At 37.2% G+C, this 133516-nt stretch overlaps 4 protein-coding genes and 1 pseudogene across 7 annotated transcripts; 3 read left to right on the top strand and 2 right to left on the bottom strand.

The window, feature by feature from the left end:
• The first annotated feature begins 61467 nt into the window (after positions 1-61467).
• LOC140536270 (uncharacterized) lies at positions 61468-64263 on the top strand (annotated as a pseudogene).
• A 4014-nt stretch (positions 64264-68277) lies between these two features.
• On the bottom strand, positions 68278-82151 carry LOC140535791 (uncharacterized). 3 transcript variants are annotated; one of them, XM_072657298.1, is made up of 7 exons: positions 81581-82150; positions 78940-81320; positions 72127-72236; positions 71854-71979; positions 71622-71728; positions 71339-71520; positions 68278-70809 (listed from the first exon to the last, which is right to left on the bottom strand). In XM_072657298.1, the coding sequence occupies exons 2-7, from the start codon at positions 81241-81243 to the stop codon at positions 70648-70650; spliced, it is 2991 nt and encodes a 996-aa protein (XP_072513399.1). In that variant the 5' UTR covers positions 81244-81320; positions 81581-82150; the 3' UTR covers positions 68278-70647. The 3 variants fall into 3 exon arrangements, with proteins under 3 accessions (XP_072513399.1, XP_072513397.1, XP_072513398.1); XM_072657296.1 differs by having other exon boundaries at positions 78940-82151; XM_072657297.1 differs by having other exon boundaries at positions 71339-71454; positions 78940-82151.
• Positions 82152-83123: 972 nt separating this feature from the next.
• On the top strand, positions 83124-95200 carry rcan1b (regulator of calcineurin 1b). Its single transcript, XM_072656609.1, has 4 exons — positions 83124-83589; positions 90021-90194; positions 90827-90986; positions 92877-95200. Exons 1-4 carry the CDS (start codon positions 83464-83466, stop codon positions 93044-93046), a joined length of 630 nt encoding a protein of 209 aa, XP_072512710.1. The 5' UTR covers positions 83124-83463; the 3' UTR covers positions 93047-95200.
• Positions 94657-97478, bottom strand: LOC140535326 (small integral membrane protein 11-like). Of its 2 annotated transcripts, none has more exons than XM_072656610.1 (3): positions 97386-97478; positions 96429-96648; positions 94657-95538 (listed from the first exon to the last, which is right to left on the bottom strand). In XM_072656610.1, exons 1-2 carry the CDS (start codon positions 97398-97400, stop codon positions 96463-96465), a joined length of 201 nt encoding a protein of 66 aa, XP_072512711.1. In that variant the 5' UTR covers positions 97401-97478; the 3' UTR covers positions 94657-95538; positions 96429-96462. The 2 variants fall into 2 exon arrangements, with proteins under 2 accessions (XP_072512711.1, XP_072512712.1); XM_072656611.1 differs by having other exon boundaries at positions 96436-96648.
• A 23815-nt stretch (positions 97479-121293) lies between these two features.
• Positions 121294-127910, top strand: LOC140535843 (sodium/potassium-transporting ATPase subunit alpha-1). The gene is made up of 22 exons (XM_072657370.1): positions 121294-121402; positions 121557-121670; positions 121832-121891; positions 122153-122356; positions 122552-122665; positions 122752-122886; positions 123384-123501; positions 123612-123880; positions 124122-124430; positions 124581-124715; positions 124803-124995; positions 125101-125276; positions 125403-125539; positions 125619-125769; positions 125860-126028; positions 126113-126267; positions 126417-126540; positions 126687-126832; positions 126923-127053; positions 127281-127382; positions 127537-127628; positions 127748-127910. Exons 1-22 carry the CDS (start codon positions 121391-121393, stop codon positions 127774-127776), a joined length of 3075 nt encoding a protein of 1024 aa, XP_072513471.1. The 5' UTR covers positions 121294-121390; the 3' UTR covers positions 127777-127910.
• The last annotated feature ends 5606 nt before the right edge of the window (positions 127911-133516 follow it).

The following is a 133516-nucleotide window of genomic DNA, read 5'->3' as shown; positions in this document are numbered from 1 at the left end:
GTTTTGTTTTAATGAACAAATACACTGAATGGCAGAATAAGTCACTTTATGAGAGTAGGGTTAAATACAGAAGGACTTTGAGACTGTGGTGAACCTCTAACCTCTGAAGAAACAATACTGACATCATGCAGCTGCAGTTTCCGGGGAGATTCTAATTTTAAGGTCAGACAGGATCAGCGGTCAGCTAGCAGTGCCCCTGTCTATAAGCTACTTTGTGTGTGTGTATGTGTGTGTGTGTGCGCACTATATCACAACACAGTAAACACATGTTTTATTTTCATAAATCCTCTTTTTTCATTAGGTTTGTCAATGTTTGGAAAACACATTAGGTTGTTGGTGCACAAAGCAGAAGTACTGCCCTATGCCTACCTAAACATGCTTCTGCTAGCACAAAATGAAGATCTAAGGAGGCAGAACAGAGTCCATCTGCTACAGTCCAGTTTGATATCTGGGACACACAGCTGTATAAAAGAATACATGTCCTGCTGTGTTCCCACGACAACGTGCTGTGCTTTTGGAGTTTCATTTTCCCGCCCATCAGAGAGCAGTAGTGTTCTTGCTTAACACTTAAAGAAGACTGAATGTATGATGGAAGATGGAATTCCATTCCAGTCTTTTTCTCATTAAAAAAATAAAAGCATCTAGGGGTACTACACACAAGTAAGATATGGAGTTCCGGACCGCGATTATTTACATTATACATGTTACCACTGGGCTCAGTTATAAGCAGACATGACATTAATTTCCACTGTTATGCAGATAACACACAGCTCTATATATCAGCCAAACCTGCTTCCATTATTCCTGGTCTAGCAGCTAAAAATCTTGGCATCATATTTTATTCAGATCTATTATTTGAGCAACATATAGCTAATGTTAGTAGGACAGCCTTTATGCAGCTTAGGAACATCTCCAAACTAAGAAACTCCTTATCTCTAAAGGTTGCAGAAAAGCTAGTATACGCTTTTATTACCTCAAGGCTAGATTTCTGTAATGCACTTTTGTCAGGTTGTTCCAGCAGGAACCTCAATAAACTTCAGTTAGTTCCTTACTAAAACTAGAAAATTTGACCATATCAGTCCAGTTCTATCAGCACTTTATTGGCTCCCAGTTAAATTCCGTATTTACTAACAAAATGCTTCTATTAACATACAAAGCCCTACATGGCCTTGCTCCTGAGTACCTTAGAGATCTTACTACATATGAACCATCAAGAACACTTAGATCTCAGGGTGCTAGCTTCTTAGTAGTTCCCAAAATTCAGAAAACCTCAGCAGGGTAAAAAAAAAGCCTTTTCTTATAAAGCCCCCAACTCTGGAATAACCTTCCAGATAATGTTTGGGGTGCAGACACAGTCTCAATCTTTAAATCTAGGCTGAAACTCATCTGTTTAGTTTAGCTTTTGGTAATTAATGTTTCCCCTTAGATAAAGGTTGTAGGTCCATGGGTTTTGGGAATTGCGGTATACTGATATGCTGATATGCTGATTATCTCGCTGTTTGCGCGCGATCACTCAGGTTTGTGGACGGTAGAGCAGATGGACGCTAGCGTTTCAGGGTGCTCCCATGTCTGTGTTACCTTCTGGCTCTCTCCTTTTAATTAGGCTGTTATAGTCAGACCTGCCGGAGTCGTCAGACACACTCTGATACTGCTTTACATTCTCTGCTCTCCACAAATCCTCTTAGAACTAACTCTTTCTTTACCTTTTCTGAGTAAATGGTCACCCAGTCCAAACTGCTGGAAGATTGCCCGCTGAGGTCCCCTCTACCTGCGTCAGACTAGCTGCCACCTACCAGTCTGACCAGCAGGCCCCGCCCCCACCACCACCCATGCCAGACCAGCAGCACACCCTCCTACCACTGCTACCTGTCTAATGACCATGTTAAAACCTAAATGGACTCTTAACTATTTGCCACTATTAATATCACCACTATTGACTATCATTACTCTCATTACTCTGACCATCACTGCCATGACTACATTATGTTATACTACACCATGAACAGAACATTTCAATAGTTTAGGTGGTTTGGTAACTTAATAATTTATAAATAGTTCTGACCAAAGGAGGATGGGTCCCCCTTGTGAGTCTTGGTTCCTCCCAAGGTTTCTTCCTCCAGCTATGAGGGAGTTTTTCCTTGCCTCTGTCAACGTTGGCTTGCATGTTGGCTTGGATCTTTCATGTCATCTTATGTTATTTCTTCTTTTCTGTCTTTTACTAATTACTATTTATGTAAAGCTGCTTTGTGACAATAACAGTTGTACAAACAAACAAATAAATTTGACTTGACCACTCAAACATTTGCATACAACAAATATACACACTGTCAAACCATTAACACCGCTGACAGATGAAGTGAAAAACATTGATTATCTTCATCTACAGTGGCATGTGTCAAGGGGATAGGATATATTAGGCAGCAAGTGAACATTCTGTTCTTGAAGGTCATGTGTTAAAAGCAGTAAATGAAAAATGTCCTTTAATTTCAATGTCTAATGACTGGATCAGAGCATCTTCAAAATGGCAGGTATTGCGAGTTGGACAGTTCCAATCAAAAGTTCAAAATAGGAATCGCCTGTAATCCAGCCGCAACATGGTCATGGGCACCAAAGGCTCACCTTCAATTTACAGGACTGAAAGACCTGCTGCTAATGTCTTGATTCCATATACCACAAGACACACAGAGGTGTTGTGGAGTCAATGCTTCGAAGGCTTAGATTTGTTGTGGCAACACAATGAGGACCTACTCAATATTAGGCAGGTGGTATTAATGTAATAGCTGATCGGAGATTATACATAGTCATATATACATTAGTTGTATGGAGCATATAGTTTAAAATATATAAAAACATAATTACAAAAGTATACATTGAGCTACATAATGAATTATTTTTACATTTGATCTACAGTTCTATTCTGCACTTGTTTAAATGTGTTTAAATGTTGAGAAAAACATTATCAACAATCAATCAATGATTTTCTTTATTATGCAACATAAGTTTTCTACTAACAAACATAAAATGACTACTGTCTAAAAATTTAGAATTTACACAGACTTTCTCTGTTTGGTTCAATCACTTATGAGAGAAAAATAATTGTTTTTGCTATTGCCAGCAATCACTGTGAATTTATGAAGTAGAAGATTCCTTTTAACCTGGGATGACAGAAATGAGCACCATCATGAGGAGAGCTTGGGAATTTATTTTTGGTTAGATACTTTTTTTCTTTGGATAAGAAAAAGGCCAAAAAGGGATTCTCTCAAACATACGCTCAATGTTATTATGTGGTCTGTTACTTTCAAAGGTGAGGAGGAATTTCAGAAAAGGAGACAACTGGGGAAAGGTGGGAAAGAAGTAGAAGAGAAAAGCGAAAAGGAATGAAAAGGAAAAACAGAGGGGAGGGAGCAGTGTAAGGGCTTTATGAGAGAGGGAGCTGGAGAGCACCTGCTGAGATTCTCGTGTGTGTGGGAGGATGATTCAAGACATCGGCAGTGTGTGCGTGCATCTGGGCCAGACAGCACAGCAAACTGTGAGAATTCCCCTCCTGGACTCTGTTCCTGTCAATCCACAGGCCAGAGTCCAGACCGTTAGCCTTCGCCCTGAGAAAAGCCACAGTGTGTGGAGATTGAACATGCCATATGTAGTGAAGGATGAGCAAAACCAAATGAGCAGAAATGATCAGAAGCAATATTTGAACCCTTTACACCCTCAGTGAACCTATGTCAGAGATATTCTCAAATCCTTAACTTATACTATATACTTTATGTGTGTGTGTGTTTTATTACTATATCTATGATCTATGAATGTTTGGCTTTGTTATTGAAATCTAATAATGGTAAAATACTGTGAAATTCTTTCAATTTTTCAAATTGTGATGCTGTATGGTAGCTAAGCTATAGCCTGCCAGTTAGTGCTACAGTATGCATCATAAATGTAAGCTTATTATATTTGAATTGTCTTTTAGTCTACTTAAACAGTACCCTCCCTGTGAAGGGTTAAGGTTTGATTTCTAGGCTAGACAAGCACACAATTACTACAACTTGGACAAGTCTCCTAATGATACATTTCACTGTACATACAGTTCTGGATGGACCTAACGGGCTGCAGTGTGACTGTCCCCTGCTCCAGGTCCAGCTAAATATGATGTGTCAGGCTTGTAGAAATTGCAGTTTTGTAGTGGATTAAAGTTCTTAAATTACACTTAAATTATGGTACCATCCCAGGTGAACTAATTTAGCTCAAACAAGCCATTGTACTCTTTTATTTTAAGGAGCTTAATTCTAAATGTAGTTACAAATGTTTCACTGTTATACTCTCCTACTATCTGTATGATGAGGGAGATTATGTTAATTCATCAGCTTCAGTATAATAACAAAATGTACTTTCAAACTATGTTTTTTTTTCCCAGCCAAAAACACATACACATTCAAACACCCTCCCACAGTTTCACATGCTCTATCTGACACAATCTAAAACTCTTTCAGGATGAATAAGTGTGGCAAAGGGCATTTACGTCTGGTTGTGAACTGTGTTAAAGGCTAGGGATTTTCCCTGACTGCTCTGTGTGTATGCATGTTTTGGTAGACATGAGATGGTTCTTTTATTTCCCATTATAATTAGCCATACACTGTTAACTGCTGTAGTTTTATTTTACCGGTTGTTCACTATTGACACTATTGTGTGGGTTGTATGGGACACTATTATTAGTGTGGGTTAGTTATAGACAATGAAAGACTAATGAACTCACAACTCTCTCCTTGGTGAAGAAAAAAGCCCTTCACACTTCAAGTCAAGTCAGTAGATGTCAATGTCAAAGTCTACAATCAAAAGACCCTTTATGAATTAAAATACAGAGGATTTAAGATGCAAATCACAGGTAATACTCAAGAGCAGAAAGCAAAAATTTTAGAAGCACTGTTATGGAATGGGATGCTATGGCAGCTTCGATTGGAACTTGGTCATTGGTAATTGATGATACTGTATGACTGTTAACAGAAGTAGGTAGCTTGATGACTTCTGAAGTATATAGATCTATACGTTTTGCTCATATTGAGTCAAGTGCTGCAAAACCAATAGGATGGCCCCGTAGTGCACAGATGGAAGTTTTCACTTACTGAAAACAAAACTAAAGGTCGAAAGATCTACAAATGAGCAGCAACTGAAGGCTAACGTCTACACAGCCACATCTTGATTGCTTCCTCTCAAATCCACACTACAACATTACAATAACTATATATATTACACTATTTGTGCAAATGTTTGTGGACACCCCTTCTAATGAATGCATTCAGCTACCTTAAGTCGCACCCATTGCTGACCCAGATGTGCAAATGCATGCACACAGCTTGCACACAGGCCCTGTAGAGAAGTACTAACAATAGAATAGGACTCTCTGGAGCAGATAATCATGAATCTATTGGCACCATGCCTAATGCCAGGTGTGAGATAGCGTATTGAGCGGTGCAGCAGTAGATCTGTGTTTTCTGGAATGATAGAGCTTCGTCCAATACTTTTAGGATGAGTTGGGGTAGTGTTCATCCAGCATTCTGACCTCACTAACACTCTTGTGCCTGAATGCTATTAAATTCTCACAGCAATGCTCTTCAATTTAGTAAAAAGCATTGTAATCGCTGGAGTGACAGAGCACCATGAAATACTTCTGAGATGAGTTGGAACATTGTCTGTGATCAAAACTATTCATTTAACATCAGTATCTAACCTCAATATTAATGCCCCTTATTTTTTAAGACATGTTAAATAAAATGTCTGTAGTTCTGAACTCTCCTTAAATGTCATCAAATATTTATGGATTAGTATAAAATAATTGTAAGTACGTTGATTGTTCCAGGCAGTATTGTTTACTAGTTTTTTTATACCAATATTTTAAAAGCAGATCTTTAGAAAAAAGCAGCTTGCAAAAGCATTCAGCCATATCATATTAGTACTTGGTTGCTGGAATAACAACATTAAGTCTGTTGAGGTTGGTTTCTACCAACTTTATTCGCTGTTTGGGAATGATACCATTCTTTCTTTGTAGATTTGTTCAGTTGTTCAGTTGGTTGGATGACACTTCAGTTGGTTGTGATTTTGTGAGTAGTGTCAAAGCTTAGTGATTGGATTGTGTTTTTCAAAGTAGTAAAATCTTTTTTAAAATGTTTTGGATGGAGTTAAATACATTTGTAAGGCACTGCAAACTTTATGTTACTCTGAATAGGCAAGTGAGTAGAAGATGAACTGATCTGAGATTCCAGATTAAACTTTTGTTTTCAAACTTTTGTTTGCAAAGCTTAGTATATTGTTTTTCTTTTGTGTAATTGTAGAGCTTAGAAAAGTTGCTAAAGTTTGTCTACAACTAGTGTTTACAAGCTGACAAAGCAGCATGCAAGATCCATTTTAGGTTAAAAAAAATCCTTTAAATTAACCTGATTTTTACTTAAAGGGCAATAGTCAGAATGATAGAAACAACCCAACAGTCCATCTCTGCAGAAACTTACTGGTAGACTTTCTGGGTTATACACACTGCAAACGGCAGTGCAGCCTAAATAACCCTAAAAAGGGTTCCAAAATTGCACCATCTGTATATAGTAAATGAACACTGCAAAAAGCCAGTTGTTATATAGGGATGGCTATATAATTGCTGTCAGCCAAACAATACTCAATTACTCAACCATGATTATTCAACTGACAAAATAAGTACAGTTGGTCTGTCTATGGCAGCACTCCAAAGGACCTATTTTGCCACTTTTCTTTAACATGGTGCATGATTAGGATTTGATTTAAGCATTGCCATAGCACTTCTTTACTACAGCAGAATGCATGTGTGTTAAGTGTTAATGCAATCTGATTTTGAGGCACTCATTGTAACGTTAATAACTGTCACTTGTCCAACCTTTAGTGTGCCAGGCAGTGAAACCTGAAGCCAGGTGAAGCAACAGGAGGAGAAATGAGATGCTTGTCCTTTGTACTCTTAACAAAAAAAGTGGCATGCTTTGATCCTCAAATGTCCACCATTAGCACAGAGAGTCACTGAGAACCCTCAGGGAAAACAACATATGAGTGGATGACAAACCCCCACCCTCCCACACACACACATACACAAAGTGTCGGAAATCTTTTTCCATCCATACAATCATCAAATCTTTTACCTTTGAAAAAGGATGTGCTATAATTCCAAATGGGGTCCTTTTTTTCAGCACTGCTGGATAGGCACATTATGTGACCCAAACACTTGCAACCCTTCCAACCAACAGCAGATGATCTATAGATACCATAGGTGCCATTTCAATAGATCATAAGATGCCATTTTTTGTTCATACACAGTTCACTGCACACAATATCTCGTTGACTTGGAACAGTTTTATGGTGCTCAAAATTGCTATACCGCCAAAACATCACTAATATAAGAAGAAACAAGCCAACACGTTTAATTTGGCCTTTTGGCATTTAACAAGTCACATGGTGTAATGCAATGTTATCTCACTCTTGGTTCACTAAAACAAAGAATTTCTGCTGAAAGTGCAGATTCCGATATTCTATCTACAAACATATTTTATAATTATTTTATTCTGATACAGTTATTGTATTGTATGTATCTTCTTTTGAGAAAAAAAGAATACAGCCCTACAATTGAACAAGTTTTTTAAGCAGAGATTGGAAGCTAACAAAAACAAATGCAAAAGTTACTACTACTAAGAAATGTAACTATTATTGTTACGATTTTTATTACTAAAAATTACAGTACTTAGGATAGTGTGCATTTAGTTTAATCCTAACCCAACTCTTATGAAGAAGTAATGGGCAGACACTAGTGCTGACAAGCCTCTTTAATCAAACAGTAGATATAGTGTCCAGAGCTGAACTCAGCACATCTGGATATAATCAATTTGCAAATGGATTAACTCTTAATGACATTTCAACACTATGCCTTTCTTATGTCACAGATATAATCTGACTAAAGTCTAAATATAGCCCCACACACTTGCCAATCAACTACATCTACACTGATATTACTACTAATAAACTAATTTTACTACTGATATGTCTTATCTAACCAAAGGTAAATCTTCTATGAAAAAATAGCAGTTACAAAATCTATGAAATAGCAGTTACAGAAATGGTGTAGATCAAATCAAGGTCTGGAAGACCAGGAAAACATTAAGATAAGAGAGGACTGCTCACAGAATTAATTAAACATTTGCATTCAGGAAGATACAGCACACTTCAGAGTGGTGATGCACTGTTCTACTGTGCAGTAACTCCTGCCCAAATACTAGAAGAGAACCTCAGAAGAGAATCTGCCAACAATTATACAGCCATCCCTTTACAACAACTGGATTAGCAGATTTTTTAAGCAGGTCCGTTCATTGTATACAGATGATGCAATTTTGGAACCCTTTTGGAAGTTATTTAGGCTGCACTGACATTCTGCAGAATGTCATAGAACAGCCTTTTACAAGGAGGAATGGGCATAAATCAAGAACTAGGCTACAAATAAACTTTTTTTTTTTAAACCTTAAAACATGGAGCAAAAACGTAGTCATAAAATATGATATACCTTTTTGGCAATTGGATCATATTTGACTTGACACAGGTTTAATTCCTAAATAACTATGCTGACACTAGCTATTAAGGTTAAGTTAAGTTAATACACTGACTGACTGAAATTACTGGTAGACATTTTGGATCATACACACTGCAAATGGCAGTGCAGCCTAAATAACTTCCAAAAGGGTTCCAAAATTGCATCATCTGTATACAGTGAACAAACACTGCTAAAAATCTGCTAATCCAGTTGTTGTAAAGGGATGGCTATATAATTGCTGTCAGCCAAACATAACTTGATTGCTCAGCCATGATTTCCAATTCCCAATCAATATCTAGGGAATAGCAGTTACAGAAAAGGTATGGGTCAAATTGAGGTCTAGAAGACCAGGAAAACATTCAGAGAGAACTGCTCACAGGATTGTTAGAAAGCCACATCAAACCTGCAAAAGCCATTCAGGGAGATTCAGCAGAGTGTTACTATAGAGTGGTGATGCACTGTTCTACTGTGTAGTAGAGCAATATTGTTTTCAACATTTCAACAAACAGATAAACATATATTTGCATAATATTGATATTATAAGGTATATTTAAAGTTATTTTTCTCCTGAATATAGTTCTTCCAAAAGCAATAGTAGATCCCAAGCAGGACGTCACTTAGGGCCAGAATGTTTGGAAATAGTCATGATCGATAGTATCATAAAGAGCAGCTTAACAGACACAGGTAATCCTGACAAACATGCACAGCTGTCCTAGATCGGCTCTCTTTTATCGCTTCTATAACAAACCCTAGCCGATGATGCTGGCGATGAGCAATCTTTCAACCATTCTGTTGCTCAAGCCAACAGACTACAGAGATGACACAGCGTTTAAAAAGACTGAGAAAGGCTTCAGCTGCTTCAGCATCTGAACTCTCAACCTCAAGTGTGTCTATCGCTTTGCAGCATGCCCCGCCCGAAAGAACAAGTGGTGTTTATTGCTCTTTGTGTGTGTGTTTGTAATGTGATGACTGTGTAAAAACCTTCTATGGTGTCTCAATCTGTGGTACCAAGCATGTGGTTAGATTGAACCCCCCGGCACAAACACACACACACACAGTCAATTGAAATAACTTCCCAATGACAAAGAGAGAAAGCAGAAGCACACTTGGATAACTAGCCTTCTGTTATTATACTGTTTTTGTAACACTAACATAAGCTAAAAAAGGTTTCATAATAGTAGAAAATGCAACAGTTATAATAAAAACACCAATACAATAACAACTATATTACTAAAATAAGAAGTAAGAAGTAAAATATAGCAATAATAAAGATTAAACTAATTATATTTTACTAAAACAGTTGCAAACAGAATTTTTCTGAGGCGCCTTCAATATCTGCCAGACTATGCTCAGGATCTTCTATGAGTCTGTGGTGGCAAGTGCTATCCTCTATGCTGCTGCATGATGGGGCACAGGACTGAGGGTGGCTAATGCCAACAGACTGAAACTGATCCGCAAGGCCAGTGATGTGGGTGTGGAGGTGGACTCGCTGATGACAGTGTCAGAGAGGAGGATGCTTACTCAATGTGTGACACTATGGTTCATCTGTGCAATACTCAAATTATACTGTTCATATGTGCAGTACTAATAGTACTGTGATTCAAATAATTATGTGTGCAGTAAGTGTGTATATGTGTAGCATAAGTTAATGTGTAAATATTCAGTATTTCTATTTATAAATATGTTTAAAACCTTTACACCTGTGTAATGTGAGTGTAATGCATAATGTATGCCACTTTATTATTTTCATATAATTTATATACATATACATATTTCAATTGATTTAATTTTTTCTCAGTTAAAATTGTATTTTATAGAGTGTTTATTTTAAAGAATGTTTATTTTATAGGGTGTTTTATTCTTACATGAACATCTGCAAATTCCCTCCTGGGATCAATAAAGTATTTCTGATTCTGATTATAAAACAGCGCTTTAGAGTACTTCATTACTACATTGTTCATCTTACTGGTATATAAAACTAAAGGCAGTTTTACCCAGTCTAGAAAACCTTAAATGAAATTGAGTGGGTTTGAGCAGGTTTCTAACAGACTGTACTTCACAGTGAGCATGGAGGTAATGAAATCAAATCAAATAAAATTACTGACATCACATAACACAGGTGTAAAGGTGAGCGAAAAACGTAGGTGCATCGTCCCACATTTAGAAAATACTAAATATACTCTGGCATCTGACCAACAAGTAACCAGTCTGTTTCCCTTCCCTGTGTTCACCTCAGTGCTCTTTCACCATGTTGGACTTCCAGACATGTTAACTGACCACATGTTGGTTGTGCTAAAGCCCAATGATGATTTTTGATAGAGGCTGAAAACCAACGAGTGCTTTTAGTCTAACTCTGAAAACAGGTGGAAGAAAAAAACACACCTACTGTAGTTGTGGTTTTAGCAACGTGCTTAGCTCGACTGAAGGTTGAATAAAGCAAACCTGGAAGAATCAGTCTACTAAATGTGCCTGAAACACTCCTAAGGCCATTCACAAAGTTATGAAGCTTTATATAAATATATGTGATTCGAGCCTAAGTTAGCTGGAAAACGTCTGTACTGTGGAATTTAGCCTACTAGCTTACTTTTCTAATGTTAAGCCTACATAGCCAGCTTCGTGTCCATACATAGCATAACCGCACTCATTTCACCTTTCTGTTACTCTCAGTCGCTCAACTTCAACAGGTAGCTCAGCAGTTAGTAAGCAGAGCAGCTGATCTAAGTTTTCTGATACTATGTGTACCTGTAGCCAAAACTAGCTAAACACAACTCATTACCAAAATCACAGGGCACTTTAAATTCAACCTGGTCATTTCATTTTTTCATTAAGTAGGCAAGTCAGATAGATTTGAGAATTCTAACATTGAGCTTTGTTGTTAGACTGATGGTTTGACATACAAAGAATGACTTATGAATGATTTACAGTGTTCACTTAGTGTTTTACCATGTGAGCAAACTGAACTTTATTTATTATTTTTATGAACTGTATTTAATTTTATTTTATTTTTAGTATGAATTTATGTGTGTCGGTATCTCTTTCCCCTCCCTTTATGACTTATCCAGCACCCGCCCCACTCAGAAAGCCCTCTGCATGGCAGGGGACCCTACCCACCCGCTACACAGCTTCTTCAGCCAGCTGCCATCTGTCTCCAGGCAGACTGAGGCTAGAACCAGCAGACTGAAGACGGATAGCTCAGTCCACCAGGCAGTCAGGATACTCAACTCTCTCCCTGCCCTGCCTATCCTTCCCCTTTCACCCCTGTAACATACATATTTTGAATCCTGCACACCAATACCACACAAACTCAGTACTAAACTCTGCACTATTAAGTTATAAACATGCATGTCACTTTACTTTTTTAATGTAATTTCATGGACCTCTATACATATACTTTATTCATACACTTTATAAGTACATTGCTGCATGTTACACTTTACTTCTGGAAGGTAAAAATGTTGACTGGTTGTATTAGCCTACCTAACCCAATTAACCTAACATTTACAAAATAAATATTTGTAAATGAGTTCTACCTGAAAAAAGGGGAAACACTGAAGGTTTTCTATAAATTGGTATTGGAGTGGTATAATGTTGTATTTACCTAACATGGGCTTTTGAAGTAAAAAATATTCTTATAGTAGGCCTTACTGAATGTCCTTAAAATATAATTATTTTGTCAGATGATTTATGTAACTTAATGATCACAAGGTGCTGAAGTCATTCACTTACTTATTATCCAGCCTCTGTAACAACAACAACAAAAAAATCCAATAATGAACAGAATGAGTGTAAGGATGGTGTTTACTCTGCTAATTAGCCGAGTTTACAGAGAGAGGTCTCACAGAGACATATCTATGGCTGGAGGTCACTATTTTGACACATACGCTGACCCAGGACCAATCACACAGCCAGCCAGACTATTAATAAGTTTTACTTTAAGTAGTATGCACACAGACATGCATGACTGATCGCAAGCTCACAAGGGTCTTTTTTTCTGTGTTTCTATGCTATCTATCTATCTATCTATCTATCTATCTATATATATATATATATATATATATATATATATATATATATATATATATATATATATATATATACATTCTTTATTTATTATGTCACCTTAACCATGCATTTCTATAAACTATTGCCATACCCAACCCACAAGTCACAGTTTACAACCAGTAAATGGTCTAATTTCAGTATAATTATTTCTTAGAATATTTATCACTTTAAACATCAACAACGTGCTGTTCAAAGTACTGACTTCCAATAAGAACCACATTTGACTGGGCTGCAAACTCTCACACATTAGCTTAGAGACTCTGCTCTAATTTCATACTCTCAACTTGACACAACTGCCATTTCTTGCCACTCCATGACCTCTTGTTCCCTTTAAACAACCTCTGATTGGACTGCTGTTTTTTTTACAGCTGCTGCTTCAGTTTTCATTAATTAAACACATCAGCAGCAGTGTTCTGGAGTAAAGAGAGTGCAATGATTGCTAGACAGTCACAACTGGTTCATGTAGCAAGACTAAATAGAACTGAACAGTGCAATCATATGTGGAGTGTATCAGAAAGAAGAGGAAACATTATATATTTAAAATATATAGGGTATTTATGCTGTTTGAATAGTAATTTACTCGAAATAAAAATGTTCTAATAATTTGATATAATGGATTTCTGATTTCCTATAAGACATTCTGATAAAATAAAACAAAAAGGCTTGAAATGTGTCACTTTATGAGTAATGAATATAAAATATATGACAGTTTACCTTTTTGGTATTGCAAAACAAAATCAACACCTCATCTTAAGGGTAAACTTCATCTTACTTCTAAACTTCTCTGTTTAGGTACTGAGAACTGTCCATGCACATCCCAAGGATTCCTGTCATTAACCCAGGCGACCTTTCTTTACCTCAGTCTCATGACATTTTGTGGGAATTGGCCAATATCCAGGCCCACATACCTTTTGCAACTCTTTCCCTCTCTTTTTTTCAGCCAGATTCTGAACCTCTGTTCTGCACTCACCCACCCTAAAAATAAAATAGAATTATTTTCTTTTTCTACTCCTTCAGTTCAATAAACATAGTTTGCATAACATAGCACTTATTGTTATATTATAATTGTTGTATATTGGGGTCTCTGGAAACACAATATATTCTGTCTAATAACACAGCCATTCTAAACTGAAAGTACTGGAGGATTATCAACTAGTGATGATGTAGATATTTAAATTCTCAAATATTAAATTTGCTATAGTCTTAACTTATCCTCAGTCCTAACATTAACCCCAAACTGTAACCCTGTGTAAAACATAAATGTCCTTAAATTGCCTGCATGTACATTTTTTACATTTACTAACAAAAAAGATTTTTTAAAGAATCATCCATTAAAAGATTATTTTAATGTGTCTTTGTTGCAATTCTAAAACAAATACTATTCATAATTTATATTTATTTTATCTAGTACTATCACTTTAGGTCCCCAGGCCATTTATGGTGGCCGTTTTAGCAAAATATTAGAAGTTTGTCACTTTTTGTCACTTTTTACTGGAGCATTCAGATTTCATCAAGTGGCTCATTTGAACTCTCTGAAAGCCTCCTGCTTGTCAAGGGCACTGACCTCAGACCCTTGCTAATATCTTAACCACTGAAACTAGACTTCTAATAGGTTAGGGTCAAGGGTTAAAGTAACTGTGGCTTGTGGGCTGCTAAGCTATGGTCTGACAGAAATAATATATTATGAATATATGGACATGGGTATGGAAAGTATAGCTACATTTTGCTACTGGATGCTCTCTGGACTAAGTGAAGGCCTTGGAGTTTCATTTCTTATACATTTTAAAAGACTATAAACAAATAAACACTCAGTTATGGAGGGGAACATAAGCAGCATAATAAGGTGATGACAGCTTAAGTAGAACATATTTTTCTTTCCACTCTCCTTACTTCCTTGCTCTCTTGTTGGGGCTACAAGGAACGGGTCAGAAGCTTGACTGTGCATAGTAAATGAGATAATTGGCCCCCTGTGGATCTGTTAAGAAAGGGGTATGTAAGAAGGGGGGGGCGGAGGGAGTGGGGCTGTAGCAAGTCAAAGAATTTAGGCCTAAAATGCATGCAGAGTTCTGTAAATTCTGAATTCAAAGTATATGACTCTATGTAGAAATGTTTGCAAATGTGTTATATTAAACAAGTTGAGTCCATCATCTTTTTTAGTTATGGTCTAACAATAAATTTGGGTCTTTGCAAAAATGTTCTTAAACAACCATTTAAAAGAACAACTAAGTTTATGGTTCCCCAAAACTGTGCATCCAAAGAAAGATCATCTTTATTAGAATCTTTATTATTACTAATGTAGTTGAGATAAACGTATTCAACATCTGCTGAAAACAGACCACTTGCACCAAATTAAATATTTTAAACAAATGGCTAAATGTTAATGACGATATATTGTATTTTGCATATTTTTATGTTTTACTGTGACATTTTAACATTCTTATGTCACAATTAGTATAGTTGGCAAACTTGCTAAATATAAACATGTATCATTGATTACAGCATTTTAACTCAACAGGTCTTCTGTTCTTTCACTAAACAATGTATTTTTTTTTAAATACTGTTTGCGGATAACCATACACTCTTTCAAGATTAGATTGAAATATTCTTATATGTAAATATGTAAATAAATAAATAACAATTATACATAATATAAATAATAAACTACTTATAAGCATACTTTATAACTTATCCTTCGGGAGCTATAAAGATCATATCCTTTCCTAAATGCACAATGATGAGAGTCTAAGGAGCAGCAAACAACACTACTTCCTCCTAAGAGGGATCAAATGGTTTTATGATTCCTAAAAAGTGGCCAGCTATGACTTAGAAAGCCCTGGGGGGGCAATTGTCTGGTAATAAATCTATCACTGTCCATCATCATCATCATCCTAACAGGTAGCAGTGTGGGCAGTGTGAGGAACTGGGTGGTGCACTGAGAACTAGACTATCCATTCCACTAAAGCTAATGGCACAAACGACGGTAACAACTGGATGTCGCATGACAACTAACAAATGGTTAACAAAACAGATGAGTCTTAATGACAGGTTTACAGTACATGTTAATGGTCCATTATTGCACACTGTACACTACTGAATATGTGAGGTGGATCCTCAGGTCCATAAAGGAGCAGCTAAAAGTGTGTCTTGTGTTGTGGGTTAGCAAGTTGTACATGCAAAATACTTCAGAGGTATACAGCAAAACAGTGAAGATAAGCAACAGTTGTGAGATAAGCAACGATTGATAAACCTGCACTAATTCATAACATTGTATACAGCAAAAATAAATACATATACTCCTTCAAATATGTAGCATAATTTTACCTAAATAAAAACAAACAAAATTGATGTATTTCAGTGTATGAGCTGGCTCCAACAAATATTTAACTTCACAAAAATGAATATGAGAACAAATGGATGGACAAAAAAACGAAAGAATGTAATTTAATATACGGTGAAAGAAAAAAAATCCAAGAAAATTGACATCTGTGAAGAGTTCTTGAATTAGATGAATTGTGAAGGAAAAAATGCAAAAAGCTACAGAACCTTTACATAAGCTTGAACCTTTAACTATTTATAAAGATGTTAAATCATTTCAGAACTGTTTAAAGAAAACATCCTTCAAAAGGTTCGTTATGAGGCATATTTGCTTCCGTATCATTCCATAGAATCCTTTTTTTTGTTGTTTGCATCTTTAAGAGTGTATTACTGTATGTGTGGGTTTGTGTGTTTGTGTGTGTATGTATGCATGTTTTGTCTGAGCTGTCTGCATGGTATGGTTGACGCGTGCCATAATATCTAGGGGGTGTTCAACGCACTCTTTGGCCACCTGCCTGTTTTCTCTTGTTCTTTCTTTTTGCGCCCTTCACCGGAGCAAAGATGTTAATTACCAAACGCCTCTCTAACACCGACACACTGCTAGTGGGTGGGTTGTATCACTCGATTGCCCACAGAGTAATTACTCTACGCCTCACCCTACTGACACATGATCACCAAGCAGCCATAAGGCACTGTAATTACAGCTAACACACATGCACACACACCAGCGCACATACAGGCTCCATAATTACAGCTGACACACACACACACCAGAACACACACACACGCACACTTAGACAATCACAGCAGCCACTGCCTATAGGCTAATTACAGACTGGCTTGCCTCCGTAACAGGAGCTAATCAGGCAGCTAGCAGGTGTGGGGTATCACATTGTCAGAGAGTGAAGCTCACCGGCATTTCTCCTCAGTAGAGTTCAGAAAACACTCCGTATTAGCTGAACACAGTAAAACAGCACCTGCAAGTAGAGAAAGTGAAGAAGGTGCTGCATACACAATAGGGAAAAAAGGTCCACGTCCATCTGTATAAAGCTTCTCAGGGTTAACATGCTGGACTAGCATCATCATCCCGCTGTCTGTTTTTATTATGACCATTAACATAAGATTATTTATAGTGTAAACACATAATCTGAGTGCTTAAAGAAACATTATGTAGCATTGTTATCATTCTTAACAACTTAAAAAACATGTTAATGCTTCACTGACTTGTAATAGGAAGAAAGGTGTCTTTACCAATGCTACTTTGGGCTTGGCATGTTGCTAACTGCAGTAATTAGTAAGTAACTTTTGTGAATTCTCAAGAAAATGTTGGAGAGAACTGCATTATGCTGTGTAAGTGCAAATAACACTTCCAAACTGTAGGGGGAGTCCAGTGGCATGAAACCCCAATTCTTACATAATGCTGCTTTAAAAACTGCCAAAGACTAAAATGTTTTATTGCCACAATGTTATTTACATCACATTATATTACAGATCTACTGAGAAAGTACATTTAAATTAAATATTTTGACTGTGATTTTGTTGAAATGCATTAAATAGCCATTACAATTTACACAGCAACACAAAACATACATTTTCAATCTGATTCAGGGAAAACTGCTGCAGTCACGGGAAAAAAAACTGACTGCTGAAAGATGAATAAAAAACGGAAAAGACAGGGAGTACGCTGTTGCAAAGAGGGTGTGTGTCTGTCTGATTTGAATACTTAACTAGAACAGAGAGGCAGCTTTGTGTAGGTCAACAGACAGTTTATTCATTTCAGTAACAGCCTCTGAACTTTCTCCTGCATCCAGCAGTTCACTATGACTTACTGAATCAACAACCTAGACAGAAATAGACTATATAGACTATGTGTCACTTTTAATACATGTTAATTTGATAACAAAGGATTACCTGCAAATGTAGGCCAGTCTAAAATTGACAGAACAGACATGTCAGATTTAATTCAACATGAGCAGCCAAGTGCAAGAGGTAGAGGAGTGATGAAGTAATAAGATTAGAAAAGATAAGCATGGCAGGCCTGTGAAAGGTTTGTGAAATGTTATGCATGTGTCATGATTACTGTAACAGGCTGCACAGTGAGGCTGAATATTTTCATTCAAACCTTGTGTTTTTAAAGCTGTTCAGTAATCAGTTGTGATGCAGCCTTGTTGAATTATGGGGTGAAAAGCAGAGTGGTCAGTTGATCTTAGTTCAGTGCGCTGCTAAATTTGAACAACTTTAGGCCTAAATCAAAAAAGAGAGAGAACAACAAAACAAAGAAAACAGCAGTAGATTAAAGATGAACTCTTTTCTTAATTATGTTATTTGCCTAAGAAGTGCCAATTTCCTGCATGTATAATTTATAATAAGTGTTCATCACAGAGATATGTTAAGGTGTCCACAGGTACACGGAAGGTTTTGAATACCCTGCTTCAATAGCTGTTTAGAGGAACATAAAAAGAACCTTGTTGTGAATGCTGGCTGGATTTTCTCAGGCATGCACTCTTAACCTTGGCCTCTTTTTCATTATCTCTCTCGTCTTGTTCTCTTTTCAGTTACTATGAAACAGCTCACTTCCTCTTTCCACCAGCTTCGTATTCAACAGTCACTTTCATGCAAAGCACCTTCTCACCCAACAGGAGCTGCTCCAGAAGAGCTTCAGCTCTAAAAATGATCCTAAGCAAGTGTGGGAAAGTAATGTGCACTAAGTGAGAGTATTGTTAAGATGTGGGGTTTAAAAGGCCTTATGCTGACCTCAAATAATTAGAGACAGCAGACCACTGTATTGAGTAATAATGGTTAGTGGTTTAGCCACTGGATCTTGGGTCATCTTAAGCATTGCACCCCCCCCCCCCCATACACACAGAAACACACACAAAAAACACCTCTTTCAATCTCACACACAAACATGTCTACATAAAACACTCCAAAAGTGCTCAGTCAGCATTAAACCACAGCTGAATGTACATCCACATGGTCCTGATCAACCAGAAAATCCACTATCTATCTAGTCTGTCATTTTCAGACACATGCAATGGCACCAAGATGAGGTGATGTCTGCACGAATAAGTGTGTCTGTGACTCAGTGTTTGACTATGGGAGCTCATTCGACCTGAGAGACAGAATACGCAGTAACAGTCAGCACTCCGGCCACGTTGTGTCTCAAGCTCATAACCAACTTAATCTGCCAATGCAGACTGAAAAAGAGTAGTTAACTGCTTTCAGAACATTACTACTACTGCATCTTACAAAACTGTTAGCCACCAGTACCACACATTTAAAAATAAAGGTGCCACAATCGAGCAGTCATCAAAGAACCACTTCTGATTTCCTAAAGAACCTTGATAGATTTAACTAGATGTGAGAAACTTTTTAAGGGTTTAAAATAATCTTGTGCAACTTCCACGGTCCCAGTGTTATTTCCTAGAACATTTACATACAAAGGTTGTCAACACTCACACATCTCATTTACAAACTGGACCTATAAAGAGCAATTCCGTAAAAGGTTCTTTTAGGACCAAAATGAAGTTCCTTTGTATAAATGAGTGATCACATCAAGTCACATCAGCTGACAGACAACAGAGTAATGATTTACAAGAGCGAAGTTACAGCAGCAAATTCTAATACCGGCACTTGGGGCTAAGTTTGATGTTGTGGTCACATCATTTGCCCTGTGGTTTGAGTCTCAGACACAATATGGTTTATAGCATGGTTAACCAAAGCCTCATAGTAAAACCGTGGTGGTTGATACAAAGACAAACACAACCAATTCAACCACACAGTTTTGTGTGTTGGTGGATTTCCTCTTGTGGTTGGCAACAACAAGAGAGAAATGTTTTAAGCACTTGCATCAAATATTGAATTTTTATGTAAAGTGACCATTTACGATTTACAATGTTGCAAAACCTAAACCTATAAAAATAATTACTACCACATACTATACATAATTGTAGAATAAGCCTTTAGGAGTGTTGCTAAGCACTGAAAGGATGTTACGGAACGGTTGGCTGGTTGCTGCCCCTATGAGTCGCATTACCGGAACATTGGCGACTCACAGCAAGGACCATATTTCAGTGCTTGTCTGGGGAATACTCTGAATGTATGATTCCATCATCCACACTTGTGGAAATCATTGTTTCTCCATCACTGAAGTATCTTCACCTCCAAAGCACCTAGAAGTCATCATACATGAACAGTGATTCAATGGCTTACTCATTGTAGCAATCGCCTACGTTCATGCCCAAAGGAACAATTAGGAATTTATTTGGAAAAAGAGGCCTGGAAAGTGTAAGTGGAGCGATCATGTGTTGTCTGGTTTACATTTGTTAAGATTTCTAACTTTTAAAAAGACTTCATCCGCTTCCTGTCTAGAGAGCTTGCCAAGTGGATGAAGTCATAAGCATAGACTGCCACCTGTAGGTAACATATGGAACTGCAGCAACTTTTCCATAAAGCAGACTTTCCCAAAGGCATGCCAGAGCACACCATAATATTTTTTGTTTTATTTCTCATATAGCACATCTAAATTAACTCATTAAATAATTCATGAGCATTTCAAATAAATGAGCTGTATAAAGAGTCCGAGAAGTAAAAAAAAAAGTTTTTTGGGCACTACTGCCATAGAGATTTGTTGCCTTTTACTTCGTTAGAAAAAATACAAATAGGTAACTTAAATTAAGGATATTTAAACTTACACACACAAACACTTCTCATTTACAAAATAAATGTTCAGTTTGAACAATATTTTAAAACATTTCCCCCTCTTTAGCAGTTAGGTCAATTATTCCTTAAACCTTGAATGAGTCGTGCTCTGCCACTCACAAATGTAATCAAATGTTATTACTCCTGTGGTTTGGAAACAAATCAAGCCAAACCTTTTAAAACAGACTACTGGTTGTTTGTCGAGTACAGTTCAGTTCTTATGACTGTGTGCTTTGCTCTGGTAGTCTGTTGTTGATTAGAGGCTTAAGATGCTGGGAAGAACTTCTGGTAACTATGCAGGAGGAGTAATTAGCTCCTCTACATCGGAGAAATCACATGGCCTGCACATCCGTCAGAGGAGTGTACAGTCACTTACTATGAGACACTGGAGTATAGAGTGTGTGTGTGTGTGTGTGTGTGTGTGTGTGTGTGTGTGTGCATATGCATCATTTGGAAGAGTTGGTTTTACTGGCATGCCTGATCAGTGTATAGAATGGCTGCCTGGAACAGTGTACAGAAATTTTTATTATTAAGTTTGATACAATGGGAAAAAAGCAACAAAACCCCCAAATGCATAATGCTGGGTTTCTTTTCGTTTGTTTCATTCTCATTTCAGACACCAATCAAAGTTTAGTATGGCATGTTGCTAACTTGCTAACAGCTTGCGTAAGCAGTCTAGCTTAAGGCAGGGGTTTCCTAACTTTTTTACTTTTACCCAATATACAGATCTTTCACTCAACAGTAAATAATAAATACAACCCCCCATATTTATTCTATATTTAGCGCTAACATTTAGCATGCTTTGGTAATATTTAGATTGTTTTTGGGCTGGGCTGAGAACTTTGTTAAACAGTGAACATCATATGAAACTATCATTTAAGGTGACCATTTAAGATGATATGAGGTTGATATGATATGAGATGATATGAAGTTGTTGGAAAACTTAACTGGGATCAGTAGGCTGTCCTATATCTGATCACTTTTACTATCAGCATTCATTTCTTTGAATTTTTTTCTTTGCTGATAGTAATAATCAATTACTGAAGATAAAGGGGATTGTTTTTGACACAACGTGCTCTAGTGGCACACAGCAAATGTGAAGTTTAACAAAGGCAAGCACTTCACGCATGACCACACTTGCCATGTAGTACACTGCTTACACAAACCTTTTGGAAGTGAACCTTCATTTTGGCTGGAACTTGTGAAATTTAGTTCTGCATTACTTTTATCAATCTTCCATGCTGTTTTACATTACAACACATTATGTTGTAATAAGTCCATTTGCTTATATACATATACTTTTACCTTTTAGCCCTGTTTGCAATCTTGTTACATGGCTTCAGGCTGTGACAAATCTATATTAGATGTTTCTGAAAACAAAAATACACATGATTTTAAAAAATAGACATGATTCTTCAGCTGTCTTCAGCTGTTAAAACCTCAAACTGCTCATCACTTCTCATTTCACTTCAACATTTTAATTTTTTTCTTCTTCTTCTTTTTCTACCAACTAACCACACACACACACACACACCTCCAACACACACCACATGCACCACAAACCACAGACTCCCATGGAAGAAACATTCTGTTGAGTCCTTTATTGCACCATCTGTCTTGGTGCTTTGTGGGGTAATAACTAAAGAGGTGCCATGATGTCAGACACCAAAGACATTGTGCAAACAGGATACGCTGACCACTGTGGGCAGCAAAGATAGAGCAGACATTGCCAAATAGCAAGAAGCATTCTTTCTAAGAGCAGAACAACCTTTTGTTTTGTTATCAGATTCCTACACTTAGCTTCAGTAGCATGCTAACATGAGATATTCCTCCAGTCCCCTCACATCTGCTTCATTTCCTCATACCACAAACTGTCATTTAGATTGCAATCAAACAGCCGCCCCACATATTTCTTTTTACCTGTCCAGAAGCACCATTCTGAAACAATAATAGGGCTTTGAGGGCATTCACATATGAGGGTGTTTTAATTGCCAAGAAAACACCAACCCCACCAGCCTGGACTGCTGACTAGGCAAGTGTTGTTGCCCCCACATTTGGACCCTGTGTGCCTCAGCAAAAATCAAGTTATCAAAGGTTACATTTTTCAGTGTTTGACTGTCCACTTTGGTGAGCCTGTGTCCAAATCTGTCTCAGCTTTCTCTTTTCGGCTGACAGAACAGGCCTGCATCTACATGACTTTGTGCACTGCGCTGATGACATACGGTTAGATAATTGCATAAATGAATAAGTGTACAGGCTCCCTAATCAGGCTTACTGAGTGTGTGTCTATATGCTACTTCATATGTTGTTTAAGATTTCAATGACAATCATGTCAGAATTCACATCTAGTCAACAATTAATTAGATCTGGGAGTTAAATTACAAGCAGATGTTAGTGGCATGAATGATGAACAGTTCTTTTTATCTAGTTAATACATGTATACTGTTAATGTAACACTACCAAGAACAGGACTGTACATAAACACTGACATTTCTACAATGGCATGTTTGTATATGATGTCTACATTGTCTGCAATACTCTCTGACCAGATATTAGATATACAGTTGTTTTTTTTAGCAGGTGGGGGGTGTTTTAAGTTGTGTTGAGCTAAAACTAAGGTAGATCTTCATGAGAAGAGTTGGTGACAAGATTCTGATTCTGTTTGATATAAATAAACTGAGTTGAGCATAATGAGATTCAGAATGTTTACATGTGCTTGTGTCTAATGTGCCTGTTGTTTGTTTGAAAAATTAACATCACAACAACGTAACCTAGTAAGACAGAAATTCTATTGCCAGGTTTAATATGCCAGGTATTATGACAGAATATTTTTCTCTTTATATTATGTATATATTTAAGATTTCAGCTTGGTTGCCTTAAATTTAAATTGCAGTTAACAAATATGGGAAAGCAAGTCTGCTTCCTTTGCTGTGCAGCATATTTACTGCACAATATGACCATGAAACATGAAACATGTAGGTCTAATGCAGTAATTCACTTTCCTTTACTGAAGGCATTAAATCAGAAAGTAAGACTCAAGTGATCAATTTGGATGAGGCAATGGGGTCACCAAAGAATACTGTCTGTCAATGGTAGGACTAACTGAATTAGCTGCAACCATGGTAACAATAAAAACCTACAGTGTTACTTACCTGCATCTCAAAACAGTCCATTGTTTTTAGAACAAGCCTACTTATTTTATTTATTTTGTATCCTATTATTATACTTTTACACTTAATTTTAAAGGTTGTCACATTCTGTAACCAAATCTGTGTCAACAACTTGCTGTCTTGATTGTTATGTTATAAACAATGCTCAGAATACAGAGAAGACTAGACAGCTACAGAGGGCAGCAAAGGGTAGAAGTTTTCTTAGAGCATTGACCAGGCCAGGTGGTACCAGAATGTAGAAGTCTATCAGATCTGATAGAAAGAATTAAAAAAGATGTTAAAGAAGACATACGTATACATAAAGTGACCTTAAACATGAATGTCATGCCAGTATTAGACATTTAGTGATTTCTTTGGGGGTGAGTTGAGTGAACAACCCACTTCTTTTAGAAACATTACTATGTGAGAAATTCCACATGGTTAATAAAAAATGTTTACTTTTTTGGGTGTTTTTTTAATCAATACAGAGTCAGAAATTTAATGTATTTGCCAGTATCAGCAAATCATAAACTGTTACATTCTGAATGTAGAATACAAAAAACAGGATATTGCTAATGCTCATATGACAAAACATTTATGTACTCAAATTGAAAACCATTTGCAAAACTATTCATTTGATTAACATAACATATCTAGAATATATAATAATGATTAATAAGATTTCAAATTATATGTGTACTGCTTTGCAAATCCACACTCCACGCAAACATCCTTATTCGGGTGGGAAGAATTTGGCATAACACTTGCAGCTTGTAAGAAGTGCCAGTATGCAAGAAAAAGTCATAATATGCCAAAGATCAATTAAATTTCTCACAAAACCCATGCACATATTCACATTGTGTTTTATATGCTTCATATGTTAATCAGGCCTTTTTATTTAGGAAAACAGGAATTTTCTATTTTGATCAAATATGATGATATGATAAGTTTCAGTTCAGTTTCATTCATTTTGAGTATATAAAATATTACAAGCAGGAATAAAAAAAGACATACAGGAAAAGACATGTAGGAAAACCTAAAAATTGCTAAAATAATTTTCACAAAAAAAAAATACACACAATTGTTCAAAATAACCTGTTTTTATTTATTATTAAAATCTATCATGGAACCGAGTGATTTATATTTTGACCAATGGGTTTGTTTGTTTTTGTTGTTTTTTCAATTGAACCCCATGACATGACTGCACAGGTTGTATGTTAGTATAGTGTTGAATGACCCATGCTGTATATACATATGTTATACACAGCATTGTCTTGTATACTTTGTGTTCATCAAATCTTAATGCCTGTAAATGCTTTAAAAACAGAAAGCATGCTTTAACATATGGTCATTTCTTACTTAGTGTTTGTAACATGTTTAAATATTTTTTCCATTATTCATTCCCTTATTTATTCCCTCATTCACCTTACTTATTTTTACCTACTTATTTACCTGCTTGCTTGTGTGTGTGTGTGTGTGTGTGTGTTTGGAAAATATCAGTATCAGGAAGAATGGCACAATTTTTAGGAAACATCACTAGTCTTTTTAGTCTTGTGGTTTCCATGAAGGTCTTAGCGTGACAGCCATATGTTGTCTCTACGCCTGAACTTCTGTTTTGTATATACTTTTACCTCACTTCACTTTTTAAGCCAAAAGCTGACATGGTCTCTACCTTCTCTTTTTCTTTTCTTTTCACAAGCTAATGTGGTGTAAAATGCAATATAGATTGAACATATTGGGGATCAAAGCCTTTGTACCCCTTTGGATAAGACTGGGCACCCCTTGTACAGTTGCAAGAAAAAATAAGGGAACTGCATTGCTTGCTAATAGAATGTGGTCTGATCCTAAGTCTAACTAAACTAATGTCTTTTATTGAGCACATTGGGTAAACATACCCAGTGGCGGCTTAAAAAGTGAGCATGCAACCCTAAAAGAAAATAAAAAAAAATAACCCAAGGGTAACAGCAAATAAACTACAAACTATGTGCCCAATATGTCTAAGAAATGTTCTATGGACAGATAAGACAAAAGCAAAATGCATAGCACTGTGTGTGGAAGAAAAGAACACTGAAAACTAATACCAAAATCTTATCCAAGCTCTAAAGCAGAGAACATGAGGCTAGGGGCTGCTTTGGTGCCTTTTCTTTTAATATGCATCTTTGCGACTGTAATATAACATTATTCTGAAGCATATAACCAACAGAAACAAAGTTAGCCAGGCCAAAATGAACCAATTGTTGGATTTAGAGTCTTGCATTGAAAATGTATTGTATAGATTAGTGTAGAAGGTACTAGCTCATCATTTCTAGGACTCTGGGAACCACAGTGAGAGCCAAAACTCCCCAAACTGAGAACATTTGGAATAGCGCTAAATCTTCCCAGCCAACTTAAACTCCTCCAAGAGAACAAAATTACTTTTACAGGAAGTCAGAAAAGAAGCTAAACATCTAAAGAACTGCAGGCCTGGTGTGCCTCAGATGAGTTGAGTGTTCAAAATTTCATCATACAAAAGGAAGGAAGAATCACTTAATCACCATTTGTGTTGCACACATAAGAATTGACCTCCACATTTAATCCAGCCGTGCAGTACAAACTAGGTGTACAGTAAACTATGGTAACATTTGTGACGGTTAGTGTTCACCATTTCATATTTTAGTTATTACTAAAACCATGGTTCATGCTTTAAAAAACTGTACAGGGTAAACCAAATGTAGCGATGAAAAGAAGCAACAAATAGGCATAATGTGTTTTTATTAACTGAATTAACTTTATTAACTGAATTAACTGTGAACCAAAACTTTTAGCACACATTACTGTGGAGCTGTGTCTCCAAAAACAGCTCTATCTGAGTTTACAGACACACAAGCTCTGTACAGGTGCCCTGCTAAGGTATAATCTGCACAGCTCTCCATTCTTCTTTCACATTAACACTGGCTTGCAATGTTCAATGTTAGTTAATAGTGGTAATATTAATGGTGGCAGATAGTTGAGAGTCCATTTAGGTTTTAACATGGTCATTAGGCAGGTAGCAGTGGTAGGAGTGCAGCTGGTCTGGCATGGGTGGTCGGGGAGCCTGGTGGTCAGACTGGTGGGTGGCAGTCCTGGGTTTTACCTGCATACAGAATGACAAATTTTGTGACGTGTCTTAATGAACAATGCCTACTTTGTAACAAGAAGAAGAAGAAAGTCAGTGTGCTGTGAGACACAGATTCAACATTTTGAAGCATATCTGCAAATACTGGGGGTAAATGCTTTTTTAGAGCCCTGTGAAAGTATAATCCTATTCATGCCTGCACGTGACAGCACTAATACCCTGAAACCTCTTTTGCCCCCCTCTTATCCCTTGACAGCCAAGGGTACTGATAGTGACAGACACTTGAGCCAGGAGCCGCTGTTGGAAAGAAAATAATTAAAGGCAAACTCCACAAAGAGATATGAGTGGTAACCCAAAGCTGAAATATGTATCTGAAGCATATTTAATAAATTATGCATCCCTTATTTACTAATGGGCTATTGACTGCAGGGACGTTGAGCCTGATAGGATGTCAGAGTTGTGGAGAGAAGGATGAAGGGGTGGAAAAATGGAGGGAGGGAGAGACAGCGCTTAAAAGGGTCTCACTTGTCCCTGGAGAGGAGAAAGTAATCTTTTTTTCCATGCTTTCTCTCAAAGTGCTGCGTCTCTGCATGCATGACTCTCAGATAGCAACCAGAGTGAGCAGTGAACAGTGAGGCAAGTGAAGCTAAACATCTTCTATCATATTATTTGTATTATTGTGCATTTAATCAAACATAATGAATGGTGACTAAAGCTTTGCCTATAAACTGACCTTCTGTATTTATAAAAAAGAAGTCTTTTGACATACTGGGACCTTTACATGTTAAAAGGGTGCTGTTATGATGGGGGGTTGAAACAAAGGTCAGAATATATCAATGCTTATGTAACGATATGAATGAGCCCCATCAGGACAAAGGTCAGAAAACCAATGCCTTTGTGGCAGGAAGTCATCTAATGTGACCCTGCTACACCCTCTGCAGGTTTCTTAGGGTAACGTCATACATGTTAGCAGAAATATCATGGTCAAACAATAATGAAAACTGCAAGGTTTAGCTTTACAGATACACATAATCCAATAGAAATTTAAATTATTTATTGTTTTTTCTCCCAGACTTTGAGACGCAACAGACTGTCAGACCATTGCTGACCAGAGACCAATGAGATGCTGAATCTGAACACCAGTCGTCTTATCTGGAACAGGCTGTTCAGCTGCTTTGCACTGCTGCTAGAAAATCAATGCTATACAGTCCTGGAGTCAGGACCAGATCAGCATCAAGCACTGAGGAAGGAAGAGGGTAGAAAATTCTGAAAACAAGGCAGTTGACCTTACTTATGTAGCCCCTCTAAAGATTAAAGGGACTTTAGTTTATCTCTCATTACTACATAACATACATCATAACAAAAATATTAGCTTTGTAGTATACAATTCAGCAATACTATTTTTGAATGAGATCAGTTTAAAATACATTGTTGAAATAAAAGTATGTTGGGAAAGAGCACATTTTTCAAAACAAACTGTTTCAGTACTGATTACAAATACTGAGAAAATTAGGTAACAAGCAGGTAAAATTAGGTACCACTTCAGAATATTAGGTACCACTTCAGTACTCTACTCTCTGGTGCTGGAGACAGCTTGTCTTCATGGTCCACTGATGCTGCAGTCCAGCATCACTTAAGATTCTTCCTCACCACCCTCATTCCCATTCATTTGCGTTTGCATGAAATTTTATTAATATGTAATGACACCCTAAATCAATCGGCAATCTGCCATTGGAGCCAAGAGGAGCAAGAGCGCTTGCATATTCACTTCAGTTGACATCATTAAAAAACCATCTGTTCCCGTCAGAGATGTCGACTTTGTTTAATTAGTTTCTACAGAGATATTGAGCAAACATTCAAGTCCTCACCAGAATAACGCTGATTCTGTATGATTATCATAAAAATGTGTGCTGGGTGGGAAAGTTTTCCACCTACATCATGAAGCTATGAAGTGGCTGCTGCAATGCATTCTGGGAACGAATGTACAGCAATTCTGAGGAGGGAGAAGTGGTTTAATAAAATAAGACATTGGAACTACAGTGGAAAATATAATTTCATGCAGTTCATGCTGTCTTTTTTAGTCCTCAACACAATTAGAGGCTAATGTGACAATAGATGTTTATTGATGTGTACATAATGAGAAGCATCTCCTGACTGAAATCTGAAAAGTTGGAAAAAATATCACAATGTATTCCAGTGTCCATGCAGTATCCTCCGCTGGTTTGCGTCTCATGTGTCTCATTGACCCCCTTCCGCAGCCACAGCGCATCCTGGGAACCATTAGGGAAACCCGAGAACACCGCAACCACACAAGAAACACACAAACACAATCAAGCGGAGAGGATGGCTGACCAACACCCATGGGTCGACCCTGATGTGAAGAGAGTGCTGCAGATAGGCAACGGTGGAAATACAGCATATTGATTGCTAGCATTTCCCTCAAAAAGCTCAGAGGTCAGCCCATGGCCCAGTTTCAGTTGTGAAAGACAAAGATCTTTTCAGGGCTGTCAAAGCATTAAAGCTAAGAAGCTAGATGTCAATGTAAACCTGACCATGAGCATTTGGTATTATGACCAAGAAGTTAGGCAGTTGTACTTATCCATCACCCTTGCAGAACCAGGTTCCTTGGACCATTAGTGGTCGGGGCATGCTGGTCAGGCAGTCAGCGGTTTGGGGAACTTGTGGTCAGCCTGGAACGTGAGCTGGAGCAACTACGGATCGCTGACCGCAGCCTGCCATTGATCTCCCACTCAATCAGATTATTGTGGGCCCCCAAATGGCCGTGCCTGCAGAATCTACAAGCCCTGCCGGGGAAAAGGCGAGAGGAGCATCAGGCTTGGATAGATGTGAGGCAATGGGAATAGATGGATGTGAAAACAACTAAGCAGAGTGACAGTCCAGGGACCAATTGATCTTCTCATCATTTCCCTTCCACTCTCTACTCTTGGTTCTCTCCCCTCTTCACTCAACCTCTCTCCACATCCACCCCTTCCTCCCCCTTCTTTGCCTGCTGCCTTTCAGTGCACAAATACTGTTGAGCTCCACTGTATTGGATTTATGAGTTAATGGGGATGTCAAGACATAACAGATAGGGAAATGAGAAAGAGAAGAAGAGGTGAGAGAGCTCTATTTGCATGTCCCATCATTCTTTGTCTCTACTGCTTGAGTTAGGTTAGGAAAAGTGTAAATTAGTTAGAAAAGTTGGTATGGAGAGAAGGATTCTTGGGAGTGACGCCATAAAATAACTACTTTTGGAGAACCATTCAATAGATGCTTGTTTAATAATCCTGTAAATGAGATGTGTGATTGTAAGAACCCATTTTTTTAGTTTAAATAATGTACACATATTGTACATCATATCTTACACCAAAAAAGGGCATTTAACTTCAGTAAAACTTCAGGTTAGATGACCTGATCGAATTCAAAAGTGACACATTAAATCAAAGTAGAAAACAAATAGAATTACATGTTTGTGTTAGTGTTTTATTACTTTGTATGCAGATTTTAGACTATGATCACGATCATGAATTTTAAATTGCAAACCATGTAACTGCGACTGCATGCTTGTATTCCACCTAATTTAACCAAGACTGTTATGTTTTTTTTTTGTCTGCAGATCGCTTACATATTCGTTTTCTGTCTGCAGTATATAGACCTAGTTCTTTGGAATATAAAAATTATCAATAGGGGAAATAACAGATTTCTGCCCCTCTCTGTGCCCATCTGATGTCAGGCACAGGACTATATTGATTCCTTATTTGCCCTATCCTGGCAGCAGCAGGTCCTCTTGTCATCAGGAGAGGAGAGGAGAAGAGAGCAGCTCTTCTTTCATCCCCCTATTGATTGACTCAAACAAGGCCTATGTTTCCGGCATGCTAGGCCTCAGTTTCTCAGCACAACTCCAAGTCCCCAGGTCTGTATCTGGACTGTTCACAGGGCTAATTTTACCAGTGAAAATGTGACAAAGTGAGTCTCAGAATCAGAATCAGAATCAGAATCAGAATCTCTTTATTTCACCAAGTATGTTACACATTCAAGGAATTTGTCTTGGTGAGAGCAACACGTATGACAAGTAACAAAAAACACAGAACACAGTCTTAAACTAAAGGAAAATGACACTAAACAATAAATAGTGTAGGGGATAAATTAAAAAAACAATTATATTTCAAAATGCTGCCCTCAGGCTTTTGGTACTTGCATCTAATCTGGTAAATTACCACAAATTAATGGTTTCAATCAATAGGTCAGAAATCTTTGCATTGAATGATAAAAGATCAAGGCTTGCATCCTTTAGTCCTTTTTTTAAATCTCCCTTATCAGTGTGCTTTCCTGACAGGAAAAGAAATCCTAATTCCGAGTGTAAAGTGTAGACATATCAACCCTGATTCCACAAAAGAAAAACTGAAAAAATGAAAAATTACTAACTATTATTTTACAACTGAGTTAAAAAGCCAATAGGTACGTTTTTGTAGCAAATTTATTATCAAAGTGTGGTTTTTTTTGTGTGCAGTTAGCCATCTGTTGTCATTTTAGTCAGCTCTTCATTATTGGTCTTTTACAACCTCTCTTGGCTGGATATTTTTGGGTAGCGAAACACTTTCAACCCAGCAGAAGCAACAATTGCTTCTAAAAACAACAGTATTGTACACTTGTTTCTGCGAACCCCACTACTATGATGGCCTTGTCTAGTCAGTGCCTGGGTGGTCTAAAGTAGCTTCAATTTAATCACAATTGACCATCTTTAACCTTACAATTCTCTAACTTCCTAAAAATGCTAGTTGTTCTCCATTTTGACAACTTTTTTACATATTCACGCCTTTCTGGCGCATGGTACTTCAATTGAAGAGTTGTTTTATCCACAAAAGAGGTCAAACATAAAATGTGTTCTCCTAACAAATAACAAATTTAATCTGTGTAAACTAGAAAGCTTCCATGACACAAAAGTCAAATACATTACAATTCTGCATTACAATCACATTTTAAGGAGTTAATTCTTACAGAATGTTTTCCAACCATATTAATGGTATGTCTTTTAAAATATTAAATGAAAGCACAAAATTCCAAAATGTAATTTGTAATCTAGATGACCTGGATGACTGGGTTGAATACTTTTCCAATGCATTCTATTTACAAATGTACATATTTTATATCTATGATATGATACAAATATGTATTTAAATTTCCATTTGAAAAAGGTTTGCCATCATGATACTTACAAAGACATAAACTTTCTATTTCAGAACTGTTTTCAACATGCCCTCAACAGGATGCCCTCATTGTTGAACAAATCCCCAAAGCCATCATTGTGACAATTGTTGTAAAAAGCTCTATACAAATAAATGAGAAACAAATTGAATCGTAAGGGCTGTTTCATTGCTGTATGCACTCATTTGAAACCTTGGGGCACTAACTCAACATCATTTGTCATCAACATCAACTTTTTGTCATGTGTATAATAATTCAAAACAATTATAAGTTATTCACATAGTAAAGTCTTGAAAATGGTTTTCATTACACAGTCAGCTTAGCTAGTAAATTAGCGCACTGAGACTAGCCTAAGTGCATTGTTATTAAAATAATTTATGGCACTGTTTGCTGTATGACCGTTAGAGACCTTAGGATTCTAACCAAGACTTTGGAAAGAAACACTTTCAAAGGTTCCTATAATGTGGCACATTGCATGATGTGGGATGATGTATCATATACAGGACCCTGTCTCTAAATACTGATTGCACAAAATTGAAGACTTAGCACTTGTAACTTGCATCAAAGATGTTGTCATGTTGCTAACTAAGATTGGGCAGTATCAACTTTTTTCATAACATTATTGGTAGCGGCTCAAGGTGGATTAAAATTTTTCATGAGAAATGGCTGGGTCCTCCTGAATGTCCCCGTTCTGACCTAAATTGTCTAAAAAATGTACTAAATTAATCTAATGGTGCCCTGAAGTGAATCATCAAAGGACATATCATAATCATAATCATAGCTGTATCTGGTGCAACTACCAAGTGGAAGTATAACATATATATTAGAGGTTCTAGAACCAAACCTTGCTGAATAGTGATTAGTCAGAAAATCAGACATCAGAACCAAGACAGGGCTATTACTGTAATTCTAACCAGGTTCTCTACCCTGTCTAGCAGCAAAGTGTGGTCTACAGAGTCTAAACCAGCATCTCTTTGTCAAAAGATAATAAATGATAATTCAAAAAAATATTATCTTTACTAGTGCTGTCTATGTACCATTATTAGAAAAAAAATACTGAAATTTGATTTCATATACAAGTATTGGGCAACAGCTTTCTTTAAAGATACAAAGAGAAGATTTGAAATAAATCTAGAATTTGATAGCTCACTTAGATCATGATTAGGTTTCTTGATCAATGGTGTAATTATTGCTAGCATAACTGAGTTGCCAAAAGTGTATATGGCCAAGACTAAAGAAAAGGGTTGGTTATTATTAGAAGAGGCTTGATGTTCCTGGGAACATTTCTGTAAGTAATATTGCAGGAATAGTGCTAAACAGAAGTATATCCTTCACATTTAAGAAATGCTCAAGCACCACAATATTCCTTTACAACATGTGCAGTCATTTTAGAATATTGCACTGCTGTTCATTCATAATTTATGTTGCTGACAGTCAAATGTTCCAAAGGAACTGCATGTTTTCAATTTATTGTTTTCCCAGAAAACTACCTTAGGACCATATCTTACGAAACCAGCCTTTCTTGTCTCTCCATGATGTTCCTATGATAAGACAAATAATATGGCACCTAAGACAGTATAATATGCTCTTATCAGTGGAGTCCATGAGTCCATGGCCCAGGAAACGAACATGTTTTTTTGGTTTATCTGGAGGCCAATGAACAATGTTTGAAATTTATGATGAACTTATTTGTATTTTGTATTTATTCATTTGAATAATGTTTGATCATTAAACATAAAAATACACAAGTAAAACACAAGTAGCAATTCTTTGCAATTCCAAGTGCATCCGCTGTAGAGCTAGCTCAGGTAACGTCTAGTGCAACGTCCATTAATTCTGGTACTAACCTTTACTGACCCCATTGCTGCCTTGCTTCTTCAACCATCTTTCTCTCAATATATTTAGACCTACATATTTATGCCACCAAAACATTCCTCTCTCATAACCTCCACCAGTCAATGCAATTTTTTCATAGAGAAATTAAAAATGCAAATCTAATCTGTTCTGGTTGTAATGTGATCAGTGTGACAGTCGATCAATGTGTGCTGCCACGCAAACTGGAGGCAGTGATGTATGTCAGAGTAGAGGAAGGAGGGGGATGACCACTCTCACTTTATCACTACTGTGTGTGTGTGCGCATATGTGTTTGCTATCTGCAGGCCCCTCTTTCACAGATAATGCTCCGTACGTCTTATCTTTTTCCTGTTCAATGTTTCTCAGGTTGGGGTGTGATTGCCAGTCACAGCTGGGCCATGTTAGCATGAAATCAAGCTGATCCAAATAAAAAAGTGTACTTTATCTAATGGTAAGTTTACATTCTAAAACAATGATTACCTACAAAACCATCAGTAATTGTGATCCACATTTATCAAAACAAATACATAAATATGAAAATACATGGGTGATTTGAACATTAATTCTGTTACCATAATATTTTGACCCTTAGCTCTATCTAGTTAGCTACAGAACTCTATGAAACAAGGTCAACAAGGCCTTGTTTTTCATAGTAACGCATACCTCCTGTGTTGTATTGCTTCTTTATTTTCCAATCCACCCTTACAGTAAGAATTTACAAATTTAGATTTCCCAAAAGTGCTTTTTAAAATTAATGTGATATTTCTAGATTATTTTACAGGCACATCATTTTATTTAAATTTGTTTAGTTTGTTTACTTTTTTGGTCAATGGTAACAGAATAAAAATCATGGACAAACAAACTGTGAAAGAAGGACTGAAATGAGCAAACTATTGACAGAAACAGTGCAACAGCAGACCTTATACTAACATTTGCCAGTTAGCAATTTACTTCTTGCTGAGTGCAGTTTGCATAGCTCCACAGTAATAAACTGCAATGTTTATATCTAATACATTATTGTTTATTTCTTCCTCTGTGCAATTTACTCTACTGTCTCAATGTGTATATACTCAGCCTTTGCATAAGAAGTCATACTACATTACATTCAGGGGATTGAGCAAGGTTTGTCCAGTCCTACTGTGTTGACCACCCATCTGACCGCAGTGGGAGATTTATTAAGACTAAGCCGTAAGCTCTGAAAGCCACACAGGCCACAAGAACGGCAGCACGGTACATCTTCATTAACAAGAAACATTTCTATTGATTTCATTTTTCCAGCGTTTCGAGTTACACATAAGAAATATGTATGGCAGGGTTAAATGAGTTATGCTGACCTGATTTGTATCGAGCATCCTCTTTATGATATTATCTATGGGATCGGTTAGTCAGTGGGTGTCAAAACTGTTTGGTAGTAATGGGATAATGCACAGCTGCAAGCTTGATGGCACTGCAACGCATTGGAGACTGCAATTGAATTGCATCCTGTAAGGCAATAGTCCAGGTGAGTATGGGTGCAGGAATTACGGGAGGGAAAAGGATATTGTGTCCTGAAAAAATAAAAGGAGGAAGAGAGAGAAATAGAAGAAGCAAGAAGGAGCAGGAGAAATGAAGCAGAACACTTAACTATTAATTACAATGGCGAAGAAGAACCTGGATCCTGGCCTTTAGCAATTTGAACTCATAGTCATATCACCTTATTAATTTGAAGTCATATCACCTTATTTTCTTTGTTCACCTATACTCTGTGCAAGATGCTTTAGAAGGTGTACTGATCATTGTGTATGTGTAATGCCTACTTTGAGATTATTGCACCACTATTCAGAAAAAAGTCTTCAGTAATACATGTCATGTTCCTGCACCGCCCTTGGTTTTCATCATTTATTATCAGCAGAATGACACACTGTTATTCTTGTAAATGGGAAAATTATCAGACTCATGCCATTTTGAAGATGGGGGACAAAAGCTAAGGTCCCTGGTGTATTACCACACCCCTCTTTTTCTTTCCCCCTTTTAGGCAGAATCTATATAAAGCATGTGCACTATACAGACATGCTTCTATATAGATTTATCCTGCCTGTTGTTGGCCTTCACAAAATAAACGTAAAATATTTTGTAACAACTGATGAACTTTGGTTCCCAAAGGTGTGGGGGGTGGTGCGCACATTTTAAAACACTAAAATGAGTAAATGTCTCATTTCATTCAGGAGATAAACATCATAATGAGCATGACAACATTGCAGATGCAAATCATTTACTTTTCATTCACATTTTTTACAATCATTAACATTTATTTAGAAATGCACATTGTTTTATTTTAACACAGGGTATTTAAACATGTCAATCAATCCATTTGGGCAGTTTCAAAAATTATTTGGGTAATAACTCGTTTTCCAAATGGGACCAAATTTGAGATTTACAAACATTCAACAGTGTGCAAAATTTGGTGTAAATCCCCCACTGGGAGAAGCTACTGTTCGAATAGACACATAAATTACGTTGTGTAAACGCACCATATTTTTACTTAAAGTACATTAACCATTTTAAAATACATACATGTGGCATTTCCAGTACATCTATTTTTTATAAAGTGCACACAATCTCATATTTCACATTTATACAATAATTATCAGCATCGGTGAGTGTCACAGCATAGTCAGCTACAGAACCCTTCTCCCAACATTTCTGCAGCCAAGAATCCTGAGAAGAATCCTATATACACATACACACACACGAACGAACATTCATAAACAAGAGAAAGACACAAGTGTCTCCACACCGGCCCACACCAGTAATTTTCACATCATATTTATTTTTAATGAATGTAAAAGGACACACTTTAAGGACTGCAGTTTTCGTGCACTAAATTGATTCGTTTTTTGGGACTGTCAACTGACAAACTTTACTGATAAACTGTTAGATACAGTAACAAATTTTGGAGGTCTTGTGATTGTACATAAACATGGCCGACCTTAAAAGTAGCAAGGGATGACGTTATGAGCATTCCTGGCCACTCTTGTGAAAGATGAGATGACTGACTCTAATACTGATGGATGGATACAGCAGTCACTGTACACATCCATCTTTCCTGGCGGCGTGTCAAAGCCAGCACAAGGCCCTCCGCCCGTCCGAAACAATAAACCTTCACATTCAGCTTCATTGGGCCAGAGCTAAAATCAAAGCGGCCCTGACATGCCTTCCAAATCCAATCAGAGGTCAATAGCTGGGATGATTGATTGGCTTCAAATCCAATTGAATCTCGACGGGCCAGTGCTTGGGATCCTATTAGGGATTGGCATTGGCAGGGCCTGTCTTGGGAACCCCCAGCTCTAAGGAAGGTGTCTGGCCGCCAGCTCCCCTTAATTGCCTTGTTATGGCAGCAGAGGGACCCAGACTGGACAGTACTCATCAGTCCGTGCTTGAACTGGGAAACTGAGCAATATTTAGCTAAAAACTCCCAAGGCTTACTGAGCAAACACTAGAGGGAAATAAGGCTATTTTGCAATAGCTTAATCATATACTGTGATGGGGAGCTATGTACCTCTGAGAATTAATTAAAATCTGTGCAGTTAATGTTGTTTTAAAGAATATAATGTTTATTTCTGTGTAAAAAAGTGTAAAATGCACTTTTTGACAGGCATTGCAGAGCACTAAAAGGAGCAACAATTAGGCAACAACAGTAAACACTACGCTGTTGTAGAGTACAAATAGTGATTATATATCATCTAATCAAAAGCTATACAAGAAATTACCATTAATTCATAACAGCCAGGAGTACAGATTATTTTAGAATATCTTATATAATTAATTATTTCCATACAAAATCTGTAAAGAACAAATTACGATCAAAAGTATTCAATGTCACATCTTAGCATGACATTGGGACATTGCAGGTTTTAATTCCAATTAAACTTAGCAGATAAAAGCAGATAAAAATAAAATACAAAAATCCCCATTAACAGCAGAATACTAATTCAGAAATTTCCTTGAATGGCCAACCTTTTGTCACAATCCACATATTTGAGGTTGTGATTCGAAACAGCCATTCCATCGCCACCTCCAATATGTATTTGGGGTCACTGTTGTGTTGAAATACCAAACTGTGTCCAAATTACTAGCTGATGGTTTAGGGTTCTGCTGAAGAATTGTGACAGTTCTCCATTATTCCATCCACTTTGTTTAATGTATCAGTTGCAAAACCGCCCCAAAGCAAGTTGCTTCTAACACTATGCTTAACAGTTGGTTCAGTGCTCTTGGTGCTGAATTTTATCATACAATCATGTTTATCTCATCTGATAATAACATTTCCTCCAGAAGGCTTTTTCTTTGTTCATGTGGTGAGCTGCAAACAGGAGTTGAGTTTGAAGGTATCGATCTTAAAGCAGGGACTTATTTTTTTGGATGGCAGTTTCTTAGTCCAAGGTATTATACTTGCTTAACTATAGACACTGACACTGGTGTTTACAGCAGCCTCCAGTTCATGGCAGGCCTGTGTCTTGGTGGTTCTTGGGTTGCTCTTGACCATCCGAACAAACTTCCTCTCAGCTGAGGGTGACAGTTGGTGTTTTCTTCCAGATCTTTGCAAAGTGGTTACACTTCCAAAGACTTGTACTTGTACTACAGTTGTTAAGAAATGGCTCAAAGGGGTGTAAATTTTTTTTCCTTGAACCTTCCCATTGTACTGTGTGTTGGTCAATTCATGGAGTGCTGTCAAACAAACATTTATGTGGGCACACAGAAGCTACAAGCTGTAGTCACTCATGACCACTCATGATGGAAGATAAGAGGCAGAGGCCTAAGCAAGTAAATAGACATTTTCGAACATATAACACCACTAAATGGTTATTATTATTATTATTATTGTTATTATTATTATTATTGCTGTTGTTAAGTTAATGTATGTATATTTATGACCTTGTGTTGATTTCGGGGAGACAAAAAACTCTTGTGCAATAAATTCTTGTTTTTATTTTTCTAAAGATGTATATTGTACATTCTTTCTGCTCCAGATATCCATGTCCATGACAAATGATATCCATGTCCATGACAAATGGTCATACTTATGACACATTTTTTATAGTATCCTAGTTTTGGTTTTGGTTTTGAATTTTACAGCTGGGTATTATGAGGAGTGATAGTTTTTGTTCCATTGCTGTTCATATATGATTTAATCTGTTTTAGATTAGATTTGTTTGAGTAAATTAAGTGAGTAAATGTCCTGTGTTTTTTATACTTAGACTACACCTGTGAGTTTTTCAATTTTACATCAAAACAGCATAAACCATCCATACATTTTATATATGCTATTACTGGGAAGCTCTCACCCTAGATTACTAAGAAATCTTAGAAATGCAAGCCATCTATGTCCATCTATGGCTGACGAGAACAAAGTTTCAAGAAAGCATGGACATGCTACCACAATGAGAAACTTGCCATTGCCTCTTACGGGAAAATGCAACACAACAGACATTCATGCGAACTACATTTTCACCATAATGAAAGAGGTGCGAAAAGATTGAGTAATGGAGTTAATGGTTAACATGGTCTGGTCCAATTGGTGGTCTTCTTGGCCTGCATTAGCCATCATAAAGATAACTTGTGTTCAGAGTACCGCAGTCCAGAGGTTGACAGAGAACGCCAACGGACAACAGAATGACACAGAGGGGAGAAGAGCAGAAAGGAAAGAATAACAGGCACAGAGATCTATACATGCATTAGAAGGTAAGGACTTAGCACCACATGGGTCTGAAAGTTTGTAAATGCAGATTGCCTACACTTTAAAAAACAGGTTTCTGTATATCTTTTGGTCTAGGCACACAGTCTTAAGAGCTCCATTCAATATATAAGAAATCTTTAATTTACAAAAACTTTTTAAAACAATCCATCAAAAGAAACTATAGGAAGACCATTCCAAATTTCAAATGAAATCTAAAATGAATAATACTTAATGTAAGTTTGGGAATTATGAAGCTACACTGTTCTCAATTCAAGCTCAACTGGAATGGTCTAAAGATTTTTGTTTTAGCCACTGAAGTACACATCGACTAGGCACCTAAGACAAATTAGACAGACAAAATAAGCTACAGCACTGGCTGATAACACCCTGCACTACAGCAGAACAGGATGACTGCCAGTCAGTCTCACATAGAATATCAGAGTAGGATCTGAAGTGAGTGGCATGGCACATGAGCTAAATTCAATACAGTCGGCGTCCTGAGCAGACAGCCTAAAAGCTTTGTTGCAATCCTGTGAAATTAACAGATCGAGAGAACAACTGTAATTAGCAACCAATTAACAGGATGGAGCTTAGTAATGTGATACAGATTGTATGAGCATGACACAGGTATGAAGGCACATGTTTAGAGGATGGCATAGAAAGAAACAAAGAGCAAGGTAGAGTGGGGGAGTTAAATACTGTAATTCAGCATGATAATCTTATCCCAGTTATGCATGTAATAATATACAACATATAAACCTCCACCTTAAATTATGGCAACAACTGAAAATAACCTACACTAAACAATAAAATAGGTGAATTAATTAAAACTGGCAAAAAGTAAAATAAACATCCACTATCACTAAGTTGCACTCTTTGCTCCTCTCTCTTCTGGTCCACTCAGCCACGCTCTCACTGAGGTGTTATCTCTCTCTTAAGCGGGAGCAATTACTTGTCCCACACATTAATAATTAATCCCAGCGAGCAGTTAATTATTCATGTTAATTGCTGATTTAAGTTTCCTTCCCTCAACACAAAAACACAAGGGGAGAGAAAAAACAACAAGAGCTAAGGTCAAATGATCATGCAGTACTGTGGCAGACAGATTTCCCTTCCATAGTTTAGACCTGCTTTGTTAAATAGCGAGTGATGTGCCACAAGAGACTACTTGAACTAGAACTGTGGTTTAGATCTTACACTAGTTAAGAAAATAAAATGTAATGTTTAAACTAAACTAAACAAATACATAGATATTGTGCAAGAATATATGAATTTTAATGTAATTTAAAAATTCTGTTTTTCATCACTTTGTTTTGTTTTTTTCTTGCAAGGTCATGGAACTTTAAAGGACATCAGTTAATTCTGAGGAATATCTGGCCTCCTGCTGTCAGTAACAAGGATTCATCCTGTTGTGGAATATATTTTCAACAGGAAATCTCTGTTACTGGCGGTATAGGATCAGTGAAAAGCCCTAATTGCTGATTAATCAACATATCATGCACATGATGCAGAAGCAACATCAGCAAACTTCTTAAAATCTCATTTCTCTCCTGGTCACCAGGATCAACACTCCTATAATATATAGCTAGTGAAATGCAATCTTTGGATCAATGCCACAAATGAATTACTTTTCTCCATAAAGAACAATTCAAATGATGATTTGATCTTGTTTTTTTGTAAATGCGTGTCATTTTTTTTTCTAAAACTGTATATCCAAGTGCCATTTAGGAACCTTAATTTTGTGTGTGTGAAGAGGTCATGTCTTCACTCTTATTAAATGGAACTGCATAATGCACAGATTTACTGTCTGAATCTAAGTGAATCTCCGTTACAGGTACGTAAACTGTCAAATACCACAATGTCTACTGCCAAACCCTTTTCAGTGCAATGTTCAAAAAAAGACAGTACTGTAATGTTAAAAAACAAAACAAAAAACAAACAAAAAACCCACCTCTTGCTGTGTACTCATCATTTTATTCTCCATGCTGCACCTACATCTCCTCTTGACCCTTCCTCTGTCTCACCCCACTAGTTCCTGGACAGGGGTGGCCCAAGAGAGGAGGCAATGAGGAGGGAGTGTTGTTGTTTACCTGTCATGGCATTCCTGGCCTCCGCTCTTCTTCATCATCCCCTTGGGACCTGCTGCTCTCTCCTTCATGCACCATTCCCGCTTTAACAGTCCCAGGCCGCCTACTTCTAATACCAGCAGTAGTCTCATGAGGCTCTCAATTAGCCGGCTGAGTAGCATTCTATGTCGAGCAAAAACCTATGGAATGGAACGAAAAAACAAACATTGACTATATTAGAGTAAGCAGCTGCAATATGGTAAACTTCTCTTTCTAAAAGATAATCAGTGGGAGGAATACAGAGAGAGAGAGAGAGAGAGAGAGAGAGAGAGCAGTCTGCTATCAACCCATTCCTTTAAAAAGTTTCTTTGTTTTTTTTTTTAAACTACACTTTTATCTATGTCACACTGACAGCTTTGAACTATTTTACTTTTTCTTTCATATTTTCTGTTAATGGTAAATCACATCTAAAAATAAATCTTTCGAATGAAGACGTTCCAGGCGTTCCGTTGTCTGGGCAAAATTATTTTGCCTTTCTCATTTGCTCAGGTCTTTTGCATTCAACATGATAACTATGTTCAGTTACCATCTATATTTACCAGACATTGGTAGTTTTCTTTGGGAATTACGTAAAATAAAAAGCAAGCACTGCAATTGTGAAATAACATTACTGTAATGGTTCGTAAGCATGTGTATTTTGATGGCAGAATATTGCTCATGTGCCCAGAGTCCAGTTAAAACGCATTGTTTAATAAAATCATATTTTAAAATGAGCAAATACAAAATCACGCACTAATGCTACACTCACGAGCAATCAGAATTATGGTAAATAGTAGTTTTCAGCTACTGTTTGAACCCTTCTTCAAGTTGTAATCAGTATTGCAGGAAACATACTTCTCTGCAGTTAATAGTTGTTTGAAATAGTATAGTAATAGTTTTTTGTTGCATCCATAGATGGAATATATGTGACAGGCACGGTTTGGAAGCACTGCTGCTAGTTGAGGGCTGAAAAATTAAATGAAACAATAAAAAGCAGTATGGATATATTTCATGCTGGTTTTACAGAGGTCTATGTAAGCTGATATTCATGGGAGGTTTTAAACAGCTTCGTATTAATAGTGCAGAGCAATACGCAGGAACTGAAAATATATCTAGCCCCCAATTTGTGCAAAAGTGGAAGTGTTTCAGACATAGGGTACACAGTGTCCTACAGACCTGGAATGTATTATTCACGACAGGCTGAATTAGTGACCTATGTAGAAGGAACAGAGCTTTCTAGTGTTGTGGTCAAGATTGCTAAAGCAGAGTCTGAATCAAAATTTCTAGTTGAGACAGAGACAAGACCAAGATTGGATAAAAATAAAAAGGAGAGAATGGAAAATCATTTACATGTATTATCCGTTATACATTAAATATATAAATTAATAGATAATACCTTTTATAAATAATAATATAAATTTCATTCATATAACTTTGGAAGCAAGTTATGATGATGATTCTGTGTATTTTCCCCCAAAATCTAGAAGTTGCTTTCTCTCTAAAATCACAAGTCGCCTAACTACCTCACCTAACTAGTAGCCTGGTCTTGTTTCACCTCAAACACAGTGAGCTTTAGAAAGGATAGTAAGCTCATGCCAAATGTAAGAAATAAGTCTCAGCTGAACCTGCCGTTTATTGATTTCCAAGTCCATATCACCATAAGACCAAGACAATGCCAAGTCTAAATGTGACAAAGACTGTACAACTCGAGTACTACAACACTAGAGCTTACCACCAAATTTGCAAATGTTGTACATGTCTAACAGCTAGCCAAGAGTGTTGAATGTTTAGAAAATGTGAATTTACAAGCGAAACGTCGTTGATCATATAAAAGGTATACTCTTTCGGTCTGGTATGTAACCTAACAAAACTCCCCCGTGCTGAACTTGGTAATCCACCATGGTTTTCACAAAGTCATAAAATGATTTACATTAAAGGTATAAGTCAGACAGTGGATACACAAAATTTGGTGTCTAGTCTGATGGCCAAAAAACTTTCAGACCAAAGAATAGTCCAGTTGACCTTGGAGTCTCCCACATGCCCTTGGGCGAACTGTAGTCAATATTTAATTCTCTTTGCCACTCACCTATAAAACTTTGACTGTTGAAAAAAATGGGCTACAGTTATCGTATGCAAAGTCTCTCCCAGCTCAGCTGTTAAAGCTTTTAACTCCCCTGATAATTGTCTTGGTCGTCTCCTTCACTGGTCTCCTTCTTGTCACTCTGTTTGTGAGGATAGTCTCCACATAGTCTCCATAGTCATTTTCTCGCAGTCTTTAACATTTAAAATCAAGACTGGTTGACACAGCAGTTTTTCATCATGTAAGGGAGGTACTTATGGCAACAAGGACATGTAGTATCTGCCACAAGTTCAGTGTGTATCTGCCTCAAGTATGTGTATGTCTGGTTTAGTAAAGTGTTTCATCTGCTTGGTAGTTAGCCCACATTTAGTCCTGGTTTTACAGATCCAGGGTGCTACCTGGAGCTTTGCTTTAGTGTAGGCTAGTTACATTTGGAAATGGGTACTTTGATGTCATTCAGTAATCATTTGGATATGTATTCTGTTAAATCCCATAAATCCCATGAACAAATCCCAGTCTCAGTGCGCACTCAGTGTAGTCTTTTTCATGAATGTTCAACATTTTTGTGCTACCTGGGATAACTGTGTGGTCTTTGCTAATGCTCTATCATTTCAGTCAGGTGACAGTTATGCAATCCAATCCTTGTCTACTAAACATATTCTGCAACAATTGAAATATCTCAACACAACTAATACTGTGTAATAAGTGGTTTCTCCAAATGCAACAAAAACATCTGTGAGGCAAAGAGGTGAGAATCTAACATTCTTCAATTAAATGTTAGATTACAATAGAGTATCAAAAGGTCTTGTTTTGTCTGTTTGCAAGTAAAATCCACCCAAAAATACATTAACAGTTCAGACTCCTGTTTAGGGTTGCAAAGGGTTGGAAAATGTCCGATATATTTCCAGTAAATTACCAGTAACTTTCCATGGGACTTTTAGCTCGGGAACTTTGGGGTGCTGAACACATTCATTTATTTACATTTTTTTTGTCTGTCAGAGAAAGAGAAGGAGAAAGAAATGATACAGTGTTAGCATATAGGTAACAGATTGATAAATGTTTAAAAATGTCATCTGAGATTGGCTATGCTACACTGTTAAAATTGAATCAGGACAGATGAGTGTAAAGATGTAACCATCTTCAGGTGGCACCTATATTAACAGATTTTAAAACTTGCAGGATATTCCTGGTTGGACTGTTCATGAGTAACCACCTGTAGTTCTAGTAATATGATCAACTAAATACAGTTGCAAATTAATTGCAGTTGAAATTATTCAACCCCCATTGCAAATTTGGTTTATTAGAAACATTTACAAATTTTCAGCTGTTTGCAACAATTAAAATATCTTAACACAACTAATACTGTGAAATAAGTGGTTTCTCATTTACATTTACATTTATGGCATTTAGCAGAGACTATTATCCAGAGCAATTATCCAAGCCTGGACGCTTGTCTTCCACGGATTTTGAGGGATGGCGGGTCGAGCCGAGCCGTACCTGAAGCGTGAAGGGCTCTAGGTGCGGATCGGCTTTTGACCAATGCCATCAAGTATGGAGGGGCTGGTCCGTTCTTGGCTTTGTAAGCCAGCGTCAGGGTTTTGAATCTGATGCGGGCAGCTACAGGAAGCCAGTGTAGAGAACGCAGCAGTAGAGTGACATGGCTGAATTTAGGGACATTGAAGATGACCCGTGCCGCTGCATTCTGGATGAGTTGCAGGGGCCTGATGGTGCGCAGAGGGAGACCAGCCAGAAGAGAGTTGCAGTAGTCAAGTCTGGAAGTGATGAGAGACTGAACAAGCACCTGGGTGGCCTCTCTAGAGAGGAAGGGTCGAATTCTCCGGATGTTGTACAGGAGAAATCTGCAGGACCGAGTTACGTTTGCAACATGACTTGAGAACGATAACTGATCATTCATGACTACACCAAGGCTTCAAGCTTCTGTAGAAGGAGTGACCAGTGACCAGTTCTCAAAGGTAATGGCAAGATTGTTTTTAGGTCCAGCAGTTCCCGGGATGTACAGCAGCTCCGTCTTGCTGGGGTTGAGTTTGAGGTGGTGAGCCGCCATCCAAGAAGAGACGTCGGCGAGGCATGCTGAGATGCGGGCAGAAACCTGTGTGTCAGACGGTGGGAAAGAGAGCATGAGTTGGGTGTCATCGGCGTAACAGTGGTAAGAGAATCCATGAGAGGATATCACTTTACCAAGAGAGCGAGTGTAGAGTGAGAATAGAAGAGGACCAAGAACCGAGCCTTGTGGAATGCCAGTGGAGAGACTACAAGGAGCGGACGTGTCGCCCTGCCACGTTACCTGGTATGAGCGTCCCTGCAGGTACGATGCAAACCATCGCCATGCAGAGCCGGTAATTCCAAGGCCAGCAAGGATAGACAGGAGGATCTTGTGGTCCACTGTGTCAAAAGCTGCGGAGAGGTCAAGAAGGATCAGAACCGATGAAAGTTTGGCAGCTTTAGCTGCATGGAGCTTCTCTGTAACTGCAATGAGAGCAGTTTCAGTAGAGTGTGCAGCTTTGAAGCCAGACTGGTTGGGGTCCTGAAGATTGTTCATAGTGAGAAAGAGAGACAGTTGGTTGTAGACAGAACGTTCAAGAATCTTTGAGAGGAAGGAGCGAAGAGAGATGGGTCTGTAGTTGCCGATGTCCAAGCTGTCCAGAGTTGGCTTCTTTAGGATAGGCACAACTCTGGCAGACTTGAAGGCGGATGGTACATGACCTGACAACAAAGAGCTGTTTATGATAAAGGAGATGAAAGGAAGGAGGTTTGGAGCAATTGTTTGGAACTGAGGGGATGGAACAGGGTCTAGTGGACAGGTGGTAGGATTATTGGAGGTGGGAAGATGTAGGAGGTCATCTGTGGAAAGAGGAGAGAAGCATGACAGAGAAGAGGGAGGAGGAGGTCAGTGTCTAGAGAGGGGGGTAGAGGCAGGGGGGAAAGATCGGCGGATCTGGTCAACTTTTTCTTCAAAGAAGGAGACAAAATCTTCTGCAGACAGGGTAGTGGGAGGTGGGGGAGTAGGAGGGTTGAGGAGAGAGGAGAAGATGGTAAAGAGTTTGCGTGGGTCAGATGCAGATGCTTCCAATTTCCCCCTGTAGTAGGATGCTTTAGCGGCAGCAACTTCCGTTCTAAACCTGGAGAGAAGAGACTGATAGGAGTGGAAGTCGGAGTCGTGTTGTGACTTCCGCCACTTCCTTTCAGCCAATCTTAGCTCTCTACGGTTGTTGCAGAGAACAAATGCAACAACAACATCTTCTGTGAGGCAGAAAGTTGAGAATCTAACATTCTTAAATTGAATGTTGGATTACGCTAGAGAATGAAAAGGTCCTGTTATGTCTGTTTGCAAGTAAAACCCACCCAAAAATACATTAACAGTTCAGACTCCTGTTTAGGGTTGCAAAGGGGTGAATATATTCCCAGTAGATTTCCGGTAACTTTCCATGGGACCTTTAGTTCAGGAACTTTGGAATTATTCTAAAAGTTTCCATGGGAATGTTAGGAATTTATTGAAATGAACAGGAAATATTGGCTAATTTAAAGGAACTATATTATATGCTATCATCAATGTTGTTGTAAACATCAGACATGAAGGCATAACAATACAAATAATAACTATGACACACAGTTAGTTGCAAGCAGAACTTTCATTGAACAAGCAACGGTTCAATTAAAAAAAACAATCAAAAGAATGCAACTCCTGCCATCAAAACTAGAACTTTAGGTAGTCCTGTGGTCCAAATGTATGCTTTCAGTAAAAATTAGATATGATATGATGATGTGGTGGTCAGGTTTCTAGAAATCATCTGGACATATGCTGTACATGTGATGGAATGAACAGTGTGTAATGTGCAGGAGCAGCTTTTGTATTCAACTGTTTTGGTATCATATCTAATTTTTTTAACCATAAATAAATTCCCAGAATTTTGCAACCCTACTCCTGTTGTTCGCCCAGCAGTATGCTAAGTATTAACAATTAACAATTATTATTCCAATTTCAAAAGAATAATCTGAGGCCTCAAAGAAATCTCATACATTTCATGTTGCATTTCTTCTGTATCTTGTACCTAGGTGTGTGGTTCTTATGTGTTCTTTCTTTCTTTCTTTCTTTTTTTTTTTTTACCAAACTAGAAATGCTTTTATTACTTTATGGGTTTATTAAGGTGACATTGCATCTCCAGCTATTAGACAGCATGCTAAAGTGTATTGTTTCTGGACTTGGGCTTATCTCTACTCTTAGAGGTCAATCAAGTACATCACATTTCTCTTTCAGAGCGAACCATAAATCACAGTGGCAACATTGTCATCTAAATAGATTGCAGAAACTGTTTTTTTAAGAAACATGAATGTAAGATATTCAGTCTGTCCATGACTAAAAAAATATAAGCAAGAAATCTTGAAGGAAGGCATTTTTGGAATGTAAAACTATATCAAGTATTGCACCTTACTAAATGTAAACAGGTTTGAATACAGTTTTATACGTGAGATATATGAGATTTTTGTCTGGTATGTTAGCAGGGGAGAAAAGCTGGAGATGTCAGGTCAGTCATAGCGTCAATAATCTAAAATGATTTAAAGTGCAAAAGACAAAGAAATAATAAACATATTAAAACATTATTATCACTGTACCAGACTGGGCAATGTTATAAAACTTGTTTGATAATACGTTTCTTTATTTTATATGACTAACATTTTGTATTTATAAGGTTTGCTATTTAGTCCTTTCCTTTTCTGTCAGCCTAGCTAAGCCTCCCTGTACCACATTGTGCTACCAGTGCTGGCATGATGGAAGCTGGCATCTTATTCAAACTGCTGCGGTCACAACATCATTGGAACGCTTAACTGGCTTGGAGAAGGCCGCTAACTACCAATTTTTGGCTGTCCTACTAATATATTAGCTATATGTTGTTTAAATTATAGATCTGTGATAGATCTGATATTTCTAGTGTCATTTGGACCCAAAAAGGAGAACCTCGGTTTTGTTACTGTTAAGAAGAAGTAAGCTGTGTGACATCCAGAGTTTTATATCCTTTACACAGTCCTCCATTTTCTTTAATCTAAATTTATTGTGAGGTTTGGCTGATATATAGAGCTGTGTGTCATCTGCATAACAATGGAAATTAACGTCATGTCTGCTTATAACTGAGACCAGTGGTAACATGTATAATGAAAATAATAGTGGTCCTAAAATAGAGCCTTGCGAAACTCCATATCTTACTTTTGTGTAATTTGAAACAAACTGATAAACTGTTCAGTTAGATATGATTTGAACCACGATAGGGCTGTTCCTGTGATTCCAACCATTTTCTCGAATCTTTCTAGTAGAATAGTTTGATCTATTGTATCAAAGGCTACACTGACGTAGAGTAGGGCTAATAAAGATACATAGCCTTGATCAGAGGCAAGAAGGAGCTTGTTTTCTAATCTTCACTAAGGCTGTCTCCGTGCTGTGATTGGGTCTGAATCCAGAATTTCTCATACATATCATTTTTACTCAGGTATAAGCATAGTTGTTGGGCCATAGCTTTTTCTAATGTCTTGGATATAAATGTTAAGTTGGAGATGGGTATGTAATTAGACAATACACTAGGATCAAGATTTGATTTCTTGATTAAAGGTTTTATGACTGCTAATTTAAGGTTGGGTACATGCCCTAAGCTAAGGGATGAGTTTACTATTGTTAAATCTGGGGTTGAGTATCTGCCTGGCTTAGATTTCACTAAAAAGTACTCAGGGATTGTTTTTGTTTTTCTCGATCAGCGAGGCCAAATACGCTGGGCGAGCTTTAATGAGTGCCTTTCTATATTGACTAAGGCTGTCCTTTCTGGCATAGTGGAGCACCTCTAGTTTGGTCGATCTAGTTTCCGCACTGTTTTAAGGTATGAGTTTGATCACTGTAACACGGTGTGAGCCTTTTTTGCCTTGTCATTTTACTTTTAAGCGGTGCCACTTTGTCTAAGGTTGATCGAAGGGTTTTTTAAAAAACGGTTTGTTAATTTAACTAGCGTTGTTTGGTCTGACGGAGTGTAAGCTAAGGTCTGGGAGGTTTTCAGTAAACTGCACAGCGGTCCTTGGGGTTATTGCGCAATTTAGACAGTGGTGGGGGGACAAATTAACATTTTGCCTAAGTTGTAGCTCATAGGAGATTAGATAATGGTCTACCTTACTGAGCTTTAAGGTAGAATATTTAAATTAGCAATGCTAACACACAGGGTCAAGACTTAGGGTATGATTACAGTAATGTGTGGGTCCAGTTACATTTTTACACCGATACCGAGCCGCTGCCCACAGGCCCAAATAAGGACTTCCTCCTCAGTTCCGCATTGTTTGTGTTCATGAGTGTTTGGTTCTGTTCACTTGTGTTGATTCATGTTCATTTGCGATCGTTCATTGTTCATTGGTTTTGTTCATGTGTTACACCTGGGACTGGGAGTACTTAAGGAGCTTCACCCCCTTGGTTCTCTGCCGAGAATTGACTCACTTGGGATCTCTAGGTGTGTTCAGGTCAGCTCTAGTGTTCGACTTACATTCAGGAGTAGGCCTCCTGTCACGCTCGCTTCCCGTCCAGATTTCTAGGTGACCCACACTCAGGCAAGGCGACCCACGCTCATGGCAGCATGCTGCTTATTCAGGTTAGGTCGGCTTTGCCATTTGGTCTAGCGGCTGGTTCCCCAGCTACTCCTCTTTTGTTTATATAGCGCGGCTATAGCCTCTGTTTACTTTAATCACCCCGTAACCCAGGCTCTGCCTGTAGGTTTTTGTTCAGACTCCCTCTTTATTTTTCCCCCTGTGTATTCCTTTAACGCCTGCTCAACTCCCGACTCCCAGTCCCAGGTTTCTTGTATTCGCCATTTTGGTTGTCACGTTTTGTTTTTGTTTATTGTTGTTACCCTTAGTTGCTGCCTTTTTACCTCACATGCCCCTTTCTGTTATCCTGAAGAAGTTGAAGGTGATACAGTGTTTTTGAATAATATCAAGTGTATTTTTGATAATTCTTCTCTTGATAATCTAGGGCTATGTGCATATTTATAACCTGTGGGGGTGGCTTCATTTAGTGCTACATATTGGTCTGGTCTAATCTAGGTTTCAGTAAGGCAGAAAACACAAACACAAAACGAGCTGATTAGATATTACTTCTGACTGCCGCAGATGAATATCGTTGGTCCCTACATGAATAAGTATCCTCAAATATCTTCTGTTTGCTAGCCACTTAAGGGTGCTGCTAATGTCCAGTAGAACTCTCTTGAGCAAATAAACATGAACCTATTTGCACCAGGCCTAATACCAGGTGTGGGCTAGAGGGGTAAAAAGCATTGAATTGTGCAGCAGTGCTTCTGGGATGACTTGTGGAGTTGGGGATGGGGTAGGGTGGTGATCATCCAACATCTTGAGCTCTCTAATGTTTTTGTCACAATGTGCAATCAAAACAATAGCAACAAAAGCACATTGATTTCAGAAGAAACAATGAATGAGCATCTGTCCCAAAACTTCTGTCCATATAGTGTAGCTTGTTTTTGCTTGGACTCCTTTATTCTGTTCTACTTCTCTAAGCATAACATCATGAACAAATGTAAACAGTATTGTTCTTTCCCAAGCAAATGATGTTCTGTGCAGTGAGCTTAATGTTTACTATCGATACCAGTAGAAAGGGTACTTCCTGGTCCTTTTTTCTGGTCCATCTGAAATTCCAATAGTAATAATTAGTAGAGCTGTATCACATCTTACAATTGAGTATACAGTATTTTTGAACATATTGAAACTTTCCAAATCAAACTGCCAGATCCAATACATTCCACATTGTTTGTTTTGGTCTGTCTGATTTGTGGTTAATGGGTCTAAAAGCAGTCGCTAAAGGATCATCGACAAGGTAAATTACTTTTGCTTCATCCTATTCTATCCACTCCATTTACAGAGTTGGGTGCACTTGGGCATTAGGATAATGTTGTCACGTTGTTAAAGAGGCCTTTGAGTGCTTCAATTCAGGCAGTGTCCCCATTACCTTTCCCCTGACCATGAACATGCATCAATCAAAATATTCTGTAATTGGTGCCATTAATGTCCTGCCCATTCCATTTATCAAAGCTGTGCATCTCTCTTGGACTGTAGCTTTGCCAGCTGAGAGAAAGAAAGAGAGAGAAAGAAAGAGGGTCGAAGAAGAGGAGCTAAGAAGCAGAACTAAGCAAAAGATGGATAGAAAGAAAACATGGCATTAATTTCATTCTACATCTTCCCTCTTCTATGTCTGACTTTTATTGAGGGGAATCAATAGTGTAGGGGTTCCAGGCAGCCCCTGAGATGGAGAAGTCCTGTAATCACAGATGAAGTGTATCGGCTGTCATCATTGTTATACATGTCAGTGTTCAAGACATATAGCCCCAGCAGAATGTTTCATCCATTGGTTACAAACCAACCCAAAGACTCTGATCCTAAATAAATAAATGACTCCATTTATCTCAAGGGTAGTAGAGGAGACAGACAGAGTTTTGGTCATATTTGGTAGATTACTGGGTCATTTTTGTATGGTGAAGAAAAAAAATCTATCACATGTGTGGCAAAGTGTAGAAACCTACCCTGGTCACCTAATAAACTGTAAACCTAACCTTTGTCTTGATTCCTCATATACAGTGACCTTATTCCTTCAATCACTCTAGATCACTATCCTTCTATCTCTATGCATTCTGTTGTGCTGAATGTATAATTCATACCTGCTAATGGGCACCCAGTGCTATAGAACCAGTGCTCCATGTATCAGGTCTCACCCCTGGTCACCTGACACCATGCATGTGCAGTAACATATACTTTAATTATGACTCTAATGGAACCTGCACCAGGAGAGTTCTATGTCCTATGATTCTGGGACATGTAAGTGAATTTGAAAAATTAAAGGGCCTTGTCATCTTGGATGGGCTTGTGTAAAAACATGTATGACAGGATTATGTTTATGCATGGTGTTGTATGTATGTTATGAATTATGAACCACCATACTGATATTCATTTGATTTCACATTTTAAAAGAACTACACCTGATCAAACCTAATCTGATGTACAACATACATTCTCCATGATTTCTTAAGTTGTATGTTTTATAACCAAAAATGCCTATTCTTTGAGTTTTTTGAGCTTTTAATTCAATTAGTTTTTCAAAAGAACCCAAACCTACAAAACGTCCTTGTTCCTCTATAGATAACACAAAATCAATTAAACAGCTGCATTAGACAACTGCAACATGATTTGATGGCATCCAGATGCAGCACCACCACCTGTTGCTAAATGCACAAAAGACTGAAGAGATATTTACAGACCTCAGACACACCCCCTCTACTCTACCCCCCTCAACATCCATAGCTCTGTGGTTCCCAGAATCACTCCAGGGCAACACCATATTAATTGATGTACTGGAGGAGGAGGAACACCAAGAGAATGCTGCTGTCTTTTTTCTGAGGCAGCTGATGAAATTTAACCTGCTATTGGTTCTGATGATCCAGTCCTACACAGATATTATCAAGTCATTATTACATTATCGATAACCACTTTGTTTGCATCCTCCACCTCAAGAATGAGCCAAACTCCAGCTTATGATCAGGACAGCAGAAAGGGTCATTGGGTATACTTTTCCAATGCTTCAGGACATATATAACAGCGGGGTCATGAAGTGCTCTGGCAAGATTTGATCTGACCTCACTTTCTTTAGACACTATCTCTTTCAGCCACTTCCTTCTGGTAGAGGATTTAGGGCTATCAAAGGCAGTATAACTAGAGATGCTAAAGCTCATAAAAAAGTTTAACACTGCATTTATTTATTTATTTTTTCAATTATAGAAATATATTACATTTCTGCTGATAAATAATGGATTTTGATTTTGAAGATCATTGAGAATGTTTTAGTGTCCATTTGTTTTCAACACAAACACTGTCTAGAACCATCATTTGTCATGTGTTATCCATTTTATTTAGGGAATATTTTTGCAAGGAATTGTATATTAATGGTTATTGCCTATACAGCTAATGGTTACAAGGGCCAAACATTTCTGACAGTTGCAGTGGCTCCTGACTACATATACAATATGTTAGGCCTGAGGGTTGTGTGTTAATAGAATATTGTGTGGTCATAGCTATAAAATAGAGCTGTATGATAAAAACCAAATAATGACCACCTAATTCATCATGTGCACATTACAATCTTCTGAGATATCAAGACTCCACAATTAATGATAATTGTGACTATGATTAGCAAATGACACATTTTCCTGCCTTGCAATTATAATAAAATGATAGGCATGTTGTTCACACCAAAAATGCTGTACAATTAATAGGGACAAGACAAATACTTTCCTTTTAGATGTCTTCCACTGTGATAATTATGTACATTATCAGATCAGGACATGTCATGGCTACCTAATACATGTCATGACAGCTTTATGCCACAGTCAAGTAGACTATACAACACTAACACATTTCCACTGGAGTCAATATAACCTGAGTATCAAACAGATCACAATATGATAGGCGCTTGTCTTTCATCCTGATCCAAATTTGACAGATCAGTGACGAGGATGTAGATAGAACTCAAAGAAAAAACATAAAGAAGCAGTAGAAATGAAAGGATGAAAGAAGAGGAGCAAGTTGAGGAGAGAGCTGAAAGTGTGGATGGGTCCTGAAGGAAATCAAGGAGGACAGTACAAGTGATTGGTTACTATTAGCAGACTCTAATGGGTGTGACATCGATAAGGACTGTAACTTGATCGCGTGTTTTTTAGTGCTAACTGCTGCACTCCCGTCCAGCCATCAATCATTATCGCACTCGGACTGGGTTCCCTCAGCTCGCTAAATATTTAATAAGCTTTAAAAAAGAAAACAGGCGGAAAAAAAGAACACAAGAAGGAGAAAAAGAGATTACCTCACTTTTCACTCCTTCTCTCTTGCTTTTCTGTCCAAGGACTTTTGCCATGGAAATTGTTGGTATTTTAGCTGTCTTTAAGTCAGACAAATATCAGAATGCCCATACCTATTTAATGTCCTTATACTTTAAATGGCTATATTCACATATTTTCTTCCTATATCTGTCAAAAAAAAAATTGGCCATCTTAACATCATGTAAGATGCCATACTTACGGCAGCTTATTTCCACAGCTTATTTCCACTGGAAATTTTTACCTTGTAAAGGCTTTAAGTCTGTTCTGATACATTTCTACCAGTTGTGCTCTCTGTTTGGGAGTGATTTTCTCCGTTCATCCTGGCAGATTTGCTTCAGGATAGTTGGATGATGCTTGTGGGTCACACATTGATTCTCGATTAGACGATTAAGGCCATAGTGGAACAGCAACCTTATTGTTGTACAACTATTCCTATGTTGCGTTGGCTTTATACTTGGTATTATTATCCCGCTAAAAGATAAAGCTTCCCTCAAGCTTTATTTTTTTTAGCAGGATGAAACAGGTCTGCTGTCTCCAGCATACTTTACTTTTGGGATGATGTTTGTATGGAAATTAAACATGTTAGGTGGAAGCCTAACACCAAATGTTTTCCTAAAAGCTACATTATTATTATTTATTTATTTATTTTTTGACATTTTTGCTGCATTTAAAAGCCTACTTTGAGTTTTGAGAGATGACCTTGTCTTGCGAGTGGGTGGTGTCATTTTTTTCACAATTAACCTGACAGTGCTCATTAAATTATCCTAATATTTGGATTCCAATAGTCAGACTTAAAGACAGGGAGCTTCTAAGGGGTGTGCAGAAGGAACTGAAGGTTTTTCAACAGGTTTAGCACAACACCACCCCTCTCTAGTTGCAACACCCCCCACCCTTCCTTACCTCCATCACTCCTTCCACACTTTCATTCACACTTCCTTCACATCCTACATCCTTTTAAGCCATTGTCTGAGGGCTCACATGCACCCCTGAATGTGGAGCAGGTGGAAACCTGCAGATACTTGGGTGTCCTGCTCGACAACAAACTGGAGTGGAGGGCCAACACAGAGGCTATGTACAAGGATGAGCAGACTCTATTTTCTGAGAAGGCTCAGGTCCTTTAATGTGTGCAGTAAGACGTTGGAGATCTTTTACCAGTCAGATGAGGAGATGAAAGGTTTTGAGGCGGTGGTGGAAAAGAAGTCAACAAACTCATGGCCATACTGGAAAACACATCACACCCACTTCATGACTTACGGGTCAGACAGTGGAGCACTTTCAGCAACAGACTCATTCAGCTCCGCTGTAGCAAAGAACAGTACAAGAGATTGTTTGTTCCAACAGCAATCACACTGTACAACACTGTGCCAGGACATTAATGTATATTGAGCACTAATTGAACATTACTACATCTCTCTACTCAGATCTATGTGCACTGCCGCTTTATACATGCACCTCCATATTGCACATGTATTACATATCTAGTCATGTACAGTATGTTAATTGTTTTATTGTATCATTGGGCTTACTGTTTCCACTGCACTGTCACTTTGCTGTTGTGGTATATGCATTTCATTACATAATATTGCATTACTATCTAATATTAATATAAAAGGCTTTTAATTTAATATTGATAATCACTGTCTCGAGAAATTAATGTGATTTATTACTGAATAACTGTTATTCAGTAATAAAAAGCATAATTGTTAGTATTATAGTGTTAGTATCAATGTTGCCTGTTATATACTTATAGGTATGACAATACACACTGCCCTGTCATCTGCATAATGATAGCAAAATACTTTATTTTGTTGCATTTCCTGTATTGTGCATGTCCCTTTCCCTAGAATGTTTTTCATAATCTTCACAACATTCCTCTAAATTCACTTTTCTTGAATCAAAGAAAAAAAAAATTGAGTGAATTTTTGAGTGAATTTCAGTGAGTTGAATACTTCCCCCTTAGTAATTATTGGTACAGAATATTTTAAATAAAACCAGTATCACTAAATAAATATATTGTAAGGATCAGTTTTTTAAAATAAAATACAACGCTGTATAACATATAGAAGTGTTGTTATAATCCAGACAAACCTGATGCCTTTTGACTGATGACTTATTATTTTATTATATTATATATAATAATTATTACATTATTAATATTTTTGCAATGCACTGTATATAGGAATGTATAAAATGTAGGGCTGACATGATTATGATATTAAACCATTTTAGTGAATAAACCTAAAATAATTGGTTAAAATATGTAAAGTCTTTTAACTGCTAAGATAGGTTTGGATATTCATAACTAAATTGGACTGTTACATTTGGTGCAGGAGCTGTCAATAAAAAGGTTGTCATGAATATATAATACATTAGAGTGTTCACCCACATAGCAGAATGCAGCAGTTGTTAGGGGAGGATAAAACTATTAAACTTTTTAAAAAGTTTTTTAAAACTACTTCTATTGGGCTTTAAATTAGGTTTCTACCACTGCTGCCTGTTATAATAAAGTAGTGACACCTAATGACTTTGATTCATGGGTTAACTGGATCTGACTGTTTTAAAGAAATAAATACAACATTTATTGTGTGAGCTAAGCTTTCAGCATGAAGCTGATGATCCTCCTTAAAATAGCACTGTGGTTACATTCTGGTGGAATGGGAAATTCCAGTTTGAAGCTGCAGAATAACTTTAGCCTTGTTGGTGCAGCCATATCCATGCTCCTTTAGCAAATATCAAGGGAAAAACACCAGCAATGTATGTTGAACACAGAGTTTAAACGAACACAGAGCTTAAACTATTACACAACGTAGCATGTATGTATGTAAAAACTCACGCTGTAACATATTCAAATCTTAGCAACAAGGCTGAAAGCATGGGAGGGCACTATGTGTATTGAGGTAGGTGACAACAAATTGCTAACTGTAACTGAGTCTTTTACTGATCTGACATCACAAAGGTCAGACTTAGTCCTGCCTAACTTGAATCCAACTGGAGATTTTTCAAGTCTTTTCACAAGTCTTTTTGTAAAATTTTGTAAAAAAGTTATTGTGCACCTGTGTATGGTCATAAATTTGATCTGTGTGCAACTAATCCACATCATACAGTGACTCACTTTCCCCAGAGTCTAATGTAATACTATGGTTTCTACAGTAGCTGCATTTGCTCCGGCAGCGAGGTGGCACGGCTCTAGCTGCTTTTGGCTCTCACCCACGCTTTGACGGCTTGGGTGGCCGGCCTGCTCCTGTGGTTAGAGGTTTCAGACGTTTCCAAACCCTCGTTGAACCACACTGGCCTCTGGTGAGCCACAGCGTCCGTGAGGTGTAGAGTGACAGCACACAGGCTGCCCTCAGCGCCCAGTGGTCGAGGAGAGAGCACATAGCCACACACATACACACACACACACAGGCTATGAATTTATTCATACACGCCAACTTATCACTGTGTGTTTTCAAAGCACAAATGTTGCATTTAATTGTTAAATATGAATATTAATACAATAAAAAGGGAAACTGGATTTTCCCTTTTTCTATGGTCGCCTTATTGTATTGTGTTTAGTAATGTCTAAGCTTGGAGGTATCTTTTGTACTAGTCTATTCTAACTAGCTGAGGTTTTCTTGGGTAAATAGCAAAGCACTTTGTAAGTCGCTCTGGATAAGAGCGTCTGCTAAATGCCGTAAATGTAAATGTAATGTAAATGTAAATTTGTTTAGAACAATAACCTTGTTCTACCATTATACATTAAATTTAGTCACATGCAGCACACAAAAGTTCTCTCCGTCTGCATTGTGTGAATGCAGAATTGACAGAAAATTTGACAGTACATTTTAGTTGTTCAGGCTTTGTTAACCAGTTTCTTTAACAATTTGCATTTGGTTACAACTCTGCTTCTAAGCATACCTTCACAAAAATCACATACACAATCAGAAACTCATACAGAATCTCTCTCTCTCTCTCTCTCTCTCTCTCTCTCTCTCTCTCTCTCTCTCTTGCTCTCTCTCTAACACACAAACACATACACACACACACACACACACACACACCTTGGGTCATGCCCTTATTGTGTTGCATGGCTTGGGTTTCATCCTGACAAGTGGTAATTGATTCCGCTGTAGGTTGCGCCGGTGGTAAGTGGGGGTGGGCTCTCCAGTTTCACTGAAAACAAATCGCTCTTTTCTGGGCCCTGACCTTCCTCACCCCCCTCCACCCCCCACTCTTCCACTCTTCCACTGTCCATTCTGCTTTTTGGTTTACTCTTCAATTTGTTATTTTATTTCTTCTTTTTATTCCCAGGCTACAAGGTAAAGTTAATACAAATATTCAATTGCAGTATAAATGTAAAAAACAGGTCAACAAAGACATCATAGACATAATTCACTTTTTTATCTAATGTCTCAAAGCAAATACTAAAAGGAACAATAATCTCTGAATACTATCCTTTACTTCAAGAAATGGCACACAAACGTTCTGTGTTTAGTGTAGTTTAGTGTAGAAACACAGACATCTTTTTTATGTAATCATTAAAAAATCCTACCAATAATATTTTCAATCAAATTCCAGGGGGGTCCGTTTGCTCTGGTGTCACTTGTTCTTCCCAGTTTTTGAAAAGTCATCAGTTGTACTATAATGCCATCTAATGTCAGATGTGTGCACTGCAGGTTCTGTCACTTGATGAAATATGTATTGTTCAACAATAGTAACTGTTTAACCAATCCAACTTGTACACTAAATAATAATTATAAAAGAATCTAATAATCTAATAATGCAACATATTAGCCTCTTAATGCTCTTAAGTAAGAAATGAAACATTTTAAAATCTATGCATAGTTTATTGTTTAGTTAATTAAGTTCATTTTAATTGTCTGATTACTTAATTTATGTCACAGGTCTTTAAAGTAATAAATATATTTGGAGTAATAACACTGTCCCGCAGTGAATGCTTCAAATCTGCAAATGCAATTGATTATTTAAACTAACAATGTACATATGTGATCGGACATTTACACACACTTATCATGCATAATGAATGTCATGGCAGTATTTTGGCCCGGGGATCACAATTATACATTCAGTTTCAAAAATATACATACAGCCCAGCTAATACTTGGTTAAGTGCCCCTTAACAAGTTGCACCCAGATGCAATTCTAATTGAATATTTGACCAGTCTTCTGGGCAGAATTAGTATTCAATTACATGTGGTTTCTGACACAGACTTGACTGATCAGGGTTGATGAATTTGGAAGGATAATTCCAAGACCTTAATATTAGCCTGCTTTATTGTTTCCTTAACCACTGAGTTACTGTTCATGTCAAATACAGTTTGTTATATTAAAGTAATATGCAAAATGTGTAGTGTAGTGAAGAAGGCCTAGTGCCAAAAAAATACATTAGATAAACAAGAGCTGTCCAATTTCTCTACAATTTAAGGTTATTAATTATTACTGTTGTATCTCAAGTCATGGTGACAGACTTGTAGCCTTTTATTTTCTATAAAACAACCTGTAAAAGTAACCTAAGCTTACATTAAACATTGGCACACTAACATGTTCACATCCTGTGGAAAAAGAGCTTATGTGTGTGTTTTCTAAAGTATAAAGGAGCTTACCCAGGTGTTTACTTGTGTCACTCAATTCAAGCTCAATTGTGTCACTCAATTCAAGCTAGTTGTACAAAGTAACATTCAGTTTAGTTCTGCTCTGTGGAGAGTTTAGTCCTACACTCAGAAGAAAGTAGCAAACTGTCACCTGATATCATTGTCATGAGCACATCAAGGAGCCACTCACTTTTTATGTAATTTATACCAAGACTTATTATCCTTTGTAAAGCAGTTAACATTCTGTGGTAAAATTGTCTCACCCCACCTTTGCATTTATCCCTTCAAAGCTGTCAAGCCTCAGAGATATTTTACAGCTTAGGTTACATTATGGTCAATAAAAATATCTTATATTGGAGAATAATGCTTATTATATTATATCTTATTATAAGTTATAATATTATAAGTTTATGTTTATATATTATATGAATTTTTTTATTTATGTGACATGTTTGTATAAAAAAAGTGGTCTTTAATATTAATATGTGTTGATGATATAAACCTGGATTAAAACGTTTACATTTCAGTATCATGACATTTGTTTGAGATCATTTTCCAGTTGAAACCACCTATTGTGTCCACTAGGGGTTAGCGTTATGACAAAACAGATTAATATTTTTTATTAATTTCAAAAACCTGCTATTGCAACAAAATTAATAAAAAAGTTTCATTTTGTAATGTACCATGTGTGTGTACATGACACAGACACACACACACACACACACACACACACACACACACACACACACACACACACACACACAGCCAGCCAACTCCAGCGCCCGGGGAGCAGAGAGAGTAAAGGGCCTTGTTAAGCGCCCAACAGTAGCAGCTTGCCAAGCCCGGGAATCGAACCCACAACCCTGTTATCGATAGCCCAAGCTCTAACCGCTGAGCCACCACTGCCCCTGCCCGTTCTTTCTGTTCAAAATGACTCACATAAAGAACATACACCATGTGCATGATGTCATTACCTCATCAAGTCAGAATATTGCCATTTTTTTTAATATGGATTTTTTTTTTAATTGTTTAAAGATTGTTTGTTGGTGGTAAATTCGTGACTATCTGGAGCAAATAAACATGAACCATGAACCATGCACCATGCTTAATGCCAGGTGTGGGATAGAGGAGTATAACACACTAGCATTAAGCTATCAAGTCAAGTCAAGTCAAGTCAAGTGGGTTTTATTGTCATTTCAACTACATACAGAGTACACAGTGAAACGAAACAACGTTCCTCCAGGACCATGGTGCAACATAGACAGTGCATACAAGACACAAGTGCAACACAAACAAACAAGTGCGGACAGACAACACAACACAGTACAGACCAGAGAATAATAAAAAATGACGGTAGTGTGCAAATTGTGCAATGTGCAATAAATAGAGTCCAGTGAGGTAGTAAAGTTATTAGTGCAAATGCTTGTGCAAAAAATGCTTCCCATGTTATCTGGGGTAAATGGTTGGAAAGAGAGAGAGAGAGAGTGTACATGTACCAGAAAGATATCAGTTCAGAAGTTGAGTTGTGTTGAGGAGTCTGATGGCTTGGGGGGAAGAAGCTGTTACAGAGTCTGGTCGTGTTGGACCGGATGCTGCGGTACCTTCTTCCTGATGGCAGAAGGGAGAACAGTCTGTGTGAAGGGTGGGTGGAGTCATCCACAATGCTGGTTGCTTTGCGGATGCAGCGGGTGGTGTAAATGTCCATGACGGAGGGGAGAGAGACTCCGATGATCTTCTCGGCTGTCCTCACAATGTGTTGGAGGGACTTGCGGTCAGAGGCTGTGCAGGTCCCAAACCAGGCAGTGATGCAGCTGCTTAGGATGCTCTCTATGGTTCCCCTATAGAAGAGGGTGAGGATGGGTGGAGGGAGACGGGCCTTTCTCAGCTTCCGGAGGAAATCCTTTGATCTCACGTTCAACCAGTCTGCACCAACACACAGAGCAGGGAACCTTATCTCCAGCAGACCTGTCCCTGCTCTGGATGTGGCTGTGATTCCTTTGGACTTCTCTGATCACCACTTTCTCTCCTTCTCATTCCCCCTCTCTGCTTCTTTAACCACCACAAGTTCTTCCACTCTTTACCGCAATCTTCGCTCTGTTTCCACCTCAGCTCTTGCCTTAACTGTTCTGACCACTCTTCCACATCTTGAATCTTTCTCCTTTCTCCCACTAGAAACTGCTACAAACACTCTCCTCTCATCTATCTCCACTTCTGTCAACCTTCTCTGCCCTTTCTTATCTAGGTCAGCAAATTCTTTTCCACCTTCCCTGTGGCTGTCAGATGTTCTCTGCAACAACCGTAGAGAGCTAAGAATGGCTGAAAGGAAGTGGAGGATGTCACAACATGACTCCGACCCCTACTTCTATAAGTCTCTTCTCTCCAGGTTCAGAACGGAAGTTGCTGCTGCTAAAGCATCTTTCTACAGGGGGAAACTGGAAGCATCTGCATCTGACCCAGGCAAACTATTCACCATCTTCTCCTCTCTCCTCAACCCTCCTACTCCCCCACCACTCACTATCCTGTCTGCAGAAGATTGTGTCTCCTTCTTTGAAGAAAAGGTTGAACCGATCCTTCCTCCGATGACCTCCTGCATCTTCTCACCTCTAATAATCCTACCACCTGTCCGCTAGACCCTGTTCCATCCACACTATTCCAAACAATTGCTCCAAACCTCCTTCCTTTTATCTCCTTCATCATAAACAGCTCTTTGTTGGCAGATCATGTACCATCCGCCTTCAAGTCTGCCAGAGTTGTGCCTATCCTAAAGAAGCCAACTCTGGACAGCTTGGACATCGGCAACAACAGACCCATTTCTCTTCTCTCTTTCCTTTAAAAGTTTCCCAAATGTTCCGTCTACAACCAACTGTCTCTCTTTCTAACTCTAAACAATCTACAGGACCCTAACCAGTCTGGCGTCAAACCAGAACACTCTACTAAAACTGCTCTCATTGCAGTTACAGAGAAACTCCATCCAGCTAAAGCTGCCAAACTTTCATTGGTTCTGATCCTCCTCAACCTCTCTGCAGCTTTTGACACAGTGGACCACAAGATCCTCCTGTCTATCCTTGCCGGCCTTGGAATTACCGGCTCTGCATGCCGATGGTTTGCATCGTACCTGCAGGGACACTCATACCTGATAACAAGGCAGGGGGACACGTCCGCTCCTTGTAGTCTCTCCACTGGTGTTCCACAAGGCTCGGTTCCTGGTCCTCTTATTTTCTCACTCTACTAGCTCTCTTGGTAAAGTGATATTATTTCATGGATTCAGCATGTCTTGCTAAGGTCTCTTCTTGTTTGGCGGCTCACCACCTCAAACAAGAACCAACTGCCTTGCTGTAGTAATGGATGATCAGTTATCATTCTCAAGTCATGTCGCAAACGTAACTTGGTCATGCAGATTTCTCCTGTACAACATCCTCTCTATAGAGGCTGCCCAGGTGCTCGTTCAGTCTCTCGTCACAAGACTTGACTACTGTAACTCTCTTCTGGCTGGTCTCCCTCTGCGCACCATCAGGCCCCTGCAACTTATCCAGAATGCAGCGGCACAGGTCGTCTTCAACGTTTCTAATTTCAGCCATGTCACTCCACTGCTGCGTTCTCTTCACTGGCTGCCCGTAGCTGCCCGCATCAGATTCAAAACCTTGACGCTGGCCTACAAAGCCAACAATGGACCAGCCCCTCTGTACTCAATGGCAGTGGTCAAAAGCCGATCCACACCAAGAGCCCTTCGAGCTTCAAGTATGGCTCGGCTCGACCCGCCATCCCTCAAAATCCACGGAAGACAAGCGGAAGTGGTGGAACGAACTTCCCCTGGGTGTCCGAACGGCAGAGTCACTCACTGTCTTTAAACACAGACTGAAGACCCACCTCTTCCAAGAGTACTTGGGCGAATATTAGAGTGGTCACCTTACTGACTTGTGTTTAGTAGTGTCTAAACTTGAACTTTTGAATTTTTTGTCTATTCAACTAGCTGAGGTTATCCTTGAGTAAATAGGATCTGGATAAGAGCGTCTGCTAAATGCCTAAATGTAAATGTTGCTAAGTGGTTGCTAGGCAGTTGCTATGATATCCCAGGTAGTGGCTAAGGAGTTCCTTGGTGGTTGCTGTGGTGTTCCAGGTGGATGCTAATGTGTGTCTAAGTGGTTGCAAGGTGATTGCTATAGTATCCGAGGTCGTTGGTAAGGTGTTGCTAGGCTATTGCTATAACCAGGTGGACAGTTTTGCTAGGTGGTTGCTAAGTAGTTGCTACGCTGTTGCTATGGTATCTCATGTGGTTGCTAAGCAGTTGCTATGGTATCTCAAGTGTTTAGCCAAGGTGTTGCTCAGTAGTTGCTAGACTGTTGCTATGGTATCCTAAGTAGTTGATAAAGTGTTGCTGGGTGGTAATGTGTTGTGTTTGTGGTGTATGTGATGTGGAGTGGAGTGTGCACAGTGTGTGGGTGTGTTGATTGTGTGGTGGGGAGAGTGTTATTTGTGCAGTGTCTGTGATTGAGAGTTGCAGACAGACAAAAAGACATATATAGATAGATAGATATATGTAGATAGATAGATTTATTGAACGATGGGTAGACGGACAGTGTGTGGTATGGATTTGTGGTGTGTGGTGTCTGTAATAGAGAGTTACAAACAGACAAGATTGTAGAGGGATACAATCCGTCACATGTGCTAGAACAAGACTTCCGTTGTCACAAAATCAAAACTTTCTGGTACTTTTATTGGGACTGGGTTCTAATTTCAGATTGAACATAAATTTATTGGTTTATTGCCGGTCATATTGAAAAACTTAACCCTGACTAGAAGTAGGGCTGTTTATTATTTAATTAGAATACACAACATCATGGGCTTTGCAGCAATCAAAAAAGCAACACATTGAAAGCTTAAGATACTGTCATATTGTCAGTGCAAGCTCATAAACCATACCATACAATACAATTTTCCTTAGTACACACATTTTCCTTAGTAACAATAATTTCGGATGGCTGAGCCTAGAAGTAAATCTACATAAATAGCTTCTCTAATCACCTAAAATCTATCTACGTTTAGAGTCTGCATAATAATGTTTGACATCAGAATTTTAGCCGTCAAGCTCCAGAAGTTGTGACTTGTCAACTGAGATCACTTCACTGGCTCCACTGCATCTTATCTTCTTATGTGATTTTGAATGCAATGGGCTAAACAATTGAATAGATATACCTTATTTGCACAGAAACATGCATCAAACATTGTTTAAATTTGATGTGTCCACTGTCTCATTGGAGTTGGAGGATTGAGTGGCCAGGCGCCCTGCTGTATAAGCAATGATAAGAAGCTTCTTAATGTGTTTGCACAGGAGCTGAAGGAGAAAGGGCCTCTGACGCAGAAGGGCCCATTGCCTGCTGCCTTCTTCACAATGGAGGGCCCCAACGCAAAACACAGACCCAAATGTCACAGCGACGCCGAGCCATTGCGGGGCGGGGCATATTGCTGGATTGGACAGTGCCGAAGCGAAGTAAACTCCACACCCATGCTGTGCCTGGTTTAAATAACCGGTTGGAACCTCTGTGATGATAGAAAGAGCGACGTTCAACATTGATGTAACAGCCTCTAAAAGAAACCACACACTCGACAAGCCTTCTCATTGTAGGGGCGCATCGGGCTAACAAGTGTTGCAAAAGTGTGTGTATCACACTGACAGATATTAATAAATAGCATCTATAAAAAACAATATTTTAGACTATATTAGACACTGCTTTCGCCTGCTGTGAGGAAGCTAGAGGAATTGAAAAGGTACACTTGCAACGACGCAGACACGCAGAAGGCTGAGATGCTGAAATTAATCACAGCAGTTACACTGTTGATTTTTACACCAGCTATGGACGCTACACCACAGATTTCAAAGGTACCAGATGCTCATCGGGTATCATTAAATGGAGGTAAGTCTTTGGTCATTGGCCTATATTTATTTATTAGAAAACTTGCTAACTTGGCAGTTGTGAGCTAAATAAAGCATGATTAAGTGTCAGTTCCTGCTTCCAATATTAGGGAACAGTTTGACATTCTCCAGGCTACTCATACTTAAGAGGTAGCACTGTTTCAACATCTAAATAGTTTTGTTTCCATGGAGAGGCATAGGCCCCAATCATCAAATATACTGGTGGTGCCTGATGTCCACTGTCCTTAAACAGCCTAAGGATTTATTGTACTGTGGTCATAAATCTATCATTACAGAATAGGAAATGGTACTTCTTTGTACAAATTGTCTACTTTATTAAGAGTTGGAGTGGATTACATTATACATGAATGCGGCCACTACAGTATATCTTTCAAAAGCTCTTCAGAGTAATAATGAAGAGCTTGGAAGTACAGGGAAGTATTTGTTAGTACAGGAATGCACTGCAAGATAGTATTTTCCATTAGTTACTCAAAAAAAAAGAGTCTCCACGGAGCTTTTAATGAAGTGATGGCATTTTCAGATGAACAGGTCTTGATGTGTAGTCTTGACCACAAACTCGCTTGTGACGCCAACAAGTCCATCTTGTCATGTCCCCTAGCAACTCCCTGACATTCTCTAAGCCACTGTCAGCAAGTGTGTACGTATGTGTCTTTATATAAGTGTGTACAAGCAATTTGTCTCTGTCTGCTTCTATTGTGGTAAAATAGAAAAGGCTAAATTATTTGTTTTTCTAGAATTCTCAGTTTCTGTATCAAATAGTGAATAGTATTAGTCATGTGACTTGAAGTTTCTTCTTTTTTATCCAAAGGTGACAAAAAACCAACAGACCCCTGGACAAGTAGTCCAGATATCCAGGAGATGACAGCAACAAGCAGTCTAGCTAAACTACTGAGGACAGGACCAGTGATGACATTTTCTAATTGGAATGAAAAGACAGTAGGAGCTAATAGATTTGACAAAACCACAAGTCCAAGTTATGTGGACAAAACCTCAGTGGCGACTAACAGACTAGACAGACAAGTGAAAACTGCTTCTGTGACAATCGATTCCGATAAACTAAAAAAGATGGTCTCGTCAAGTAACCGTTTTGATAGACAGTATAATATAGACCCTGCAATGAATGATCCTGCAACAAAAGAGCATACCACAACAGAGGGACATGATACCTACAAACAGCTGAAACTAACACCTGTGTCAACTGATTTAACTAAACAAAGCAAGGCTTTGTCAGCGACAAAGAGGACAAGGTTAAGTTTGTTCACTAGCAGTCCAGATAGGCGAGAAAAGATAATGAAGATGCTTAGTGCTCTTGAAGGGCTTCAAAAGTCAATGAACAGCACACTGAGCAGTCGTATCACTCTCATACCTAGAGGTAAGAAAAATTAAGCTTTAACAACATTTGCTTATTGTTTTATTGCAAAACTGTACATAGTTTTTATTGTGATGAAAGCATGTTTAAATTACAATTGCTGTAGTAAAGAAGATACTGATAATAAATTAACAACAAAACTATTATCTGATTGATTGATTGAGTGACTGAATTGGATTTCATCTTTGTAAGGTACAAAATGATAAAATTTTCCTTTTTGGTCTGTTTCAAGGTATAAGTAATGGGCGAAATTCAGGAAAGAAAAGTAAAATCGTAGGTTCATGTTATATTTGTTTTAAATGTCAAAAGTTGCATAAATGGTTCTTCTAAACAATTGAACACAATGTTCTTAAAGGCAATTTTCTGATAAGAATTTTGACATTTCCTGCTATCATCACAGGTAGGAACAGAGGAAAACCTGAAATCAACTACTGTGTCATCTGTGGGCAGCAGTGGCTCCTCACCAAGGACCAGCACTGACCAAGCGGATCCCAAACTCTTAAATGGAAAGGCATTCAAAAAATCCTTGCCATCAACTCCCAAGAAAACCAACAAAAGAGGTGATAGACAGTTAAGCACAATGGATAATAGGGTAAATCATTTGAAAAGTAACATGTGCAGAAGAAGAGTAGTGATGTTATATCCAGAAACAAAATGTTGTTCTATTAAAATTTAAACAAGAACATTTTAACAACTGCTGTTTTGTTTTGTGTTCTTTTACAGTTTGCTTCTGGAAGTACTGCTCTCAGAATTAAAGCTTCACTAATTGTCCAGCTGCTATTCCAGTTTGAATCTTGCAAACATCTAATTAAACCCCATTATCATAAGCAATTCACTAAAAGGGCACTTCTCAACTTCCCAGACACATTAGTTACATGACTTAACACTCCTTCTTTCCATGACGTGTGTACCCCTATTACACAAAAGCCTGTTAACCCACTATTTAGTGACTGTTGTATGGCATAAAATAAAATTTTACAAGCATGCAAAAACAAAAGCTCTGATAATAAAGAGATTTTTATTTTTGTATATCCCCTTGTTGGTGATCATTGTGAAGTGATAAAGGACAAGGAATTTGGAGATGCTATGAGTTCACAGAGGTCAGGTATGTGTTGTCAACACTGAGTTTGCTCTTCAGTGGAATTGCTTTACCGCCTGTTCAGCCCTTTTTATATTTTCTAAACGTTTGCTCAAGCTCTACTACAAATTGTCTTCTTGGAGGTCTCTGTGGTGACAAAGTATATTTAGTAACCCATAAAGCCAAGCTGTTGACATTATGGCTTTAAAAGTGATTTGATTGTTCACAGGGCTGCTAATGTGGTTACCTCGACTACCAGTTATATTGAGAGAGACAGTTGGGAAAAAAATCAGGGGGATAAGCAGAGGAATGATGAGAGATTTGGGTCCAACAAGTCTGCCGACCTTTCTCCCTCTTTGTCCTGTCTCCCTGTCTCTTTTAACACAGACTACAACGACGAATGAGACTGGAAAGGAAAAGAATACATTAACATATTTAATACAGTAAAATTTCTACTTCAGACCTCCACAACATGTTTACAAAAATGCAGAGTTGCTTAAGTAGGTGTTGACAGGTATTTGTTTAATACAAAACAAGCCAAAAGGAAACAATTGTTTATTTTTTCTCTGAAATTAAACAGACAAAACAGTACAGAAGAAATAATCAGTTCTTAGAAACACCTAATACACAGGAGAGCTTTAATCTTAATATAAAAGAGTAAAGAAAATGAGTTATTACATTCAAGTAAAACACAATTTTTATGTATCAAATAAGTAGGAAATGGACATGGCTATTTAGTGTAGCCCTAATTATTATCTTATATGCTGAAAAGTATTGATCAAAAGAATACTTTTGTACAGAAATAATTATTTTAGTAACATACTTGGAAAAAACATTACATGATGTATGACAAAAATAAGTATAAAATAAATGACACTAACCAAATAGTGTACAGTGTTCGCCACACTATTTGGGGCCTCTAAAAACACTAAACATGACTAAATTCCTGTATAGTTTACATTACAGTGCCTCTTCCACTCCCCCTTCAAGGCACCGTAATGTAAACTATACAGGAATTTAGTCATGTTTAGTGTTTTTTTGCATATCCTTTCCATGCTACAACTGCCTAAAGTTGTACAGCACACCAGTACACCTGTTGTACAGCAGCCATCTACAGCTTCTCTGCTTAAGAGGCTAGTCTTTTTAAGTTATTTTTTATTAAATAGTATATAAGGTACGCTCAATGGGATTCAGATCAGGTGATTAGTCTAACAATTAGTTTTTAGCGATCTGTTTTTAAATTTGACAAAGAGTGTGGGGGGGGGCTGTAATTTCAACATTTTGGTAAAACTAAATATATTAAAAATAGTTAAAATCTTAAAATCAGACAACTGTGCACTTTATAACATATAACTTGTTTAAGACCACATCTCAAAACTGAAGTAAAAACATTCATGGACAACACATCACCAACCGTATGTTTTTTTGTTTGTTTGTTTTAATTTTTTTTTGTTTGGGGGAGGTGTCAACATTTGAGAAAAAAGAAAAGTAACCGTAACATCTAAAGAAAATGCTTACAGAAACTACCAAGCCATTCAGAATGTGCAATATAGTATTTTAATAAAGCAAGTACCCCAGTGAGTGCACTCTTCAATTTTCCCCTCTCTCTCTCTCTCACACACACACACATACACACATTCATATGTATTCACATTGTAGTCTAAACTGCACATGCACGCTCTTAAAAAAATAAATGTTACCTAAATAATGCTTGGCTTGGACATACAGTTATGGGACAGATCTGTGGCTCTAAATCATCTCTTCACACTCCTTTCATTAAATACATACTTCTTTCAGGAAAAACCTTCTGTAGGAAACCAAAAGGTGGTCATTCTGTGGCATCACTCCAAGAACACTTTTTGGCAGCTTTAGTTTTAAGAGTGTATGTTTATTCTGCCAAATTCATTTGATCTTTTTGGCAACGTCCAAGTAGGCAAATTCAATCTCTCGTTCTGCAGGGCAGGTGTTGATAAATTCCTCTCTCTGGTAGGCAGAGTTCAGGTATCGCCAAATCCCTTTCATATCGTCTGGAAACTCAAAACCTCTATACTTCTTTGCAACAATCTGAGACAAGGTATAACAATACAATTATTGAACAGCTTAATCAGTGTTCCTAACACGTTTACGCTAATACAGTACCACAAAGGAAATGTACAAACTATGATTTTGCAATGTTTTTAGGGATGCCCTTCAGACAAACAAAAACATAATATGTGTCCTGTTTCCAAATACCTTGTGTAACTGTACCTTGGTGGAAAGGCACCCAGCACAGGCCCCACCATTTTATGTTTAAAACATAATCAATCATATTAAGCACACATTGCCTGTATATCTATCTAAAGAATAAAGCAACAGATGTGAGCTTTCTTTGGTTCCTACTACAGTTCTGAAAATGTGAGATGAAGCCTTTCGAGACTGGGTAGAACAGCGTTCTTACATTTTTGTGACCCTGCCCCATCACACCTGATTCAACTTAACTGTCAAACCACTCATGGGCTGAATCAGTTGGTGCTCAGAAACAGATGCCAAACATGGGTAAATGACTGTCACTTTAACATTCTGCAATGTAATTACAGAGATTATAATGAAATACCTTGATGATGTGTAGTTTTGGAAGCAGGTTGCAGTCAGCCAGAGTCAGGTCAGGTCCGTCAAGGAAGCTGCGTGTGGATGGCCCAGGGTCATCAGTGCTGTTGGCATCAATTTCCTCTGGCAAAGGAGATTGCAAATACTCATCCAATTTCTTCAAAGATTTCAGTAGAACCTTCTCCAAACCTAAAAAAATATGTACACATATACATATGCTTACCTTAACTTCTGGGATCCTTTTGACCACAGGGGAATAGCTAATCATTTTGTTGTTAATAATTATTTACCATCATTTGCTTCTTTGCGGGGGTTCTTGATATAGGCAGAAAACTTGGCAAATACATCTATTCCTGCAGTGTTTGACTCTGGGTGCTTGGCAGCTAACTTTGGGTACCTTTAAGAGCATTGATATAAGGTAAAACAGACAACTGTAAAATGCAAAAAGCAATTACTTTCATGACAACTTCACTGTAGCAAAGGACTTACATAAACATCAGAACACAGTATCTAGTCCAGTACCTGGGTGGCACAAGCCTTTCCTCAAGAAATTCTTCAATCTTGTTGACATCCACCAGTACTTCACTATTGAAGGTCATGAAAGGTGGGTTGGTGCCTGGTGCAAGGTCCTGCAGGTCAGCTGGCTTTCTTTAAAAACAAATATGTCAATCCACACAACCCTTTAAGAATAGTATAGCAGTTTTTGAATAACTACTAGGATCTGCTTATGTCGCTAATATTCATTCTATACATTAAATGGTATATATCTTTTTTTTTTATCAATAGTGCCCTTACCTCTTGAGATCCACAGTTGTTACATTGAAAATGACTCCCTTTAGCCAAAGGATCATAAATAGCCTCTGAGAAAAAGGACAGTTTCCAATACTTTCGCCATCACTACCTGCCTAAAAAATGCAATACAGCGTAAGCAGAGAGAAATGCTAACTCTTGCAGTTGCAGTTATCACCAAATAAATATGTAAAAAATTATATTGAATATTAATTCTAATTTATTTATATCTCAGACAATACAGTCCAACATTATTTCATAAGTAGCTGATCATGTGCTTCCAGCCTTGTTTTGTGGGACAAAAAAACATACTTTCAGATGATACAATTTGCATAACTCACCATGAATTGAATAAGTACTTGCATAATAATATGTACCCTTTGTAAAGGTTTTTTCAAGCTTTTTCTATGTTGCATAAGTAAAATCTCTAGCTTGTTCATTTTAGTCTACTTCTAGCTGTAACTCCAACCAGACATTTTACCCATAATGCCATATGTCAAATAAGCCAAATACATCTTTATTCAGCTATATAAACTTGCATTAAATCCGAAAATATCTCACATAAGCTGTTTAGTGTGGAGAAATTCTTACCTTCACAAAAAGTTCAATAGAGGGAAATCCAAATCTTTTTGCTGCTATATCAAACCAAGCCATTGTTTAAGATTCGTTTCCACATGGAGTTGTTTTTCAATTTAGCAGAGAATAACACTTAAATATCCACTATATTACACTGTTTAATGACATTTACTATTATTATCATTTACTTTTGTATCAGCATGAATTGTGCCTAATGTTAATGTGGAGTGCCCTACAGTATGCAATATGAGGCAGCTAGAAGCCAGGTTAAAACACTTGGTCTTTGTTACAGCAAACAGACATCAACAGTTAGCCTGTTTATAAGCTTCAGTCTTGTGAACTTTTTTGTTGCCTTGTGTAGGCAAGTGGAATCCAAAGCTCTTTGTTCTGAAGGCACGCAATAATATAACAAATGGGTAATAGACTGTAGTTGGATGAATTGCTGTAATGTGTCCCTCATAATGTGGAACATCTATTCTCCCCATGTATTTATAGGGCTTTAGTCTTCTAATATCTTATTTTAGGCAAACCTTAAAGGGCAATATTATATTTAAAGGCTGGAGGTGGCATCTCTGTTAAAACGGTATGAGAGTTTAATATTTTAACTTTGTTATTTACAGCTGGTTTGTGAATGTTTAGCTTTGCATTTAATTCTGCTTGATTCTGTTTGATGACAGATAGGTTACTTAATATCTTTCTAATAAATTGTTGCTGTCTTGCAGAAACATTTTCCAAGCGACAACCTTATCCAAATAATTTCCAAAACAGAAAAATACCTTCTTAACTGTCACTGGAATGTAAAAAGCATTACATTACAGTTATTCTGGTGTATTTATCTTAGTCCATTTAACATGAACTTTAAACTCAGTGTAAAGACGACTGCCTACAGTGAAATATGGAAAGGTTTTTGCATGACAGCGAGAATATGCATAAAAATGATAACAGTCTATAGTAACATGTAGCATCCACACCTATTATCTCAGCTTTTGTAAAATAAATTACATTTTTAATCGTAACTGAACATGGGATTGCAAATGAATATTAATACACAAATGAGTGTAATTTATGGATTTTAACCCACATTTAGAACAGAACTGTCACACAGTAAGAAATACAGATTGTCTCTAAGTGTATTGTCTACAATTTATTAATAGTGCGATATCTGCATTTTCTCTTTTGGTTTTAAGAGTGGTACTTTGTGTGGATTTAATGCATTGGATTTATATTACAATATATTCCAGAATGTAAACACAAACAAATGGCACACATTAGGCTAATTCACCAAGTCAAAAGTTTTTTTTTATTAGATATCTATTTATATTTATCTATATTAATCTGAATCTAATATTAATACTGAATATGTACCAGCATATTATTTCAGAACATCGTTATTATAAATTAGTGAGTTTGGAATCAGAATGTTCAAATATTGAAACTTAACTAAGCTTCTCACTAGTTACACATTCTGATCTTCAAGAACATGATATGTCTTCATATTCCACCAGAGGGCAGCATACAATCTGTTTCTAATGTTTTTGTCCAATTTTGTTATCTGTTTGGTCTAAGGGTGGAAGCATTGAATGTGGTTTTGATTGATTTGAATGATTATAGCTAAAGACACACACCACATACCAGCTGCAGAAAGTTTTACATTTTAGGGACATGTTGCTGTAAGATTTCAAGATAATTAAAACAATAGCTTTAATTTGAAACTACTGTCCTCTGACTGTTGGCTTTCATAGATTTTGTGTATATGTAATGTCTGGTGTATTGCTAAATGAAAGGGTTTTGTGCTATGTAATAACTCTTTGTGTTTCTCTGAATTGTTTGTTCTTTAAATTTAATTCACTGTAAATGTGGGAAACGTTTTGAATAGTGTTATGTGTTTGTAAAAGAAGCTGACTAATCAGGTTACTGATCACATGAGGCTGAGAACTGTGACAGTGACCGTCTAAAAATGGTATGCTATCCTCTGTAGTACAGAACAGGTGCAGCAAGCACTGGGGGGATGGGGCTAAATTAGCCATTCTGTGTCAAACTCATGGTTACCAAATGGAAGCACTGCAGTGTTCCTTTTTCTTGCAGTTAAGAAATCTATTCTATGAAAGCATGTTTCAAAATCTTAACAACAATATATGTTCGGTGTACTTAGAGGTAACATAAGCTTTGTGGATCATCTGCTTAACTCCTTCAAAAGGCCTTTAAGACATAAGAGGCTGAAAATCTGTGGACTCAATCAGTGCCTGCCTGTCCATGTGTCAGTGTGTATTGTTGAATTAACGCCTACTGTGTAGAATTATCACATACAGTGCTCATTTAAGCCCAGACAGATACAAATAAATGCTGTCAAAAACTGCCAGAGGTCATTAAACACTTTCGATTTTCCTGTTCAATGTTCAATATAAGTGCTACCTGTAAAACTAGTACATAGCACAAGTAGTACATAGTTCAGAAAAGCCTTATGTGAAAGGTTAAATCCTACCCCCTGCCCCCGCAAACACCCACTGCATCCCATAACATGTCCAGACTAGCAAACATCTTAATGAGATTAGTTTAATGGAATGCAGACCAACAGAGAGATTAACCCTCTACTATTCTGGGCATTTTGCAATGACACTTTTCATTTCAATAAAATCTATTTTCTTCTGGATGATATTTAAAGCACAAGTATTTGCACTTCTTAAAACAGAGTTGCTCACAGCCAATGTAGTCTCAAGTTATGTATGTATGTACTAGCCAAATTCAGTTGCTTTTCACTCCTAAAAATCTGATGTTTCTTATCACAATCTTATCTAAATAACAATAACAAGCTGAGAAGTACCATGGTGTCACCCCTATTTCCAAAGTAAAATAAATCACTAAATAAATAAATAAACTCAGACAATGGAAGCCTTTGTTTTTGGAGCCGCTTTGCAGAGACCTTACAGGAGGTTTATTAGGACATTTTTACTAGGCTTAAAATCCTACTGCTCAGGGCTCCTTTATTTCACAGGAATGTTGCTCTTGCATTTTCTAAGGCATGGATCTTATTGGGAACCCCAGCAGGGTGAACATTACAGTTCTTATTTTATTTCCTTGAAGATGGATTGTGCAATAAGTGTCCTTAAAAGGAAACCAGTTTCTATTAACAATGAACATTTCATTAAATAGCTTGTTAAGAGATGCCATAAATGAACAAGTCTTAGTTATTTGTAAACCTCTGGAGTGTAAAGAACGTCCTCATACTGTAAATGGTCTGTTGCAATTACAATCATTTGAGAGCCTTGTAAAGTGTAGTGTGAACCATTGCATAATAACTTTCCATTTTAAATGCATTTATGACATACAGCACTAAACAGGTCTTGAGTTCACCCTACTACAATACAAAGGCTTATGTCCACAGTATGTGTCTATATTGCCAGATATAAGTCATAAACAGTACAAGCATAAATGACCTGAACTGGTCATTACACTCATCATTGTAAATAACACTGCACCCTTAACCCTGCATGTTAACAAATTATTAAGTAGTCAAAGTGGGCTAGGATTTGGGTGCTATGCTGATCTGTGAACCATCACTGATCCTCCTTAAGCTTCTAAGCTTCAAACATCCTTCATCTTGTGGTTGCTACTACTTACTTAACAGATGCTTTTTATATTTACATTCCAACATTAGATTACAAGTATGTTTTATTTTACTGTACTTAATTCCTCATAAAAGTTATATTTGAGATGTACTCTGGAAATACTTAACAAATTGGTTATAGAAAGTGACAAAAACTACTCTTATGATTTTGTTTTTTATATAAAAAAACCATTTAAAACAAAATAACAAAAGTTAGATTAAACCAGATTTAATTTCAAAGGCCACAAAAAATAAATCTACTGTAAAAATGCAGAAACTTGGCCAGACACATAATTATATGACATAATTCAAATAGTCAAAAGGGTTATATTAAAATACAAGGAATTACAGTGTCATTATTAATAAAATATATTTACTTCTATTAAGTAATTATCATTAATATAAGGATATTTTATACAAATATAGCTATTATCAAATTCTCTGGAAAGATTTAACTGCTAGTGGTTTCACATAGACATGTACACTGCTGTTGTTTACTGTGTGATACTTTATGTTCTGAATGAAACAATGTGGCAGCATTTATATGATTGGACATAAGTTCTGAATACAGCAAAGCTTGAAACGGGAACAATGGTCTCAGTCCATGCAAATGTGAACAAATGAGAAAGTCAGTCCAATAAATTATTTGTTTACAACAAGTTTCTTTACTTAAAGAAAAACATTGACCTTTAGGTCAATACTTTGTTGAAGCCATTTCAATTATAGTTGCAATAGAAATGTCAAGAACAATTTAAATAGCTCAAAACAACTAAAGTGGTTTCTCCAAATTCAACACAAAATGCCTTGTTTAACGACTACTGCAGAATTATTCAACCCCTTCATGATGTCTTCAGTACTTAGCAGAGCACCCTTTTGCAGTTTTGACCTGTTGCAAACCAAGACACCAGCTTCTGGCATTGTTCCTAAAAAATCTTAGCCCATTCATCATGGGCTGTGGCATCCAGTTCTAATAATATTCACAGGTTTGCGTGCTGCAACCACCTTTTTCAAATCCCCCCAAAGATTTTCTATGGGTTCAAGTCTGACTGCGACCACCACTCTTCCAGGACTTCTTCTGAAACTAAGCCTTGGTGGAATTTGAAGTATGCTTGGGATAATTGTCCAATTGGAAGGTACACTGGTACCCAAGCTTCAGCTTTCTCACAGAAGGCAGGACATTTTCTTCTAGAATTGAATCTTTTTTTGAATCCATCTTGCCTTTCAGCTTTGTTTCATCGCTCCACATAACAGAATCCCGAAATGTCTGTGGCTTATTTATATGGTTTTGAGCACATTGGAGCTGACCGGTATTGTGCTTTTGGGTCAGTGCAGGTGTACAGGCATGGAGACCTTCAGTGTTTAGTATACACCTGCAGTAGTCATTAAAAATGACATTTTGTCACCACCACCACTTGTTATATTAGTTGTGTTGGACTTTGTAAATTATTCCTGGTTGTTTCCAATAGGGGTTAAATAATTTTGACTGCAAATGTATATGAAGTATTTTAGCACAAATTCCACCTGACATCAAGTTGACTTCAACTATACTAAATCTGATTAATTTATGACAATGATAATGAAATCATGAAAGTGCCATTTTCTTAGTATATGCTTTGGCCATACACAGATGTTTTTTTTATGATAGAAGGCAGGTTTTGTAGCTTAAGGCTGTACACCCCTGACCACAACATCATTTTCTTTTTGAATGTCTAATTCACAATATAAGATTACCAAGCCACCCACACAGTCTTGACAGTGATACAGTTAGTAAATGTGATGTTAATGTGGAATACTGAGTAAAGGGAGTAATACAGAAGATGGAAGTAGTGAAAAGAGATAATAATTATGTTTCCAGATTCTATAAAAAAAAAAAAAAAAAAAAAATGTCTTAATTCGATTGTTGCCATGTTTTCATAGCATGCAATTTCCCCCTCACACTTAGGACTCATTCACCAATGTCTTCCTGAGAATTTTCTTAAATTTGTTTTTGAAAAACATCATAATAAAAAGTTATATAAGCTATGTTTAAAACGTAATGTTCACAGCTATGCTTTTATAACGATGGATTACAATGTCTTTGCGAATTAAACAAATCCCAAATAAGAAACCACTGGGGAATGTCAAAATAATTGTGAAAACTGCGTAAGTGGGTTTTAAGAAGATTTTTTTTAAATAATGGTTGGTGAAAAAGGCCATAAGACATAAGCAGGGATCATGAATTCTTAGTGAGCTACAGTTCAGAACAGTTTAATGGTTTCACTGCTCAGACATACCTGTCTTTAATTACCAGTTAATCATCAGATTTAGTTTTTGTGCTTGAGCGTGGAAATTCTCTAATGTTGGTCTCCGGCTCTCCACGACTTGTCCAGTGGTGTAACTATGATCTTATGTGCCCCGGTGAAACATAAATAAATAGATCCCTTAACTAAAAATTACATTGCTATAATTATATCTCTGCAAAGTTGATGCCATAATATAGGCTAATAGTTAGAAGTGGATTACTAAGTTCTACAGCTACTAATAACTGTCAATTTATTTTAATACCAATATACAGAGTCCATATATACATTGCACCATTCAGGCCATTTTTGGCTTATAATTTGGTTGTTACACTTCTTAATTCTACTGTTTGAGAATACCTTCACATAGAGAGAGATCTCCCAGTCCGAAGGATCAGCACTGTAAATCTTCTCCTGCATTTGTTCAACTGGACTCGTCTTTGGAGGCCCCGCATCATCTTCTTGCATCACAACTGGGGGGGACTTCTTCAGTTGAGCTGCCTCCTTTACCATTGCAGTTCCAAGGAGGCCATTTTCCACCTTGACCTCTGGACCTTTGCCTTTAAAAGCTATCTGTTCTTCACGCTCAATGCAAATGTTTTTGGAGCGACTGCCAGTGGGTCTAGGAGGCTCCTGTACCTCTGACGTCTCGCTGGCAATTAACCATGCAGGTATTGCCACTTTACGGCCGCCCTCTCTTACTCTCTTTTTTGGCTCATCCTCAGTGACAGCCTTGAACTGTTCAATCCCCTTACTCCCTTCTTCTTGTGCAGCTTTTTGCACTACTTCAATGACTGGACTTGGCTGTTCTTTTTTAGTGCCCTCCTGCTCTGCTAACTTCTGCTTGCTTTCAATCACTCTGATCAGTTGTTCTAGCACTAGCTTGTTGCTCATCCTCTCCACCACTGGGTCTAGTTCATCCTTCATGACCTCACCTGGCTGTTCTATCTTCTTACACACTCCCTTCCCTGGCTCCTCTATCTCATTACACACTCCCTCCTCACTGACCTGCTTTACTGCACCTATATCCTCAGTCTCTCTTTTCTGCACTATGACAATCTGATCCTCTATGTTATGAATTTGCACTCTCCCCTTACCTGCCTCATTATCTCTGTCTTTGTCCTGCTCCTTTTCCACAAGTTTCTCATTGTTTTCCCTACCTCCCTCCCACACTGTATCTTTTTCTTCCGGCCTATCTTCAATTGATGTATCTTGCATCACTGTCTCTTCACATTCTTCAGCTAAGTCCAGATCAGTCTCATCAGGCATCTTTGTAAGCGGTTTCATTTCATTCCTTGTAGTCACTGTTTGCACAAGAGGGTCAATGCTGTTCAGCTGTTGAACTGTGAAATTAGCTTCTTTTTCCTCACCACTTTCTTTGTTAATTGACTCATCATCTACAGTGGTCAGTTGTTTAGTCTCATTGACATGTCCACTGTCACTCTCAAAGGCATCAATATTTTGAAAGGACTCTGGTGATTTCTGAGTTGCTTGGCAGTCTTTTTCTGCTCCTCCTAAAGACACTTCTGGTATAACTAGTTCTTTCATCCCTGTTTTATTCTCTTCAGCTTGCTTTTCTTTGTCAAGATGATTAATTACAGGTCCTTCAACATCAGGCTCCTTTGCATCTTTTGTTTCTACCTCAGCACTCATTTCTTCTGTAATCTTTGGATAATCACTAGCTGCTGCTGTATTCTCTTCTAAGTCTTGTAACGGCCCCTTTGGGAAATATCTGATTGTGCCACTGCTGGCCAAATCTGCCTTTACCTCTAGCACTTGTTCCTGTTCAACATTATTTATCTTGGGGTTCAAGAAACTTGTCAATTGTTTCTCTGACTGTGTGAACTCGTTATTTTTCACTTCCACTTTTACAGCTGGTTGATCACCCACCACCACTTCTTCAACCTCCTGAACCATATCATTTGCAGGAAAAACTTGTCCTTCAGGTTGCTCTGCTTGATCCTGTTGTACATCATAGGCAGTGGCTTCGGTCAGATGCTCTACAGCTACATTTAGATTTGCGTCAATTTCTTGCATTGCCTCATCATTAAAGGAAAGAACATTTGCCTGATTCTTTATCTCTATACTCTCCATTAATCCTACCTCAGAGGATGCCACCACCTGTTCCACTTCTTTGTTTCCCTCCACAGCCTGCTCCTCATTATCTGACTCTTCCATCGTCATTAAGCCCTTTTCTTTTTTGTTTTCACTGAACAATTCTGAGCTCCTCTCATCTTGGTTTTGCAGAGATCTTGCCACTGCCTGCTGAGTTTGTTGCAAATTCGGTTGTTCCTTGTCTTCCATGTTGGTTACAGGAGGTTCGTCAGCAATGGACTCTGCTTCATTTTGAGATTGTAGTGGTAGTTGAGGATAGAATTCATTTTGAGCAGGTGGTTCAGTCTCATCCTGTGGATCATATACTATCAGGTCAGCTTGCTTCAGCTCCTCCTTTGTCTTTTCCACTACTTCTTCGAGCTCTACATTGGGAGCTTCAATTTGTTCCCTAGATTCTGCATAATTTGCACTCTCCTCATCCATTTTGCCCCCTGCTCCTGCATTTTCATGCACTATGATGAGAGCCAGTTTCGAATCCTCTTGTTGTCCAGATGGAGACTTTCCCATGCCATATATCTGTTTCCCTGTTGTGCTGTCCTCACTTCCCATGCCAATGTACTCATCTACTTCCTCTGCTAGCTCAATTTCTTCCTCCTCTTCCTCCTCATTGCTTCGATTGTCCAAGTCTGTACAAGGTCCCACAGTAGAATGAATGACGGTGTCATTAGAAATCTCAGAGTCAAGACCCATGTCACTTTTGGACTGGGCCATAATGCAAACAGAAAAAGCCTACAGTATGTTGAGAGTGTACTACGTCTGTGTAACTCTAGTTTCCGTCCTTACTACACTATGTAACTGCTGTTCCAGTCTATGTGTTGAGTGTCTGCAGCAACTAATGCTTACTCTGTCTCTCCCTCTATGTCTCCTTCTCTCTATGTCTACCTACCCCCTTTTTCTCTGGAGGATTATGGTGAATTTCGGATCCTGATCCCCACATGACTTGCTGGCTCTCCTAAATCCGCTCCACTGGGAGCTAGGCTGACCCAGGCTGATCGGTTTAAAGAGAAGGACACGCCTTCCGCCTTACCGACTTGCCATGGCAGACTTTCTGCATGCTCTCACTATTTCACTGAAAAGTCTAGGAATTCCATTTCTTCTGTTGACTTGTCATTTCTGTTTAATTTTACTTGCTGTGGTGTTATTGATGCCTATAGTATTCATTAAACATGTATAGTAACAAGAAGATTTTACTAATTTGGACTTTTTAGAGCACATTTTAGAGCAGCAACTGCAGATTATTTGGTTGGACGCCTGTAACAAACTGAAGTTGTCTCCTTACCCTATATTAGTGCATACTGGAATACTTTTATAAATAGAATTCCTTAAGAAAAGGTTTGGGAATTGCCACACAAAGATTTCATTACTAACACAATATGTATAGCCTACTACATGATGTTTTATCCTGTGAACATTTTACCTTTTGCACAACAAAAGGTCTAGGAAAGGCTAGAAAAGGAAACAGTGTCCCTTGTTCTTTTCTGGCACTGTAATTATACTAAAACATTAGGAGAAGTTAATACTTTTACTCGAATATTACTTATCATCCAAGCTTATGGCTGAAAAAAACTATTCTGATGTTGTTTTTCGTTGGATGAACATATACTATTTGCTTACTTGGCATATGCAAAGAAAAATTAACAAGCATTCCTAGTAAGTTGTGGTGTAACAAATATATGAAAAGTATAAAGCATTGTGCAAATAAGAAAACGATATTAACTGTAAATGGGTGTATGTAGTGTATGTTTTTATATGATTGTTAAAGCATCTTATATTTAACCTTTATAAGTACTTAATGTATTTCTTCTTGTATTGTGTTATGACATATGACACGACAAAATCTACCGCCATAGGGGGGCACTAGACACCGACGAAGCCAACCAAAGGAAGAAAGGTACTGCATAGTATAAATGAATTACAAAGGCACACAAAAAACGCATAATGTTTGACATTTTAGAGTTTAGAATACTATTCTGTTAACATGCTTGTCTCGCAAATGATTTCTGACTCTGTATGATCCTCCAGGGTTTTTGTCTATTATTGTCTTGAATTTTTGTATTACACAAAAAAGGCACTTGGGGTTCCCTTTACTCTCTTTTAATTGGAACTGTATGAAACGTTGCATTTAATAATTATTAAGCTTCATAACCGTTTGCTGTATTTCGGTTTACGGTTGCAGTGCAACAAAAACTACCGCCATGAGAGGGCACTAGACAACCACTCAGTGCGGAACTTTCGAGCGCATGCCCTGTTCTGAATACACACTGACACTTAGCCAGCTAAGTAAAAACTTAAGTCACTTACACAGTGCATCCATAACTTGGCATTATCGTTCTTCTGTTTTATAGCTAGCTAACATTTTAGTAATACTGATTAGCTGACGCTATTTGACATCGCCTTTGCGTCGACGGAAACCAGGACGTCATATCAGCTGTTTTCCTTCCAGTGGATCAAGCGTCATTTCCGGTTTAGAAAAACGAATCATTTAGTCTTCGGTTTTGTACGGTTGAAACATTTGATAATTGCACTCCAAAAACAACATCAGCAGCATTAGTTCTGTTATATAATTCCAGACTGTATGGGCGTCTTGTTATGTGCATCAGTAAAGGTGATCTCAAACTGCTTTGTTGTCGCACGACAACACAGCGGCTCCATTGCGGAGCACCGTTACCAGAGCAGCACGGCATGAACGCAGCCCTCCGCTCCAAACCCTGGGTCTGCGTTTGACATCAGACATCACTGCTGCTGCACCAAAGCGTGTTCCCATTTGCCATGCAGGAGCCCGAGAATGGAGAAGGAGAAGGGGCGGCGACAGCGGAGGTGCAAGTGAACGAGCAGCCCAACGCTTTAATCGCCTGCAAAGTCCCTGAAGAGGTCTTCAATGCCAGACATTTAAAGGTAAGCCGCAGTTTGGTAAACACGCGTTGCCCATATAGTTATCTGCCTTTAACGTCCACGTAACCAGTGTAACCTATTACAGTGTTTAGTCACCAAACCGTGGTAATACGTGTCAGCAGATGAATCATCATCTGTTAGTAGAAATGGACAGCACCCAAACGCGGGGACTGCTGCATAGAGGATACTTCCCCCCCCCCCCCCCCAACACACCGCATGATTGAGGTAGTTTTATGTATTGTATATTGATACATCCGCTTGAAAGTGAAGTTACCTCAGTCGACACCAATGTGAGACAGGACGGCATCTGGTTACAACTGCTCTGTCTTCCATTACAGTAAGGTTGGTGCAAAATGACACACAAATCATCCTGTAATCCAGGCCCATAATCAAGCATACAGACATTGGATTTTCCTTTAATGATGGTTAATTTACTGCTTCACTATCTGGACATAAGCTGTGTCTGGAAAAAATAGACAGAAAATATAATTTGTGTGAAGATGAGTGAATTATGCTTTTGTGGAAGTAGTTTTTTTTGTACATGAACTTGGGATATTTAGGTCACAGATGTGTAAGCAATTATGAAACACTATAACATTAGTCAATTGCATCCATTGTCCTGTGTAAATTAATAACTTACTGTAAAAGCCATACATCTGGCTGTGTGAGAAGAATCTCTCTTTTTCGTAATATCTGCAAATACAGTGTGGCTCAAATGTCCCTCAATAATTGTAATCATGTAGCCTGTCTCCAGAATTGACTCCGCATATCTGCATCATTTTTATTTAGTTAAGTTCCTTTATTCAAGAATGTGTTGTAGAATGTTTTAGAATTTACGGGTGTCTCCCTGATTACTGAAATACATTGTTTAACAAAGAAGACGTGTCACACTAGGTCAGCCTTTTCTGGATAGACGTAGTCCCAAAATAGATATATTGCAACTCTCACACTGTATTATAGCTAATTATGGGCAACATTATGGTTCTCACTATGATGTTTTGAATATGCCATGTAATTTTCTTTCATTGGTAGAAAGGGACATATAATTATAAATACTAAAGCTCTAGAAATATCCTTGACCTCAATTGCTGTAGTGAACAAATTACCCTGCAAAGTTGTTCCAGTGACAATGAGGTCAGTGGCCATTCGCGTCGCGCTAAGCAAGCTCATATTTGCCCTAGAGGACAGAGATGTGTCCCTAGTTTCTATATTGAGAAAACTATGCATTGTATTGTGTGTTTAGCATGTGCTTTAACACAAATTAAACTTTTCTATGGCTGATAGCTATGTTTGTAAACCAAACTGTGAAATGTGAAGTGATCTCACATTTTCCTGTCTAGATACTGTACATAGCATGATGTAAGCAACCCAGTGTCAAAATTCTAAACAGACATCTTTTAGCAATGCATTAAAAATAATTGTTCTGATATCTTCACACCCTTTACATGCACCATGTCCATGTTTATTGTTTGGAATAATAAAAACAAAACACTTCTCAGTTTCTGTGGTTTATCTATGTCTATTAATTAATTGTCTAAATAATTGTAAAGTTTGTATGACTAATTATTAGTGATATGTCTAGTGACCAAAGCTGTTAGGAGCTGCTATTGGTTAGCATTTCAGAAATTAGATCAATAATTAAGTAACAATTGCCAGGTTCCTAGTAACCATAATAGTAGTAATAGTAACCATTGACAATTATTTTTCAAATTTATTGTGTGCCTTCATCATAAATCAAAGTATGAAAAAGTAGATCTTACTAAAAAGTTAAATCCTGCTTGTGTAAGGACTTGTCTTACTCCTTAAAAAAAAAAAAAAAGAATGAGCATATCATATCACATTTTACTACTCTTAAATTTGTTACTATCTTGGTTGTTTTTTGAAGCAGTAAGCATTTTTGTCGTTTTTCCACTACACACTGGAAAACCATGTCATGCATATCTTTGTTTACACAACATTCATTTGAGTACTCATGCATTTGGAACATGATTTTCCGATTCTTTAGTCTTCCCTTAGGATTCAAATGAGGACATCTGGTGCAGAAGTGTCCCACAGTAGAATAAACATTCTTAAACAAAAATGGCATAATATGTTAGTTATATATACTTAGATGGTAAAGAGATGGTCTGTAAAAATTAAAGTGCTAAATTGTTCTATGAGCAATACTACAGAAGAACCACTTTTAATTCCATAAGGAACCATGTAACAGATGTATGAGGGTAAAGATGTCTAAATGTCTATAGAACCACTTGATGTAAATGTTCTTTCGAAAATGTAAGGTTTAAGATTCTAGACTCACATATCTCTATTACAAACATGATTGTCTTAATTGGAACCAAATGTGTTTCTTTTGCAAAGAAATAATTTTTCCTAACTGTGTGAGCGAAGGGGTTTATGTTACCCACTAATGGCCCCCTGTCCAGGGTGTTTTCTTTGTCAACGTTTCTGCCTCCAGACATTCAGTCATGTTTGACTCCTGAAAAAACAAAAATCCATCCTTTTAAGTCAATATTACAAATTTCTCTATTACTTTTAATATAATTTGCTAGCTAAACAAGTTGATCGTACTGACATCTCACAAAAAATCTGCTTACAATTACCTTAGAAGGTTGAAATAGAGAAAAGCCTCTATAATGCTCACATCAGGTGCATCATAATAATATTTGTGGTAATAATTGTGGTTACTGCAATAATCATTTTGATAATCATTTGTCTGTAAAGTTTTCATTATTGCCCAAGCCTAACATATTTGTAGACTTACCTTGCTATCAGCACCCTCAACTTGTTAAAGTTAAAGTAAGTAATCAGAATTTGTTTTAAAATGTGTTCTTTAATCTCTACGTCTTACTGTAAGAATTAAAGCAATACTGTAGAATTAAAGCAATAAAGTTGGTTTTGGAGTACTGTGAACTATTATTATTGCCAATGCAGTGGGTAAGCTATGACCGGAGAACGAAATGTGCAAACTACTTTACCACTGTGTTTGGGGTTGTGTCTGGGTTGTGGTTCTATTCATGACTCAAGCATGCATATAACACCTGTTTGAATAATGCAGTACACTTTGTTCTTTTTTTTCTCCTTTTTTACCTTTGATGTTAGGCTACCATATGTGTGATGTGAGCTGTGTAGTTGGGAGCAGCAGCTGGTTTAACCTCTGTAGATTTGTTTGGGTGGTTTTACTTTGAGTTTGCATACTTGAAGGTACGCTGAACTGCACTCTATATCTTCATTGGTGGTTTAACCCCAAACACAGCAGGAACTGTGTTTTTTTGACACGTTTCTCATGAAATCATTGTAAAATAAATAAATAAATAAATACAAATAAAAAACAGTAGATCTTCTGCTGTTTCAGACCAGACCAGATAATGTTAACCTTGCGCACTGATGAACCTTGGCCGCCCAACTCAGTTTAGTTGATACTCAGTTCTGCTGACCTGGAGCAGCCCACAAGCCTTGCTGTTTCTGAGATGCTCTGACTTAGCTGACCGTAATGATTTGTCCATTGTCAGAGTCACTCAGGTTTTTATGTTTATTCATTTCCCACATCCACATGTTCAATGTTATTTATATTGGCTTTAATGTTTCTTAAATGTTTGATTTTAAGGGATTAAAATATCGGAGAACTTGTCAAGCCAGACTGCATTTGTCCCATAACTGCTACAGTTTGTTTAGTACTCAGCTGATGCATTTGCCACTTTGCATTTTTTCCACCTCCATATTTGTGGTTTCATATTTCCATTTTTCCATTTCCTCATGGAGGCAAGGATTTGTCACAGTGTTAATGGACTCCTAACTTCTCTCTGCCTTCAACTTACCTCTCTGAAATAGTTTAATAAAGCGGAATGTGGTCATTCTTGTCCCTCTGCTACGATGTACCTTTGTATGCATGCACAGGCTAACCCCCACACACTCAGAATTTATAGAGATCCAAATTAAAGCATATACGTTAGATGATAGATATACACTTTTTTTTTACACCTAGGCTTCTTGACACTTTGTTCATTTTGTGCAAGTCGTCAGTCTACCTGGTTGTGCTTTGCACCCAAATAACTTTTTCTTTGCCCCTTACATTTGAGACAGATAAGCCAAATCCAATGAAAACTAAGAATGAGAACAAATTGAAATTATGCATAATAGGCCACGGATAAAGATAGTTAGTAGAGTGAACCTCAAACAAACAGGCAGACTTGAAAATATCATAGTGGTCCTTGTTCAACCCTATGTAGAGAAAGATACACAAGATGCGTTAGAAGAAGGATAGAAGGCTGTTAAAAAAAGAGAGGGTTCACCACTAGAGGATTTAGAGCAAGCTGCCAACTACAGAGTGACATCATTAGTTTTCAATTGCTTATTGTCTACCATAGTTGGATTAGTCATCAAGAAAGTGAAAGAAAATGAAATAATTCTGAAATCTGCTAAACAAAATTCTAATGTCAGTCATTGTAGAAAAGCATTTGCAATCCTTTGCAAAAGATGATATACTTAATTTTGTATAATACACACACTCTTTAATTGCATCTTTGTTTCACAGTTCTATATAAACAAAAGTATTGGGACATATGCTTGTGTATTGTTTCTTCCAAATTGAGGGGCATTTGTTGTAGTAACAGTCTCCACTCTCCAGGGAAGACATTCTACTAGATTTTGGAGCTTTGTTGGGAGGATTTGAATGCATTTATCAAGAGTGATCACCATCCCTTTTCATCCCCAACTCCCTAACTAATCCTAGTATTGGAAGCAGTTCCAGAGAACACAATTCTCTCATGAAGACAAAACACCCTTATTCATCATTTGTGCCAGATACAGATGGAATTTGGCTTCTGCCTTTAACCCATCCTTGCAGTAAACACACATACAGCAATAAAATACACACAATGACTGTGAGCACACATGCCCGAAGCGTTGGGCAGCCATTGCTGCTGTGCCCGGGAAGCAGAGAGAGGGGCCCAACAGTGGCAGCTTCGACAAACTGCTCCCATCACAGACCAGAGACAGAGAACCATTTATTTTGAAGTAATTTGTGTTTTTAAGGTGTCACACTGATGGCCTAAACTGTGGATATTGGTGGTGTGTTGGTGTGTACCAGACAGAATGGTGGAATAACAGACATAAATAGAAATGAAAAAGTGTGTAGCATTACGTCACTGTCATGCAAAGTCTTGTATCTCCATTTTTGCTGTTTTGGAAGGCAATTTATTTTTTCTCCTGTTAAGTTTACATTTTGGAGATACAAGAATTTTGCATGAAAGCAATGATGTACTGGTTACAGTTTGAAGAACGAAAATAGAATACTGTAATTCCTTGGAATGAATACCATAATACCACTCTCACTAAGCACTTACGTGGGACACAAAGTGCTGCTTTGCTGTTGCAGCCTATCCACATAAAAGTTCCAAGTGTTGTGCAGTCCAAGATGCTTTTCTGTTCGCCAGTTTCACAGAGTGGTTATGAGTTACTGTAGCTTTTCTGTTTGGAGTATTTATTAACAATAACAATGCTAATGTCAGGGGCCTTTTTTCCCCTCCATCTTTTAAATAAATCTGGAAGTGCATCCAGATCCTGTGTATTGTTACTGTAGCCTCTATGGAATGCTGGGTTAATTGGTATCATTAGGCTGAAAGAGGGAGGGCAGGCGGGAGGGAAACAGGCGGGGCCCAGCAGAGTCGGCTTTAGTATAAGCAGAGGCAGATGAACTGACACAGCCAAGTCTATGACCAAATGCAGTAGTACACACCCTACTACAGGCTGCAGTTTGTTGACATGCAGTGGAGAAGAGTATTTGCAATGGAAACTCAACTGTAAATAGAACTGAAATAGGGCAGCATTTGCCTTTATCTTATAAAAAAGTCAGGAGGAACAGGGTGTTCCTTTTGCTCGGAAGTACCTGATTCTTCACATTCCTAAACTTTGTTTTGCCATAATGCACCTGAAGATAACAAAGTGCAATCGTTTTTGTCTGGTGACCACACTTGCCAACAGTGCAGTATTCAGCCAATCAGAGGCTCAGGTAAGGTTGTTTATAAATATAATAGAAATCCAGGTTCTGTGTAATATTTTAATGCTTTAATGTTTAATTGAGAACAGGGGCTTTTTAATAAATTTTTGGTCTTTGTAAAGGCATTTCTTTTGTAATGCATTTCATGTTCTTAGCACATGTTTAGCACATAATTAATCTGATAATTGTTGTCATATGTTTGACAAAAGTAGACCAAAGTACAAATGCATTTTTAAATATAAAAGTGCCCAAAAGGACTCTTTGGAGTGGCACAGTAGAAAAACCCATTTTGGTTTCCTCATTTGGTTTTCTCCTCATTCTTTTAATAAACTTTTGTTCCTTACATGAGCGTGAAAAACCTTTTCAGTGAATTTCCACACTGAGTGAACCTGAGTGTGGAAGTGAGGGTGTAACATGCTTATTATTCTTATGTCATCAGGACCAGTTTGAGGCACTCTTTCGGCAGTTTGATGCAGGAGTGTCTTTCCAGTTCTTCAAAAGCTTTAGGCGTGTCCGCATCAACTTCACAGATGCGCTGGCTGCTGCTGAAGCCAGAGTGAAGCTCCACAAGAGTGATTTTAATGGAAAAGAGATGCGCCTCTATTTTGCCCAGGTAACCTTACATTACAGTTATGTAGTTAAATTCACAATCATACGCTTGTAAAGCTTGTAAAGACACCACTTTAATAACTTCAGTAAACCCAATATGATTAGTTTGGACCCCAAGAAAAAATAGCCACCTGTGCTGACTTCTGAGCCTTTAGACAAGGGGGGAAAACGTCTGTTAAATACCCCACAGCATTGACCATTATTAACACAGATGTCTGCCTGTATTTTGGTGTTCGAGTCCAGTACATTTGGATCAGTGTTTAGGCTACAAAATTTACCATTGTTAAAGTTAAACAGTTTAAACAGTTTTTCATGTAAAATGCATAAGTGAACATAAGTGTTGATTTCCACTTTCAGTAAATTGCATAATATAATTTCTCACTAAGCTACTGAGGTGTTACACATTGGGGTGCGAGTTATGAGAGCTTGGCTATCGACACACTAGATGCCACTAGATGCAAATAAACACTGGCATAATACACTATATCCTGCATGATACTTTGAATTTAAAATACTTTGTACTTCAATACAAAATTCATATTTTATTATTTTGGACTTCTGGACTATTTTGAATCTTTATTTCATATACATTTTTTTTCTTCTGTCAACCTTTGCTCTCTTTTTTTCTCCCATTAGTCTGTGCATATTGGCAGTCCTCGTCTAGAGCCCCCAAAGCCAGAGAAGCAGTTCCTCATATCTCCCCCTGCGTCGCCTCCAGTGGGCTGGGAGCAATCTCAGGATGCTACGCCAGTCATTAATTATGACCTGCTGTGTGCTGTCTCCAAACTCGGCCCAGGTACAACACACTAGCATCACTATCTGTACCAACAGATTTCCAAGTGAATTCAGGCAGGCAAAGTAAAATATGAAAAAGTCCATCCATCTGCAGAATAGAAAGGCCAAGAGGCTACAAAAACCGAATGTTGTTTGTTTTAATTTAGTTCATTCAAACAAGATTTTAAAAACATAATTTTATTATTTTACATGCCAATTTGTCTTAAATTAATGGCACATGAATTGTAGGTTTGTTGTACCAAAGACATTAAATCTGGAGACAGGTGTTGAGCAAAGCTGTGCTGGTTAAATGCAGGTGCTGCAGGCAGATAAAAAAAAAATGTCCACATGGTACATTTTAGCGCCGCCTTAAACTGCAGCGTCAGATTTCGGACATCAGGCTAAAATGGTTTTGGGTCTCAGGGGAAAAAACATGAGTAAAAACATGTCTCAGCTCTTGTACATCAGGCAAAACCGGTCAGTAAAAAGGCTCAGATGGTAAAGATGATGTTATAGTGCAGCCACAGTATTTACTGAACTAGCCATTTGTGCTCTAGCCAATCTGTTATTCAGCCTAACAAGAAATGTCATATTTTGATTGATTTATTAAGAGTTTTATCAAAAATCTAAAGCAGCCTTAAAGAAATCCAATTTCAATAAAATTCATCATTCATTTAAGAGGCATCACTAACCAAACAAAACCTTTAACACCAAGGAGATCTCCAAACAAGTCAGGGACAAAGTTGTAGGGAAGCACAAGTCAGGGTTGGGTTATAAAAAATATGTCTGTATCTCTGATAACCCCCGGAGCACCATCAAATTCATTATCATCAGTTGGAAAGAACATGATACCACAAACAAACCTGCCAAGAGAGAGCTGCCCACCAAAACTCTCAGACCAGGCAAGGGGTTACAGACAAAAATAGGAAGGCTTGTTTTGAGTTTGCCAAATGGCATGTGGAAGACTCCCCGAATGTATGGAGGAAGGTGCTTTGTTCAGATGAGACCAAAATTTATACTTTTTGGCCACCAAAGAAAACGCTGTCTGGCGCAAGCCCAACACATCTCATCACCCCAATAACACTATCCCCCACAATGAAGCATGGTGTTGGCAGCATCATGCTATAGAGATTTTCAGCAGCAGGGACGTGTCCTCGAAGACACGTCACTGGGAAACTGGTCCGAGTTGAGAGGAAGATGGATGCTGCTAAATACTGGGATATTCTTGAGCAAAAAATTCGGTCTGTTTCGAGACTGGGACACCTTCCAATAGGACAATAACCCAAAGCACACTGCTAAAGCAACACTCGAGTGGTTAAAGGGGCAACATGTAAATGTATTGGAATGGCCCAGTCAAAGCCCAGACCTTAATCCAATTGAGAGTCTGTGGAGCTGGAGCAGTTTTGCCTTGAGGAATGGCCAGTGGCAAGATGTGGCAGGCTCATAGAGACTTATTCAAAGTGGCTGTAATTGTTGCAAAAGGTGACTCTACAAAGTACTGACTTTAGGGGAGTGAATAGTTATGCACACTAAAATGTTCTGTTATTTTTTCCTATTTGGTCTTTGCCTCACAATAAAAAAAAAATCAAATGTTCAAAGTTGTAGGCATGTTCTGTAAATGAAATGATGCAGACCCTCAAATAATCAATTTTAATTCTGGATTGTGAGGTAACTAAACACAAAAAATGCAAATGAATACTTTTGCAAGTGCACTGTATTACTGTGTCTCACAATGGTTCTCGGTAGAAGAAAATATCCAGTCACAAGCAGCCATTCCTTCATACCATATCAACTTTTCCAAACACATGGCATGCATTGCTCATTTTAGTTTACACACTGACTTCCGTGGTACATTTGTCTAGTCCCTCAGCTTTAAGCTGTCGGCTCACATTGATATAATTTCCTGTTTTAGGTGAGCAATACGAGTTACACACTGGAACCACCACAACACCCAGTGTGATAGTCCATGTGTGTGAGGATGACAGTTCAGGCGGTGAAGAAGAAACTGAGGGAGGGAAGCGTGCCCGTCCCAAAATTATACAGACCCGGCGTCCAGATTATGCTCCTTCTGTCAAGCAGTGAACAGGGACATCGAGGACATTTTCATCTAGTTGACTATCCTGGCAAACTCCAGGAGACACAGTCATGCAGTTTATCCTTCCTACTGCCAGGGGGCAGCAAGTGTAAAGCGCCTCTTCCTGATAGGGAGTTACCCATTTTTTTCATCTCACATGGGTTTGAATTTATGCTGGTTAATTGCAGTGGAACCAGACATTTAGAAGTCTGACTGTTTTTATTTCATTAAGCAAATGTTTCTTTGTTGTATGTTAACTACAAAAGTGATATTTGGGGTGTGCCACTCTGTTCCCCCAGTTGAAATAAGGGGAAAAAAAGAAAATGTCTAGCACAGAATGTGTTCATGTCTGGGTGTACATTGTCAGAGGCCACTGATGTAGGCCTGCTAATTGTCAATATCTGTATAGCCTGTTGTCCCTGTCTATATTGATTCTCGTCTTCTGCGAAAATGTTGGTAATGTTGCTAAAATTTTCACAATCTTCTCTAAATATTATGCACTTTAAGAATAGAGCCTTATAATGTGATTATATCTAACATTATTAAGTATTTGTCGCAGAAAATCAGCTGTGTTGCTGCATCGCTCTGTTGTGTTTTACTGTATGCTGAAGTTAGATTTGTCATCACCACTGTCAGAGGACTAAGAAAATTTTACAGTGGATCTTGTGATTTTCATCAAATTGACGTACTGTATATACAGTATTTGTTGTATTTGAATGTAATCCACATCTGTTGAATGAGGATTTATCTTGAATGAACTAATCTCATTCTTAGGCAGGGGGACTATGAGGTAGAGAGAACATTAGGCTACTGTTAATAAAACAGTATTGACCAAAGTGAAGGCCTATGACTGTGACCTTTGTCATAATTAGTTGTTTAGGGCTTGCAACCAGCCAAGATAACCAGATTAATCTAAGGGTAATATGTTGCCAAATATGATTACACTGCACTGAAATAAATTGAAATCTCATTTATCCAACACTGTCCTTTAAGAAAGTATACCTCTCTTGCATGTTTCCAGCCTAATGCTGGTTGCATCTAGTTCATAAAATTGTGATGCAGATCTGTGGACCATTCATGACTGCAGTCAGACCCTGCATTTAATGTAGATATTTCATATGAACAGAAATTGCAGTTAATCTTTCACACAACAACATTTACCTAGTTTGTCCAAATTGCACCTGGACATGGGATCATCACAACTGAAATGTTGTGGGGTGAAATTTTTGGAATCCAGGTTACTTTTGAATCATGCTGATGAGGAGGAATCCATCCATGAAATTTGTTTAGTGTTAACAGGTCAGGCTGGTGGTCTAGGGAATGTTTTCATAGCATATATCAAGTGCCCCCCAAACCCAGTGAAGAACACCTGAATAGCTAAAGAACGTCAATACTGATGAAGTTTACCCAATAAAGCTACAGTTTATTGTGTGCAGAAATGAAACTGAAGAGGGAGAACTGTACTATACAGTTGCCTATAACATATCCTTAACATGTAGGAAAAGAATGACTTACAATGTTTAACAAATATGTAATATGTATATATTAAAACAGTCTTCAAAATCCCATTTAAGTGTAAATCCTAAACAGCCTCTACACAATAGAACTAGAACATGCATTATTAGTTTTCAAAATCATGTTTAATTACACTGTAAAGTATTATAAAGTTGTTATAAAACAACCAATGCTGGGCAACGTAACAGGGTAGACATAATCAGAAACGCAACATTGCCATTAGGCTCATTAATCGCACAAAGGTGAATACCAATCAAGTAAATTTAGGCATTAGCCAAAAAACAAATGAGCAGAAATTCAGATTTTACTGCTTAATGATTGGTTTTATGCAGCCTTCAAAAATTACTAAAATAATTTTGTTTTTTTTGGCATGTATTTCCTCAGTTTTCCCTCATACAGTTGAGCTAACCCATAGCATGTACCCTGTCTCATAAATTGAAGCAGTAAGTTGCTGTTGTAAGAAGTCACAAACTGCTGCTCTGCTGCTGAAACAGGTAAGCCTGAAACATAGTTACCTCGAGTGCCAAAGGTTCACCACTTCATGGCACTGCCTGACTTGTATGATTCTGCTGCCTTGTTGTCTCTGTGTATGTGTGCAATTTGTGTTTTGCTTTGTGTAAATAGGCTATTAAATGTAAACTGAATCAGGATTACTTATGGTTAAATACATATGCATGATTAAGGGTAGGACAATCACACATATTAACATGGAAACACTATGATGTAAACACAACTACTTGTATAGTTACTTGTCTGACTAACATTTAGATAAACAGGCACTTGTGGGTAACAATCATATGTTAAAGAAATCTTTATATATTTTTAAATTAATTGGTACAATAGTACAAAATGTGTTTATTTACAAAGATGAGGTATTAAATAAGACATTGCAAAATACAGAAAACCACACTGATTAACTGGGATCCAGGTAAATAGTTAAATGGCACAGTCTCATCAGGAGAGTTTCCTACAGAGGTGTACATATCTGGGGAAACAAAAAAAGAGAAAGTTAGTGAGATGCAGTTAATTTTTTCAAAACTAAAAACATTTATTCAGCATTAGTGTATTTACCTCCCTTCCTTTGTTGTAAGTTTGTTTGTAGCTCTAAAGCTTATATACAAAAATATTTTTCAGTGGCACCTGGCCAAATCAAACAAAAATACAATACAATTTTCTTGGTGAATTCACTTGAGTGGGAAAGCATGCAGGAATGTAAAAAAGGAATCTACTACTGGTGGTCTGTTTTACTTTGTGCCAAGTTCATCTAGGTAAATTTTAACCCTGGTGATAAACAAGACTAATTCTATCTGTAGCACTCAGTCAACAATACAACCCACAGACACTTAAACACAGAATGGATTAACAGCAACAATTAAGGCTCTACAGGACCAAAAAAAATGGTGAAAAACTAGTCTAGAATTATGACTGAAAAACTAGTCTAGAATTGTCCAGGTTTTTTCAAACTTCCAAAAAAGAAAGGGAAACCTGTCAAATGACGGTGCTTTAATTATTAATTAATTTGTGAGAGTACATAATTAAACTAACAACTAAATGGTTCGATAGGCACTCATTTTCTTTTCTCTATGGGTGCTTGATTCTTTAAAGAAAGAAATGTGAGCTTGGTTGTCCTTTCTTGGAGTGAGATGACAACCCTAGCAGGTGGTACAGTCTCCATAATGAACACCTTCCTTCACCCAATACAGAATACAATCCATGCCACAACATATAGTCATATGAGCCAAGGGTGGTTATCCCCACTATTTAACTATCTCTATATCTATATATATATATACATACACACATACATACACACTAAGTGCTCACTTTCAATTAATTAAGTTGAAATTAAATTTGCTTCACAGATGAGTATCTTACTACATGCCATGTGTACTCTGGTGCACCAAGTGATTCAGTCATCCTTCTTGTCAATGAGTTCTTGTGTTTCCTGAGCAAGCTTTCTCTTCATCTCCATTTGCTGTTTTAGAGCTGCCTCTGCCTTCTTCTGCTGATACAGTTTTGCTCCAGCAAATGCAATACACAATAGCAGGGTCTTAGCTGCCAGAATGTAGAGTAGAAGTGGAACATTGTCCAAAGCCTTAAACAAAAGTTTCAAAAATTAATTAAAGAATTAACTAACAATTTGCATTCATTTACTAGTACAAGCAACTTCCCATCTAGAAATTTACAGCAGCAGGAAAGTCTGGGGAAGGAAGGTGAAAAGTATTTAAATAAATTACCAGCCCTACTCTGTTACTAGCTTTACCCCAAATCAAAGTAATGAACACCAGCCTTATGTCTATACCCACCCCCACCCCCCACACAGCCCCTCGGAAATGTCCAGAACAGCTGAGAATAATTTGAGGAGGGGGCAGGGCAGAGGGCATCAGCCGCTTATACACATGTAATATGCGTTTGTACGTGTTCTTCTGCGTATTACGTATTAGTGATAACGTCGATGAATAGGTTTAGATTAGCTAAAGTTACTTGAATACAGTTTTATATGTAACACGAGCTAAACGCCATGGTGCCGTTTACTAGCAATACAGGTAATGTAGCACATGTAGATGTATGAAGAAACAATACACTTTATGTAAAAGACCAGTTCACTCGACATTATGATAATCTGTTCACGTGTATTAATAAAGGTAGAGTACGCTTCATACGCCAATTCCGCAAACTGTAGCTAGCTAGATTGGTAGCTAACTGAAAGGCTAATCTTGCGTCTCTGTCAAATATGAAGTGAAAGAAGCGATTCACTCTAAATGACAAAATGGTATTGTGTAAGAAGCTTAAATTCGAGCTCGTACACTGTAGGAAAACATTTCCCCTTACCCGCCAGTTAATCATGTTTGCTCGTTGTCGCACGCAGGAATCGATATAACACGCTCACATAGTCACATATGAACCCCTACCCATAAAATAGGCTCAGAGGGCAGGGCTAAAGTACGATTAACCAATGAGCAATAACATCCAGATCACACACTCCAGTGGGGCCAATCACAGTTCCTTGTCGTGGTCCACGCAGTTCTGCGCACATTCGCTGATCACAAAATAAAAACAAAGAGAGGGAATTTCTTTTTCCAAAGTGTATATAATATTTAGGTCGCACGGCGGCTGCCATGATTGACTAAACCTCTGGAGTTTGCCCTAACTTAAAGGGACCGCCTACCGGTCTAGCTCCAACAGTGGAGTCTTGTAGGACCGATCCACGAACGTCCAGCTGAAGAATGACTTTGGTACAAGATGACTTGAAATGTAGTGTGCCCTGGAAATATGCTAGAAAAACGCTATAAAGGTATAAATTGTAATGCGTTTAATTTATACATTTATGTTCACCCCCATATTAGTTTACATACAATTTATTTGGAAAGTTGTTTAAGGTTGTCTTTTTGTGCACAAAGTTTAAGTTACATTACAACCACCTTCCACTGGGAATTGTTTCTCAAGACACATTTACTGGTATTGTTAAGGTGTCTAGCTGTTCGTCGTAATTCGTTGTAGACTTACAGTGTACTTTAAAATGATATTTCAAAATGGTATTGTTCACGACAATCCCTTGCAAAAAAAAAGAAGTAAAGTGATGGCAGCATGAGATTATGAGGATGCTTTTCCTTCCTAAACTTGAAGCACGGATGGATGGTGCACAGTTCAGGGAAACACTGATAAACAACCTTCTTCAGTGTGCTTAAAATCTAAAGAATTGGAGAAACTCCACATTTTAGCTCCCATGCACAAAATCATACATCACTTCATACTAGTTTGAATGAGTTGAATACTTAGGCAAAATATTTTGATTGTTTTTAAAAGATAGGACAAATAATGAAGTTTGTCATAATATATATATACACGTGCTGTCTTGCTAAGTATCTGCAAGACCTCGTTTCCAATTAGGGAACAACCTTCCAGATAATGTTCAGGTCACAGAAATCTTTAAGTCTAAGAAACTCACTTGTCTAGTTTAGCTTTTGGCAATTAATGCCCCCTTTAGATAAAGGTCGCAGATCCAGGGGGTCATGGTGGAGTTGTAGTGCTGTCATTCAATCGCTTGCACACAATCACTCAGGTTTATGAATAGTGGAACCACGTGCATTTTCCAACCTGAAAGTAAACTATTGACCAGCAGAGGGCGTAAGAACTCTATTGTTGACATGGTTAAGATTTTTTGTATGTATATTAATGTGATAAGAAGTGCTTAATGGCATCAAACCATTAAGTTGAATATGATTGATTAAGGTTAGGACTAGCAGCTTTCCTCATAATTCATGTCACCATGGAACCAACTAATGACTGATTAAGGATCTGTCCTGAGATGCAAATGTTAACACTATAAAATGTATGCCATAGATAAGCGCTACATATTTGCATGAATTATTCAAAACAAATAGTTTAGACCTCTGTACAAATATCAGTAGTGTAAATACCTATTCAAAGTGCCAGTGCCAGTTTTTTATTTATTTTTATTATAAAATACCTGAGTGAACAATAACAACTGGTTACAGAACCGTGTTTAAGAGTATCTTAATTATGCTGTAAACTGGTTTGTCCCTTTTTTTAGTTTGTCGGCAAAAAAAAACATAATATGGTAATTTAGAGGATCAAGCAATATGCATTACATAATTACTTGGAATTAGTAAGCCATGACAAATATGGATTGATTTAATTCAATAGATTTGTAGCCATGTCATTAACTGTGTTAAACAAACAAATAAAAAACATACTACATAAAAGTACATAAGAGAGTATTAATGTTTAAACTCTCAAAGGAATTTTTGTGAGTTATAGTTCTATTGTTAGACTAATTAAATATCTCTCCACTTATGACACAGGTCAAACAGCTTTGTAGCCCAAAAAAAGTCCTTGCAAGCTGGAGGAAGAGTTCATAGCGCCATCTGAACAAACACAGACAGGGGAGTGAGGTGCGTGTGGAATGTCACGCCTTCTCTGCATGCTGACCCTTCCCGCTCCCCTCGCTCCGCAGGCCTCCTTTCCCCACTGGGAGACAAACGTTTAGCCTGCTGGGTAAAACAACACTGGATTCTGGGAAACTAGGGCCTTTTTTGGACTCTTTGTAGAACAACACCAGCTAGCTTATGCAGCTGACTAGTTGTGTTTGTCAAGTGCTGTGAGTTTTTAGCTGGGTAGAATGGTACTAATTTTGTAGTAGGTAGGAGGAAATATGTTACATTGCCCGATATGCTCAGTTGCTGGTGGCAGACCATACATTTCACATTTCTTTTAGATAAGAAAAGTATTTTCAAACAATGCAAACAATACACGATTGAGAGAAAAGAACAGATAAATATTTAAAGAATGAAAATAAATGATATTTTTGTTATTGTATTGCATGTAAAATAACTACAAATAAAACTACAAAAACAAGACTACTACAATGTCTTGGTCTTAATTCACATTTTATGTGCTCAGGTCTTGGTCTTTACTAGTTGTAGCCAATTTCCAATGCAATTACTTTCCACAGACATTTAATCTTTTTTGCAATTGCCAACATCCTTTTAATAATCTATTGTCACATATTTAAAACTATAAACACAGAGCAACATCCGTCTCTTGTGGACTATGCCATTAACACAGTTTGTGTTGGTTTCACACAGTACAGCATAATTTAACATGTTTCTAAAATGCTTAATTTTTCTGTACGCACATGCTTACCCAATCTTGTCTCATTTACAAATACTTATACACAGTGTGCCAGAAATACAGACCTAATGTTCAAGATCTTAAATATAGTATAAAATACCTACTTCTGCAACAACAGCAGGTGAAAACTACACTAAAACAGCTAAAACACTGAAAAATAGCTGATACCTGCTCTTATATTGTGTATTTCAAAATCAAGTTAAAAAATAGAGTTCATCCTGCTTTTGTTGGAATACCTTCCTCTTGGAAAGGCTTTTTACTTGATTTCGGAGAATTTAATTGCTTTCAATGACAAGAATGTTGTCATGACAATGAGGTCAACTCATGATCTCCCCAACTCCCCAGCTAATTCCAAAAGTATTGGATGAAGCCCTATCATTTCACAGAACACAGTTCTATTCTATTGGCAGTACTTCTTTACTGGGACTAGACAAGGTGTGAGTGTACATTTGCACATCAGTGTCAGCAATGTGTGTAACATAAAATAGCCGAATGCATTTATTAGAAGAGGTGTCCATAAACATTTGGACATGCTGTATGAAACAGACCAACCACAGCTATTTTGGCTGAAGTCCATAGAGATAACTGTAAAACAGGGCTGTGCATTTTTGTATTGTGTTGTTTTGCTTTCTGTGACTTTCTTTTCTGTATTTTATTTTTATATATATGGGCCCAAAGACCAATTCCGTACTATAAACACTTTACTGCAAGTCTGTCACAAAATGGACTCTTTTTTTGTCTACTCTACATTCTAGACAGAAAATATAATTATCAGCATTACTACCATTTACATGTAGATAGAATGTTGTCAAACTGTTTCTGTTGAGCAGAAAAGTAACTTTTTGGATAATTGTGGGATGTAGTTGTGTAGCTGTATTTAGAGTTTAGAAAAAGTATCTTAAGTATCACTTGTTAGCAATAGTAAAAAACGTATACACATGCTGCAATCCCGCCCATCACTTATAAACAGTATGCCACACAGCATTAAGAAAGGTTATGGGAAAGGGGAGCACACAGAACACATTACTTGCTGTGACATCAGTGGATGTGTGCAAGTCTCTGAAGAGAATAAACCCACGGAAGGCCGCGTGCCCAGACAACATCCTCGGGTGTGCACTCAAGGTTTTCTCATTGGAGCTGGCTGGTGTGTTTGTGGACAAATTCAACCTGTCCCTTACACAAGCTTTTGTTCCATTTTTCTTCAAGACCACCAACATCGCCCCCTCCCTAAGAAAAGTGTTGTTACCTGCATGAATGACTATTGCCCAGTTCCGCTCAGAGGCAAATTTGGACCAAATTCTCAGCAACTTCAATAGAAGTATGATCAAGAGCGTTTTTACCAGCTCCATCACAGTCTGGTAAGAAAACTGCACAACTCAGGACAGGAAGGCTCTCCAGCGTATGATGTGTATGCGCACAGAGACCAACCTCAAAACTTCTGGAACAAGGTAAGTTGGAGTGATGAGACCAAAAAAGTTACATTTGGAGAGGTGTCAACAAGGCCTATGATGAAAGAAACACCATTCCACTGAGCTGGATTGCTGATGTTTTGGGGATGTGTGAGCTACAATGTCAAAGACATTCCAACATGACAACGATCCAAAACACAAGGCCAAGTCAACCCGTCATTGGCAACAACAGAACAAAGTGAAGGTTCTGGAGTGGCCATCTCAGTCTCCTGACCTCAATATCATTGAGCCACTCTGGGGAGATCTCAAGCATGTAGTTCATGCAAGCAGCCCAGGAATTTACAGGACCTGGAGGCTTTTTGCCAAGAAGAATGGGCAGCTTTACCATCTGAGAAAATAAAGAGCCTCATCCACAACTACCACAAAAGACATGTCATTGAAGTTAGAGGGGGCAATACACAGTATAAAGAACTGTGGTATGTAAACTTTTGATCAGGGTCATTTGGATGTTTTTAGTTGTCATTATGATTTAAAAAGAGAAAACACAGTCCTTTGACAATAAATGGCTACACCCAACTACTAACCATGAGTGGAAAGAATTTTTTTGTGTTATCATTCATATTCTCTGAAAAAAAGGCCAAGAAAGCAAAACTTCTGCCGGGGTATGTAAACTTTTTGAGCACAACTGTGTGTATATATATATATATATATATATTCATATTTATGAATGTTATTGCTTGTTTCTGCTATGCATATGACAACAAACTTTTGAATCTTGAATTGTTGCATTAGGGATACTACTAAGTACTTAACTAGGTCAGATTGTAGACACATGATCATTGACATTTTGTTAATTGAGTTGTCTCAACTTAATGTCGCGGTTAGGATACATATCTAAATTCCAAAGGTTTACATGTGATGACCATCATGTGACCACGCTTTGGCTCTAAAAAGCTTTTAAAAATAATTTTAGATATCCTTGTTCTTTCCAATGGCTGAATATGTAAGCCCATCAGAACCACAGCAGCTTGTTAAATTATCTGTCTATGTTACTGTGCAAAAAAAGAAGAAGAAAAAAAAAAATAACAGACTAGTGCTTCAAGGGTGAATATCATTTAAGAACTGTTTTTACAACTTTCAGGATATGATTGGAAGCTGAATAAAGTTATAGGTAAAGTTAAAGTCATTCTACTAGCACCAAAAAAATTTATGACATCAATTTAAAATTTGCGAATTTAGAAATGGAATAATTGCATGTTAACAACACGTCTGATCTTTTTAGCATATTTTAATAGAAGTATGGAATGTATAGCGTATGAACATTAGGTCACTTGACCAGCCAAACTCTCCTCTCTGGTGCAAAATTCTGACCTTTCTAATGCTTACAGGCTTACTGAGTGCATTATTAACTGATAAGTCTCAGCTGTTTTGCATTAACAAAAAGAAAACCTGAATGTCTGGGAATTCCAAGATGTCTTCAAGTCTGCACAAATGGAAATGGAAATAAATAAAATAGCAGTAGCTTGCTTACTAAACAAAATTGGTAAATTACGTCAATGAATGAACAGTGAGCTGACATAAGGCCTTACACCTCCATAATTTGGAGTAGAACAGGGGTAAGGATTATTCATTGGCTGGCATGGCATTTGCCTCATTTGTGGTACCTGTGTCACAATAGAAAATACCAGACATTATCAAAAATCCCAGCGCAGTCAGTTGGTCTGTGAAATGCAGCAAACTGGAAATAAGGATCTCTCTGTGCAGACTGTGGACTACTGTATTCTCTTGGTGAATGTAATTGGCTTTAACTGAAGAGCCCTCAAGCTTCATGAATCTGTTTTTGCACATAAACCATAATTACCAACACAAATTTGAATAACTGTTTACTATCATACTAAAACAATTCATACAAATATTAGACATTTTTGAAAGCTAAAGTGTTGACTTGGTAATGAAGTTGACTTGGTTACCAAGAGTGTTCTTTAACAATCAGATGTTAATCCAGCAGGTTTTATCCAACAATGTTAAAAATAGGTAAGAAGTGGTCATGAAACTTCATGGTATATGAAACTCCCAATTTATCTGTGCTTAAAAGGCCAGTCACTGATATTACTTATACTGCCACTCAGCAGTTTACAATTACTGTTCAAATGTTTTATGACAATGTTGTCATATAAAATATGAAAACATTGATATAAAGATATGTGTCCAAAATTGATTTAAATTCTTCATATATGAAGAACAGGGCTGTAGATTCTAAAATGACTAGGAAACGGTCTTCCATCGGATGTCATGATCTTATAGTGCTTTCTAATAATGCACCTACAGTGCTGTGAAAAAGTATTCAGATCATACAACTAATTAAAAAAATAAAGACAACATAAGTAAACACACAATACAGTTAGATAATTTGGAACAATTAAAAAAAAACCTTTTGGAACCTTTACTGACGTGAACGGCCTATCAAAGTTGGCCTACCACCAAGAACACATCAGTGACTTATTCAGAGGTCACAAAAGAACCCAGACGAACATCTAATAAATGCATGGCCTTGTTTCAGTTAAGATTAATGTATATCTGATTCATCAATAAAATAGACACTGGGCAAAAATGGCGTCCATGGTAAAGGTGCATGTATTTGTAAATGTATCCTCAGCATTTTACCCATCTGTAGTTGTGAACACACACACTAGTGAACTAGTGAACACCCAGAGCGATGGGCAGCCAACTCCAGCCAGTACTTACTTTAACTTAAGTATATGAACTGTTCATTCAATAGCTGCATTGTGTATTTCTTGTCTTTATCTCATATTAAAATTAGTTGGATGATCTAAAACATGTGACAAATATGCAGAAGTATAAAAAATGAGGGAACACAAGCAAAGGTGGAAAGTCTTTCTTCTGTAGTTTCTAACATTGACCAACAGAGGGTACAACAAAAATGCAAGTCTATGTATAAAACCAAAGTATAAGGTACACTATATTGCCAGAAGGTGTTTTAATCAATTCCATGTCCACAGGTGTATACAACCAATCACCTAGGCCTGCAGACAGCTTCTACAAATATTTGTGAAGGAATAGGTCACTCCCAGGAGCTCACTGAATTCCAGCGTGGTACTGTGATAGGATAGTAACAGACCTCCAAACTTCATTGCAGCTGCATAAGCCTTACATCACCCAAGCACCATGCAAAGTGGTGGATACAGTAGTGTAAAGCACGCCGCCACTGGACTTTAGAGCAGTTCTCTGTCTCTCTAGAGGCATGTTCTCTAGAGTGACAAATTACGCTTCTCTGTCTGGCAATGCGATGGTCAAGTCTGGGTTTGGCGGTTGTCAGGTGAACGTTACTTGTCTGACTGCATTATGCCAAGTGTAAAGTTTGGGGGAGGGGGGGTTATGGTGTGGGGTTGTTTTTCAGGAGTTGGGTTCGGCCCCTTAGTTCCAGTGAAAGGAATTCCTAATGCTTCAGCATCCTAAGTGATTTTAGTCACTTTCATGCTCCCAACTTTGCGGGAACAGTTGCGGATGGCCCCTTCCTGTTCCAACACGACTGTGCATGTTGTGCACAAAGCAAGGTCCATGGACATGGATGAGCGAGTTTGGTGTAGAAGAACTTAACTGTCCTGACCTCAACCTGATAGAACACCTTTGGGATGAATTAGAGCGGAGACTGAGAGCCAGACCTTCTCGTCCTACATCATCTGACCTCACAAATGCGCTTCTGGATGACACACCTAAACCTTGTGGACAGCCTTTCCAGAACAGTTGAAGCTGTTATTGCTGCAAAGGGTGGCCTGACATCATATTAAACCCTATGGATTAAGAATGGGATGTTACTTAAGTTTATATGCGTGTGAAGGCAGGCAAGTGAATACTGTTGGAAATATAGTGTAGTTAGTCAAAATCATGTGTTATAAATGCATATAGATAAAGCTACTACATACTAAGACTCATAAAGATACTACTTAGACAGATAGAATACTTGATTAATTCCAAGGAGACATTAAAATGCCACATTACACAAAATACATTAACAATGAGGTCGATACACTGACCAAATACAAAGGCTAAATTATATTATATAACATATACTATATAAAGTAATAGAATAAGTATTTACCCCCTTTAAAGTGACTGAACTAATTCAACAGAGATTCAGGCAATTCAGGTGTTAGTAGTCTCACAATCAGTGAATGTGCAATGCAGTGACAGTGTTTTAAGTGATTGTATAGTCACTGAGTCACTGGTTAATCAGTATTCCTGAATACAAATACACCATGAAAACAAAAAACACACCATGTAACTCTGAGAAAAGGTTGTTACAGAGTATACATCAGGGCATGGCAAGTCACCAAACATCCACTGGAGTTCACCAGCCAAAACTTTATGAGAGAGTGGAAAAGAGAATTAAATCATCACTACAATTTGCCCACTACAGAAGCTACATTTAGCATCACCACAAACACACCATCGTCTCCATTATGGATGGTGGTGGTGGTATCATTCAGAGTAGTCATATGTGTTTTGCTGGCCTCCCCTACTATTCACCTTCTTGCATGGGCATTCAGTTTGTGAGGATGGCCTGCTCTAAACAAATTTACACATGCCATATTTCTTCCATTTCTTAATGATGGATTTAACAGAACTCTAGTGGATATTCAGTGAATTGGATTTTTTTTTGTATTCATCCCCTGACTTCTAGACTTCAATAACCTTTTTTCTTGTGTGAAGTGTTCTTTCGTCTTTATGGTGTATTTGTAGTCAGTAATAATAATAAACCAGTGACTGGACCTTCCAGACAGGTGTCATTATACTACAATTGCTTGAGATACATTCACTGCACTCAGGAGATTTCCATTTAACTAACTGTGATAATACTAGCACCAATTGCCTGGACCTCTTTTGAATTAGATCAGTCATTTTAAAGGGGTTTCATATTTGTATTTAAATGACCTTACGTTATAGAAGTCTGTTTTCACTTTGACATCACACATAACCACAAAACACTATACACTGTTCAATAATGTTAATAGGCAACAGTATACTACACTGTACATTAGTCCAAATTAAGTGGATATTGCTATGGCAATAAGGTACATGGATGTTGAAAATACAGTTTATATTGATACTTGTAAAATATGATAGAAGTTTTAGTACCTAACTAAAAGCCAAAAAGCACAAAAACACACCCCAGAATGAGAAGAGCACGCTGTTCAAGGCAGCCAAGCATAGTATTCCATGGAAACTGAAGAGTGCTAGATCTTTAACTTCATCATTTAAAGAGTGCATCCATTTTACACTGTGGAGGATATTTGACATTTGTTCAGGCCTTATTTATTCATAAATATGTTAGAAGCTGCATATTACTCACTTCAAAGCAGCAGAACTCAACATTATACAGGAATATATTCAGGTAAAAATTATCTTTACCTTATATAGTGTTCATTTGCTGTAATCCATGAATCTGTCTGAAAAGCTACTATTTCAATCAGATTTCAATCAGATTACAGACAAATCACAGATTTAATTACAGGCAAATAGTGAGGACCGCCATGAAGTAAATTAATGCCAACTACAAAACCAAACTTATGTATTAATTAAGAAGAAGATCTTTATGAAGTGCAACACAGGAGTCTGTGCAAATGCCTTTTATGAATTCCTCTTTAGTGTTGAAAAAGGTGTTATCAGACTGAAGAGAAGCTGTCTGCCTAATGGAAATAAAATGCCATATAAACAGACCTTGTAATCAGGTTCCAGCCTAGCCACCTCCTGATTGTCCTGATGTTCTGCTTTGGACTTTGGACTTTTTTGGAGTGAATGCTTTGGTGGTGTTTTGTCACTGCATGTGCTATTGGTTTGTGAACACCCAGTACAAGTTGTATTTGTAGATGAAGAGCTCAATTATTCAGCTCTCCAAGTTTTTAGGCCATGAGCCCCTAATTAAAGTTATGGAGTGGAGTCTAATTAGAGCAGTGGCAGGCAAACCTTTGTTATATGTGCAAGTGATGCATAAGCTCACGTGCACCAGATGTAACTTGACGGCTCCTTCTGCTGTAGTGGCCTCTGGTGACTGTAATTAATTAGTGATTGGTTATCCAAATCATGTCCAGGAGCATCCATAGGGCTAATCTAGTCTTATAAAAATAGGGTTATTTGAGTATTGCCATTGAAGAACCACTATATACATATATATGTATACATATATTAATTTGTATATATAATATATGTAGTTTATATTTAGTTTATATTTAACATGCTGTGGCATAGTTCAGTTATTAGATACAGTCAGCACTACAACCACCTAAAGCGGTTGAATGGAGTCAGGAAGCAATTAGTTCATTGTAGTGTCAGATAACATACAGAAATGCAAAGGGTAGGAGCATCTCACTGAACACCTAACTACATTAATTTATATATTACACATATTATTTATTTATATATTGTATATTTACTACCTCAGTACCTGCTGTGTTTCATGTGCGTTATAAACTGTCTGCATATAATGTCACTGCATTTTTATGCACCTTATTCTCATTACCTACTGGTTAAATATCTATGCACTTTATAATCACTACCTCTACTCAGTAATGAGTTGTATTTATTGTATTGTCTTTTAGTTTAATGTTGTCACCTACATCTGCACATTGCACTTTTGCAGTCTGTCCTGTACTGTATTGTTTTGTTTCATGTTTCACCTTTTGGGAAAACATAATTTCTTTCCACTGTGCACTTGTACAGAGCTGAAATGACAATAAAAGACACTTGACTTGAACTGACAAAGGAACCTTGGTACAAGAATGCAAAAACCAACACTTGAGCACAAACCAGACCTGAAGACAACAATGCAGGGCAGTTAACAATGACAAACATATTGGTAAAAATAGACCAGAGATAAACAAGGCATACTAATGCAAGATGGGGTTAAAAAAAGACACAGGTGTAAGAAGCAGCAAGGACAGCAAGCGCAACACAAAATAAACTAAGAAGCAAAAACATATGGACTTATGAGGTAAACTAACATTTTTTTTCTGACACTCCTTTTGGATGTCTGGGTCTCCAATCATCTGTTAAGGTTCCAATCATCCATTTATTTCTGATAGTCAGTAGCAGCACATCAGTTAATAATTTTCCCTCACACTCTCCATTACAATAACTTTGCTACAGGCTGTATGCAGTAACAAAACCCAACATTATTAGAAGGGGTTAAACCTTTGAGTGGGTAAATGGGATAATTGTGTTCATGTGACATTTTAACCATGATTCATTTTTTTTTACAGATTAGTATCTACATATGGACAGGTATGTACAGCACATTTTACAATTATGGAAAATTCCAAGACAATAAACCATAGGATGGAATAACAGCAAAACAGCATAAAAGAGCAACTTCAGCTCAACACAGCATGACTGTCATCAGTCACCACATGCTCCATTTCTAATAATTCCCTTCCTGCTTTGCTATAAAGGTCAGATGAAAAAACAAAACAAAAGGTTTACTGTGAAATGTGTTGACTTCAATTTGCAACAACAGATCTGCAGAAGACAAAGTGGCAACACAACACCCTTCACTACACACTATGCCGTTTAGAGTCAGTAAACACAAACTGTTCAACAAACTAATGAACATGAGCCTCAATCCAGCAATGTGCTACTGGCTGTTTTTTTGGCTAGATGTCAGTCGCACAAAGTGAACAGGCTTATCTTTCAACACCTGGTCATCAATATATGTTCACAAAGACTTACACAGAATAATGTTATGCTATTATATAGGCACTTTTAAAAAGTTTGAAAGATTACTGTTTTGTTTTTTTTCACTTGTTATGAAATGAATAAAATGGTAGTCACTAGTATTACCTCAGACTACTCACAGCCAGCACATAAGTTATTTTAGCTTCTTCCCTCAAGCAGATGATTAAGTCACAGCCATAATGCCTCTGGGTAAGAACAGCTTTCTACCCCTGTTATTAGGTACCTCAATAACAAACTATGTAATGTTTTTGTACTGGTAGATGCCATCATCAATGGGATAAAGGTTTTGGATGCTGGAACTCATCCCATGTTCAGATTGATGTACATCCCCAGGCAAATAGTGAGGACCCAAGTGATGACAGGGATAATGTAAATGGATACCAACTACGATCAAAAAACAAAACTTGTTAATGTATTCCAATACCTGCTGGTGGTTAAGAAGATCTTTCTGAAGTGCAACACAAGAGATCCTGCAAATGCCTTTTATAAATTCCTCTTTCACATAACTTATATCTGGTAAAGGTTCATTACATTGTGTCAAAGTGTCAAAATGAATGAACCAATAAAAATGCTCCAAAGTGAAACCTTTTACATCAAAAGTTATTTCCTTCACCTTATTCAAGTTATTCTCATTCAAGTTCAGAATTCAGTTTAAAGGTTAGAATATGCAGTATAAAACTATTTAAAATAATTTTAATTAAAGATTTAACTGACATTTATTTATAGACTCTTTTAAGACAAACTATTTGTACATTCAAGGGCAATAAAAACCCTGGGGAAAATGGGAAACATGGAGATAATGATCTAAAAACCCTAGCATATTTTCTAGAAGGATACAAGGTTGAGTGTATTAGCAGTAGTGTTAGTTCTACATCTGTCAACTTGTGTTCTCTGTATCTGAATGTGATAGATTTTCATGCTTGGCAGTCTCTAGACTTTAGTCAGAATGGGCAAAAAAGAATTAAAGATCCAGTGAATGGCAGGTCTGCAGACGGTCTTGTTGAGAAAGACAAGAACAAGAATGGAAAGATTCAGGCCATCCTAGCAAGTTAAGCCCAAGAGCAGATCACAAGATTGGTAAAGAGGTCTCCAACAATCCTAAAATGTCATTACGGCACCTAGAGGTAGCACTTGACACAGGTAATGTGAGAGTACATGCATCAGAAACAGACCATGATTTCTGGAAGAAAATAACATGAAATGAGAAATAAAAATTAACTTGAATTTCATTGATGGAAATAAGATAAGATAAGATTCCCCGCAGTGGGGAAATTCTCAGTGTCACAGCAGAAAGGGATAGCAAGACACTCAGTTACAAAAAATTAGATAAATAATTTACACTATATACACAATATAAATAAGAATTAAAAAAGCAATAACAATATTATTTACAGCAAATGATTCTTAATTGCACATGGGGGGGGGGGGTATTGCACATAGTATGACCCCCTAGTAAAACATAATTTAATACTTGGTGGCAAAACCCTTGTTGGCAAGCACAGCAGTCAGACGTTTCTTGCAGTTTCTTATAAGGTTTGTGTTGGTCAACAATTTTGTCCCTGACATCTTTAGACAGCTCTTTAGTCTTGCCCATGGTGGAGATGTTGGAGTGTCACTGAGTCTCGCGGCAGGTGGACTTTTAAACAGGCGACAATTTTGGGACCAGGCAACATGACAGTGATTTTAATTCTATTGAGATGCTGTGGCGTAATTTGAAAGCCCACCTTACTGGCTGCTGAAAATCCCTGCTCACAGTGGAATTCATATCACATACACAGATTTGATGTGATTCTTGATAAACGTCTATATACCGAAATGTTATCAGTATCATGCACGGAACATGAGCAACGCACAAAATTTTACCTCATTGATATAGCTGTGAACCAGGACGATAAATAGGACAGGCTGATAAATAATGAAACAGGAGTGAATACATGAGCATGATTTTTTTTTTTATAGAAAAATGTAGCTTTATTTTCTTTTTTTTTCTTGACACAGATACACTAACTAATATGTCTCTATTTAAGCCTGCCAGAAACTAAGGAAACAAAACCTTTGGGGAATTTGGGGACCTTTAATCTCTCCTCTCAGCTTCCCCCCGAATATTAAGGAGAAAACACTTTTGATTCTGTATAGAACCTTACTAAAGAGAATCATTTGTGCACGTGAGGAAAACATTTTGTAAACCCTTTCAGACCCTACATAACGATTCTATAGCATAAGAGTTTTACCATATAAGACAATTATGTTTTACATTCAGCAAAAATATCTTAATGAAAAGTTTAAGCATTTAAGCAGTCTCATCATAATAACATCTGCCTTGTTAGGTGAGAGATATAAAAGCTCTGGCAGAGAGGTCCATATGTGAAAGTCCTGAGGGAGATGATAAATCTGTTGCCAATGGGATCACTTGGGTTAAGGTGGACCAAAACCAAAAAAGTGAAAACAATTCTGTGCTAAGATGAGTGCCTTTTGTTTCTTACCTATCCTGCAGCTGTGTGATGTAGAGTTAATCTGAGCAGGAGGAACTTCTACACAATTTTTAAAAAGGCCTATCCCGAGAGAACCAGGCAACAGCAGTCCCGGGACAGCAGAGGACATCAGATGTTTTACAGATGCACATTGTAAAATACACTAAAATAGTCTCATATGTTTTGAAGTGATAGACATTCCCTTTGTGAGTATGTTAACATTTAGTTTCCAGGATTCTTTTTTACTTATATTAACATATTTTAAGGTAATATTAAAATATTATCTTTGTACATGATATTTATGAATTTACATAGGTATTTATTGAAAGAAATGATTAAACTAGATGAAATTCACTTCAGATTGGATTTACAGCTATATTAAGCTTTTCCTTGAAAAGCATGACAAATAAGCATTTAAGCAAAACTAATTACAATTTATTTAAATTGAAGCGTGGAATATTTTGTTTTGTGTCTGTTGGAACAAATAGCGGTTAAGTTACCTCCACCCACCCTAATAAGTAAACAAAAACCTCCATCCATCCTGATAAATAATGTTGTGTCCCACAAGACCTGCAACACATGATGTAATGTGTGCTGGAGAACAAAAACATGCTCAATAGACTTGAAGTTATTACCGCTCTTTCCTTTCCAAGTATTCGCTGGGTCTCAAGGGGACTAATTAATGGTCAACAGAGAGGGTCCAGTATTATATAAATATATCACATCATGTTTATAGAAGTGCAATTCTGCTAGCTAATTGTAGATTCCAGGCACAACATGATAAAAATGGTCAACTACCGTTGTTATACAATTGTGGTATGTCTCTAACTTGTCTCTCTATGTAATGTATCAACATATAATCATGTTATTTGCAGTGGCACTATTTAAAATTAAGTCATTTTTTTGATTGACACACAACATTTATGCTAGTAGGAGAGACAAAGCTAGTTGCATTGTGGAAAAGTGATGAAAAACACACACCTATTATCAGTCTACACTTAACCTAAATATTGTTCACCCTGTCCTGTCCTTTGTAACATCGTCCCAAGATTAACAATGTACCAATTACTGCACCTCAACTGAGATCGAAGAGATATTTTAGCCTGGATTCCACACTATAATCTTTAAAGCAGTGTCTTGGGCATGCAGAGGAGGTTGCCTAGCAACAACAGGTTTTCATGGGGCCTTGGTGCAATTGGGGTTTCTTACCCCACCTCTCTCCACCTCTTCCTCTCTCTGTCTTTCTCTCTCTTTCTTTCTTGTCTCTCTCACACTTGTTTTATTGTTTCTTTATTTATACTTTATACTCTTCTTTAATATTTATTTTATTTTATTATTTTATTAATTTATATTTTATCTTATTACAGTTTTTTCACATTGTATACATGCAAACATAAACATAAAACTCATGTGTCAACACTGTGACTCCAAAGTCCAACACTCTAAGCACAGATCAATTTGTTCACAGAAATTCAAATAAACAAGAGAGCCCCATAGTAAACATGGTTCTGGATTTGAATTTGCATTTGAATTTGTACAGTGGCTTAATGAAGTAAAAAAAACACACGAACACTTCTGATAATAGTGCTTGAATTTGATGTGTTGAATTTAAAAGTGTGTATTTGATGCTCTCCAAGAGATAAGCATATAAATTGCTGTGTAATTGTTTTGTTTGAAGGAGTTTTTGAGAAGAGGGAACACAGTTGTTGATCATTGTATCACCTTGAAATTTATAGTTCTTTTGCAAATGTTTAAACACATTTCCAGATACTCAGTTCCTTAAAACTCTACTAACTACTTCCACCAAAACAGTAAACACAACTATTATATGCTTATCTTTTACAAATCACCAAATTAACTGTGATAAATTCAAAAATTAAAACACTACCCTCAAAAGTATGTATGTATGTATGTATGTATGTATGTTTTGGTTTCATGAGGCCACATTATATATTCAAATGCATTCTTTTTCTCATTTTGGTGAACTATTTTACATAGTATGTAGCAAAACACAGTATATTTCACCATGTCAGTACGTAACAAAAGAAAGTTATTTATTGCAAAATGTAGTCAAACTAATTATTCTGAATCCCACCTCTGACACTGTTCAGGGCAGAGAACCTCCACATCCACATCAGGTGCAATGTTCTCCCTGGTCAAGCAGCCAGGAAAAAAACTTTGGGCCGATCTACCCCTGGCATTCATCTGCGTGGATCACATGCCTCTTCCATTGCCTTCCATTGCCACACGCTTGTGGAGTCTGCGTTCATACACTTTCCATCACGCAGAAAATAATTCCTCATATTGAATCTAGAAATGGGGAATATGGTTGAAGGTACAGCACAACAACATGTGGATTGTGGGTGAACCAGTCAAAATGTGAGTTGTTGGTAAACCAGTTTTACACCTGTATAAGTAATGATATTGATTATTATTAATAATATATTGAGTGTATAAATGATTCTAGAATAAACAGACTTTAATTCTATTTTAATATTAGAACAAATATACTTTAATGTATACAACAATTGTTCCCAAACTGTCGGCTCTGCCAGCTCAGCTGGTTGTGTGAATGCTATCACCTGTTTACATGGGCTCTAAATTGAAAAGCAAGACATGCTCTCTACTATGTGATTAGCGCTTAGCAGTCAGTACTTTGGTTACATGTTTGTAGCACTGCATTAAATTATAGCTGTTTAAAGTTATGCAGATTATGTTTTTGTGCAGTGTTTGATCTGTAGCTTGTGAGCATGTTGTTTTTTCGCTGTTCATTTAATTCACGTATTCAGGGCTTACATGCACTCATACTTCCAAATAGATCTGACCTACTGGGCGAACTGCTTCCACTGTCATTACAAAGCAAACATGGTCACTGCTAAACCTTGAGCTCCGACCAGTAGTTGAGAAAACATTGTATACAGGAAATAATGTGTGAAAAAGGAATGGTCAGTGTCTAATGCTATGGTAAAGGCTAAATTGGTCTATTCTAAAGCTCTAAGATAAGTTGTGTTGAGAAGTCATCTTAGCTGGTCCTAATCATGACATGAATTCTGTTCTAGGTACAGAACCTGAAGTGACTGTCTCTTCTACTCAAAATCACCCGGCACTAGCATGGTGAACAGACATTCATATGCCGTGACCTTATGACCTGTGCATCATCACTGTAAGTAGATGCTTAGCCTTCATTTTCCATGCCAAGTCATCAATATAGAGAACAGAATTTCCAATGGTGATGTTGAAATGTGTTCTGTGGTGCGTTGAGTAATGCGTATTACACATACACTGCGCACGCAGTATGTGATTACACAATCATAATCCCTTGTGTGTGGATGCTCATGCATGCATTCCCCTTTCTCCCTCTCTGCCCTTCCCCCTGCCATCCTGCTGCTTGTCCTCCTCTATTCTCATCATGCAGTCTCCTTAATGCTTCATTCCTTTACCCAATGTCCTTATAGCTCAACCTCTTTGTCTTAAAGAATTTATTAAACCTAGAGATTTTACAAGCAGAAAATAATCTGCTATATGCTCTGTGGCACTTTCCCTACTGTCTTCAAGCCTCTTGTTTTCAATGATTTCTAAAACATTTGTTCATTATACTTAATTATTCATTTTTATTATGATAATAATATTTTTATTATATTCATTATTATTATGTTAATGCTTACTTAACATACTTGCACATCACTGGCAGCACAGTGTATTCCAGTGTCCAGTTGATTTTTGGCCATAATCTGATTCCATCAATGGGAGATTACATTTGACCCTGGCAGCACTGTCACAGATGTTGAGGCTTTTGACATGCATTAAGCCTTTGACATGTGGACCACTTGCATTAAGTGTCCAGTGTTCACTCTCCAATCTCAGATCAGCTAAATCATTTATCCCCCGTCCTTCAGTGCTATTTTAGAAAGTTATTCCAGATCAGAACCTAAAGGTTCTTTTTTTATTTAGTCATTTAAAAATATATTTATTTATGTATTTGGGTTTGTGCCTTCCTGGAAATTTTTCATGGGAATATATGTCTTTTATATGTATAAACATGTCTCTTCCTAGGAAAATATTGTATTATAAAATATGTATTAATGTTATTTTCTGTGTTGGACACATGTCTCATGAACTAAAAAAAATAAAACTAAATTATCCACCATCTTGCAACTTGCAAACTAACAAACATTTTGTCTCAATTGACATAAGAACCACTATTACTAAGGTCACTAAAATCCTCTTTGTTGTTAGTCCTAATATCACCAGAATGTAACTTCTGAAACATTTAAGGAAAAATTAAAAACAAATAATTAAACAAAAGACTTCAGCCTTACTCAATCCTCAGTAATGTGAAAAGGGAATGCAATTGTGGTATTTTGCAAGGACTCACTGTAGTCGCTTTCATCATTGTGAACAAACAGAAATAGACAGAGAGAGACAAAGGGCAGAAGGGCCTGAAGACTATCAAGAATAAAAAGTAAAGTCAATTTAGAAATATGAAAAATGTTGGGAATGCACAGGAATATAGGTTCAAGGACAACCACAGTGCAAACTGACACAGCAAGTGTCAAGGGCAAAGGGTGTGTCCTTGAACACTGAACACTGGCTCCTCCTCCACTTGCTTGCCCTGACTAAACTTTTCCACTCCTCTCTTGCATGCTGTGCCTTGCTATGTCCTTGGCTCAGTTCCGAGCACTGGCTTTTGGTAACATATTATACAGCAGGAACATTTTGTGTTTGGGACAAATGTTTCTTTATTTTGCGAACATTTTTGTAAAAGTTCACATATTTGGATCAACTAGATTCTTTTCATATATTAGGCATTGTGGGTGAGAGCCTACTTAATATAAATAAATAAATGTTTAAGCAAAGGTATGTCTATTCACATCTATAGTTAAGCCTTTTCCCAGTTCCTTATTTAACATATTTCATATTTAAATCCCACAAATAGAGTTATAGAGCACTGTTGCTAAATTCTCTGACATTTTCTAGAGGGCTCTTTGAACACTAGTTCACATTTGACATTTGACTAAACTAAGGTCAGAAGGGATGACACAACTAGGTGGGTCAAAAGTAACACAAGTTACTCACTTTAAAGTGTATTAGGTCTATGTTTAATGTATATTTTCAGACATGTTTTCTGCTTCCTGGTGGATTAACTGTGCATTGCAAGCACCATAAGAATACATGCAGATTTGGATTACTTGCACAAAACTTAAAAGGTTTTAGTTCTAGTTTTTTGAAAAACTTGTGGGTGTATCTCAACTTTTATGTACAAAATAAAAGTCTTTTTTTATAATTTATCAGAACTAAATTATTTGATGTTTCAGGCATAACATGGTTAGTTTATTGTTCTTAAAAAGGGATTGAGAACATGCAATATTTGGGGTATTAATAAGTTGTTGTATTTGAAATTAAGCAATCAATATGTGATTCAAATGTAGACTTTCCACTTTAATTTATGGGTAAATAAAAATGCATAGAATAGAGAAGGAAAGAAAGGGTTCATGATTCAAAGCATACCACATCATCTATCAAACATAGTGAAGGCAATATTATGGCATGTGCATGTGGGTCTGCCAATGGAACTAGGTCACTGGTGTTTACTAAAGATGTGAAGTAGCAGAATAAAAATTCAGGGACTGTGTGAATAGAGGCTGTACAATTGCAAAACAATCATAATATTTAGGGTATTCTGAATTATTTCTTTTCTACAGTTTACACTGTTTTTTTTTTTTTTTTTAATTGCCCTAGAGTTGACTTACCTGTTCTAACTTAAGATGTGGCATCCTCTCAGTCAGACTTTAAGTTTTATTACCATGTGGTTTTGTCCTATAATTATCCGCCTTTTCTCTTGAGTGGCCAGTGCATACTTTCTGTCATTTAAAGCTTCATTCTGGGACCAGTATAAATAAACACACATAGAAAAAAAGCAGAGACAAAATTGCAAGCAGATGCCAACTGCAAAAATAAAAATACACAAGGAACTAGTCATAAAATGCCTCTAAAATACCTCTCAACACAAGCTGTACAACAGCATCTGTGATCAGGCAGAATATATGTACATTTAGAGTTTATATGCATGTACAGGCATTGAAATTCCATAGAAAGTCATGATTGTGCTGTTTTACAATGGTTTTACATTACACTTATATAGACAAAGTATCTGTCAGTACCCAAATTCAGTTGTCTGGTGGTTTACTAATTGTTCTCATTGTATCATCATTTATAGCTCAAAGATGATCGTTGAAACATGATCAAAGACAAAGAACAGTAGAAGTAAAGTACAGAAGAACAATGTATTACATTAAGCATGTTCTTATAAGCTTATTTTGGTAATTATGTACATTTTGAAATTAATGTGACTTATAACATTTCTAAAACATAGCTTCAAGTTCTAAACCAATAAGGGCACCCTAGTACTGTACAGAGGGGGTTTAATTGATAACTTGCCTGTATTTTGATAACTGGAATTTTTTTAATCCAGATTGTCCTTTATTTAGGTGGAATATCAGGATAAGAGTGGGAAAAGCTTAAGTTTTTGAAAAAGAGAAGTGAAAAATCCAAACACAGGAAGGATAAAAGTAGGCCATATTCTGCTAAAGAGCAGTGGAAAATTCCTTTGGTTGACACTGGAGTCTGGTAACCTGAGCCATAAAGGCTAAAAATCCCTGTGTAGTGTACACTCTTTTCTTCGCTAATCATACACACACACACACACACACACAATTGCTCTCTTTTTCTTTCCCAGCACAAGTTGGGAACAATGGTCTTTCACATGACGCTTGCCTGGCTCACACAAAAGCTCCAGTGTGAGTGAGCAATGTCTGACTGGTTACTCCCACCATTCAGAGCCACAGCAGAGGCAGGACTGTGTGTCCTGACATTCCACAGGGTTACTATGTGGGACAAGGAGCCCCTCAAACTGATTTACTTGTTTAAATATTTCTCCTTTTTATATTTAATTTTCAAACTTACATGTGACATAATTGTAAATGTAATGAGGAGTATCTTTGATATTGCGCCTGCCCTTATCTTAGGGATGAAAAAAAATAACATGACATCAACTTGAAGGCATTTTATGACATAAGATGTGTAATATTGCAAAAAAAAGTTTAAGTTGCAATTAAGTTAGAAACTGATTGCTAAAATGATTTCTTGAGATCAGTCAGTGTTCTAGAAGCACTGACAATACCTACATTACCCAATACCTTGAAAAGTGTACTTTGTCACAATAACATATCATTATATTCATGACACTTAAGCATAATAAGCTACACACAAAGGAAGATTGAAATGTTGCTGAAAATAATGTGAGAACTAAAGAAAGTATAATATTATGTTTAATAGTTGGTTAAACATGAAGCACATAACAAGCACAAACAAGGACAGTACTGTAGACTGTTTTCTTTCAAAGTTGACAAGTTTATTTTGTTGCCTGTTCAGTTGCCTCTGTTTTTCCCAGCGTCTGCTGCAGACATTTCCCTTACAGTGTATAAATGACCATGTGGCTGAGGGAGAAGAGGCTTGTGTAGATAGATCAATCATTCTCATTGCTCTTTGATGAGCTCTGTGTTCCTTACTTGGGTTCTGCGAGAGGTCTTATAAAATCTATACTCTTTGCAGATAACTACTTTTTTGAAAAACACGGTGGTTCAACAGCAGTAAGAAGCAAATGTAGCAAATAAAATGTAAAAGACCAACAGTATCTTTCTCTGGAAGTTAACACCAAGTTCCTTAGTTGCTGTTTCTGGTCACATTCCACCAGCTCCCTGTCAAAAGTACAATTTGTGCCCCACCCCCACTCATTCTTAGTTAAAGAACAGTCTTGTGTTAAATCTGAAGCCACTGTAAGAAACACTTCAAGCTGCTCTAGAACAATCACTGTCACATGCAGACATGATGGTAAATGGTAGATAAGGATGACAGACTAATAAGGCCAAAATGGGTAAACGCTTGCTGCATATTTGATAAATATGTTGTAATGTGCAATGTGATAAATGTTTACATAATGCTATGTACTGATATACAAATACATTATTAGAGCTTTCACTTACCAGGGAATTACTAAAGTATAGGAAAAATGTCAGCACTCATTTTTCCAAAAAAATTGCTTTGTCATAATTCATTCTGATATGTCTTTCAGCTCTGAAAATAATGAACCTTCTTGGTAGGTTTCATGGTAGTGATTTATTGCTCATACTGTTGAAACTTAAATGTAATTTCATTCTTAAAGCATGCCTACCACACTTTCATAGGAGAGGTCACAGTGTTCTGTTAATAAATAAGCTAAAGGGTTGAGTATAGGCCCTTCATTATTTTCAAGCCTCTTAGTCAAAAGAGCACTTGTTGCAGTAAAAGTCTGTGCGCTCAAGTGTAGTGTTACTTGTCTGCGGCTCAGGTCACTTCCTTAAAACTGGTTTTACTACTGCATAGTGTTCTGGGTAGGTCAAAGTTAATGAATGTTAAAGTTTTACAACAGTTAAGGCTGATGATTATTAAAATGTAACCATATGAAGCAAGGTTTTAATATTTAACATGGAGAAATGTTCACCTTTTTTAAGCAACCCTGAAAGTTAATGATATGTCTTTTCTTTGGATTTCACCTTGATCACCCACCACTGATTGTGCTCATTCATATGTACGGGCTTCACAAGTGCTCAATGTGGCAAAATCACTTATTACTCTTGCCTTGTGTTTCTTGAGCTATTCACACAGTCAAACTCTGTGCACATCACGGGAGCAACGTTTCAGACAAATTCACATGCAAATTGACATTTTGACACCCCTACTTTTACTGTTCTGTTTTTTTAAAGGGAGTGTGAGAATCATGTGAACATCTGGTACTGTGGGAAGGACATTGAGGCTTTGCTACTCTTATCTTAAGCTATCCAGCACCAACCGACAACAAACAGACAACTGTTTCCAAAACATGGATGAGATTAACATTTGCATTCAACATAATTTTTACTGACTTAGAATATGTCTGTGAGTCTGTGAGTTTCATTCCTTCTTTTTTCTTTAAAAACACCAACTTTAATTAGAATTAGGGGAGATTATATTTAAAAGAATAAAGCTTACCTAATTAATAATAGAAAGAGAAAATAAAGATAAATGTAAGAAAAAGTGCTCATACTGGTTTAAAATCAGCAAGGACGTAAATGCAATCATTCCTCAAACCTCAATATATAACAAAGGCATTGTCTGTGTAAATGATTAACTGACACAAGGATAGCACTGAACTGTGCTACAGCAGTCCATAAATCTAACTATGGTTACTATGGCAAAGGACTTTGGTTCTCCTTTGCCATTGCTTGTCATTGAAGGTTAAAACGTACAAATGAAGGTTGAATGAGTAATAATAGAAAATCTAAATCTCACCTGCTAAACTCCTCCCAATTTATTCAAATCTCCTCCCATTCAGGTACATGAGCTAGTAAGCTATAAAGGTTTGCAAACCTGTTCTGGGAGTGCAGGGACTCAGATGTGTTGCCTCAGAGATTAACCACAAGGTTGGAACAGGAGTATAATTTACTGCTGAAACCTGAACATATAAAGAAGAGGAAAAATGGGGTTAGGCGTAAGTTGGAAACATTTTTCTTACCTGCACTGTTGAATTAACCCATTTTCATTTGATTGTGGTTTATGTCTTAAGAGTCTGATGCTTTGTTTATGGCTCATTGTGTGTGCTTACATTACCAAGTTGTAATTTTCTCCTCTATCATTTTGCTCAGACGGGCAGTGATAAATACAAGCTGGCTGCAACTTCAGAAGATGGGGAGAAAAAGAAGAAAAAAGGAAAGAAAGAAGATAAAGACATGGATGATCTGAAGAAAGAAGTTGATCTGGTTAGAAACTGTACTAAATCCAAAACGCATAAAACTCACTGTGTTACCATTTCAGTTGCTTTGTTTTGTTTAATTATAATTATTAATCTACTTATTATTATTATTATTATTATTATTATTATTATTATGATGATGATGATGATGTTGTTTTTTTACAAAAGGATGATCATAAGTTGACTTTGGATGAGCTTCACCGCAAATATGGCACTGACCTTAGCAGAGTAAGTAAAAGGGTGTACAGGTGTGTCTTGCACTAGGAAAAAACTCATATTCATCTTACAGTTCTAGATAATTTTCACAAGACAATTAATTAATTTGTTTAAAGATACATCCAATGTAAAAAAAAAAGAAAACAGTATATTTTTGTCCAATTTCATAGAGCAAAATGCAAAACATGTTTTAAAACTACAGTTTACTACATTCCTTTTTGTACCCAAATTGTCAAATAATAAATAGGTAACATTTTTATTACTATTTCTAAGGGTTTATCTGCCTCTCGTGCCAAAGAAATCCTTGCACGTGATGGACCCAATGCTCTGACCCCACCTCCAACTACTCCAGAATGGGTTAAGTTCTGCAAACAGCTCTTTGGTGGATTTTCCACTTTACTGTGGATTGGAGCTATACTTTGCTTTTTGGCATATGGGATCCAGACTGCCTCAGAAGATGACCCAACAAATGATAATGTAAGACAAACCTAGGTTGTTAGGTCTAAATTCCTGTGGTACATATTTACTCTGTTATAATGTAACAGGGCATGTTAGTCTCACAACCTCCCTCTCTCTCTGTCTCTCTCTCTCGCACACACACACACACACACACACACACAAACACACACACACATGCACACATACACCCACACACACATATTTTCTTTGCAGTTGTACCTTGGTATTGTGCTGTCTGCTGTGGTTATGATCACAGGATGTTTCTCATACTATCAAGAGGCTAAAAGTTCAAAGATTATGGAATCCTTCAAGAACCTTGTCCCACAGGTATAAAACCATAAAACAATATTCCTTTGGACTGCATTTAACTGTTCTTGTGTCATTAATCATTTTGTTGTATTCTCTTAATACAGCAAGCTCTTGTTATTCGAGAAGGTGAGAAGAAGAGCATTAATGCTGAGGAAGTAGTGGTAGGTGACCTTGTGGAAGTTAAGGGTGGTGACCGAATCCCTGCTGACCTGCGCATTATCTCTGCACACGGATGCAAGGTGACTGTTAAAAGAATTAAGCTGACTTAATTATGCCAACAACACTGCCATTCATTCTGTCAATTATGAAACTATTGTCTATCCATATTGCCAAACGTAAACCTAATAGACTGGTTTCTCATGTTAAAATGAGATTAGAAAAAAGATTAGACTTACTTTTCAGTTCTGCATCAACATTTAAAAAACTGCGGAATAGAAGCACTGTAGTTTTCCCTTCTGAGATGATTGAATTATTTTCATTTAGTTCCACCTTTCTGGAAAATAAAAAATAAACATTGATACAGCTTTCTCATAAGATACCCATCTCCAACCTGCAAGCCACAGAAAAGCACTAAAATAACAGATAGCTATACACATTGACCTCCTCTATCTTTCATTTTCATTTCGCTATTACTCCATTCCTGAAATTTTTAGGGTTAGCACTATAAAAACAATTTAAGACCAATGCATGTTTTTGATTTTTGTCTTGGCCCTTTTATATTTACCTGTAAAAACAGGTGGACAACTCATCTCTTACTGGTGAATCAGAACCTCAAACTCGCACTCCTGACTTCTCCAATGACAATCCTCTGGAAACAAGAAACATCGTATTCTTTTCCACAAACTGTGTTGAAGGTACAAAAAAAAAAAGATTAACTGTCAAAAAGCAACCACAACAACATTTTAACAAGACAAGAAAAGAAGGCAAATGAAAACATGAGGAATTTCACATTATTTTTCCCCAGGTTCTGCTAGAGGTATTGTCATCAACACCGGTGATCGCACTGTGATGGGTCGTATTGCTACTCTTGCCTCTAGTCTTGAAGTTGGACAGACACCAATTGCCAAAGAGATTGAACATTTTATCCACATTATCACTGGTGTAGCGGTTTTCCTGGGTGTGTCCTTTTTTATCCTGTCTCTCATTCTTGGGTATGGCTGGCTAGAAGCTGTCATTTTCCTTATTGGAATCATTGTTGCCAATGTGCCAGAGGGCCTACTTGCCACAGTCACTGTGAGTACTAGAAATATTATTTATTGCCAGTACTATTCCTTAACTGCTATTAAAAATATAAATCCGCTAACCTAAATGTCTGTATTGTTTGCAAAGTGCATGATTTCATTTATGTATGTTTGTTACTTGAAATAGGTTATGATATACAGTATACATGATACAGTATATTTTTTGAAACAACCTGTTTTAACAAAGTGGCACAACATTAAAAACAGCATCACTGTATCATTGCTTTTTGTAGGTTTGTCTGACTCTTACTGCAAAGCGAATGGCCAAGAAGAACTGCCTGGTGAAGAATCTCGAAGCTGTGGAGACACTTGGCTCTACCTCCACCATTTGCTCTGACAAGACTGGAACCTTAACGCAAAACCGTATGACTGTGGCTCACATGTGGTTTGACAACCAGATCCATGAAGCTGACACCACAGAGAACCAGAGCGGAACCTCATTTGACAGAAGCTCTCCCACATGGTCAGCTCTTGCTCGTGTGGCCGGCCTATGCAACCGTGCTGTCTTCCTTGCTGAACAGGCCAATGTTCCCATTCTTAAGGTGTGCCTTGTTATAAAAGATATAATGTATTTTCTCAGTTCTTAAAAAAGTTTAAAGTGCATCACAGGGCATCCATGTAATGTTTTAATACAAAATATCTTTAAAAACAAATATTCTAAAGGAAAACAAATTATTTATTTTTTTTGCCAGAAAGAAACTGCTGGTGATGCTTCAGAGTCTGCTCTGCTGAAATGTATTGAGCTTTGTTGTGGCTCAGTGAAAGAAATGAGGGAGAAGTACCCAAAGATTGCTGAAATCCCTTTCAACTCAACCAATAAATACCAAGTACTTAATTTATAAATTAAATAATTTGAATAAAAGCACCCTTAGAATGCAAATTTGGCAATTTGAAACACAACTTTTTTTCTGCAGCTTTCAATCCACAAGAACCCCAACTCATCAGAGACCAAACATCTGCTAGTAATGAAGGGAGCCCCTGAGAGGATCCTGGACCGATGCTCAACTATTTTGCTTCATGGAAAAGAGCAACTTTTGGATGATGAACTAAAAGATGCTTTCCAGAATGCTTACGTAGAGCTAGGAGGTCTTGGAGAAAGGGTGCTAGGTAGGGCATGATATTGCATTATATGTGAATCATAACTGGTCTTGTTCTGAATGTGTAGATAAACGACAATCAAGCTAAAAAAAAAAATGTATGTCATCTTTTTAGGTTTCTGCCATTTCAGCCTCCCTGATGATCAGTTCCCTGAGGGCTTTGCATTTGATACTGAGGAGGTGAACTTCCCTACTGAGAACTTGTGCTTTGTTGGTCTCATGTCTATGATTGATCCTCCTCGTGCGGCTGTACCTGATGCAGTGGGGAAGTGCAGGAGTGCTGGGATCAAGGTAAAGTGTTTTACCTTTGCTTACTGTCACAGCAAGATTACCTCTATTCAGTGACATAAGCATCAAGGCATAATTATATGATCATTGATCTGTATCTTTGTATCTAACACTTTCTCGTATTCTCAGGTTATCATGGTCACAGGTGATCATCCAATCACAGCTAAAGCAATTGCTAAGGGTGTGGGTATCATCTCTGAAGGCAATGAGACTGTTGACGACATTGCTGCTCGACTGAACATCCCTGTAGGAGAGGTCAACCCCAGGTAATGTGAATAATTATAATTCCATACATTTTTTCAGTGTTTCGCCAAAAGATTGGGTTTAAGCAATGTTTATTTTCAGAGATGCAAAAGTATGTGTGGTTCATGGTGGAGATTTGAAAGAAATGACATCAGAACAACTGGATGACATCCTTCGGCACCACACTGAGATTGTTTTTGCCAGAACTTCTCCACAGCAAAAACTGATCATTGTCGAAGGTTGCCAACGACAGGTACCATATTTACATGGTAAAACTGCTTCATGCCAACATTTTGGAAGTTGTTGTTTTAGTCTGCAATTTGCATTTTAATTTTCCCAACAGGGTGCCATTGTGGCTGTGACTGGTGATGGTGTGAACGATTCCCCTGCTCTGAAGAAGGCTGATATTGGAGTAGCTATGGGTATTGCTGGATCAGATGTCTCCAAGCAGGCCGCTGACATGATTCTTCTGGACGATAACTTTGCCTCAATTGTTACTGGTGTAGAAGAAGGTAGAAACTTAGTTAAGTAAATAATGCTAAATGTGTTGTTGAAGATATGAATGTATTTTTCTAAAACTATCATCCCATCTCCAGGTCGTCTGATTTTTGACAACTTGAAAAAATCAATTGCCTACACTCTGACCAGCAACATTCCTGAGATTTCCCCTTTCCTTCTCTTCATAATTGCCAACATTCCTCTACCTCTGGGCACGGTCACTATTCTGTGTATTGACCTAGGAACTGACATGGTAAGGAGAATGTGATTTATTAATTTACACAATTGATTATTCAGAAAAGTCATCTGGTTTAAAGCTTTGTCTTTATCAAAGCACACAGCTCAGTCCAGTAATGGATGATTGTAAAGACAATGTGATGAATGTATTTCTTCATATGATAGGTACCTGCTATTTCTTTGGCTTATGAAGCTGCTGAAAGTGACATTATGAAGAGACAGCCCAGAAATGCTAAAACCGACAAACTGGTGAATGAAAGGCTCATCAGTATGGCCTATGGTCAAATTGGTAAGAAGTACACACAATACTCATGAAGATACAGTCTGTATCTAATTTCAGCTGTACTCTGCAGCATCAAAACATGTAAAATCATACGATGAGTATGCAGTGCTGTTATACTTTCAGTATGTTGTTTTTTTTTTTTTTTCTTATAGGAATGATGCAAGCTACTGCAGGGTTTTTCTCTTACTTTGTGATCTTGGCTGAGAACGGATTCCTGCCTTCAGATCTAATAGGTCTACGTGTCAATTGGGATGATAAATATTACAATGATTTAGAAGACAGCTATGGCCAACAATGGGTGTGTAGCACACATATTATTATAAATGTAAAACCTCAATAGTGCACTGTAGACTGACATTCTGTAATTATTTCCTAATTACTGTCATAGACTTATGAACGAAGAAAAATTGTGGAGTACACATGCCACACAGCTTTCTTCGCCAGTATTGTCATTGTGCAGTGGGCTGACTTGATCATCTGTAAGACTAGAAGGAATTCCATCTTACAACAGGGAATGAAGTAAGTAAAAAAATAATTAGAAGTGAATTAATAACAAGCTATCTATCTATCTATCTATCTATCTATCTCTCTATCTCTCTCTCTCTCCATATATATAAATTTCCTAATAATCTCTCTCTCTCATATATATATATATATATATATATATATATATATATATAATATATATATATGCGTGTGTGTGTGTGTGTGTGTGCTCCTCATTCCTACTTGTTTCTTTTGTTCAGGAACAAAATCTTAATATTTGGCTTGTTTGAAGAGACAGCCCTGGCAGCCTTTTTGTCCTACTGCCCAGGCATGGATGTTGCTCTTAGAATGTATCCACTCAAGTAAGTTTGCTTAATGTTGACACCAATGCATGTATCTGTTTGTCACTGTGATTAAACATGAATGATCATCATATTCAAACAAATGAAATCACATCAATGTCACTTTAAAGTTAGATCAATGATGTGTTAAAAGTTATGATTGTTCCCCTTATAGACCATGCTGGTGGTTCTGTGCTTTCCCATATTCACTGCTCATCTTCCTTTATGATGAGGCAAGAAGATACCTCCTTAGACGGAACCCTGGAGGTACACACAAATCTTTTGGTGTGACCATTTCACACACTATGTGGAGTAGTATATGAATAGGCTTTATTATGACAAAGTGTAAAAGCCATATTTCTGAACTGTTTGCCCCTTCTTTTCAGGCTGGGTGGAAAAGGAGACCTACTATTAAACTAAGGCGATCCACCATTTCCAGGACAGTCCACACATTTGCATTACTCATTAAACTCCCTGTCAATTAATATTCAACAAAAAATATATATTCTAAATGTATCCCTGAAATAAAGATCAAATATAAAAAATAAAGCACGGATACTGACTTTTTTCTTTCTACATTTTTTATTTAACCCTCTTTGAAAGTTGAATCTTTTGGTAATGCTGCAGTCATCTGTGGCACTATGACCCCCTTATATAGTTTGGTATATGAAATATATATATAAAAAAATAATATATATATAATATACTCATCATGGATATAAATGTCATGGCAGTATTGGGTTTTATGAACTACTCTTTTGCACACAGGAATATACATACACCTATTTAGATTCTGTTTGTGTCTCTTTAGTGATCATGATTTACTACAGATTGTAGCTTCTTTTTGTCCACATAAAAAGCGTTTGTTTCTCAGCACACATTGGCTTGACCAACACACAGTACGATGGAAAAATCCAAAGAACTTCTAAGATCTAAGATAATCACAAATTAACATGTCACCAATGTCTTGTGTAGCCATTTCCAAACAACTGATTCCAACATAATCAGTTCAAACAAGTGTATGGAAGTACAAGTTTTTGGGAGGTATAGTCACTTTGGTCTGGAAGGTCTGGAAAAAAACCCAAACTGGCACCCTCAGCTAAGAGAAAATTAGTTCAGTTGGTCAGGAACAACCCAAGAACCAGTGGCAGGCCTAGCATTTACTGAAAACTGCTGGAACACCAATGTCGTTGTCTACCATCAAGCACATTTTCCATTGCCATTGACTGAGAGACTAAAAATCTATACCCTTAAGTTTGATTAATGTTTGCAGCTGAACACATGGACAAAAAAGCTGAGTAGTGATGTGAAACACTAAAAGCTGTAGAAGAAGCTAAAAAGTATATATTTTGGAAAATGTCATTAGAGTGGGTGGGTTCTTACCAGTTCCAGAAATAAATATTAATGTATATATATGTCTGTCATGATTTCATTTGGCATCACATCTCTTGGAAGGAATTCTGGTGAGCAGACCTAAGAAAAGAAAAGTTTTTATAAATCTAAACTAGTTAACCAAATCTAAACCAGACTTAACATGTCTCCTAATTTCTAAGATATCTCCTAAGATCTCTAACAATTATAAGAGACTCTGCTAATTCTTTAATTAATATACGGTTTACAGTTTTTACCTTTGTAACATTTGCATTTGTACTTATTTTACGGTTCAAGAAGATCCTATTTGATTTTTTCATGCATATTTTAGTATCCACAAAAAGCTCCCGTCCACTGGCAGCACAGAATGGAAACCCCTACAGTAACTGTGAATTTCACATTCTGCTATGGTTATGTTTAAGGTCATAGTAAGGGTTTGGTAAGGTTTTTCATTATGCTTAAGGTTAAGGTAAGGTCTAGGTTAAGTTTAACCTATATTTAGGTTATTTTTATTGGTTAAACGTTCCTGAAAAGGTCCCTATTCTACAGTTTCCTTGTACTTTTTTATTTTAAGGAACATGTTTTAGATACTTTTAGATATGCCTCACAATAACATTCATAATTTGGGGAAGATCTGTACTGGCATCAGTAAAGCAGTGCTGGGACAAGAGATGATGTGACTGATGTGACAATTCTGAAATCAGCAATGACAGCACCTTTAGAGCATTCAGTGACAAATAACCAATTGGAATCAACCCTCCTGTTTATGGAATGAAAGTGTGAAAACTAGGTTTATTTACCATGTCTCATACTCATTTCAATACGCATTTTTACAAAAAATATTTCATCTGATTTCCTATACCATGTCATTAGGAACAAATAACAAAGTAAATAATCAGTATGAGCCCTGAGCAATACATTATTTGTAGCTGCAGCAATTTTGCTGTATTCTCTTTTTTAATCATCAAATGAGTCTGCAGGTATCAAAATTTCACAATAAATGGACCAATAGAAATGTCCCAAAATGACTAAGAATCTTTTCTTACTGACTTTTTAGTTGTATAATTGTGTTTGAATGACATCAACAATGTACACATAAGGGATCAATAGTTATTTTATAACAATGAAAGATGTTTTTTACTTACATCTTACAAAAAAGTTAGTTAAAAAAGATTTTTTCCTCCCATGTATAATTGTGTTTGAATGACATCAACAATGTACACATAAGGCATCAATAGTTATTTTATAACAATGAAAAAAAAATTACTTACATATTTAATCTCCAAAGCTTAAATGCCTTAATCTTTCTGTAAGTCAACCAATGTCTTCTTCTGTCTTTTTCTTTCCATCCTATTTATCCTGTCTCAGGCTGTCTGTGTTTCCAAAACAAGGAAACACACCTTTATACTCCATCAGCTCACCTGCATGAAGGGAGGAGATTTAAGCAAAAATGGGATGGGTTTAGTTTTTCTTCATAAAAAATGGCTCACTATTCAACCTGTTTAAAACAGGTAGGTCATCGGAACTTCCCAATGACAACTATTGTTTTCAACAAAACAACCCCAGTGAAAGAAGGAGAGGGTAAGTATCTGTTTATGTCCCATGAAGTGTATGTTAAATACAAATAGATCACCCATGTCCTGTGTGCTTTAGTATTCTTTCTGCTATGCTCTATGTGCTTATGGCTGTGTCAATGACAAGGACAATTCTCATATTCACATTTCTATAGAAAACTAAACCATGAACTACATTATTGGACAAACTAACCACTTTAATTGAAATTCAACTAATACTTAATAATTCAAATTCAAAGATACAGCATATATCATAACAGAATAAATTAGCCAATGACATTACCATTTATTCAGAATACACTTCTAGTCCATTCCTAATTTCCAGAAACCCTTCTGTGAAGAGTTAAGGGTTTCTTTTTTTTTTAGATTCTAAGTAAAAATACATTGGAAAAAAATACAATACACATATTTTACACAATAATGGCATCTACACATAATAAGGTTGGTTTTGTAGTGTAAAGTAGAAGAAATGGCTCATTTAGAAGAACTGTATTGTCAAATGTTTGACAAATTTCATTCAAAAACTCAGTCTACCTCAATGTACTTATTATCTTTCAGCATCGACTTCTCTATTGTCAAATAAGCTGTATGATTTTTCTATACTTGAATTAGGCATCTGTCACATTTTACTGATTCTTATAGTAATACTTATAAAATATTAATTAAAATGTTCCGTATTAATACACTCAGTCAAGTAATCATTAAAACTGAAGTAGTGCAAAAGTGTAAAACAGTTTTTGGACAATGTGCGGATGTTAAAATGACCTACCTGCATGGACACTTTGTGTATCTATTTGTACACAAACAGTTCGCCCTCTTCTTACATGTTTAGGGAAGTCTTGGTTGGCTGTCACTACTTACATGGAATTCTATGCAAATATCAATCGAAATTGTGCAACCATATAAAATGTAAATGATACTCAAGAATTTTCCTGGGCTATGTTGGGGTGGCTCAGTGTTGGGGGACTGGGGTATAAAGCCCCCAGACATTGAGCTGTGGAGCAGTGGAGTGTGTTTTCTCTGGAATGACAGTACTCCATCCAGTACTTTTAGGATGAGTTGGGGAGTTGGGGATGAAGTGGGGTGGGGATCATCCAACATTCTGAGCTGCATGCAAGATAGAACAAGAATCAGTTGCCAGTACATGATATTTAACTTATAATACAAAATTACAAAATACAAAATTGCTCAATAATTGTGTTCTTGCTTTAAGACTAACTATGGAGTTAATAAAACTACAACCACACAGTTTAAACAGTAGTTGTGGGGAAAATATCATTATATACTTTTCCTTTTACTGTCACTGAAAAAAACATGAAATGTTTGTGAATGTGTATTTTGTATAATTTATCAAGTTTATATGCATGAATATTACACAACTGTCCTCACTCAAGCTTTATGCACTCTTTAAAACCAAGTAGTTGAATATCACCAAGAGTTCACAAGGTTTACTGAAACAACATGGAGACTGAGGATAAAGAAGGCTGCGTAGAACTCCAAATATTTTGGTTTGGAGTTCTGAGTGACATCTTGCTGTGGCCAAATGGCCAAACCCTCCCTTGAGGCCTAAAAATAAACATGGAGTAAACAGGGAGGAGATGGGGGAGGATGATTGTTAGTATTCAACACAAAACAAGCATTTTGTACACTCTTACAACAATTAAATAAAGGTGCTGAAAAAAGTAGTCTTATATTCAATTCTTTAAAGAAAAATGTTTAAAAAGAAAAGAGATATGAGTGCAACGAATATCAGATGACTTTGATATAATTAAAGATTCTAAATAATCTAAATATTCAATCTACAATATAAAGTTCTATCATTAATTGAAAGTTTTACATTTTATAGAGGATATTTAAACATACAGAAAAGAGTCTCCAAATAACTGTCCTCTGTGTGTTTTTACCAATATTACAGAAAATAGTCTCAGAAGAACTATCTACTTTTATAGAATCACAACAAAAATGGTGCAAAGTTCAGCTATGTCATTTTTCCTAAACTTTCTTACAAACACTGCACTCTGAAATAAATTCAAATATAGCTCAGTTTTAGTGAGTTCCGCATCAAATCTTGTAATGTGATCAAGTCAATGGGAACAATAGCAAGGAAAAACTCCCTCAGAGCAAGAATAAGAACAAGGAAACATATCATTCTCTGGTCATTAACAAATATTGACATTTTTCCCCCCTAGAGCTTTACATCCAAGCCAAGAACGATTCAGCAACCTTAATTTCTGAGAGTATAGTTAGTAATTAGAAATGAATAAATATTTTACCTGAAAGCTTCAGTAAATGGCTTTTTGAAAGCACAATAGAGAAGGAAGAAATGGCTTTCTTGTTTTTGAAGCTTTGTAGTATTGTGTAAAGTACAACTCAAAACCTCTGCCTACCAGACATGAGTTCAATATCTGATCTTTATGCTGCTAAGTCTGCACTCAGTTGAATCTGGTCTTTTAAACAGATGTCTCCCTAAATGTTTGTTCCATTATTCCCAACAACAGAATTTAGCTTGTGTTTGTGAACTTTCCAAATCATTTGCAAACTGTTAATACTAAATTCTTAGTTTATGCGTTATCTAAGATTAAGCACTATGTTAGGATAAGAAATTACAACCTAAATTCCAACAAACATATTGCTTATATATGCTTAAATATGCTTAATGCATGTACATAGCCCAGAGAAATGCTTTGAATATTGGAGTATATGAAATATATTAAAAGTAACTGTTAAACGTTTATGTATTTTTCTTTGCACACAAGTACCAAGACAATTATATGTCCCTGTCTGCAACATACACCACTGTTCTTCACAAATGTTATTGTTTGTTCTATATCAACATATGCAGTTGTAGAATACAGCAATGTAAATACAAGTTGTCTGTGTAATTTTTTTTATGTTAAGATTTGTTCAACAAGACTAAATTACAACATAATACAGACTGAGATAGAAAACAATACCCTCCCTAAAAGATTTTCTAAGAAACTTTTGTCCACTAACATCATACCCACATCCTAGATGTTTATGGAATGTTTCTTGGCCATCCATACATTTAGAAAGTGCAGAAATATTTTGATATAAATACTTATTTCAATATATTTTACATTTGTATTCATTGTATTACAAAACCCATTTAAATGTTAAAATTGTAATTATTAACATTAACATGTGGTTTGTCCACTATGAACCAAAACACAAAAAGTCAAAAGGGTCTTT

The sequence above is a fragment of the Salminus brasiliensis genome, chromosome 15, assembly GCF_030463535.1.
Source record: "Salminus brasiliensis chromosome 15, fSalBra1.hap2, whole genome shotgun sequence".
In the NCBI taxonomy this organism is placed as follows: domain Eukaryota; kingdom Metazoa; phylum Chordata; class Actinopteri; order Characiformes; family Bryconidae; genus Salminus; species Salminus brasiliensis.
Note: the sequence above shows the minus strand (reverse complement) of the source record. Positions and strands in the feature narration are given on the sequence as shown.

Excerpts from the sequence above, each read along its gene's own strand:
- LOC140535791 (XM_072657296.1), bottom strand. The coding sequence starts at position 81,405 with ATGGCCCAGTCCAAAAGTGACATGGGTCTTGACTCTGAGATTTCTAAT. Across the intron at positions 71,729-71,853 it reads GAAAGGCTTGTGCCACCCAG|GTACCCAAAGTTAGCTGCCA; the intron begins GTACTGGACTAG and ends ATGCTCTTAAAG. Across the intron at positions 71,521-71,621 it reads CCGCAAAGAAGCAAATGATG|GTTTGGAGAAGGTTCTACTG; the intron begins GTAAATAATTAT and ends ATATTTTTTTAG.
- rcan1b (XM_072656609.1), top strand. The coding sequence starts at position 83,464 with ATGCAGGAGCCCGAGAATGGAGAAGGAGAAGGGGCGGCGACAGCGGAG. Across the intron at positions 90,195-90,826 it reads TGCGCCTCTATTTTGCCCAG|TCTGTGCATATTGGCAGTCC; the intron begins GTAACCTTACAT and ends TTCTCCCATTAG. Across the intron at positions 90,987-92,876 it reads TGTCTCCAAACTCGGCCCAG|GTGAGCAATACGAGTTACAC; the intron begins GTACAACACACT and ends TTCCTGTTTTAG.
- LOC140535843 (XM_072657370.1), top strand. Across the intron at positions 122,357-122,551 it reads ATGACCCAACAAATGATAAT|TTGTACCTTGGTATTGTGCT; the intron begins GTAAGACAAACC and ends TTTTCTTTGCAG. Across the intron at positions 122,666-122,751 it reads TCAAGAACCTTGTCCCACAG|CAAGCTCTTGTTATTCGAGA; the intron begins GTATAAAACCAT and ends CTCTTAATACAG.